Source organism: Dendropsophus ebraccatus, chromosome 3, assembly GCF_027789765.1.
Source record: "Dendropsophus ebraccatus isolate aDenEbr1 chromosome 3, aDenEbr1.pat, whole genome shotgun sequence".
NCBI classification, from domain to species: domain Eukaryota; kingdom Metazoa; phylum Chordata; class Amphibia; order Anura; family Hylidae; genus Dendropsophus; species Dendropsophus ebraccatus.
The window spans coordinates 51,288,987-51,433,165 of record NC_091456.1 but is presented as its reverse complement, the minus strand read 5'-3'; the positions used below and the strand labels follow the sequence as shown (position 1 = coordinate 51,433,165).

Here is a 144,179-nt window from a genome sequence, read left to right as displayed (position 1 = left end):
CCAGTTTCCCTGGACTGGATCCAGCTTTTCCAGGCACCTGGAGTGGAGCGACACAGAGTTGAAAGGCAGCCGGCCTAAGAAAATTAGACACCTTTTAATAGACTGGTGTTTGTTAAGAATGCAAAGTAATGGTAAAGGCACTTTCTAGATTTTCAAATGTGTTGGGCAAAACACACAGCAATTTTGAATCGCTGCATCAGACAGAATATCTGGTAGGTTCTAAGTATTATTTTTAGGGTGACATTATCCATGCTAAAAGGTAAATATTATTTTTTTTTTTAACATTTTATAGTGTAGTAAAAATGTCTTACATAGCTCCCCAGCTCTAACTCCATTACACTGTTAGTTTACGAGAAAGATCAGGGACGCCAGTATGGCTAGGAAATACAAAACCAGAAAGAACATAAAAATGGAAAATGGCAATGAATTAGATACATAAAACAGTTTAATTACTAATATATATATATATATATATTTGTTAGAGATAAGCAAGCTGAGCCTCCCGAACCGTGATTCCCGAACCGAACTTTTTGCAAAGTCCGGACAGGTTCGGGAAATGTGGCCATACATCTAACAAAAAAAAAATAAAAAATTCTTACCTGTTCACGTTTCCCTGTTGTCTTCTTGTGGCTCTCCGATCCGTCCCGTCGTCTTCTCCGGTGAAGGCCCGCTCAGCCAATCACAGGCTGACTGGGACAGGACATCTCCACAGCCTCTGATTGGTTGAGCGGGCTGTCACTCTTTTCTCTAGAGTGACAGCTTGCTCAGCCAATCATATGCTGCGGTGCTGTTCTGTCCAAGTTGGCCTGTGATTTGCTGTCACTGATTGTATTTTATTAAGGTGTTGATCCAGTTTCCTGTAGCTATGTATAAGTATAGTATATCTGTGGTTACTGGTAGAATGATCTTTGGCACGAGCATGAAACTATTACAGATATACTATGCGCTTGAGTTTTATATAGAGTTCATAAGGAGCCTGGGTACATTTTTGGAGTGTAATAATATTACATATTATAATTTCTCCAGCCCTAAAACCAGTCCAAGTCCAAGTGAGCTAAAACTCAATGTTGTCCAGCAACAGTCCCAAAACCTGGAAAATCGGAGGAGTGGGACAAAATCCCTGCTGCAGTGTGTGCAAACCTGCAAAATCGACAGTGTAACAAATACTTATTTTCCCCACTCTATACATTCATTTAATTCACATTACCAGCAGCACTTGACTGTTTTCTTAACCATTAGACTGAGTTCACTCAAGTTTAGATTTATTGCTAATTTGTTATAACAAGTAAAATGCATTTAAAATTTTGAGTATACAGTGATGTTTCGATATAATGATTATGAGAGTAGTACATCAAAATCATTACTATTACAGATTCTGTGCACCAACATATACGTGCAGGAAAAAGTATGAAATTGATAGACTGGATCAGTTTACATACGGTTAACAAGCATACTCATACCCTGTTGATTTGGTTATAATAATTCAGATGATTACTTCCATATTTAATCTTTCATCGTTTTACAAGTGTGTGGCACAAATCAGAATGGCCTGTGGTTATACTTATTGATTGCAGATTTTTTTCCAGAATATAAAATATGAACTCTATTTATCCCATACAAATAAAGATTGTGAAATGGTAAGTATTGCTTATGCAGTAATCGACCTTAAATCATGGATATGTGGCGCACAGACTAAATGTCCTTTATAAACGCTGGAAGGAAAATGCTCACCGTGTCAAGCTGAATGTTTAGCTTCATTGAAATAAAGTTATCATTATTTTTTTTACCATTAAAGCTAAATACTGTATTAGTTTATGTTAACACTATGTAAAACAATGGCCGCTGCTTTACATGTTCCTGCAGCCGATATTGCCACGTTATTTTACTACCTTTTCTACCGTCGTAGTTTTCCGTATTTTTTACACTGTGTGAACATAGCCTTACCATTCATTTAAAAGCGCTAACATCTATGGCATATACTGTACATATGAAGATACTGTACTACAGGTAAGAATGTCATATCCAGTACATGCTGTGTATATATATATATATATATATGTATATACATAGACCCAATTCTATAAAATAAATTCTATGAAACATCTGTTGGCCCAAAAAGACTTTTAGGCTACAAACACACTTGCCGGATCCGCAGCGAGACTTGCTGCGGATCCCAGCCCTATTCTTTCAATAGCAGACAAAATCGCAGCAGAGATGTACATCCCTGTTGCGATTTTGTCTGCAGCCCGCCCCATTAACCCCCCGGCCGCCGGAGATTATACATTACCGTAATATATTATACAATACAGTAATGTATAGCCTGGCCGCCCCCCTGCTGCCCCGATCGCCTCCTCAGCAGCACTGATCGCCCCCGCGCAGCCCCCAGCCGCACGATATCCCCCAGCCCCGGCCGCACAATATCCCCAAGCCCCGGCCGCACAATATCCCCAAGCCCCGGCTGCACGATCCCCCGCAACCCCCGGCCACACGACCCCCCGCAACCCCCTGCCTCCAGATCCCCCCGCAGCACCCGGACGTACGATCCCCCGCGGCCCCCGGCCGCACGATCCCCCGCAGCCCCCGGCTGCACGATCCCCCGCAGCCCCCGGCCACCCCCACAGCACTGACCGCTCCCCTGCAGCTCCGTTCGTGCGGGGATCGTGCGGCCGGGGGCTGCGGGGGATCGTGCGTCCGGGGGCCGCGGGGGATCGTACGACCGGGTGCTGCGGGGGGATCGTGCGGCAGGGGGTTGCGGGGGGATCGTGCGGCCGGGGGCTGCGGGGGATCGTGCGGCCGGGGGCTGCGGGGGATCGTGCGGCCGGGGGCTGCGGGGGATTGTGCGGCCGGGGGCTGCTGAGGGGGTGATCGGGGCAGCAGGGGGACGGCCAGGCTATACATTACCGGGTCCCCGCTCCTGCCCCGAAGCAAGCAGGAGCGGGGACCCAGTAGTGTACAATTTCCGGCAGCTGGGGGGTTAATGGGGCGGGCTGCAGACATTACAGAAATTACAATTCATTTATTTAAAAAAAAAATTTAAATTTTTTTACATTTCACCTCCGCTTTACTTTAATGCCTATAAACCTCCTAAAGGTGAAATCTTTTAAGGGTGCAGATTTTCTCATAAAGTGTCACTGTCATTAAAACATTTTTTTTGCAGAAATCACTAGTACAGGTGATTTTAAGAAACTTTAATTGGGATTATTAGCCCGAAAAATGCATTATTATTATGAAAAAGCAGTCTGAAGCTCCCCCCCCCCCAGCCTTCATTGCTCTCTATGGAGAGGGGAGAAATGAGGCACCAAAACAGGACAACAAAGAGTTACTTTACAGCTACATCACCAGGCTCTCTCCTCTGGCATCAGTACTGACCTCTCTGACCTCTGATTAATCCCTCTCCCCCCCCCTCCCCTCTCCATAGCACAGACAGGGCCCAACTGATGTAAAACAGTAGAGACTTCCTGATTCTGAGCAGTGGATGGCAGAAAAGAGAGGAGGGGGGGACCTGGGAAAAGTCTTTTTAAATGCAGATAATGGTATATTTGCCTAATAAACCCAATTACAAAGTTTCTTAGAATCGCCTGGACTTTTGATTTCTGCGGAAAAAAAATTTAACGACAGTGACTCTTTAAGTTTTCCAAATGATCTATGAAGGTACTGACTTATATTTGCCGCTAACATAAAGTATAATATGTCACAAAAAAAAATCTTCAAAACACTTGAATATGTTAAATCATTACAGAGTTATAAGCCTCAAAAACTGAAAATGGCCAGACTTAAAAATGCACCAGAATTAGCCTGGTCCTTAAAGTGACTCTGTCATCAATTCAGATTCCAAACTACAAGGTTCAGAGACAAGGATTAAAGAGGGAGCACCATATCAGTGAAGTTGCAGCAGCTGCTTCTGTCACTCCTTGTCTGCTCATGTATAAGCTGGAGAGGCTGGTTAGAGATGGTAAGTCACTAATAGGAGAGACAAGATCCAGCCAAGCCTCCTGTGACATCAGAGGATGATGCGTTGTCAAAGGAGAGAGGGAGAAGTTGAGGTCAATATGAATTTTGTCCTTCTATTTTCCATGTCCTGCCAGTGTTGAAGCACAGAAAAGCCACTGAAGCCAGTACTGTTGGTAATAACATTCTATTAAAAAGTGAAACTTTAAAGACAATTTTCTTATACCGCAGTACACCTTTAACATGGGGTGGTCACAATGTAAGGCTGTGAGATATGACTTTGAAGAAGAAAAAAATTAAAATACTTATTTATAATTTACCAGATCTCATGCCAGCTATTTATTCCCAACCGTATAGATGGAAAAACATACAATTGACTCTGCAGTCAATTCCAAAAGGGTGAGGCAAATTATGATCAAATCAGAGATACTGCACTGCCCTTAGGTATTTGTACTGTGTGATATTTTAATGAAATCCAGAGAGAACAAGCTGTCCAAAAATAGTTTCTGGGATGATCTGCAATGATTTAGCAAATATGCATCCTTATTTTATTCTTTAGATTTTTACCCCCAGTTTATTCAACCTTTGGGCTAGAGTCACCCACAGTAAAATGAAAGTAAAATATGGACTTTTTTTTTCCGTATCCAGTAATGTGCTACATTAAAGTCTATAGAAAAACAGCCATCCATGCACACATTGTCCCGCCTCAGCCGCTGACTGGCTGAGCAGCAACAGTAAAGATCAGAGCTGTAAGTATAATTTTCCCACTCCCCTCTCCCCTAACAGAACACAGTCTGGCCCCTAGGAGGTTAACCTAACTCATTGGGGGCCAGACTGTCACTCTCAGATTAACCAGGTACCCTCGCTCTGCCGAGCAACGGCACCTGATCAACCCCTTCAGGTCAGCAATACGTACATATACGTTCCTGCTGTACATGCCCCATGCAGCAGGAACTTATATATACGTTCCTGACAGTAAGGGGCTTTAGATGTGTGGGGACCTCTGCAGTGAGAGCGGTTCCGCACACATCTGTTTGTCTGGGGCCGGAGATAATGACAGGCAGCTGCGATCCTGCAGCTGCCTGTGATTAACCCTTTTAACATCGTAATCTATAGCGATTGCAGCGTTTAAGGTAGCCAGCGACAAGACAAGCACCTGTCACAGACAGATTGGGACCCCTGCAGCCATGTATCACTTGTACTGATGGGCGGGGGTTAGCCACTTACCTCCATCCTTTCAGATCGCTGTTCTGTTTATAGAGTTTGCTCTCAGGCAGGCTCTATGCACAGATCACCGATAACACTGATCTATTCTATGCTTTGGCATAGAATGGATCAGTATATGCAATCTAATTTGTGCATGTTTTCCAGTATATAAAAGTGTTTTTTTTTAAAAAAAGTGTAATTAAAAAAGTTTTGAAAAGTATTTAAAAAAAAAAAACCTTATTACCCCCCATAAAAGTTTAAAATACCTCCTTGCCCATTATAAAAAAAATATGTAAAAAATATCGTAGCGTGCGGAATTGTCTGCTCTATCAAAATATAAATGTATAATAATATATATTAGAAAAAAAATTAATAAAAAGCTATCAAAATTTTTCTTTTGCACCAAAAAATGACACCTCAACCAGCCCTGTAGTTGGAAAAATAAAAGCGATATGGCTCTTAAAAGGCGGGGAGGAACATTGCATTAATATGACCTGGACATCCGGGCAACAATGACCTTGGTCATGAATGGGGTTAAATACTTAAATCTCCCATTAATTTCAATGGGGCTTCTTACTCAACTCCTGGAACCCAACAGATAAATCCAAAGAAAACTACAGCAGCACTCCACATCTTCAAAGCATCTAGGGCATTCAGCATTAATATGTACTTCTTTTCCTGTAAAACTACTGGGGCTTTGTAGACTCTGTGTATTACATCACTTATGTTTGTGATAACTGCTTTGTATACTTCACTTGTAGAGAGTTTGGTTACCGACGATCATATATCTTCCCACTGATATCCTGTATAAGGGCAGACTAGATGAACCAGGTGGTCCTTTTCTGCCGACAATCTTCTGCGTTTCTCTGATCATTTGCTATTGGTTCCCACATCTTGTTCCCACTGTGTCTCAATTGTCAAGGGATGCTTCTGTAAATAATTCACTAATAAAAACCTATAGAGCTCTGAAATTGCTCCAGCTGTGCCTCCTTGACTGTTAATCATTGAAAATATAGCAGGATTTGCTGTGGACAGTTTTAGTGATGTTTTCTATGCAATCCAGGAATGTCTAAGCTATAGAAACCGATAGAACATCCTGGGGGATAAACTGCGAGTTGTTCACAATTTTTTACCTCTGTATAAAAAATAAAAAAAAACAGGAATTTACTGATGGAGACCAAGGTAAAGCAGCAGCACTACATGCACCTGACATTCCCATCAGGTACATCCTCTTTAATGTGACCTACAGATTGAACAGCGCTGTCACAGGGAAGCCGTTGCCGCCGTTCTATCCACGTGTACCAGGCCGGTGATGAAGCACAGGAGGCGGGCCGGCCCGCCCCCAGTGGGAGGAAATTCCCTCACCTCTATGACACAGCTCCTTTAGAATTAATGGAGCCGTGTCATAGAGGGGAGGCAATGCCCTCCCACTGGGGGCGGGCCGGACCGCCTCCTGTGCTTCAGCACCAGCCTGGGACCCGTGGAAAGAATGGCGACGTTCACGGGAAGCGGGCCGCGGTTCCGAAAACAGACCGCGACACCGACATCCCCGTGACGGCGCCATTTGATCCGTGGGTCAGATTAAAGAGGATGTACCTGATGGTACATACTTTTTATGGTGCCTTTACACAGAGATCTTTATCTGACAGATTTTTGAAGGCAAAGCCAGGAACAGACTATAAACAGGGAACAGGTCATGAGGAAAGACAAAAAATTCTTCTCTTTTTAAATCCATTTACAGCAGGGGGCACTATTACTATATGGAGGGCACATAAGGGGGCATTATTACTTTATGGAGGGCCCATAAGAGCTCATTATTACTATATAAAGGGCACAGCAAGAGACATTATTACTATAAGGAGGGCACAGCAGCAGGCATTAAAACGATATCAGTGCACAGCAGAAGACATTATTACTATTTAGAGGGCACAGCAGGGGCATAAAGGCCATATGGAGGACACATCAGGAGACATTATTACTATATGGGTGACACAGCAGGGGACATTATAACTATATGGGTGGCACAGCAGGAGACATTCTTACTATATGGAGGGCACAGCAGGAGACATTCTTACTATACAGAGGGCACAACAGGTGGCATTACTAAATACAGGGTACAGCAGGAGACATTTTTACTATTTGAATGGCACAGCAGGAGACATTATTACAGTACTAACGAAGTGAATCGCTTTTGAGGGACCGCAGCGTCTATGGGGAATCTAGAGAGAGTTGTGCTCCCTCCAACCCCCCCATCCACCCCTCGGAGGCGCGCGAGTTGCTTACTATAGCAACCCAGACACTGCTTAATGCAGGGGTCTGATCGTTTGAACGAGCTGTCAGTGTTCTGACAGCTCATTTGCTCTATAATACATTACAGCACTGATCATGTGCTGTAATGAATTATAGATATACCTGCAAAAGATAAGACACACAAATACATAAATAAATACACAAATAAATAAAATAAATAAATATACACATTCCACATCCCCCTTTATAAATGATCCCCTAAATGACATACATGTATTTGGTATCGCCACATCCGTGATGACCCCGTCTATTAATCTGTTACATCAATTATCCCGCCCGATTAACGCCGCAAAAAAACCCAAAACTAATCAAAATGACAATTTTTTGTTAATCCCGCCCCCTAAAAAAAATATAGATAAAAGCTATCAAAACGTCACATGTACCCAAAAGGTGTACAACTAAAAACGTCAGCTTATGCGCATAAAAAAATCCCTCACATAACTCCATTGGCGAAAATTTTTTACTGCTCTTACAATATGCAAGACACAAACAGTTTTTATAGTATAAATGCCATAAACTATAACAAAAGCTATATAAAATGGATATCACTGTAATCGTACCGACCTGACGAATAATGATAACATGGCCTATGTGACGTATAGTAAATGGCATACAAAAAAAAATGGTGAAAAACAGCTGCTAAATTGTGTTTTTTTTTCCATACCACCTCATAAAAAATTTAATAAAAAATGATCAGGGTGTCATTTGTTCCCCTGAATGGTACAGCTAGAAACGTCAACTTGTCTTACACAAATATTTTGGCATCACAAGGCCTCTGTGACATGGTATAATGGCTAAAAAAAATTGAAATAAAAAAAAGGCCTCACAATTCACCAGGTCTCTGTCATGTGTGTGGCCTGTGGTTGAGTCAGGTGACGCACTGCGGCCACATATGGGGGATTTCTAGAAACATTGGAATAAGGGGAATCAATAGTGAGTGGTATTTCTCAGTTAGTATTTGCTGTGTCAGGGTATGTGCACACTGAGTAAATAGGACGGAAAGTCCGTTGCGTAATCCGACGTTTGCATCCGCTCGCGGACAGTGGCGGGTGCGTCTCCGCCCGTGCCATAGATTCCATTCTATGCACGGGCGGATTCCTTCCTCCTCCCAAAGAATGATCGAGTTCATTCTTTGGGTGGAGGAAGGAATCCGCCCGTGCATAGAATGAAGTCTATGGCACGGGCGGAGACGCGCGCGCCTGCTGCTGTCCGCGAGCGGGTACGAGCATTGGATTATGCGATGGACTTTACATCCTATTTACTCAGTGTGCACATACCCTTAGGGCAGGGGCGGGTTAACTTCACCACAGGCCCCGGGCTGTTGTCCAAGCTTGGGCCCCCAAACCTGACTGTAACTATGGTGGCACTAGTGTGGTGTTCATAGTACAGCATAGATAATATCATGCTGCCCTGATTTGTGCAAAACTGTGATAAAAAAAGCAGCAATTTTTGAAATTCATGGCAGAACTGTAGCCAAGACACAATACACCACTGAAAGTATAAGTCTTTTTTGGGTGGCCATGGCCCCCAGGAGCTCAGGTTCCCGGGCTACCGCCCGAAAAGGACCTATTGTAATCCACTACTGCCTTAGGGTATTCTTTTCTGACACAGTGCTTTCTTCTCTCTGTCCAAGACAGGAACTGTCCAGAGCAGTAGCAAACCCCCATAGAAAACCTCTCCTGTTCTGGACAGTTCCAGAGGTGGCAGCAAAGAGCACTGTGTCCGACTGAAAAGAAAACAACCTCCTGCAGGACATACAGCAGCTGATAAGTATGTGAAGACCTGAGATTTTTAAACAGAAGTAAATTACAAATCTAAATAACTTTATGAAACCAGTTGATTTGAAAGAAAAAGATTTTTACTGGATAATCCTTTAAAATTGTAATGCATTGTGATTGACTCTTCATATAGAGCATATAAAATTTTCTCAATGCCTTTGAAAGGAATGTTAAGAAAGATGGAGAAAAGTTAAACATGTATTCTAAGAAGGCATTAAAAATGTTATTTTGCAGTCCACTATAAATTATAATATATTATAAATCTAAAAAAAAGGTCTCTGACCAGTTGTTAACAGTTGTGGACTGGCATTAGTTTACACGTGCAGAATGTAATTATACAGTTAAATGAGCTACAGTAAGAAACGTATACAGTCAGAGCTTAATGAGAGCGCTTAATAAGCCAGTTGTTACTCTGGAAAGTGGAACTTGAAACTGTTTAGCTACAGGGTTATGAAATAGGATTTATTACAAACTCCAGAGAATTCTGTATGCCTCAGGCTGAAGCTCTGTATAGGGATCTATTCAAGCATCATTAAGCAATACAATATGAATAAAGTACCTTTCCCCAATACTAGACCACAATTCCCTGGGGGATAAGGCTGGAACTAGATTGCATAAACAAATGTTGCATGTCATTAAACCACATTACTGACATGGGAAGCCACTTAGTAGTTGCCTGCTGCATGGTTATATAATGATTTTATTCTTGACCTGGCTATTTCATCTAGCTTTCTTTTTAGGAAATGCAAAACACAAAAATCTAGTTGGTTAGTATCTACCTAACCCTAACCTTCATTATTACATCATATTAGTGTTAGGCCCCGTTCACACTACGGAATCGGCGCCGTTCAAAGAGATTGAAAGCCAATTGGGGCCTTAGTGCTTAAAAATGAAAATCATAATCTCAAAAGTAAGAAATAAAAATGCACACACCCCTGCATGACATCTATACCCCTACAAATAACAGGTACATATGTTGTCAATAGGTGTCAATATGTGTAGACATATTATCAGGGTCTATGACTATGTATACCAAGAAGCAAAGCCTAGGATTGTAGCATGAAGAAATGGTCACAACAACCAATTTCAGTCTGGTCTTTCATTGTTCAGTTAGGGGGTGGCACTGATCTGGGCAGGATTCACGTTTATCTCAACAGGTCCCTACTTGAAGTGACAGATGGCTGCAGTGCAGAGGATCATGGGAAATTATTTCCTTTTACACGGCCTGACGCGGGGCTGTGCAACAACACAAACTAGCACCGATCAGCTAAATTGGCGCTTGTCTGCAGTGCATTTATAGGGCATAATTAATCGAGTGACCAGGCTGCACGAACAATCCTTAAATTGTTTTGCAGCCGTGGAAACTGACAGCACTGATGTGCATATATACGTGCTCTCAGTTTCCAGATCCCACATGCAGTGCATACTTACCATCATCGCTGATGTGTGATCAGAAGAACGGTGCCGAGTAAGGAAACCAGGCGGTGTTTAAAAAAAAAAAAAAACGAGCCACTGGGGTCCGTGACGGTGCCAATCTGCTACTGTACAACCTCCCCCCCCCCCCCCCCGAAAAAACAGGTACCTAATGGTACATTTGCTTTAAATGCACTGTGCTCCATAGTGTACTTGTCCCATGACTGCACCTGCACCATTCTGACTAGATGCTGGTCCAGCCTTATCTGACTAGAATTAACACTTAGATAAGGATGCAGGAGCATGATCACACTCAGGGGCTTAGCTAGGATTCACTGGGCCCCATAGCAAAAATTTTTAAAGGGCCCCCCCTCCCCTACAAACAACACAAAGCACTGAGTATATATATATATATATACACTTTATTGCTGGTGAACTGATAACCCCTGACCTCTGCATGGAGCTCTGCATATTTTCCTTTCCTACTTGATTGCCAGCTGGAAACAGAGGTCAGTGCAGTGCAGTGAAGCAGAGATCTCTGTCTTCTGCTTTTTAACCCTTTTTTGTGTTGCAGCATGTAAGTAAACATTGGGTCACTTACACACTGCAGTACTTAAGTGGTAAAGCAGAAGGACACACGCTCTTACCATCTCCCCTGGGTCCCCCTCCTGCACGGGCCTCATAGCAACTGCCTACCCTGCCTCTATGGTAGCTACGCCACTGATCACACTGCTGAGTGCCAAGCGGGGGTGCCATGAGCCAAGGGCTCCTGTAAAACTGCTGTTTCCCCGTCTGCCTGGGAACTGCATCTCCCAACCTTCTACCATATTTTAATGGAACAATAAAGATTGCGTTTTACACAGAAGCCGATGATTGCCACAGTTTTTTCTTCATTACCTACACATCTATGGAACCAGTTTGAGGATCTTGCTTCTTCCCCCTTAGTTGAACTAGCTGTTACTATAGTCTGTGCATAGCAAGGAGAACTGACAGAATCCGATCCCTAGTACTTATACAGGGAGTGCAACCCATCAATAACTACTTTATATAAAAGTACTGTACACCGCTGTGTAGAGTATGTGGGCTACACCTATTTTCACACTTAAAAGGGTACTCCAGGGGAAAAATGTTTTCAAATCCACTGATATACAGATTTATAAATTCTATTTTAAAAAACTCAAGTCTTCCAGTACTTAATAGCTGCTGTGTGTCCTGCAGGAAGTGGTGTATCCCTTCCAGCCTGACACAGTGCTTTCTGCTGCCACCCCTGTCTGTCCAGTACAAAACCTTTCCAAAAGACCACCTCTTTGAGAAGACCAACCTAGAACAGATTTTATGTGATGACATTTTAGGTCCACCAGTTATAATACAAAAGTGACTATTAGGGCAGACCACCCATTAGAAGACCACTTTTCAATTTTCGGTGGTCTTCTCAAAGAGGTTTTACTGTATATGAGTGGTGGAAAAAATTAAGGATGGTGCATAGTCTGCCCAAAATTCAATACATTATGCACCTTCTCCTCAAAAAACATAACACAAACTATATAAAAAAGAAATGCAAAAAGAATTGCTTCCATGGATGTAAAACGTTTTAATGATTAGTACATGCGTAGTGTTTAGGCAATAAAAAATATATTAAAAAGTGATGCAGTTGCCCCAATTTGAGGGTATGGCTGCCTATTCCCAGCTTGCTTATTCCTCCTTATTTTAGCTTTTTTATTGGCTACCGATTCATCCTAGTAATGGTAGATGTAATATATCTGTGCAGTGAGAACATTGTGTTGCTTTAAGTGTAGTGGAGCACTGTATGTGGGTGTTACACCGCATCTGCATCTGTAATTTAGCTTCATCTCTTTCAGAACACACACACACTGCATCATCATGTATTTTCCATCAATGTATTTTGTATGCCTGTAATAAAATGTTGGGAACATACACATATTTGGTATCATAGTACTTGAGGGAGCTTTGCATTATAAAACATATGGTATACTGACCACATAGTTTTAGGCGTAGCAGTAATTTCTTTCTCTTGTAATAAATCATGAAATGATGTGACATGATGAGAATTTTATATCATGGGAGACTCTGAGTAGAAATTGTTCTAAAAATTAAAAAAAATAAATTTTTTTTATATATATATATATATATATATATATATATATATATATATGCCTTGGATTACGAGCTCAGTTCGCTCCAGGACTGTGCTTGTAATCCAAATTACTCTTAAACCAAAGCAAATTTTCCTATTTTCCAAATTTTCCAATGCAGACAATTGGTTCCACACCCCAAAAATAATGATTTTTTATTTTGAGTAACGTGTAAAACAAATAAAACAAACATCCAGAAACAGCTGAATATGTGATATTATAAGTTACTGTACAGTATAGCAATCAGCATGTGAAGTATAATGTATAGTAAGTGCATAAACCTGAAAAAACAGCAGCAGTTTGTAGATACAGGATGGAACTGCAGATCCCCATAATGCAGTAGTTTAGTACAACAGGCTAGAATTTACCTTCACAGTCCTGTCCCCTGATGCAAGCCCCAGCCTAAAGTGGATCTGCTATGATTTGGAAGGTGAGGGAGACTTCCTGAGTCAGAGTACAGTGCTGTAGACCACCCTGTGCAGGCCATGCCCCTCCGCCACTCCCCCTCCCACACTGCACAGGAGCTCTTAAACCAAGTCACAATTTAAAAAAAACTGTGAGCTCGTCTTGCAAAATGCTCTTAATCCAAGTTACTTTTAAACCAAGGTACCATTTTATATATATATATATATATTTATATATATATATATATATATATATATATATATATATCGTGACCTGAATGCTGCTTGTGGAAACTGCAGAAATAATTGTTACATTGCAAAATAAAACCAATAGTCAGTTGACTTGAACAAGTAAAAAGTCTGAATTTCCTACAGTGAAACCATCAGGATATCGAAGCAAGTATCAAGCCAAAACAAGCCTAATACCTGATCCTCTGACTGCACAGGCAGGGCTCAGTAAACCTAGAAGAAAACTGACTGCTCGGCTCTTTTGCTTAGCAGACAGTTCTCATCCGATGTGACCACCCAAGTGGACTATTATTCTGGAGCTCTGTACATAGACTGACAGTTCCTTGGCAAGGTTACTGTTACAAGGGCATTTATAAACTCTGCATCGTTCTTTTAGAAAACACACGACTTTGGGATTGCCTACAGAGACATGATTTTAAGTGAGGAAGTATAAAGTTTTGTTGGTCTCTCTTGTTTGTCAAACACCATACGTCACCAATTTTTTCAATAGGCTTGAAATCCAAAGATGCATATATAAAATATCTTCTGTGTACAATACACCGAGACGTATTTTCACAGATGTATCCTACTAAATGTTACATTGAATATTTTCTCGCTCTGGAATGTTTCCTGGAACCATACCATAACATCATATAATAAAACTCTGTATCATCATGGCAGGAGCATGCATTCATTAAACCTTCCCTCTCACAGGACAAGTGTTACAGTATAATATAGAAATTGTGGACATTTTTTTTACTCCAACTTTAAGGCCAGCAAAAGCATCATGCCAGGAAAGAAAGCCTACTCTTCCAAAATGTTCAGAATACCTATGCATCTCAGACAAAACATCTGTTGTCTAAGGCAGGAAAAGAGCCTGGAAGTTCTACTGCTCTTAATTTACATGTACGGTAAACAGAAGACATGTTGCCCAATTGCTTCAGCTGTGCGATGGATGAGTAATTGCAGATTCCAAATTCTATCACAGACTTAAAGTGACACTGTCACCCCCTTTATGCATTCTGACTTCTCTACACAGGTGTAAAGGGTAAATTTTGCAGTTTTAAGACCTTATTTTATATCATACGTCATGGTGCTTGTTCCAGTAAAAAGTATGTTTTATCATCTGCAGATTGTGTTAAGTGAGCGGGCTTCATGGCAAAAGTGCCACTTAGCCCTGCCCACAGCACCACCACAGACCCTGCCCCTCTGTGATGTCATCGGCACATAGGCCCCGCCCCCTTGATGCCCATTGGAACAGGCTGGCCTAAAGATCTAGGCCCCACCCCCTCTAGGATGGCCCATACCAATGGGTGTCAAGGGGCGGGGCCTATGTGCCGATGTTGTCATGGAGGGGCAGGGTCTGCAGTGGCGCTGTGGGCAAGGCTAAGTGGTGCTGTTGCCGTGAAGCCCGTCCACATAAAATATCACTTTTTACTTGAACAAGCACCAAGACGTATGATATAAAATAAGGTATTAAAACTGCAAAATTTACCCTTTACACCTGTGTAGGAAAGCCATAATGCAAAAAGGGGGTGACAGTGTCTATATCCAACCCCCCCAAACCACTGGTACTGTATGTTTGGTAAAAAGAAATCCTTCCCGGTTGTGTCTTTCAAAATGTGCCTGGTGCAGTGGTTGGGGTCAACAACAATCTTTTATTCTGCATCTGTGCTGTCAAAGAGGCATAGCTGTGAGTATCTGTGCCCTAGGCCTGCAACGCCTCTCTTAGTTCTTCCTCTGGCCCCGTTGTCTTTAGTTACACCCCCGGTCTGGATTTCTTCTATTCAGCCCAGCTTGAAATACTTTGCATGCGCCAGAGCGACCTGCAGCGGCGCCGGAACACTGAGGCAGCTAAGCTTCATGTACTAAACTACCATGTTAGTGTTCTGTGTCGCTGGGGGTCGCTCTGGCACTTGCACAGAATTTTAAATAGGGCTGAATAGGAGAATTCAAACCCAGGGAATGTATGGAAGAAGAGCAAGCAACCTTGGGATAAAGAAACAACTTCTTAGTCTTTATTAGTGCTTCACATGTAATGCAGACTGGAGATGGTTCACTGACGCATTTCAATCATCACATGATCTTACTCATGGTCAGACTACGAGTAAGATCATGTGATGATCAAAACGCGGCAGTTGACTATGTCCCGTCTATATTTCATGTGAAGCACTAATAAAGACTAAGAAGTTGGATTTTACCCCGAAATTGCTGCCTCTTCTATACATTCCCTGGTGAAAGCATGCATGGCTGTGTACCGCAAAGGTGAATGGATGCAGGTATGGTTAGCTGAATCTTTCCTTCATTCATTCCAACCCAAGGGCGTAACTAAAGACAAAGGAGCCCGGCATGATGGGACTTGTAGTTTTTCAACAGCTGGAGGGCCTGAGTTTGACATCCCTGCTCTAGGTCATGCCTCTTTTACACTATGGCTGCAGAAAAAGAGATTGTTTTTCACTCCGACCACTGCACCAGGCACATTTTGATAAACACGACCAGGAAGGACTTCTATTCATCAAACAAATGGTATCAGTGGTTTTGGGAGGGTGGTGGTGGTGGGGTTGGTGGATTCAGATTTGCATTAAAGGGGTACTCCAGAGAATAGATGTATAAATGCAAGTGTCAAATTCCGTCTGTGTTCCAGCGCCGCCATTTTGTGTCATGATGTCAGCTTGCAGTGGGCGTCTCTTCTGCATGGATGTGTTGCCCTCCTCTTCTGAGACAGTGCCATACTCTTTTATTAGCCCCGACTCGCCCTGTGAGGTCCATAGTTAGGTCACATGTTTTTCCTGGATGCACTTATAGAAAAAGGTACTACACCACAAAAGGTAATGATTCTCCATTTAAAGATCTATCTAGTTGGAAATCTTTAAAGGGGTATTCCAGCAACCTGTGAAAAAAAGTCCTGCAGAGTAGCAGGTTATTACTTCTATCCCCCATAAGCCATTTGATGTGCTCCCCCCTCTGGGCCCCCAAAGTGGGGGCCCAGACGGCTGCTCCGTCTCTGTACCCAGACATTTTCCTACACGCTGAGGTCAGACTACATTTTCCTTTTGCTGTCATGGCGCGCAGTCAGAACAACAGTGCGGGTCATGTGAGGCCGTTACGTCACTCTAGAGGCATGCCTACTCACAGAGGCGGGCATCACTTGTGCAGCCTGTTCATCTGCACAGGGGCCCAGACCAATAGAGGAGCCCACCAGGCTCAGACTTTAAACTGTCAGCTCAGCATGGCACATATCTGTAGTGGGCCCCCCAGGCGGGATCTGCACCCAGGAAGTGCGGGCCCCCTGCTCCTGTGGGGCCCACTTAGTGCCCGGCCGGGGCTGGTTCTCCTCTCTCCTCCTGCACGCTGCTGCTGCTGACACCTCCTCCTGAACTCTACTGTCCAGCATACCTTGTGTGAGGAGGAGAGGAGAGAAAGCATGCAATCACGGGCTGGAGGGATCCTGCAGAGTTGGACGGGACTGTGAAGAGGAGCAACAGCAGCAGCTCTGACAGTGAGTGATTATTGTCAGTGACTCTGTCAGGCTGCTGGGAGTTGTAAGATAGAGGGTGTATAAAGGCCCTACTCCACGGAACGATTATCGGTCATATTCAGCCACATACAGTTTATGTATCCCACCTGTGCAGCCACATACAATACATATATCCCACCTGTGCAGCCATATACAGTACATGTATCCCACCTGTGCAGCCACATACAGTACATGTATCCCACCTGTGCAGCCACTTACAATACACGTATCCCACCTGTGCAGCCACCTACAGTACATGTCTCCCACCTGTGCCCCAACAGTGATTAAGGGCCCATTGGATCTATCTTCTATTAGTGCTGCTCCGGGGTCACTTCCACAATCAGAGCTATATTTTCTGGTCTCCCACAAAGCATCCAGTGTACAATGCACCCAGGACCCTCCAAGTACAACAGCTGCAAACACTACAACTTCCAGCATTTACTGCAGTCTGCAGCCCTCAGGATGTGCTGGGATCTACATATGTGTGCGCCTTTAAGGCAGAAAGGTAGAGAAACGAATAGGTTATGGGGGCCCACATTTTTTGCACAGAGGCCCTTTGCAGTCTCTGTCCGCTCCTGCTCCTATCTATCTCCTATCTATCTATCTATCTATCTATCTATCTATCTATCTATCTATCTATCTATCTATCTATCTCCTATCTATCTATCTATCTATCTATCTATCTATCTATCTATCTATCATCTATTATCTATCTATCTATCTATCTATCTATCTATCTATCATCTATTATCTATCTATCTATCTATCTATCTATCTATCTACGGCAATGTGAGCAGCACCAATAGTAAAAACTAGAAGGTGGGTGCCAGCAGACAAGTCCTAGACCAAGGACCACAGTCAGCTATAGGAAAAATACTCTGCAAAAAACGTGAGGAAATTTATTCCATAAAGGATAATTCACAGCAACAAGGTGAAAAAACACGACGTTTCGGCGTACCATTTTCAAGTGCAATAGTGTTACAAACAATCACATGTTATATACAGGTGTATCAATCATTGTAAAAACGTGATAGGTGCTCAGACTTGTCAGTCAAGGAGAGTTCAGACTTCCCTCCCCACAGTCTATTTGTGTTCACAGGTGTCCATCAGCTGCCAGAGCCCGTGTGGCATTACAATAGTGTAAAGATCCTAGTGAAAGAAAGTGTCCAATTTATAAAAATAATTGTGTCCATTCATAATATAAAGTGAGAAAGTAAACTTGAATACGACGTAATATTATGTACTAATAATGATGATGATCACACGGAGGCTTTACCCACTCTAGAGCATTTCATTCAAGCCGTAGACATCTCAACGAGAAGCACGAGTCCACAATAAGGCTATGTTCACACTACGTATATTTGAGGCTGTATAGCAACCAAAACAAGGAGTGGATTGAAAACACAGAAAGGCTCTGTTCACATAATGTTGTAATTGAGTGGATGGCCGTCATTTAATGGCAAATATGTGCTGTTATTTTAAAACAACGGCTGTTGTATTGAAATAATGGAAGTTATTTACCGTTATATGGCGGCCATCCACTCAATTTCAACATTGTGTGGACAGATCCTTTCTGTGTTTTCAATCCACTCCTGGTTTTGGTTGCTATGAGGACCTGACATGAGGACCAAATACAGCCTCAAATATACATAGTGTGAACCCAGCCTTAGGCTGGGTTCACACTACGTATATTTGAGGCAGTATTTGGTCCTCATGTCAGGTCCTCATAGCAACCGAAACCAGGAGTGGATTGAAAGGTCAATGTTTAGACCTGATGGTGACAAAGATTGAAGTTCATGAATCCAATATAATTCTCTACGAAGTAATAACATCCTTCTGTCACCACCCCTTTTAGGCTGCATCACACGATCAATGATCATAAAACGTAGATCTTTTTCACTATGGCCGGCCTCAGAGAAATGACAAGAGACCGGTAGATCCATTCTGCGTTTCCTTATACTGTAGCGATGTTGACCAATGCGTGTTTTAACATCCAATGTGGTTTCACCCACGTACACTAGGTCACAAGGACACAGTAAGACGTAGGTGACCCAATCGGAGTTGCATGTCAAATATTGGTGGATTTTGTATTTCTTTAATGTTTGTGGATTTTTAAAGCTGTTTCCTTTAATCATGTATTTACAATTGACACATACACGACAGGGGTAAGAGCCCTTTCCCCCTGGTGTAAGAAGACGCTGTTCCCCTCCACCACAACCTATCTCCACATCAGTAGACACTAATTTGTCTCGAATATTTTTAGTTCGTCTATAGGAGAATAGTGGAGGTGTTTGGAATTCAGGTATTGTGGGATGTTGTTGTTGTACCATATACCAATGTTTTAGGACAATTTTGTTGATATCCCTAGATATGTGTGAATATGTACTCACAAATGGTATGCGATCTAGGGACTTGGTTCTGATGCTGGGTTCATGTAGTTTGTTGCGATCAGTGTTTTTAACCTTCATCTTACACGTTTGTAACAATCTCCTCGGGTATCCCCTCTCTCTAAAATTATTAGTCATTCTGTCAGAAGAATTTTCAAGATTGTCACCATCCTCTATGATCCTCCTTGCCCTCAGCATCTGGGAATAAGGAAGAGATTTAAGCATATTTGTCGGATGGCAACTGTCAAAGTCAACAAAGTTGTTGCAGTCAGTCTCTTTCACATATAAATCAGTAGTCAGTTTATTGTTTCTCACAGATACCTGAACATCCAAAAAATGGATGCTCTGAAGGTCCATGTGAGCTACAAAGGGTTAATTAATTGCTCCAGTCAGAAAATACAATGGTTTGAGTTGGACATGGATCTAATTCAATTCATTAGATGTGTCAATCTTAAAATACATTTTCATACCATGCCTATCTCATGTAAACAGTCTCTTATACCTAAATGGTATCCAGTGGATTACGTCGGATTCGGTAGACTACGACGATGACCAGCAGTTGTTTGGATTTTTTAAAATAAAATGGTCAATGAGGGGTGTGGGGGTGTTTTTATTTGAATAAAAAAAAATTTCATTTGTGTCTTGTCTTTATTTCTTTACTTTATAGACTTAGTAGTGGAAGCCGTCTAATAGACGGAATCCATTACTAAGTCGGGGCCTAGTGTTAGCCGGTATAAAATGGCTAACACTAACCCTCTATTATTACCCCAGTACCCAATGCCACCAGGGGTACTGGGAAGAGCCGGGTGCCAGTGGTCCCGGAGCGTCAAAATTGGCGCTCCTGGACCGGGCGGCAGCAGGCTGGTAAGATTTAGGCTGGGGAGGGCCTAAACCAATGGCTCTTCCCACCCTGGTGTTACCAGGCTGCTGTCGCTTGGTTTTTAACCCGGCTGGTTATGAAAATAGGGGGAACCCTACACGTTTTTTTTTTAATTATTTATTTATTTAAAAAAAAAACGAGTAGGGTTCCCCCATTTTCATAACCAGCCGGGTTAAAAACCAAGCGACAGCAGCCTGGTAACACCAGGGTGGGAAGAGCCATTGGTTAAGGCCCTCCCCAGCCTAAATATTACCAGCCTGCTGCCGCCCGGTCCAGGAGCACCAATTTTGACGCTCCGGGACCACTGGCACCCGGCTCTTCCCAGTACCCCTGGTGGCATTGGGTACTGGGGTAATAATGGGGGGTTAGTGTTAGCCATTTTATACCGGCTAACACTAGGCCCCAACTTAGTAATGGATTCCGTCTATTAGACGGCTTCCACTACTAAGTCTATAAAGTAAAGAAATAAAGACAAGACGCAAGTGAAATTTTTTTTTTATTCAAATAAAAACAAACCCACACCCCTCATTGACCATTTTATTTAAAAAAGAAAAATCCAAACAACCGCTGGTCATCGATGTAGTCCACCGAATCTGTCGTAATCAACAGGATACCGATATCTGAAAAACAAAAAAGGAGAAACACACAAAAAAAAACACACAAACAGGAGCACAACACCCATCATCGTGAGCGGTGTTGTGCACCTTACAGTATGCAGCATCTTTACAGATCGCTGCTTACAGTCTGGCCCCCATGGGGTTAAGGGAGGATGCACTCCATCCCCCTTTACCCCTTGGGGGCCAGACTGATGTCAGACTGCACCCATCCCAGCAAGAAAGGGGTTAAGTGACCCCCCCCTTCCTTGCTGGGATGGGTGCAGTGCTCTGGAGGGGGTGGGGAGAGCTTTATACTCACCATCCGATGTGTCCTCTTCGCTGGTCCGCAGCACAATGAAGTCACTGTGCTGCGGACCCGCTAATTATATGTGCGCTCAGCCGATCAGCTGATCAGCTGAGCGCACATATGATTCAAAATGTTTCTTTTAATAATGCTATTGTGATAACATAATTAGAAGAAACATTTGATGTTTTAATTAAAGTAAAGTGATGATTAGTACAGTTTGCTCTATTACCGTGAATATGAATTAACGGCTTAATAGAGCTTCCTGTAATAATTAATATTTAATTAATAAAACACATTTTTGTTGTAATAAAATTAATTTCGTTGTTCAATAATTCAATTTAAACGAATCCATACTTGTGCAATTAAATATACTGTAAAAAAATAAATATATATATAAATATACATTTATTTATATATATATTTATTTTAACAGTAAATTTAATTGCACAATGATGGAATCGTTTTAATTAAATTATTGAACAACGAAAGTGACTTTATTACAACGAAAATATGTTCTATTAATTAAATATATTAACCATTAGGGGAGTCGGCTCAGCATTATTGCCGATTTGCCGGCTATTTTTTTTTTTCACTATTTTTGCACTTTGATTTTTTCCACTTTTTTCATTGTAATAGAAACTGCAACTACACGAAACTATACCCTATCACACTCCCACTATTGTAGCTGCAATTATTCAGCCATTATTGCAAGGTTCGTTTTCGGTTCGGTTCGTCAGAACCCGAACTTCAGGAAAGTTCGGGGGATCGAACCGAACTTTTCAAAAGTTCGCTCATCCCTAGTGTTCATGTTCTGGTATAGTAAATGATGATGCTGTGCATGGCTGCTTAATTTCGTATCCCCTATGGCCACTTATCTCCTTATACCCCATGGCCACTTTCTGAAATAAATATGGGAAATTCTGTGTATCACTAGTCGTGGAAGACTTGTCAATATGTTTCTTATTCTGGATTCTCCTGCAGATGGCTGTTGTAAGTGCCTCTGTACCCTCTGGTTGCAGGTATGATGGAGTCTTTCTTGTAGAAGGAAAAAAAAATTCCAAACATCTGAATATTTTCTATAGCTAACCCTATATAGCTGCTAAAAGAAATTACTAATCATCATTCTCTTTTTTCCTCTATAACAGGATTGACAAATCCAATATCGATGAGGACGAAGGACCTGATGAGGCGTGAGTATCACCCCTCTTTCACCCCTCACCCCCACCCCCATGGCCACCTTTGTCCTTATACCCCATGGCCACATATGTCCTCATACCCCATAACCACTTTTCTCCTTATACCCCATGGCCGCTTATCTCCTTATATTCCATTGCCACTTATCTCCTTATACCCCATGACCACTTATCTCCTTATACCCCATTGCCACTTATCTCCTGGGTATTGTGAGTAGTTCTATGTATCACTAGTTGTGAAAGACTTGTCAATATGTTTCTTCCTCTGGCTTCTCTTGCAGATGGCTCTTCTTGGTGCGTTCAGACCCTTATGCTTTCAGGTATGGTGGAGTCTTCCTTGTAGAAGGAAAAATAATCCAAACATCTGAATATTTTCTGTAGATTCCATTTATGTTATGTTATCCTAACCAGTTCTGTTCTCTACCAGTGGCGGCTATAAGAAAAAGACCTGGCGACCCACTCTTGAGAATCAGGTAAGACATCGTACTTTTCAATCAGTCATCACACAGTGGGATTCTCTGACATTGGCGCTAAAGACTGGGATAATGTCTCCCAGTTTTTATATAGTTACATATTATATGATATATGTTTTATGTACAATAGAGAGGAGACTGAAAGAGATTTTGAAAAGGAGCTGAAGAAAGAGCGGCAAGAACAGAAGAAGAAGAGTCGAGCACTGAAGAGGGAGAGGAGGCTGGCTATGTAAGAAGAGAGATGCAATACACTAACATACAGACACATTATAGATCACACCACCATATAGACGTCTTACTGCCCCAATAGAAGACACTGATACAAAACCTGTCTGCACACACTGTATATCTGCACACACAGGCGCCATCTAGTGGTGCCAATCATGGGGCATATCCTGCTGCACAAAGATGCCACTGGATGTGAAATGCCTGCTGGAGAGTCGGTCAGTGTGCTCCTCCACCGGGGGTCTCTAAAGCTTCTTCATGTCAGCTTTCTTCTTGTTATTTCTTAGGATAAGATCCTTCTTCTGTTGCTGCCGTCCAAACATCATGGACTAAACTGTAAGTATACAAGATCCTTTCTGTAGTCATTCCACACAATGCCGCCCTTACCTACTGCTCAGAAATCTCAAAGATAGCCGTAGATTTTACCACCCACACAGGAGATGCGATCAGCCGCTGAGTGGCCGTTTTCCTGCTCCTCGGCTGATCGCTGAAACCTTTATGCCTGCCGATTATTGGCCATATGTTTTTAGCAAGACTCCTTGCCAATAACCGGCCTGCATAAAAAAGGGGCCTAATCCCAGCACATTGTCCTACACTTACACAGTTACTTGTGTTACTTGTTTGCACTTTAGAGCTAAATTCACAAAACATATTTTTTCATTTAATAATGGCGTTGTTACAGATTGCAATAGCGGCCGTTATTAAATGGAAAAATATATTGCATTGATTTCAATGGAATCCCGACCGGAGTGTATATAAACTTTGTATACACTCCGGCCGGGATTCTTTGCAGCCGCACAAAAAACTGACATGTCAATTTTGTTAGGCCACTGTTCATTGAATATCAGCCACAAAAAACTGACAGTGCAGACAATGTAAAGTCCGGCTCTGGCCGCATTTTACATTGTCTGCTATGGTGAATTGGAACACAGGCACACCTGAATGCGCCCGCATTCCAATTAAAAAGAAATTAAGTTAATCTGTGATATGTGAGCTGTAATAGAAGTATAAAGTATCCTTCACCTCTTTGCTTACCATCATTGTTTGGTGTCTCTCTGCTCCATACAGATTTATAGAAACATCTTCAACATCTAGCATCACCATCTGGCATTACCACCTTTAACATCTGGCATTACCATCTGCCTATAACATCTGGCATTACCATCTGCCTATAACATCTGGCATTACCATCTGCCTATAACATCTGGCATTACCATCTGCCTATAACATCTGGCATTACCATCTGCCTATAACATCTGGCATTACCATCTTTACCATCTGCCTAGAACATCTGGCATTACCATCTTACCATACCTGGCACCCTCCTCTCCGCATCTGGCATTACCATCTTACCATACCTGGCACCCTCCTCTCCGCATGTGGCAGGCACTGCTAATACTGTGCTGAATATACATTGGCTGGCAAGCACACAGTACTGGCCAACGAATGATGACCGACAGACCGGGTACACTTCATTTGTTCTGAAATTCATGCTGCGGTTAAACCTTACTTAACCGGAATTCCCCTTCAACTATTGGTTATTAATAAATCTTTATCTTCAGCTGCATTTTGTGTTACTTCCATTGTTGCTGCTCATATTAAAATTATTCTGATCATCTAAAACAGGGAAGGGGCAAGGTCGTCTTTCCTATTGGGCAGGAGGGTAGGCAGCTTCCTGGGGGCCATCACTCATAGGGCCCTATTAGACGGCTTGATATTTAGGAGCAATATCAGTGTTATTATGGATTGGGAGGAGTGGGGGGGGGGCGCGAGAAGCAGCTAAAGATCATCTGGGTGGCGCATGGAAAACAGTAGGTCTGGTGCTGCCACTCCTGGTACACGGAGCAATGGCCAGCAGACCGTTGCTATCATTATGAAGACTTTGGTTCATGCAGAAAGGTAACGATCAGCTGACATCTTGCATGTTGGCTGAACATTGCCTTCTGCATGAGCTATTACACCAAACAATTATTGGCCAGAACAGCTGGTTATTGGCCAAGTAGGGCTGATAATCACTTTATGTAATAGTACCCATAGGGGTCCCCTCTGCTTTCTGAACTGACTGTAAAATACTGACTGACAGACAAAGCAGCGATGAGCAATTTGCTCCTCTGTCTGTCAATGTCATTCTCTCTTGCAAGAATGTGGCCACGGCCCGCACCGCAGGGACCTGTCTTCCCCATCCACCCCACCCCTGCTGCTCTTACTAGAGGAGGTGCTTCACAAATCAACAAGAAGCTGTCATACCCATGCAGCACACGATTGTATCATCATAATGTGCGCCGGACGGGGTCTAAAAAAAATGAGAGAGTATAGCCTAGAGCAGGGATGGGGAACATTCGGCTCTCCAGCTGTTTCGAAAGCTTTAGCTTTGGCTGTTCAGGCATAATGGGAATTTTAGTTTTGGAACAGCTGGAGGGCCGAATGTTCCCCATCCCTGCTCTCTGCTATACTCTCTCAATGAATGGGTTGTGGCTTCCTATCATGATGCTTGGAAGGGGTTTGCTTGTTCATCTGCTGATCGCTGACTAATAAAAGGGGAGATAGCTGTCTAATTTAGCAGATATTCTCTCTGTGTAGTAGGGTTACTATTGGTCAGGTTTGTTGTGATGGATTAAAGGAGAAGTCCAGTGAAATTAGACATAATAAAGAAAGTGTACTAAGAAAGTATACTTACCAGACCCCATGTCTGCAGCGCCGTGTCACCCGGCCCCTGACAAATGTCATTTTTACACAGATTCTATGTATGTCACTACCCGGTGGGAAAGGGGGGGATATAGCCCACCCAGCAAATCAGTGACTGCAGTAATGTCCTGCCGCAGTCACTGACTGGCTTAGCGGGACATCCATCAGCCGGTTAGTGACACTGAAGGAGAATGCTGGTGGGTGTCCTGAAGTGGGACGCGGCACTGGGTGGGCTTGGGGAATGTTCCTTTCTTTATCATGTTCCCCCACCCCCCTGTCCAAACTGAACTTTTTTTCTTGCTGGACTTCTCCTTTAATTCCCCCAAAAGGTAGAAAACTATGTACTACCTGATCTTACTGATGTAAAACTTGTTTTCACGTATTTTGTTTAGCTTCTCATAACATGTGTATTTCATGAACTCCTGGGTGGCCATATCCATTCTTGGGTCACTGTGAGGTTACGACACCTTACCTCTATCACTGTACTAAAGGCCACTGTTACACCTCACAGCTGTGTACTGTACAAATGAGCAGCTAACAATGTACCAATGACCTCATCTAGCACATTATTTCATCACTTCTAATTAACCGCTGTTTCTCATTAGCATTTCATTATTATTCTGCGTCATGGCAATCTGTATGAAAGCCTCCAAGATTTAACATGACCTGATGCTGGGCTGTCACCAGAGAAGTGAAAGTTGTGCTACATATCAGGCTACAGTTTTACCAGAAGTGTATTAGTTTCCCTCTGGCTCCACTTATGGCGAGCGGTTAACTACCGAGAGGAGAAATGTTTTTGGAACTAGCTGGCCAGCATGATCAGAACTATAACCAGTTTTTAAAGAGGCACTGTCACAATTTTTTTTTCTTTTTAATGAATCAGTAGGGATTATCATTGAAAGTAGCTTTCTAATATACATGTTTATTTTTTTTTTTACATTTTCTATGTTTACATGAACCTTAAATTGTCACTGTCGCATTGTTCTGTTTTGTTTTGCAGATCAAAGCTGGGTTCAGACTACGTATATTGTAGTCAGTATTGTGGTCCTCATATTGCAACCAAAACCAGGAGTGGATTAAAAACACAGAAAGGCTCTGTTCACACAATGTTGAAATTGAGTGGATGGCCGCCATATAACAGTAAATAACTGCCATTATTTCAATATAACAGCCGTTGTTTTAAAATAACAGCAAATATTTGCCATTAAATGGCGGCCATCCACTCAATTTCACCATTGTGTGGACAGATCCTTTCTGTGTTTTTAATCCACTCCTGGTTTTGGTTGCAATATGAGGACCACAATAGTGACTGAAATATACGTAGTGTGAACCCAGCCCAATAGTACAGGAGATTTTAAAGAGAACCTGCCGCCTCCCGTGCCGGGACAGAGCCCGGTTAATCCCCCGGTGCAGACCCATATACTCACCGCATCCAAGAAGTCCCGCTCCTGGGCCTGCTCCCACCGCTGAGATATTTCCGTCCAAAGCTGTGCGCACGCTCCCAGAGATGAGTCTGATGCCCATATAGAATGACTGTAGCCGGTAGCCGTCGGACGGAGATATCTCAGGTCCAGGAGCGGGATTTCCCAGATGTGGTGAGTATATGGGTCTGCAGCGGGGGGTTAGCCGGGCTCTGTCCCAACACAGAAACTTTGTAATTGGGTTTATTAGGCAAATATGCCATTATCTGCATTCAAAAAGACTTTTCTCAGCCCCCTCTCTCATTCACCGCTCATTATTAGGAAATCTTGACTCTTTTACATTGGTCAAGCCCTGTCTGTTCTATGGAGAGGGGAGGGGGAGGAGGGAGATTAGTCGCCAGCAAAGAGCAGAGAACAAAGGATTACACAGCGGGAGCTGTGTGAAAGCTGGTATTCAGAGGTCAGAGAGGTCAGAGCTGACTTCAGAGGAGATAGCCTGGTGATGTAGCTGTAAATTAACTCTTTGTTGTCCTGTTTTGGTGCCTCATCTTCCTCCACCCCTCCCCTCTCCATAAGAAAACCATGAAGACAGGGGGAAGAGCTTCAAACTGCTTTTTCATGGTAAAAATGCATTTTTCGGCTAATAAACCCACATACAAAGTTTCTTAAAATCACCTGTACTATTGTTTTCTGCAAAGAAAATTTAAACGACAGTGACACTTTAAATTAAATGTACCATTTATGCAAATTTTTGTTTTTATATCACTTGGTCGGCGCCGGTGACGTGATCCATTCTTTAAATCACCAACCTGTTCTCGCCATCTACATCGGTTCCTTCATATGCAGTGTACCCAATTCTGACTGCGTCCCCGAAGGAAGGGGATATCGGTATACTGGGGGCACTGGGCCTGTCCATACAATCCATAGAGCGTCCCTATATGCATATGAAGAAACCGGCGATTAGAAAATGGACTGCGGCACCGAGATCTCTGTGCCAGCATCTACCAGATGGTATATAAAAAAAAATTTAATTAGTGTTAGTGATATTCAGTTTAAACATGCAGCCACTAGGTGTCGCTCTTTCTTTTTCTCAAACTGCAGTCCATACTCCACCTGGTGCAAAAGTGCAGTCCCAGTACTTTGCGCACTTACAGAAATGGGATGAGTGTGGATGTGTGCTAAGGTCATCTGTATTCCATACCGTAACACCATGAAAAACACCCTTACACCATAACCATTATTCACACTCCTCCAGTGATTTCCTATAGACATCGGATGGTTGGAGTGCACAACCAAGTAGAAGCAGCCACTTCACCAACTAGAACATAGACTAATAGACAAATCTGGCCAAATGTGATGAGGAGTGCGACTCGTGACGTTGGGCAGGGGACCATGCTTGGTGCAGCCTTCCCCCGGCTCATTCTTACGATCACTACGGGTTAGAACACTCAGACGCAGACCAATCAAAACTTTTGACATGTCTCATCATCATCTAGAATGAGGCCTTGTTTTTGTTATAAAAAAAAGTGTTGTACTTAGTAGCTCTCTAAACAATTAACAGAATGGCGGTGTGCATACATGAATTGTCGCTATGTTCATATTAAAGAATCAGGGCCCCATTGGAGAAATCACACTGTGGTGGAGGTGGTGGTGGTGGTGGGGTGGGGGGGTGCATTGGGCTCTCCACCTTATGAAACGTATCCCCTATCCGGCAAATAGAGGATGAGTTATTTTAATTTAGAATACTCCTTTAATTATCACATGAAAACATTTTATTATTTTTTATAGAAGTCCAACTTTTGCTACTTGCTTTCCTTTATATGTACTCAGTAAGCTTGAATAAGCTTAGTCATATCAAAATAGAATTGCCTGCTTGGCTGATAAAAAATAACACAGGTTCCATTCTCTTTTAGTATATATTACACTGTGGCCCTAAAGGCCAATGAAACATCTAAAATATTGCCCCTTTTAGAAAACTGCCTCTTTTCACTCTTCATTTTACAAATCTTACTACAGAATATACAAGCCTAGCTGGAAGGCAGGACAGTGCTGGTGCGGGGAAACTCGTGCCACAATCCTTTTTTTGAACCGCTGCCCAGTTCCCCTTATTGAGCACTGAAGGCGGGCTGGTAATAGACCAGCGCGGTGTACGTGGGAACCGGGCCGCGGTTCAAAAAAAGAAATGCGCCACCGCCTTCCCTGTGCCAGCAACGGTCCATTCATGTGCAACACCTAACGCGAATGTACCTAATGATTGTAATGATTTGTTTTTATGTGAATTTTTATGTACAGTACCTACCATTTCTAATCACTCAGCTTCCCTTGTCTCTGTGTTACTGTTAATTTATTCTACCATTTGATGTTGTAGCATTTAGAGTTCTGCTTGACAATTGAAAACTATGTTTAATTAAGCATGCATTTCCTGCCGCTTATTTATTATCATCTTGCTACCAGCCGAGAGGTCAGAGTATTAGGTGGGTTCCCCAATACTATCCTATTTCCTCCATGGGCTTTATACAAAGAGATGACTTTGTCTGCAGATTAACATTCTCTCAGCCTAGATTAGCTTTCACTAGATTGGCACCTAAAGAAAGACCAGATAAACACATGCCAAGTATAATGGTAATATTTTGTCAGTATCTGCCAGTTGGCAAACAGTAGAGTAAAATGAGCTTTAAGGATGTGAAAGCAATACAGACAAAAAATCATTATCAGTTGGATGCCTTAAAATGGGCGTTGTAGATAATATTGGGATGATTTTGTGGAAAACTTATTTTTGCACACATGTTAAATCTTGCCATGTCCTGTCACATTCTTTCACAATGAATAGTGAAATAGGCTCCTTTAGTCTGATATAAAGATACAATGTGTCACCATTATAGGTAATGAACCAGTCCAGGCAAGGAACACTGGACAAGGATCTCTGTTTGTCATCGTATTGACTGTATTTTCTACTTTAATTGTATATAATCTCCAATCCAGGTCTGAATTAAGGTTGGAGGAAACTCGTAAGCGAAAACATTTCTGACCAAGCGGAGACTAGGCATGCGATTCTTCGTTGTCCTTAGTCAGGGCACCAATAATTACATCAATGCCAAGGTTCAGAAACAACGGTAGTTGTATATTTATTGTAACGGTGGTAACTAGTAGCAACAGTGTCTCCGGATGCAACCGGGTATAAGGCAAACTTGAATAAGGCAGAGTAATGGGTGATGCTGCAATAGGCTGTGATGGTAGCGTACTGAATGATGGGAGTAGTAGTGACAATGAGGATAAGATGCTGGGCGGAATGGAACTGAGATGAATACTTGCTGTTGATGATTAGAGAAGATGATGAGAGGAATGACTGAAGAACGGCACCCAGATCTTGAGAATAGATGAGAATCTTAAGGGCTTGAGAATAGAACACAGCCAGGAACACTTCTGGTAATGCTGCAGCAGATACCGCAGGGTTGTGGCCTTGTGACACAGGAACAGCTGCAACACACAACCTATCCCCCTGAAGGTGGGAGACAAGAGACCAGGCAGAGAGGAAGTCACATGGTATTCCCCAGCCAAAGCTCGATGGCCATTGGAGTTACCATAGAAGCAGGGGCAGTCACGTGACATCCAGCCATTGCATCATCACACCATTAGGCATATACAGTACCACACTTGAACACTGGGAGGCGACATAATACCCTTAGGCACTGATAACTGACTATGCATAAAAGAAATGAATGGCATAGCAGATCTGAACACTGAGAGGGGTGACACAATACACACAGTTTGCAGTGGACCATAGTTTTCCAGAACAGAACTGGCCATAATAAAGGTGCAGAGACAAAGTGACAAATAAATACTCTGTTCTGGGACACTGCACTGACGCAGACACTTACTGACACACACATTACTGACTGACTGACATAGACACTGGCTGACTGACTGAAACACACACACAGTAATTACAGCTAAGTCTTCTCCCTCTTCCTCTCTGCCAGGCTGGTCTCCACACTGTATAATTAGGTTGAGGACCTTCCAATCATGTGATCAGGTCCTTTATCCCTCTCTCTGCAGGACGCTGGCAGGTCCTGCTCTTTCTCCTGTGTCTTTTGATGTTAAATGCTTACCCTGCACTACAGTGAGCGGGCTGAACATCAGAACACCGGGCCCCTCTCCCTCTCTGCTCCCCTGGAGGCGCTGGGGCCCCGACACTTGCGCAGGTAGGCCCTGTGCTGACGCCGGCCCTGGTCCCTTATCCCTTCAGGAACCCAACTGACCTCCTATAGCAGCAACATATAGGACTGGTGGCTAATCAAATGCCGAATGATCGGGTTCAGATGGACGCGAGCATGCTCGAGGTTCACTCATCTCTAGTTTGGTTCTTTTTTTATGTCCTTGCACAGCCCTATATTGGGTCATGTAAAAGGACCTTTAGAGTTCAAAAGAGTGAGCTGTTGGTAGCTACCTTTTTACCTGTTCAGCTGAATTGATTCACCAGTCATCAGAAAAGCCCCATTTTGTCCAAAAAGGTGGGGGTCCCAGAGGGGATCTGCCTGTGCGCAGACCATATAGTCACAAGAACATGGTGGGTAGGCATGGCCGGCGTTAGGGGGGGGCAAGCAGGGCAAATGCCCAGGGCCCCCATCCCCCAGGGGCCCCCTCCCGCAGTTCCAGTAGGAGAGGAGAGCACAGACAGCGTCCTGCAGCGTCTGGGAGTGATCCCCGGCTGCTGCCATCAGGGGTCACGCAGAGGCTGCAGGACGCTGGGCTGGTGTCTGCTCCGTGTGTGTAGCTCCCCCTCCCCCTCCCTCTCCCTCCAGCTCCTCTCTGCACGTGACTTCCTGCTCTGGTGTGGAGCTGTCGGGACGATGGAGGAGAGGGCTGCCGGGTGAGGATGAGAGCCTGCTGCTGCTGCAAGGTACATGAGGGGGATGTACCACTACACCCAGCATGCTAGAGGGGGTAAGTATACTGTACATGTAGTGTGTAATGTGTATGAATGTAGGTGTATAATGCATGAATGTAGTGTGTGTTACATGTCCTGTGTATAGTGTGTGGGCTGGATGGTTTGTATCTGTATAATGTGTTTTCATGGGTGTGTGTGTGTGTGTATATATATATATATATATATATATATATAATGGTGTGTGTGTGTGTGTATATATATATATATATATATATATAGCTGTGTGTGTATATATATATATATATATATATATATATATATATAGAGCTGTTTGTGATTGGGTGAATAAATCCTCACTATACACTACTGGAGTGCCGTCCTCGTGTTCAATTTTTTATATATATATATATATATATATATATATATATATATATATAATGGTGTGTGTGTATATATATATATATATATTATATATATATATATAATGGTGTGTGTGTATATATATATATATTATATATATATATATATATATAAAATGGTGTGTGTGTGTGTATATATATATATATATATATATATATATAATGGTGTGTATATATATATATATATATATATATATATATATAATGGTGTGTGTGTATTAGCACTGCTGACTCCAAGTGTTGAGGTGAATAGACTGTATATAGGAGCTGCAGCCATTCTCTGGCCTCATCAGTCCTATGTAATTGCTGCAGGTGATTGGCTGCAGCTCCTATGTATATAAGGCAATACGGTGAGAAAAAAAAATAAGGTGGTATTCAGTCCTTAGGTGGTGGTCACTGTATGGCGGTAATATTGGTCTGTATATAGAGTCATTATGTGGCGGTCACTCTTTGGCATTAATATTGCTCTGTATATAGTGTATATATAGTCATTACTGCCATAGATTGACTACCACATAATGACACTATATACAGACCAATATTACCGCCATACAGTGACCACCACATAATGACTATATACACTATATACAGACCAATAGTACAGCCATAGAGTGATCGCCACATAATATTGGTCTGGATACAGAGTCATTATGCAGTGGTCAATCTATGGCGGTAATATTGGTCTGTATAGTGTGTATATAGAGTTATGTGGCGGTCACTCTATGGCGGTAATATTGGTCTGTATATAGTGTGTATATAGAGTTATGTGGCGGTCACTCTATGGCGGTAATATTGGTCTGTATATAGTGTGTATATAGAGTTATGTGGTGGTCACTGTATGGCAGTAATATTGGTCTGTATATAGAGTTATTATGTGGTGGTCAGTCTATGGCGGTAATATTGGTCTGTATATAGAGCCATTATGCGGTGGTCACTCTTTGGCAATAATATTGGTCTGTATAAAGTGTCATTATGCGGTGGTCACTCTTTGGCATTAATATTGGTCGGTATATAGTGTATATATAGTCATTACTGCCATAGATTGACCACCACATAATGATATTGCCAAATTGCCGCCATACAGTGACCACCACATAATGACTCTATATATAAACTATATACAGACCAAAAGTACAGCCATAGAGTTACAGACACATAATATTGGTCTGTATACAGTGTATATAGAGTCATTCATTATACAGTGGTCAGTCTATAGCGGTAATATTGGTCTGTATATAGTGTATATAAAGAGTCATGCGGTGGTCACTCTATGGCGGTAATATTGGTCTGTATATAGTGTATATAAAGTCATTATGGGGCGGTCACTTTATGGTGGTAATATTGGCCTATATATAGTGTGTTTTCTTCAATAACGGTATGGAGGTAATATTTGGTCCTGATTATAGTGATTTTTTTATTTTATTTTTTTAATGCAATTCATATAAATAGTTCTTGTGTTTACACCACTAGCGGCAGTCCTGGCATGTAGTGGCAGTCCCATAATGTAGCGGCAGTCCCAGAATGTAGCGGCAGTCCCAGAATGTAGCGGCAGTCCCAGAATGTAGTGGCAGTCCCAGAATGTAGCGGCAGTCCTGCCATGTAGGGGCAGTCCCATAATGTAGGGGCAGTCCCATAATGTAGGGGCAGTCCCGGCATGTAGGGGCAGTCCCGACATGTAGCGGCAGTCCCGACATGTAGCGGCAGACCCATAATGTAGCTGCAGTCCTGACATGTAGCGGCAGTCCTGGCATATAGCGGCAGTCCCGGCATGTAACCTTCTGAACTGAGTAAGGGCCCTAATACATGGAGCGAAAATTGTCCGAATCAGGACGCTATCGCTCTGAGAGGACACTGGGGAACATGATCAGCTAGTATATATCACAGACAAGGCCTGAGGACACTGGGGAACATGATCAGGTAGTATATATCTTTATTGTTTACTATATACAGCAAGGATTGCACACACATCACTAATGATATACTGTATATATACACATAGGGGGGGAAATTTATCAAACATGGTGTAAAATGAAACTTGCTCAGTTGCCCCTAGCAACCAATCAGATTCCACCTTTCATTACTCACATTCTAAGTAGGTGGAATCTGATTGGTTGCTAGGGGCAACTGAGCCAATTCTTCTTTACACCAGTTTGATAAATCTCCTCCATAGCTTTTGCTGCATCATAAAAGAGCCACGTAGTAGGCTCTCTAAGCGAGCTCCATTCTACCAGATTGGCGCTCGCTTCTGCGGAATATCAGGCCGTGTAATACGGCCTTAAAAGTGGCCGTACACTTCCAATAACTGCTGGCTGAACAATTCTTCAGCTGACAATTATCTGTCCCATCCGGTCCCGTCCTCCCCATACACAGAAATTTGGCACATCTGAGTGTTCCTGTGTTCTCTATGAGAGGGGAAAGCCATAGCCATACAGATCTGATGCCGGCTTATCTCTCTGAGAACAAAGAGGTTGGACGTTGATTTTCCATCAAGCTCGACCCCCTATGTCCACTGATATCATCTGTCAGAGGACTGTCCAGAGAGCCCCATACACCTTACACTGATGGCCAAACCCACCAGGAGCAACAGGTACCACCAACAAAAGAGTAACATGTATGGGGACCTTAAATTGTTGCTAAAATATTTCAGCATTTGGGGCCCCACCTTTAACTTCGCCCAGGGCCACATCTAGTCTAAAACCGGCCCTGTGGGTAGGGTAAGTCAGAAGAACCAGCAGGAGTAGGAAGCATGGATAAATGTTGCATCTTTCCCTTTGCATTCACAGACCATTTTCCTCACTGCCAGTTAATTCAATAGGAGCTGAGCTTTAGACTCCTTTAGAGGAGTCACTGCAGAGGCTGAGGTGAGCGCACACCGGATATGAACAACACCGTGGGACCGGAACAAAGCTGCGTCGCATGACTCCGAGTATATGTGCCAACGCCTACCGGGAGGGCCAGTAATAATTTTTTGTGAACTGCTTCTTTAAATTACATCAGTCTCTGACATTGGTAAATCTGGACCATTGTCTGAATCATTGTGTACACATTGAAAATAAATTTTACTGAACAAACACCACTGCCACCATAGCCTTTAAAGGAGAACTCAGAGTAAAGGTAAAAATATAACAGGGATGACTGCAGGTAGTGGGAACATAATAACAAAGTGGTACTTACCCGTCACCAGGTGACCCTGCAGCTGCAGTGCCATAAGCTCACTGTCCCTCTCTGTTCTCCTTTATGTCCAGGGTTCCTGTGTCACAAGGCAAGAGAAACTACCTGCTCAGCCAGTCAGTGGCTGCAGAGGTGTCCCACATTAGTCACTCACTGGCTAAGCAGACATTTCTGAGTGGGACCGTGATATCACAGGACCAGGAGATACTAGAGACTAGTGGGCAGCATAACTGTGCTCAGCCAATCGCGGCTGAGCACAGTTATGACGCGGCAGAGGGGGGACAGCGGCAGCGATTCGGCCGCCCGTACGAAGATGACACAAGATGGAGGACACGGATCAGGTAATGTATAGTGCACCACACTTCCGGGTACACGGGTGGGGGTGGTGGGACACGGGAAGGGGGAGATTCACAGACATAACATACATTACAAAGTTGTATAACTTTGTAATGTGTGTTATTCTGTGAATAATTTTTTAGCGCCGCACTACCCCTTTAAGAGCGAAGGGACCCAGGTTGCTCTTAAATCGACCCAGGTCTCTCCTAAAGGGACCCATGTCGCTCTTAAAGGGACGGGAGCCAAGTTGCTCTTAAAGGGACGGGAGCCAAGTCGCTCTTAAAGGGACGGCACCCAGGATTAAAGTTTCTCTTAAAAGGAAGTCACTGGTAAAGGGGCGCTCTTTTCAAGCACTATGTATTTCCCTGGAAATGCAGATCTAGTTATGTTTGCAATCTTTACTTTCTTGCCATCTTTACAAGCATTCTTAGAACCCTTCTTAAGGCCCTTTAACACAGGAATGAGGCTACTAATGGTAGTGTTAGATAGACTTGCAGGCTTTCATGTTATATTTTCTAACTGTGACAAATTTGCAGCAATTTTCCCATTCTAGTAATAATAAGTGGTAGGCAATCAGAAGTTATATATTTTGTTTATATAAAATTAAAAATGAATATTTAATATTTTTAGGTTTAATTTTTTAATTTTACATAAACAAAAGATATAACTTCTGAGAGCCTACCATTATTATTATTATTACTATTATCACATTATTTACTCGTTCTATCAGGTGCAGAATCAGGTAGTGCACTAGAAGTTGATCCATATACCTCAAGGTTGAGCTAACCTTTTTTTTTTCATATTTTTCCATTCTGTTAATGGAACAGACTTGGACTGGCCCACCGAGAAAATGGGGAATCCCACAATGGGCCCAAGCTAGAGTGGGCTTCCCCCACAGGAACACAGGGCAGGTCCACTGGAAGAGGCAGCAGGGCTGTGGCTATCCCCTAAACTGTAAGTGCTCCTGAGGAGTAGGACTCACTGCAAATGGACTTTATTTTGCTATAGTCAGGAAGAGAACAGTTAAAAATGTAATTTATTAAAAAAGAAAATGTATTTTTTTTACATTGTATTTTAAAGTATTGAGTGCTTGTGGAAAAGACCTTGGCATAACAAAAAATAAAAGGTTCTGAAGAGTTTCCGCATGCATTTGATCTGGCACAACCCATGTGATGGTGTGGTTCTACTTCTAGTACAAAACAGACATGTTTTCTATTGCTGGATAACCCTTACAATTAGCCGCTTTTAATTAGTTTGTTAAAAAACAAAATCCCCACAGCTGCCCCAAGTGTATGTAACCCTGTGCTCTGTAATGATAGCCTCAGCACAAGAGTATTTTGGTGACAGTGATATTCGAAGCAGATTAGTGAAATCATATCATACACACATAACAAGTTCATTTAGATTGGATTTCATTTATTTACTAAATCATTCCTTTTTGCCTTCTTTTATCATTTTTATTTTGCAATTCACTAATGTTGTATTAATTGCCAGCTGAGGGCTAACTGCTGACACATGCATGATGGATTACATAAACACTCATGTCAGCAGACTATAGAAATCGATCCATTAGCTGGATTGTCAAGCAAACTTTGTAAACAATATGACTGCGAAGTGAATCAATCTATCATGCGCTATTCCTGAGTGACCCCAACAACAGGATTTGAAAGAAACTAAAGTGCAAATTTAGACGTTTCACATGGCTGTACCCTTTACTCTGTTGCAAATCCATTTTCTACAGAATAGAATGAGAAAAATGTCCAACAATTATTTGTGAACTAACTACTGAGACTGCAACGCAATATCATAAAGTAGTGGAGAAATGGGATTGTTTTCTCCAGGTCGTTATCTTTATATATTGTTTTTTTTATTTGTTTCTTTTTTTATTTGTAAATCCAATTTAAGGGGGCCTTCTCACACACACCAGATCCGCAGCGGATTTCACGCTGTGAATTCGCACCGAGATCCGCTGCGGATCCAGTGCCCATTCATCCCAATGAGAATACATACTCGCAGCAGGATTGACATCCTGCTGCTTATACCGTGATCCGGCTTGCTTCAGGGGTTCTCAGCTGGACGTCCCGCTCAGCCAGTCAGTGACTGCAGCGGGGCAGCACACTGATTGGCTGAGCGGGACAAGCAGACATTGGGAATCCCAGAAGCAAGCCGGAGCAGGGAGGAGGTGATGTATGCTCCGGCCTGCGGGGGCTTAACTTACATACACGCAATTTTTGTTCAGAGGAACATATATCTATTCGCAAATGCTCATTTGGTGAATAATTTATTTGCAAGTGGGCTCTCTACCCCGTTTGTGCCAGAAGGCTGGGGGGGAGGGGGTTAGGAGGTACAGCCGCATGTAAGGGGACGCTGCCTCTGCATTGGCCGCATTTAACATTTTCCAGTGGAACAATGTTACAGAAACCTACTCTATGTATGACAGTGGTGTCAAACTCAAATACACAGTGGGACAAAATTAAAAAATTGCACAAAGTCGTGGGCCAACCATGATAATTATTGAAGCGCGAATGCGGTGGTCCTCGCACTGGTGTGTTTCTCTCAGCACTGTGCACTATGATAAATTGCTATGATATGATTAAACCCCAACCCATGTAATAGCCAACCCCCCCTCCCAATATTGCCCCATGAAGTAGCCAACCCAACCAAAATTGCCCGACATAGTTGCCCTTCCAGTAGTGCCCAAATAAGTGCCCAAATAGTAGCCAGCCCCCCAAGTTTCCTATATAGTAGCCAGCCCTCCAAAATAGTCTCTTACAGTAGCCAGCCCTCCACAATAGTCTCCTATAGTAGCCAGCCCTCCCCAATAGTCTTCTACAGTAGCCAACCCTACCTAATAGTCTCTTATATAGTAGCCAGCTCTCCCCTGTGGTTTCATATAGTAGCAAGCCCTCCCCCATAGTCTCATATAGTAGCCAGTCCTGCCCCATAGTCTCTTATATAGTAGCCAGTCCTCCCCTGTTGTTTCATATAGTAGCTACCTGCACATAGTCTCTTATAAATTTGCCAGCCCTCCCCTGTATTCTCTTATATAGCAGCCAGCTCTCCCCTGTAGTCTCATATAGTTGCCAGTCCTGCCCCATAGTCTCTTATATAGTGACCAGCCCTCCCCCATAGTCTCTTATATAGTAGCCAGCCCCCCCATAGTCTCTTATATAGTAGCCAGTCCTCCCCTGTAGTCTCATATAGTAGCCACTAGAACATAGTCTCTTATATTGTAGCCAGCCCTCACCTGTAGTCTCTTATATAATAGCCAGCCCTCCCCTGTAGTCTCTTATATAGTAGCCAGCCCTCCCTTGTAGTCTCTTATATAGTAGCCAGCCCTCCCTTGTAGTCTCTTATATAGTAGCCAGCCCTCCCCCATAGTCTCTTATATAGTAGCCAGCCCTCCCACATAGTCTCTTATATAGTAGCCAGCACTGCCCAGAAGTCTTATATAGTAGCCAGCCCTCCCCCATAGTCTCTTATATAGTAGCCAGCACTGCCCAGAAGTCTTATATAGTAGCCAGCCCTCCCCATAGTCTCATATAGTAGACAGCCCTCCCCAGTAGTCTCATATAGTAGTCAGCCCTCCCCATAGTCTTATATAGTAGCCAGCCCTCTCCCATAGTCTCGTTTATAGTAGCAATGGCGGGCCAGATGTAATTCCAATCTGAATTGCCTGGCGGGTCAAAAATGATTGGAACTGCGGGCCAGATTTGGCCCCCGGGCCAGAGTTTGACATGACTGATATATGATATTATCATCTAGTCTGTTAGCTCAAAGGATGCATTAATATCTGCTGCAAGTAAAGTTCTCTTCTCTTTCAGGTAACTGATGGTGTGTTTATAGTACTTTTATTAAACTAGCTGTAGAAGTGCTTAATCTTGTTTTTTTTTTTAAGGCAGTCTTATATCAAGAAACTGTGCGAGCCGCGCAAAAGGTGTTATTTATTGTAAAAATAACACAAAATTTTCCTCTAATGAGTAAATGCCTATTGCTATATGAAGTATTAAATAATAAACACTTTGGAGGTGACTGCACTTTTACACAGATGATATGTGGAGGTTTATAAGGGAATGCCATGGAGTAAGGGGAAGTGAAGAAATAAGCCCACTTCCTTACTGAGTGCAGTCACACTTTGGGAAGGTGTTTGCTGATTTTTCCATATTTTAGCTCAAAATGTTTGTCTTCTGAAAAGCCATGTGCAGTTTTGTGTGTATTTCATTAAACAAATGTTTACTTGTTTTCAACATTTATTGATTTTTATATCTTTTTATTATATTTACTTTAACGCCTTTATCATGACAAAAATAACATCACAGACTTCCTTTCTTCTGCATTATAACATACAGTAAAGAGACATCTGGTTCCTCATCTCTTAAAGGGAAATATATGCTAGAGTAGACTACATAGACTACTACGAGGAAAAAAATGACACTTTATTTTCATTTCAGTGATCTACCTGAAACATGGGCACGTATTCCACATATAAAAAATGTTTACAGTGTTATGCGAAATCAGGGGATGTACAGGCTGTTTATATATATGTTACAAAGTGTGAAATACAGGTATCATACAGTATATATATATGCTTAGCAATGTTTTTATAAAGGACATAGAAAACACAGGGCGCAAACGGTAGGACAGCAAATTGCTCCTTTATATCTGAGGTTAAAATCGGGTGGGAGTGCGAAGAAGATGGCGTCTGAAAAAAATGGGATTTTTAAATGCAATAAAAAGATGTGTATTATGTAGCCAATAATACAAGGATAATAAGGAGATCAGGAGAGGAGATAGCGGTTTCAGATTATCTGGATTGCGGATCAGAATATGTCATTTATATATTAGAGTGTCCTTGTGGCCTCCAGTACGTGGGAAGGCCTAGTCAGACCTTGCGGAGAAGAATAAACACACACAGATTCTATATTAGACAAAAGTTCACAAAACATAAGAGGAGATTTATCAAACTGGTGTAAAATAGAATTGACTCTGTTGCCCCTAGCAACCACTCAAGATTCCACTTTTCATTCCTCACAGACTCTTTGGAAAATGAAAGGTGGAATCTGATTGGTTGCTATGGGCAACTGAGCCAGTTTCACTTTACACCATGTTTGATACATCTCCCCCATAATGTGTCTCGCCATTTTGCACAACTTCATATTGCTGATGATAGTTTAATAAAAGTGTATCCAATAGAGAAAAGTAATTTTCAACTACATAGACTCAATAAAATGTTAGAAAGAGTTTAAGTTATAGTTTAACTCATGGTTTTCATGCAACTTGTCACATATTAGTTTTTATTGGCTTCTAGCTCCGGAAGTGATGTAATGAAGGGGAGGAGTGAAAATGTGGTGGAGGTTTTAAAAGTGTATTAAAGGGGTTGTACAGCGAAAATCAGCTGGCGTCAGAAAGTTATATAGATTTATAATTTACTTCTATTTTAAAATCTCAAGCCTTCCCATACTTATTAGCTACTGTATATCATGCAGGAAGTGTTGTTTATTTTCATTCAGACACACTGCTCTCTGCTGACATCTCTGACTAAATCAGGAACTGTCCTGAGCAGGAGAGGTTTTCTATGGGGATTTGCTGCTGCTCTGGAAAGTTCCTGACTCGGCCAGAGATGTCAGCAGAGAGCACTGTTTTTGAATGTAAATAAAACAACACTTTCTGCAGGACATACAACAGTTCATAAGTATGGGAAGACTTGAGATTTTTAAATAGAAGTAAATTACAAATCTATATAACTTTCTGACACCAGTTGATTTGAAAAAAAAACAACATTTGTTGGACAACCCCTTTAAGTTGGTGTATAACTACATTCCCTGACTAAGGAATAGGTTGTACCGATACATGTTGGACATAATAAAGTCTGTCTGAATCCTACCACTACTCATAATACTTACATTGTACGACTGAGCAAGGAGACGGATCATTAACACAAAGTCAGAGCACTGCGGTGAGCTCTGACAAGAACAATGCAGCTCCCAAAATGCATCCCCCCCCCCCATTTTTTTTACTGTCTAGAGATGTTAGAAAAAGTATAAAATGTCTAGTTTTATTTGAATATGCTAAATACTTTCCCTAGGCATCGTACATAATACCTAGGCATTATACACACTGCCAATTACTAAGGCAAAGTATGAAGAGTCATGTAAAGGTCTTTATTATAGTTAGGAAAATATGAAAAGAGAGTTGTTAAACGCCTTTATTGAAAAGATGCCTATGAAAACAGAAGAAATATCAAAGCTTGGTTACTATAAAGCATTTTGGCCACGGCAGATAGCGACACTTGGGCAGTTGATAAAGGCTGACACCGAAATGTGTCCTGTGCTGTATTGCTACAATTGGATATGTGATTTGTTTAATAAATATTTCAAACATCGATTGGTGAGTGCCGGAATTTGTTTTGGACTATTACATAGGGTCACTTGAGCACTTGTCATGGTAGCCTGGAGTGGAGTGATGTAATTGCTAACATCATCAACAACATCACTGATTACATCATCGATGACATCACTGATGACATCATTGAAGACATCACTGATTATATCAGCATCATCGAACACATCCCTGATCACATCATCGATGACATCACTGATGAATTACATATAGTTACATAGTTAATACGGTTGAAAAAAGACACATGTCCATCAAGTTCAACCAAGGAGGGAATGGATACAGGGAAGGGGGAGGGGTGATAAGTTCTATACATATGCATTTATATTATTATGCTCTAAGAACTTGTCTAGCCCTGTTTTGAAGCCCTCTACTGTTTTTGTTGTGACCAGATCCTGTGGTAGACTGTTCCACAGATTCACAGTTCTCATGGTAAAGAAGACTTGTCGCCTGCGGAGATTGAACCTTTTTTTCTCCAGGCGGAGGCAGTGCCCCCTTGTCCTTTGAGGGGGTTTTACCTGGAACATCTTTTCCCCATATTTCTTGTAGGGGCCATTTATATATTTAAATAAATTAATCATATCTCCCCTTAAACGTCTCTTCTCCAGACTAAACAAATGTAATTCTTTTAATCTCTCCTCATAACTAAGATGCTCCATTCCCCTTATTAGTTTAGTTGCCCGTCTTTGTACCCTCTCCAGCTCTAGAACATCCTTTTTATGATGTATGATGTATGATCGGATTCCAAAACTGGACAGCATACTCCAGATGAGGCCGCACCAAAGCTTTATAAAGCGGTAATATTATATCCCTGTCCCGAGAGTCCATGCCTGTTTTAATGCATGACAATATCCTGCTGGCCTTAGAAGCAGCTGACTGACATTGTGTGCTGTTCTGTAGTCTATTATCTACAAGTACACCCAGATCCTTCTCCATCAGTGACTCTCCCAGAGTAACTCCCCCCAGGACATATGATGCATGCGGGTTATTAGTACCCAGGTGCATAACTTTACATTTATCCACATTGAACCTCATTTGCCAAGTGGAAGCCCAAACACTCAGTGTGTCTAAGTCATCCTGTAATATCTGCACATCCTCCATAGACTGTACTGTACTACAAAGCTTGGTGTCATCTGCAAAGATAGAAACATTGCTGTTAATTTCATTGTGAATATCATTAATAAACAAGTTAAACAGAAGAGGGCCCAGTACTGACCCTTGGGGTACACCACTTATTACCGGGGACCATTTGGAGTAGGAATCATTGACCACCACTCTTTGGGTACGATTATTAAGCCAGTTTTCAATCCAGTTACACATTTAACTTTCCAAACCGATAGACTTTAACTTACCCATCAGACGCCCATGAGGAACTGTGTCAAACGCTTTTGCAAAATCCAGGTACATGATATCCACAGCCGCGCCGCCATCCAGGTTTCTACTCACCTCTTCATAGAAACATATTAGGTTGGTTTGACAGCTTCTGTCCTTAGTAAAACCATGCTGGTTATCACTTATAATACTATTATCCACTACATATTCCTGGATGTAGTCCCTTATAAGCCCCTCAAATAGTTTCCCCACAATGGATGTTAAAGCTACTCTGTACCCACAATCTGACCCCCCCCCCCCCCCCAAACTACTTGTCCCTTCAGATAGCTGCTTTTAATCCAAGATCTGTCCTGGGGTCCGTTCGGCAGGGGATGCAGTTATTGTCCTAAAAACAACTTTTAATCCGGCAGCGCTGTGTCTAACGACCGGGGCTTACATTTGTATATGCATTAGGCTGGCACACCCCCTCCTTCCCTCCTCCCCATCCTCCTCAGCATTAGGAATGATCCAGGAACATTAACTGCTGTCTGAGCTTTGCACAGGTGTCTTAACGATCCAGCCCATGTTCATTATAGACACAGGTGGGGAATAGGAAGCAATCTGCCTGGAGCATTTCTAATCATGAGGAGGGCGGGGAGGAAAAACAGAGGGTGTGCCAGCCTAATGCATATACAAATGTAAGCCCCGGCCATTAGACACAGCGCTGCAGGATTAAAAGTCGTTTTTAAAACAATAACTGCATCACCTGCCGAACGGACCCAAGGACAGATCTTTGATTAAAAGCAGCTATCCGAAGGTACAAGTGGTTTGGGGGGGGGGGGGGGGGGGGTCAGATTGTGGGTACAGAGTCACTTTAGGCTTACAGGTCTATAGTTACCCGGGGAAGTTTGAGAGCCCTTTTTGAAGATCGGCACTACGTTTGCCTTACGCCAGTCCCTCGGCACAATACCAGTAAGCAAAGAATCTCTGAATATTTCATACAAGGGTAGAGAAATTACAGAACTGAGCTCCTTAAGTACTTTACACATGTTAGCAGCACTGGCCCCACCCACCTCAGTACTGGCCCCATCCACCACAGCTCCATCCTCTTCTTTTGTATATACAGAACTGAACCCATTAAGTAACTCAGCTTTCTCCTGATCCGCAGTTATTAACTCCCCGTCACCATTATTTAGGGGTCCTACATGCTCTGACCTTGGTTTTTTTGCATTAATATATTTGAAGAATTTTTTTGGGGTTTCTTTTGCTATCTATGGCTACCTGCCTTTCATTGTGATTTTTTGCTGTTTTTATTACATTTTTACAGGTTTTGTTGACTTCTTTGTAATGTTTAAAGGCTACAGCTGACCCCTCTGATTTGTATTTTTTGAATGCCTTTTTTGTCATTTATAGCCCTTCTAACCTCGTTTGTAAACCATGTGGGATTTGATTTTAACCGTTTATATTTGTTACCTATAGGAATATATTTGGCAGTACAGTTATTTAATGTGGAATTAATCGATGACATAATCAACAACATCACTGATGATAACATCTACAAAATCATTGATGACATTACTGATGACATTAATCGATATGAATCCTGATGACATTATCTACATCATCAATTACATCACTGATGTCATCATCAAGGACATCAGTGAAGTCATCAATAATGTCATCGATGATGTCATCATTGATGTGTTTGATTATGTTGATGATGTCATCAGTGATGCTGATGATTTCATCAATGATAATGTTGATGTCATGAGTGACATTGGTGATGATGTTCATTATGTCATTACGCTTGAGAAAGGCTGAAGTACCAGCCGAAACATCCCATCTGATGTGAATAAAAATCACATTTTTTCACAAAGAAGTGCTGTCTCTTACGTTTTCTATTGCATTGAAGCCGAACGGAAGGGTCCTGTGCGGTGAGACGTGCACTCCATCTAAACATTCTAGATATTTTCCACTTTTTCCAGTGCTGTCCCAGTTTGATTTTTTCATTGTCAGTGATGTCAGCGATGGTGTCATTAGTGATGTCATAGATGATTTTGTCGATGATGTCATCAGTGATATCAACGATGATGTTAATGATTTCAACAGTGGTGTATTTTATTATGTTGATGATTATGCCATCAGTAGTGTTATTGATTATGTAATCAGTGATGTCATTGATTATGTAGATGATGTCATAAGTAATATAATTAATGATGTTGATTTTAGGAGTGAAGTAATCGGACAATATTGTCATCATTTATTTTGTCAAAGATGTCATTAGTGAGGATGATGTCATCAGTGATAACGTTGAAAATGATGTTGATCAGTGATGTCATCAATTATGATGATGTCATCAGTGATGTTGTTGAAGATGTCATGAGTAAGGTCATAGATTACTTTGTTAATGTTGTCATCAGTGATGTCGTTGATTATGTTGTCGATAAGTAAGGTTATTATTGATGTGATGTCATTGATGACATCACAGATGTCATCGATAATGTCAGCAATGTTATCAATGATTTCGATGATGTCATCAGTGATGTCACCAATGATGTTGTGGATGATGTCATCAGTGATGCCATAGATGATTTTGTTGTCAATCATGTTGTCATGATGTCAATCATGATGTTGATGATGATGATCATCATCAGTAATATTGCCCACAGTAATGGAATTCGAGCAGTGGAACATTTTTTACAACAACAAGAAGGAGGTAATGAGATGTCTAATTCGTTTATTGTGGACTTACTAGGTTTCGTACTGCATTTCAACTACTTTGTATTCGATAGAATATTTTACCGTCAGGTGTCCGGGACTGCGATAGGTGCCCGTTGTCCGCCCTCCTACGCCAACTTAGTTTTAGGTTGATGGGAGGAAGCACACGTGTTCCATCACAGGAATTCCAGGAGGGGGTCTTACGTGGTATTGTTATATCCACGATGTTTTGTTTTTCTGAGTAGGCACAGAGTAGGCCTGCGTTTCCCTTTTGGAATGTTTAAACATTAATCCATGGCATATTCATCTTACCTACAGGATTTTGTCATCGGAGGTGGACTTTCTTGACCTCAAGATACAGATGAGAGATAACAAGATTCGTACCAAACTATTTCGGAAAGAAACTGCGACAAACAGTTTGCTCCACTTTACAAGCTTTCACCCCCCACATACTAAGAGTGGCATTCCAATTGGACAATTCTACAGAATAAAATGGGTCTGCCCAGAAGAAACTGACTTTAGAGAGTCCGCACGGGATCTGAACAACAGACTTAGGAATCATGGTTACACACAAAGAACAATCTTGCGTGGCTATCTATGAGCACGTGATGGAGACCGATCTGAATTCTTGAGAAAGAAGGAACGGAGAAGTGACAATAAGGTGAGACTACCTTTAACAATCAGTGGAATGATGTATGTCGTTTTATAAGATCTTGCTGGGACATACTATTAAATGATCAACAGTTAGCTAAATATATCCACACCGTACCACAAATCGTATCCAGGAGAGCAGCCAATTTCAATGACAAATTGGTGACCAGTCATTTTTCCCGGCCGCCACAAAGATTGGGGAGGGATCGTTCTATAACAGGATCCTTTCCATTTGGTGAGTGCAATATTTGCAAACACGTAAAGCCAACAAGGACCTTCATAAATCCAGGGGATGGCCAACAAGTTAACATCAAGCAGTTTATTAATTGCAAATCAAAAAATGTAATTTATGCATTATTCTGTTCTTGTCAGAAAATTTATATTGGCCAGACCACCCAGGAAATGAGGAAGCGGTTCCAGAAACACATTTCAACAATATCATTGACGGAACGCGACAAGAGGATGGGGAAAACACTAACTTCTGTAGCTGCACACTTCAACAAACATCATCAAGGTAGGTGTGACGATTTGAGGGTATGTGGCATTGAAAAGGTACAAGGTAACATTAGGGGAGGTAGTTTAGTCCCTCTTCTCCTTCAAAAGGGGTTTCGTTGGATTTACCAACTAAATTCTAAGACTCCATGTGGTTTGAATGAGGAGTAACATAACCCCCCCACCAAAAAGGGGGGTTTGGGGGGGGGGGGGGTGAGTGATAGGGATGTAGGGGGGATTTTGGAGTGCAGTTGGGAGGGAGGGTAAGTTTTAATTTATAAGAGCCACATAAGGTAGGTATTAATTTTTATATTTATGTATACACTCATATTCACTAATTATCTTATAACGTATAATTATCATTCCACATTATTTTATTCAACACATACATATTATTGTTAGTCAATACCATAATTACAACACATTATTTGATTTTCACAGTGATATTGGTTGATAGCACAGCACTTGGTGTTTGTTCCCCACCCTTCCACTACGTTTCTGTGTTCATACTCATGTTTATATTATCATTCTTGGAGTTTCTATCATTTTTGATCGTTTGGAGAATATAATATTTGGTAGAATATTTAATGATAGTTGGAATCCAGCGCTGGTTTAGACTTAGACACATCTATTGTGCGGTCTGAGATATTGGTGTAGCCTTGTCATCACGGTGTTGTGCGGTTTATATTTCATTACTCCACACATACACTGTGATGACTCAGGGCTTTAGCACAAGCGCATGAATAATTGTTAGGATTGATAATTCGATGATGGTGCACATCATGCCATGTATGTCAGGGGGGTCAAGGTACCATTGAACTCCATGACATTTGGCTGATGAATGCTCGGGACGCATGCGCATAAACTTAGCATAATCTTTTAGAGCGATATTACTTAGAGCGCATGCATTGATATCTCATTTGGACTAATGATTTTGTGATGTGGGGTGCAGGTGCATTATGGGGCCGTGATTATTGTTGTGTCCAGGACACAGCCACAATAGACTCTAAATGGCAACGTGGATCGATGATGCATGCGCTGTATTGTATTGTAAGGTGTAGTGAAGAGATCATGCAGCACTCATCCAGTAATGCAAATCGATATTGTTTATTTTCTTACATGCTCGTGGATACAAACAAATCACAGCAGGCTATGATCGTCTCGATCAGAACAGGAAAGGGGTGCCCTCGGCTGATCCAGCACATGCGAGAGAAACATGAGGTTGATGTGTCTAATATGAAATTTGTGTAAATCATTTAAGAACGGGTGGTGATAGACATGGTGTATTATTAAAAAAAGAAATGGAATTGATTCTCCGTACAGAAGCATTGGGACCATTGGGTCTGAATGACCGTACAGATTTACAAGCAATAATTTAAATGGTCGAACATAATCTCTTATGCTAATGTAGTACTTTAATGTTGCATAATCATTGTTTTTAATCATATTTGATTACTTTTATGTATATAATGTATATATTACTATTGTAATGTTACTGTCTCTTTAAGTGCACTCACCTATAAAGGGGGTGGGTGCAGAGGCTAACGTAGTGGCCAAAGGAAGCGCGGTGAGAGCGCGAAACGATCGTAGCCTGCTGTGATTTGTTTGTATCCACGAGCATGTAAGAAAATAAACAATATCGATTTGCATTACTGGATGAGTTCCGCATGATCTCTTCACTACACCTTACGGTATTTAAGACTGTTAACATTTTTGCTGAGCAACATCCAGAAGTGTCCTATGCGGGGAAGCATATACCCTCCACAATATGATGTCTCCAGTGATCCCAGTGTGGCTGAGCTGTTTGCGGGCAGGTGCTGAGGTACGCCTACTATTACTGAGCTGTAATGTATTGTGTCTATGCGTGAGGGCGCACGCGCATTAGCTATAGCCTATGATACAGAGCGGCTGTGTTTCTTGTCTTGTGACTCTTAGTGATTCATCATATGCACTTGCACTTTGTGGCACTTAAAGGGGAACTCCGGGTAGAGGTAAAAAAAATGAAACTTCTGCAGAAGCCTATAACATTACTTACCAATCTATCCCAGTTTTGAAACTACCAAAAATCCATTTGTTTTGGGGGTGTTTTCATTCTGTATTATGTGGTTGTACTTCCTGGTTGAGCAGATGTACACAGTACTACAGGTTCCAGAATGCAATGCTTTCCCTCAGCTGCTCATCACAGTCCTTCACCCTGCCCATTCCCCGCCCAAAGCTGTTGCAGAACATCTAGGCTGTGTTCACACATTGCAGTTTCATTGTGTTACTGAATTATTTGCAGTACTTTATCATTTCATTGTGGTCCCACCTGCACAGCGCACTGTATTCTCTACCTGTAATTCTGATATTGGAATAAAGCAAAGAACTTTTTAAATTAGTGTTTTTTTTTTCTTTTCCTTTCCACACACATATTATGATCAAGCATCTTTTATCTTTGAAGTTGATTCCCACAATAAGGACTTTATCCGATATTATCTTACATGGGATATACTGTTTATGCCTTGTTTTTTGTGCAGGTGGGATTGGCAGTGCCGGCTCTTATCCTCTGTGCTGTTTAGCATTATCTATTTGTGTTACTGCATAATTTTTGTGCAGTACTGCAATGACATTCCAACATGTGTGAACACAGCCATAATTTCTCTGTAGACTTTTGCACAATTAGCTGAAACACTTGCTTCTGGTCGGTCAGAGATGGTGAATCATGCCCTGCCCCCTATCTGCATCATCAGCCTGTCCTCAGCAAACACACACAATGTGAGACAGAGGCATGGAATATTTGTCTCCTAAGGTAGGAGAGCAGTGGGAGCAGGACACAATGTGGATTGGCACATAGGCCATTTTTTTCACTTCCTGGATTTCTTTCAGCTACCAGTGTGGCAGAACCGTACAGATACGGTAATACATTGTATAGACACATCTATATAACTTTTAATGTACTTTTAATAGAAAACAAGTTTTGCTTATCCGGAGTTCCCCTTTAATGATAGGGTCAGATAGTTTACATTTATTTGTCTGCACTTTATATCACTGTTATATACTTTAATTGCTGCTGTCTCTGTATTATCATGTGGGGTGGACCAGTGTTTCACTGTGCCTTATCTTGGCCAGTGATAGGATGTTTTTAAATTTTTTTGTGTCTTTTTTTGATTTGATTTAAATAAAGGATATTGTGGAGGTGCAGACTCTTATTTTTCCAGATCATTTTTTGGTGTATTCATATAGACGATGTTGATCAGTTATGTTGTCAATGATTTCATTGATGATGTTGATGTCACCAGTGATGTCGTCGATGATCTTGATGATGTCATAAGTGGTCATGGATGTTGTTTATGTCATTAGTGATGTCATCTTTGATGTCTATTATGTCATCAGTGATGTAATCGATGATAATGATAATGTCATCAGGGATATTTTGATGATGTCATCAATGATGTAATAGATTATGTTAATGCTGATGTCATCAATAATTCCGTTGATGTCATCAGTAATGTCATAAATAGAGATGAGCGAACCTCGAGCATGCTCGAGCCCATCCGAACACGAACGTTTGGCATTTGATTAGCGGGGGCTGCTGAACTTGGATAAAGCCCTAAGGCTATGTGGAAAACATGGATATAGTCATTGGCTGTATCCATGTTTTCCAGACAACCTTAGAGCTTTTTCCAACTTCAGCAGCCCCCGCTAATCAAATGCCAAACGATCGGGTTCGGATGGACTCGAGCATGCTCGAGGTTCGCTCATCTCTAGTCATAAATAACGTAGTCATCAATGATATTATTGATGATGCTGATGTAATCAGTAATGGTGTCTATGTCATCAGTGATGTCATCCATGATCTCGATGATGTCATCAATAATCTCGATGTCCTCTATTATGTTGATGATGTCATTGATTATGGTGATGATGTCATCGGTGATGTCGTTGATGATGCCATCAGTGATGTCATTAGTAATGTCATTAATATGATCAGTGATGTCATCAATGGTGGCGATGATATCATCAGTAATGTCATCATTTATGTTGTAGAGCATGTTGAAGATGTCCATAATGTCAACAGTGATGTCATCGATGATGATGATGTAATCAGTAATATCACTGATGACATCATCAGTGATGTCATTATGTTATCAGTGATGTAAACAATTTAATTGATGTCAGTGATGTCATACATAATGATGATGTCATCAGTGATTTCGTCAATGGTGTCATTAGTAGTGTTATCGATGATGTTGATTATGTCATCTATGATGTAATTAAAGATGTCATCAATGAAGTTGTGGATTATGTCATCAATGATGTCATGAGTGAAGTCGTCGAAAAGGTCATCAGTGATTTAGTTGACAATATGATCAGTGTCGTCGCTGATGATTGATGTCAATCATGTGGTCAGTTTTGTCATTGATTATATGATCAGTGATGTCGTAGATGATGTCATCAGTGAAGTTGTTGATGTCATCAGTGATGTCAGGGATGATGTTGATCTTTTTTGTGATGTCATCAATGATGTTCATCATGTCATCAGTAATGCTGTCAGTGATGATGATGCCATCAGTGATGTTATCAATGTCATCGATGATGTCATCAGTGACTTAAGGCCCTATTACACCAAAAGATGTCTGACAGATTATCTTACAGATATTTTCAGCCAAAGCCAGGAATGGATTTGAAAACAGGAGAAATCTCAGTCTTATCTTACGATCTGTTCTCTGTTTATAGTGCATTTCTGACTTTAGTTGAAAAAAATCGGTCAGATAATCTGTCAGACATCATTTCATTGTTTTCACTGATGATGTCATCAGTGATTTTGATGATATAGATGTCATCTGCTATGTCATTGATTATGTTATCAGTGATGTCATTCATGATGCTGATGTAATCAGTGATGTCGCTGATGGCGTCATTAGTAGTGTCCTCAATGATGCCATCAGTTTTGTCATCAATGATGTTGATGATGTCATGGATTATGTCATCAATGATGTCATGAGTGATAATGATGTGATCAGTGATGTCGTTGAGGACATCATCAGTAATGTTGTCGATGTCATCAGTGATGTCATTGATGTCGATGTCTTTTACTCAGGCTGCGTTCACACCACGTATATTTCAGTCAGTATATTTCAGTCAGTATTGCAACCAAAACCAGGAGTGGATTAAAAACACAGAAAGGATCTGTTTACACAATGTTGAAATTGAGTGGATGGCCGCCATATAACAGTAAATAACGGCCATTATTTCAACATAACAGCCGTTGTTCTAAAATAAAAGCAAATATTTGCCATTAAATGGCGGCCATCCACTCAATTTCAACATTGTGTGAACAGATCCTTTCTGTGTTTTTAATCCACTCCTGGTTTTGGTTGCAATACTGACTGAAATATACTGACTGAAATATACGTAGTGTGAACGCAAGGTGTCATTGATTATGTTCATGATGTCATCAGTAATGACATCAGTGATGTTATTGATGACGATGCCATCAGTGATGTTATCAATGATGTCCTCAATGATGTCTTTAGTAATTTCGTCAATTATGTTATCGGTGATGTCATCAGTGATGTCGTTTATTGTGATGTGCGGTTCTTCGCACAATCCATAAGCTTGGATCCTTCACATTCGATATATACCCGTGTCTTTTTTGTTCTAGAATCGCTTAATTTTATCGGTGGACAGTGTCATATGGGCGGAGCTTTACAGAAGTTAGCCACTCACCCCAGCAGGAGTTGGGGCCCAACTGCTGTGAAGCCCTGCCTAGGTGACACTGCCCCCCGATGAACTGAAGCAAGAGTAAGGGGGTGACAGAATCACTTTAAGCATCTACTGTTCTTTCGGTTTAATAATATTTTCTGATATGGCAGAAGTCTCCCTTAATAAAAAGCTGATTACAATGTGCTCCTCTTCTGGTATCCTAAGCTGCTATCTATGGGACATCTTGCCAATAAGGGTTCAAGTTCCCTGCAGCACCACAAGTGAAGTTAGACATTTAACATTGATGAGGACGCTGAACATAGGATCCATCCTCTATTTATCTAGAATAATTAAAGGGGTACTCCAGGCAAGAGGCCTTTTGTCAGTATCACTGGGGAGGGGATGGATGAAAACAATGATGTCCATTTACCTTCCCAGCTCCAGCGCTGGTGTCGCAACATGCTGCTCCAGTACCTCGGTCTCCAGCTACTCATGTCTCAGATGGGACATGAGGCGTCATGTCTCAGGTCCACTCAACCATTCAGCAGTTGAGGTGGGAACCGAGCCATTCAGCACTGAGTGGGCCTGCCAACATCCTGTCTGAGATGAGTGGCCGGAGGCAGGGAGGTGAGTGGACATCATTGCTTTCATCAACCCCCTCCCCGCCCATACTAAAATAAAAAAAAGGCCTCCTGCCCAGAATACCCCTTTAAGTTGATTTTTAGATACAAGCATTTTTTGAAACCTATTTGGGTACCTTTTTCTATACATTTTTCTAAAGCAGCACAGGTTGGATTTTTACCTGTCCACTTTTGATGCTGGTTTCATATAGGGCAATTTTTTTTTTTTTTTTTTTAAACTGCCAATTTTGGGTCAAGGCCTTTGTCCTTCTTGTTGGATCCCCGTCATGGCACAAAAACTGCAGTGGTAGTTTTCCAAAATACTTCCATATGTGAAACCAGCATTATAGCTTTTTTTTTTAAATAAAACATAAATGACCAAAAGGAGTGTGGTACCCCCTTATCCCACAATTCTATTCACATTTTTATGGCCAATTGTATTCTTTGATCTTTGTAGTCTCCATTCCACAATGAGTGGGCGCACAGTTTTAGACAAAAAAGCCCAATGATCATAAACTTTGAACATCAATTCTCATGCCTATGGCAGAGCTGTGTGCCTTTGGCCTATACAAACCTCTTCCATGTGGTCCCCCAGTGTAGCGGTATATTTATTGGTTATTCCTGTCTCAAGGATCACTAGGCTATGCCATCACTATGATAGGTTGAGATCCAACATTTGATATCCTCATTGACTTTATTAGCACCGTGGAGCTCCTGCTGTAGCCAGCAATAATTAAGGCCCTATTCCACGGAATGATAATCGACCGAATTCGGACAATATCGGCCATTACGGCTGATAATCGTCCCGTGGAATAGAAGGCAACGATCAGCCATCATTGTTCATGCCGGCTGATCGTTGCATGTTGAAAGACAAACGACTTGTACAGCAACGATTTGCTGCCTTCGCTCCATGGAATAGGAACAGCGGCAGCTGACCGCTGCTATATGCTATGGGCTGCCTGGACGATCTAGCGATCACTTTATTTTTAAAAACATACCATGGTTCGAGTGTGAAAAAAAGACTACAAAAACAAACTGAGTACCCAATAAGTTATAATTATTTTTATTCATGTTAGAAATTCTATCAGTGTTCGAACATTAATATTTAGAGAGTTTGTACAATTTCCATTTTCAATGTTTGAAATGTAAACCACACTAGATCACAAAAATGAAACAAACACATTCTGTATGGTAAGGATTATAACGCTCTCTCCAGGTAGTTAACCCGTTCCTCGCTGAAGTGGTTTAGCAATACCCACTGTATAGGAGTCTTGCTGGCCAACTCAAAACCATGAAGGGGTTAAGTGATATTATATGTCTGGTTTTTTAAAATTTGTGTGCACTGTACCCAAATTTCATGTCTTACAATGGTATCAATACATATAAACTCTTTAAAAATATACTTCTGTCAAAAAAAAGACTTGATCGCTACTATGTACACTACAAAAATAAATTTTCATATAAATAAATTATATGGCATATGTTTATCTTTGTAAATGAAATGACACAAAACCCACTCCTGCCAAACACGGCAGACAATGAGACCCAGTTTGAATAGTTTTTTTTCCTTTTAATTCCTTACTCTAAAAATGCTAGAGTCTTTAATGTAAAATGTTATATACTCTCTCTCTCTCTTTCTCTCTCCTATTTAACATTAGTAAGCACTCTATACAAATAAAAATTCCATTAAAAATAGCCCATAGCTGTAATAGTGTTTTTCAATAGAAATAAAAAAAAATATCCCTGCATTGTTTTGTTATAAACTGGCATGACAAATACTGTAAGAACACATTCTTTTTATACAAAAATATAAATATAAAAAAAAAAAAAACATACAAAGAAAAACATTGCCAGCTACCATTCTCCCTCTGCCAATGTGACTATAGGAGATATAGATAGATATATATATATATATAAATTTATTTATAAAGTCTATACTGTGCAGAAGGCAGCAGACACACTAACAAGGGAGCGGGGGAGATTTGGCCATGTAAGTGTGTGTAGTATGAGACTTGAGGATAGGGGGAATACAGCTTAGAGTCTATTATTATTAGCAATGCCAACACGTCATGATAGCACAGTGCTGCTCAAAAATGGCATCAGCAAGTACTTTAGTGATCAGCTTAATGTATCACCTGTCAGTCATCATTTATCTAATCGTATCCTGACAGGTTGAGAGGTGTACCTGTTTGGGAATTGCTTTACATCATAAATATAAATAAGTTATTTTCATATTTATAAAGAGTCAAATTAAAGCATTACTAAAAGTCTCCAATTATTCTTTATAGCCGCAACCACTCTAGGCAGAGCAGAAGAATAGGAACCTTCCATATTTGAACAGATATATGACATCCTGCCATACGGGAAGCTAATAGGTGAATCTAATACATGACAGATACTAAGAACTATTAGTCTCATGTCTATAGTATTGCATTGTATAGTCATATAGATTGGTCATACACATGGGAAGCTTCCAATGAGCAAATTCCGATGTATGGATCCGAATTGCAGAATAGTTGAGGATCACTGTGCCATACATGACCATTTGTAAAATGAAGGTAGTTTTTCAGGTTGTGCCATGAGGGTTTAGCTTTAAAGTGTATTAATGATGTGTATGCAGAACTTACACTGCAATCAAACAGGGTCCATTGTTTTGTTCCTATCTATACTGATGGCAGTGGACACGGAGACAATTGTGGTGGTCTCAGTGTGCTTATGTAACAATAGCTTATCATATGGAAAGGCAGCTACATATTCCTTGTTAGATTTGTTCTGAAAACTTGAACAAGTGCCTTAAAGTTTTGGGCTGTGTTCACACACTTGCAGTTTCATTGTGGTACTGTATTGTTTTAATGCAGTATTGCATCATTTCAATACTGCAATAAAAACCGCAAACATGTGTGAACACGGCTAATGAATATTCTTCAATGACAGAGCAGCATGCAATGCCATATACATGCACCGCAATCCACAATGGCACATGAAGAATGTATACAGTATATCAATGTACAAAATAAAAACAAAACAAATCTGAATTAAATTAATAGTATAAAGGTAAACTCTGAGCAAAACAACATATCTATGTAAAAAGAGGAAGGGAGGTAGATAGGGAAACCATTTACATTTTCAGAGGCAAAAAGGAATAGTAGCACCAACATAAGGAAAAAGTTAACGTAAGCCATATAAAAATGTATAATTCAATTGTTCCGTCCCCTTTAATCACTTGAAGTGCTTTTTATTACCAAAAAAAATTTAAAAAAAGACAATTTTTAGCACTTAGCTACTGGTGAATGAAAACACCCATGATAGCAAAGTAGCCCCTAAGTTAGAATGGCACCAAAGCAAGTTGCCAGTCGCCATCCCGTAAAACTACACATAAACGGGTATAAATAAAAGACTGAATTGTAAAGTCTGCAAATCACATTTGCTACTGAGAATGCAAGTCTCCTGCAGGTAAGTGCTGACGATGGATGGGAAAAGGCTCCCAACATTGCAGGTTTACATAAGCACACCAAGAATATACAGAACACAGTGGAACAGACTCTACAGTATCACATGAGACAGGTGCACACATCCAGACACGAGGACAGGCAAGAAACGACATTGGCTACGACAAATTCTTCATATCTGCCCATATTGAAAGAAAAAGAGATACTCACGCATAGCGTGTTTGAAAATTATCAGTAACGTACTACCACAGGGTTGTGATATGAACATTAAAAACAGGAAACCTTTACACGTATAAAATAACACCTATCACATAAGCAATATTTGCATAGAAATTATACAAGTACATTATACAATATTTAAGCAGCAGAAAATAAAAAAATACGCTGGACCTTATATCTAAATTAAAGTGTGGCACAATTCCTGTACATTAAGTAGAGAGGGCAAACAAGCTTAGCCCCATCTGTTAAAAGGAGTCAAAGGACTCCGCAGTTATACTAACTTTACATAGTTCTTTTGTATATTACATATGTATACACCTTTTAAATATTTATCCCAATATTTAACACATTTGTACAATAGATACAGTAATAATGAACTGTTTATCTTGATGCAGCATGTCCATTATAGACAACCTCCAGCAGCTTTCAGAACCAGTCTGGAAATTCTGTCCCGTCTTTGGCCATCAATGATTCAGAAAGCATTGACTCTGGAATAAAACAGAAGACGGCCTATTAGAACTGCCATGATCTTAGATGTATGTTGTTGTGCACACTACGGAATCCCGATGGAACACCCATTGCGGATTCCGCAGCTCACACCCGCTCGTGGATTCTGGCAGCCGTGCACATCTCCGCTGCTACCATAGGCTGCATTGTATGGTTTGCCAGATTCTGCCCGAAGAATGAGTAAGTTCATTCTTTGGGCAGACAGTGGAATGTGGCAAACCATAGAATGGAGTCCGCGAGAGAGTGCGAGCTGTGGAATCTGCGACGGGTGTTCCGTTGGTATTCCATAGTGTGCACATACCCTTATTCATCCTAGAAATAAAATGTCAGCTGTATGTTACCTTTGTCAAAAGAAGTTGTCTGACAAGATAGTGTCACCATTGTCAGTAGTTACACCAAGTTGTCTATTTATTCATAGCTATCCAAGAAGAACAGGGAAGTGTCACACACAGAGTTCTGAGAAATCATGATCCTGAATTGTTATTTCATATGGAATGTTAGAATTTAGTAAAACAGACATGATAGGAAAGTTGGCCCCATTTCAAAGCCTTCCTTCCAAATGTAAATCTCTTCATGGTACGTAAAGTTTTCTCTATGATGATTTTAAATACATTCTATAGGTTATTCACATCTGTCATTGTCATATATTAGTACAGGAACATTCCTTGGGGCCTCTAACAAATGTTGATACTTAAACTTTTTCCTCAAAGAATCACTTTAAGGGTACGGTCACACAACATTTTTTAGGTGAAAATATGGCAATATGATGATTGCGGCTTTATTTTCACCTTAAAAAGAAAAAATGTAGTGTGAATGTACCTTGAGGCTATGTTCACACTACGTAAGTGCTGCGGAAATCATGGCCATTGTTATAAGGGAATCACGTCCGGAGTGTACACACATAGTATACACTCCATCCGGGATCCCTAGCAGCGCGGTAGAAAACTGACATGTCAGTTTTCTGCGGCCACTATTCAGTTCACACAATAGAGCAAGCGGCTACGATATCTTGAGAAGTTTGCAGTTATGTGCTTCACTCCCTGCAATCTTTGTATTGCTGCATAACATGAGCCCTTTTATAAGTCTATGCAGGGAGATGAGGAAGCCAGGGAGCTGGGGATTGAAGCTTTCAGCCATGCGCTTCTACCAGCTAGATCAACTGATCAGTGTGGGTATGACCAATAAGATCTCTACTTTTATTTTTCCACATACAGGGCTGGTTGGGGTGTCATTTTTTGCCATGATCTCTAGTTTTTATTGGTATCATATTGGTGTAAAAGAAAAATTTTGATTCTTTTTTTATTAATTTTTTTCTAATATATAATTCTCTGCGATGTCTGAAGCCTTGTGCAATGACAGCGACAGTTTCTCTTTGGTAGCCTAAATGTTTTCCTATATAGTGCGAATACAATGCAATAATAAAATTCATATTCAAAATAAATCATAGGCGCCCAAAGCTTCAACGTTATTGACAAATATCCTACCTTATTTTGAGACATTCCCTCGTGTCCTTTCTTCGCATTCAACATCTTGCAGCTCTATTACTTCTACTTTAGAGTCCCTTCTCTCATAGCGCACATTAAAAGGCACATGAGGATCCTCGTAAGGTCCGTGGTCATCTTCGTGATACCCACTGTAGAATGGGTAGCTACCACGATTATTGTGGCTACACACTGAAGGGTGAACAGCAACAGTAACTGAAGCTGAAGCAGTCACAGTAGTAATAGGCTGGCAGTATGCAGGCCCTGAGGTACCTGCTGGAGCAAAAGCAGTTCTCCTATTGCTTTGTAAGTGTGGTCTGTGTCCTGAGCGATCTCTGGTACTAGAACCAACATGGTTCTCAGTAGAAGATTCAAAAGCATCCCTGCGAGGTCGATAAGGAGGTGGCCGTGACTGTTCCCTTGACTCCCACCTCTGATTCCTGTTGGGGCGCCACTGTTGCTGAGGCTTTGGGTCTTCGGGCGGAGTCCTCTGATTTGACTGGCTATGTGTGGCATCTGGCATTACAACCTGAATGAAAAAAATAACAATTAAATAATGTTTGTTATGACAAACTAGCAATACAAGACTTCTTTACATAGGTTCAACACTTTGTTCCGGAAAGCCCAAATGTGTTCCAATCTGCTAATAAATTATCACAATAATGTAATTAGAGAAAAAAAAAAACTCCTGATGCAGCCGTGAGATCAGGCACAGCAGTAAGGGAATTAAAAATCTGCAGGTATTTTTTCCGCATCTAAAGCTACATGGTATACAATCTGTAAACGTACCTTAAAAGGGCAACTATCGGCAAATTAAGACGAATCTAACCTGCTGATAGCCCCCTATAGCGCCGGGGACGCTGAGGAGGAAGGTAAGCCACATACCTTCCTCCTCAGCGTCCCCGGCACTGGTCCCAGGCGGTTAGGGATAATCTCTGCTCTAGAGCACTGCCGTGTCATTTGGCCCGTCCCCTCCATTGATTATTATTATAAGGGGTGGGCCAGTGCTCTGGAGTGGACTTTATCCCGACTAACAGCGCGGGACCGGCGCAGAGAAGGAAGGTAACACACATACCATTCTCCTCAGTGTCCCAGCCTATAGAGACTATTAGCAGGTTAGATTCGTCTAACCTGCTGACAGTTCCCTTTTTAAAAAAAATTTAAATAATTTGGATAAAACAAGAGCAGCACTTACAGAACACCTAGGGAAGACTGGATTTCTTGTGGCCTCAACAATAACTTGATGTGGGGGCGCTCCACTTCTTTGGGCTTCATACTGGTGAAATTCCTCACTAAATCCGGACACAGTAGTTTGTGAGCTTGACTCAGAGTCTGAAGAGTCGGACCCAGTATGTGTTTGTTGTTTCAACACTGGAAACCTCACAACGTTTGGTGGCGGTGCTAAAGATGGTGTGGGTAACCGGTCTCCACCATTTGCTGGGGACACCTGGAAAAACAAGATTTTTGTTACTTACTTAACCACTTGCACTATTTGTTGTTTTGTTTTAAAGCAAATGTGTATTTTACCAGAAAGTACCTAAGAAGCATTTAGAAATGTATTTCATAAAACCCTGCCACCCTAAAAAAGGGAGTCAATGTTCTAGAAGAAAGTTAGTTCCTGAGGGGACAACAAGTCACAGGAGCCAGGAAGCTAAGGTGAGCAGCAGCGACCAGGAGCCATTGGTACAGTAGCTACTGGGTATTGAGCAGGTAAGCAGCGGGACTGGGATCAGTCAGTACGACAGTTACAGGGTGAGCAGCAGGGACTAGGAGCATTTGGTACAGCAGCTACTGGGGATATAGCAGGTGAGCAGCGGGGACTGGGAGCAGAGGGTAAAGCAGCTACTGGGGATCGAGCAGGTAAAAAGCGGGGACTGGGAGCAGTCGGTACGACAGTTACAGGGAATCGAGCATGTAAGCAGCAGGGACTGGGAGCAGTCGGTACGACAGTTACAGGGGATCGAGTAGGTAAGAAGCGGGGACTGGGAGCAGTCGGTATAACAGTTACAGGGGATTGAGCAGGTAAGCAGCAGGGACTGGGAGCAGTCGGTACAGCAGCTCCTGGGAATCGAGCAGGTGAGTAGCAGGGACTGAGGGCAGTCAACACTACAGCTACTGGGAACCAGGGAGGTGAGCACCCTGAACTGAGAGCAGTTGAATCAGCAGCTACTGGTGAACGGGTGAAGAAAAAAAATTGGGCAAGAAATACCCCTCTAACATACATGCAATGTTAATACAGTTCATTTAAATGTGACACCTACCTCAGGATAAGGCCCAAAGAAAGAAAGGAGTACTGGAAGAAGCACCAAACCATTTAGTACCCCAAGAAGAGTTAATATTGCCAACACCGCAAAGAAGTACCTGCAAATAGAAAACAGCACATGAAGGGCCACTGTATGCCGCCAGGAAAAGATGCCGTTTATTAGAATGAAAACAAAACATGCAATGAACCAAAAACTACAGAACAGCACACATCCACAACAAAAAGCATCGGAAGCACTTTTACTATTGAAGTATTTTACCTTGAATGTTAAATCCCACAGTTCGCTCTTAGTTAGCAGAAAAGAAAATGGTTAGATTGTTACGACAACAGAAGGCTGGATAAATTGCTTCTATTCATGAAAGTGTAACACAAGAAATATGGAATGTAAAGTGAATAGAACACAATACTAGACTCCGCTATTCTCACCATTAACCAGAACCCAGAAAATGGTAACAAAATGGATAGAGGGGCTAAAGAGAATATAAAAAAAAATAAACTACAAGGGCAAAAGAGCCACTTCTCCCAAATGCTAATCCACAGTTTCTGAAACTTACTATAGCAATCTCCAATTAAGTCACTAGTTGTTCAGGTAAAGTCTCTTTTTTCTCCTATTTTCCTGGTCTCTAACAACTATATTCCTCCTGGAATTCAATGTGTTTCAGTTTTACCAAATAGCTTAAATTGCAAACCGTTTTGAGTAGAGGAACAAGCTTTTTGTAAAAGAAAATGCTTTCCATTCTATGGTATGCCCGAGCATTGTACGCAGTAAAAGGCTCCACAATGGCTGAGCTGCATTGCAGCCTAATCTTTTGTTGATCAATTTAGCATCTCTGAATACTCTTGTTTTGAGTCAGCCAATTCAAACATAAAGGCTCAAGTAATGGGGAAGAGGAGGGAAGTGCACAAGTGGATGCTGTTTCCCACCACTAAGGCTTATGGTCAGGAATTAGTCAGAAATACACTTCCATAAGTTGTTGCTAAGTTAGGTCTTTCTTCTAAAAGTTCATAAATGTAAAAAATAAAAAAAGAGAACAAAGAGGTGGCTGGCAGCAGTATATTTTCCCCTTCATTTCAAATAATTTAGGTGGAGGAACACTTCACAGAAGAGGTTAACAAAGGCTTGGCTGAGGATAGAGTTCTTGTTTTCCTTGTATCTTTTTCCTAGCAAAATCACAACATACAAATAACCTGGTTCTGTAAACATCTCTGAAAATCTTAACTCCATTAGTACAATGAACAAGCCAATGTCCTCTTCAAATGTAAACCAAGCAAAACTTTAGACTGGGATTTGTATCAACAATAGGCCCCAGAAACATTTGCATGTCATCCATCTAGCTCTAGAATAAACAAGGAGATTATATTTCAGTCTGCTTTGCATATACAATGTCTGTTAATTTACTCCATTTTAGTGGAGCGCATCGTTGAGCTAATCTCTCTGTCTTTCCAGAACTTTTGGAACATTGGTAATCCCCTGGAACAATGGAATAACATTTGATCACTCTACATCCAACCAAGAAAAGAACCAGATTTCTATTCAGCGCAAACATGTGTGTTGAGAAGTGGGTAAACCTGATGGCTCCCCAGCATGGAGAACTCCCAGCTTCACTGGACCATCTGGGAAAAGCAGCACATTCATAGGGAGAAACTTATTGGAGGGAATATAGAAAAGATGTGTGACTCTAACTACATAGACAGATGTACTGTAGGTAGGCACTGAAATCAAACTGAGCCAAGATGACTCTGATTTCCAATGTATGGGGGCCTCCCAACAGGAGATGCAGGATCTCCCCATGTCCGTCTAAAGCAGGGATCGGGAAACTTCGATCCTCCAGCTGTTGGGAAACTACAATTACCATCATGATGGTAATTGTAGTTTTGCAACAGCTGGAGGGCCGAAGTTTCTCCATCCCTGGTCTAAGGTGTTCACTGGCAACCTATAAGACTCCACACATGCCAATTTGCCACTCTCTACAAGGAGAAAGTTTGCCCCTTTAGTTCCATGACAAAGGCTTCTCCACTAGCCAGCCAGCACCCTACTCGGCACTGACAACAGGTGAGAACCCTAAAACAGCTGTCAACAGATGGGTTATTCTTTCTTTTGGAAGGGGTTTTGGTTTCACCAATAATCAAAATGGCCAAGCAATGATCTGCAGGGACACTATCTCCAAAAAAAGGTGCGCTCGCTTCCTCCTGGAGGAGATGCTCTGCACAATTTGTATGACTTTGCATACCAGATGGATCTGATGGAGTACAAGGGTCTACTGGTACAAAATGCATCACTATTATAAAGAATCCTCTGCATATTGTGAATATAACCATTTGTGAGGCATGTAATTTAGTGTTACCTATGAGGCCTGAGAGGCCTGTACCTCTCTCACTGATTTTATATATACCTGATATATCAGTTTGAAGCTTTTGTCAGTGAATACATTTGCTTTTCAAGGGGACATATGCACTTTAAACCTGTCATCTAAGCCAAACCGGGACATATTCATGAGTCAAGGCTGGTGTGGTGGTCTAAGGCTGCAAGGGACCACCAATGACTCATTCAGGCAGCATGACAACAGGCTCCCTTTAATATCAGATTAGTGGGGGTCTGAGCTTATGAGTATGAGCTATTGCACCAGGCCTGGTAAACAATGATGGGGGCTCTGATCTTGCAGTCAGCTGATCAGTGGGGATGCAGACAGCTGGATTTGATATTAAGGTCCCAGGAAACCACCAGCGTGTGTTCAGTTCAGCAGAACATGCATGTTTACAGCCATAGTGGGAGGCAGATAGACTGAGGACAGACACCGCTGGCAACATTATCTCATGATCGAATAGGAGCAGCTTGGTGGAATTCTACATACAAATTCCTACAGTACATTGGTATACAGTTACATGAGTCTTGTATATATTACACTACAACATGTATGAAAAGTTTAAAGGGGTTGTACAGGTATATAAGAAAGTAAATGGGGGGGGGGGGGGGGCTATACAGTTAGAAATAAAGTTATACCAACTTTCCCATTTCCTCACAGCTGCTTCTCTAACATGCTATGTCTTCCTTGTTCCTGTAGCATTATAAAAGTTAATTCTCAGCATTCACCATTTAATGCTTCAAAAGTTTTATTGTAGAAAAAATTTATCAAAGTTATACAACAGCAACAGGACGTTTCGGACTGACAGTTGAGGAAGGCTTGATGCCGAAACGTCCTGTTGCTGTTGTATAACTTTGATGAATTTTTTTCTACAATAAAACTTTTGAAGCATGAAATGGTGAGTGCTGAGTATGAACTTTTACTATGGAAATTTTTTCTTACAACGAGCACCACCCTTGACACAGACATGCCGCCTAAGAGACTATTTCTTCCTTGTTCTTATGACACGCTCTCACCACAGGAGCTGTCCCAGTAAGGGCACATTCACACCATGGAATCGGCGCAGAGATTCTGCTCAGAACCCCCGCCCACAGATTGTGCGCCAAATACCGCCTGCTATCTCTTTCAGTGGCAGGCGCCGATTCTGTAGTGTGAACGGTCCTCAGGGTCCCTTTACCCACACAGATTCTGACAGATTTTTGCAGCCAAAGCCAGGAAAAAGACTGAGATTTCTCTTATTTTCAAATGCATTGCTGGTTTTGGCTGAAAAACATCTGTCAGATAATCTTTTCTTTTTTTTGCACTGAACCTGGAGGCACTGCAATACCAGGTCAATGCCTGGAGAGGACAGAGCAAGCTCTTTTTCTATCTCCCTGTTCTAAAAATCCAGTTAATATATGGTCCCCAGATAGGGGACGTATCAGATATTAAACTGATAAGAACAGATACTACACTTGATCTTAGCCAAAAGGCCGAGAAGCGATCTGTCAGATAATCTGTGTGTGTAAAGGGACGCTAAGCCAATCACTGGCCGAGGCATGACACCGGTGGATTCAGTGATAGGTTAAGCAGGACAATTCCATGGGAACAGCACATGACAGGAACAAGCAGAGGCCTAGTGTGTCACAGCGACAGCTACATGGGATAGGGGAAGGAGAGAAGGACATTTTTTATTTTTATAGCTCCTCCAACCATGTATCATCTTTCTTTTATCCCCAGACAACCTCACTTAACTAGCGCACAAATAATGTAGCCCTGAAGTTAAATGACAACTTCCGCTGTGATACGAGTCTCTCATATAGTTTTAAAAACACGCTACAACAGATGCCCAGAATCTACATCTTACTGACATTAAGACAAAGCCAGCCATGTGTGTGACTTTCCTCAGTTTAGCTGCATACCATGAAATTAAATTTTCCAATCCACGTTACGACATATTCTCACACACATTACGTCCAGTGCAAAGTGAAACACCTCACTTACATTTACATGGATATGAGTATCTATTTTAAATAGAAGGAATTTCATTTGCCCATCCTCCATCAGGCTTTGTTCTTGCTTCCAGGCAGTCCACCACAATGAAGCAGTGTTACATCTAAGATTAGTCATTTTACAGAGCTCCACAGGTTGTTTGTAATAGAGAGGGATCTATTTCACTGCACTTATCAAATTCCCTTCAAAGAAAACCTCCCAGAGCTGACAAACTTACATTCTTAATTAAATCCACAAGAAAACAGCTTTCCTTTTAATTCCCCACAGAAGCCCCCCTAATGCCATCTAGGAAATGGGAATGATAGTGCTGCTGCTCAGCCACAAGAGCATTGTTCTGGGGGTTATATTATTTACCTGGGGCTAGAAGATAAAAATTAGCTAGGTGAACTAAAAAGTGTATCATGAGAGAAGGGAAGATATTTGACATACATTTCATTAAATATGTCATATTAGGTGAATGAAACACAATATAAATCACGCATTACCTGACAATAAAGTCAAATTCTGACCCAGCCAACATGAGGACTCCCAGTAAGGTGGACACTGCTCCATCAAGTACCGGAGCAAACATATGTTCCAAAGCCAGGACTGCCCTGCGGTTTTTGTCTCCAATCGCTGTGAGAAAAGCCTAAAAGGATCAAGATTAAATTGTGTTAGGTTTAATGAAAAGAACTGTGTTATTAAATGAATTGGCATCGGGTCCATGTGGGCTTGACAAGTGTAGAATATTACTGACCAGATTTCGAGCCCTGTTTTTTTGTCTACTTTACAATACGTGTCTGTAAGTTTTTGCCTGTTTACTGGCAAATATTAAGCAGGCCTTAGGTAAAACCTATTTGGTAATGGCAATTTTGTGGCAGGTTTTCCACTGTTAAAGCAGCAAGTGGATGTGCTTTGCCTTAAAGAATTGAGCTACAGCATTATAGATAGATAGATAGATAGATAGATAGGAGACAGATAGATAGGAGACAGATAGATAGATAGATAGATAGATATTCCACAAGATAGATAGATAGATAGATAGATAGATAGGTGCTGGAGGTAGTCAGTCCCTTGGCAGGGAATCCCAAACGGCTAATAGCGAAAAATGCACTTTATCCCACAAAGTGAAAAGAACAAACAGGATGCATCTTGTTTGTTCTTTGCACCTTGTGGAATAAACTGCATTTTTTTTTACCTACGCTGGTGTGCTGCAGACTCTTCGCTATTAGATAGACAGACAGACATGGGATAAATATTAGTGATGAGCAAACTTGCCAAAAGCTCGGGATTTGACTCCTGGCAGCTGGAGAAGTGGCTGTATCCATGTTTTCCGGGACTCCCTAGAGCTGCTTTTAACTTCTCCAGGCAACGGAAGTCAAATGCAGAGTGCAATGATTTAAAAAAAAATTAAAACAGAGACCCAGAACTGTGCAAAAGTTTTACGCATTTGTGGAAAAAGTCTGCAAAGTAAGGCCCCCTTCATCAGGGAACTGTCTGAATGGCTGCAAATTTTTTATTCTGCAGCAGAACAATGACTCCAAACATACAGCCAAAGTCATTAAGAATCATCATCAGAGTAAAGAAGAACAGTCCTTGAAATGATGATATGGCCACCACAGAGCCCATCTCATCATCATTGACTCTGTCTTGGATTACATGAAGAGACAAGAGGATCTAAGCAAGTCTACATTTACAGATGATCTGTGCTTAGTTCTCCAAGATGTTTGGAACAAGCTCCCTACGGAGGTCCTTCAAAACTGTGTGCAAGTAATTGTTAAGTGTGTGTGAGTGTGTGTCTATGTATAAAATAAATATATATATATATATGTGTGTGTGTGTGTGTAAATACATACACACACACACACACACACACACACACAGTGCAAATATTATAAATACTATAAACACTATAACAAAATATGTGTTCAGAAGTTAGAAGCTGAACGGTGCTATGTACTTACCAATGCCACATGTACAGTGAACTCTACCCCAATGCCCACAGAGGCTATCAGGATCACCACAGGCACAGCACTCAGCTTAATCCCAATGAGCCCCATCATTCCAAACAGCTCTACTGTCATAAGAGCCAGGACCATTACCTACGAAAAGCAACAAAACACATGTCAAAATTCCCTCCAAAAAACTGAAAACATGCATTAAAGTAAATTCACACTGCTGTCTACATTGACACATTGTAAGAAAGACAAAATACACATACACCAAGATGCTGTATGTCTGAAATGTAATATTCCCCTAATGCTGTGGCAGAATGTTTAACATGGAGAGAATGCCTTGCTGATTTTCTCCAGCACGTCATAGGTCAACTGCTTACAGTTCAGCGTCTATCCACAAGAGGGACTGTAAATATAACATATGACCTTGTTTGCCCTTGCATCAAATAAAGCATATAAAAAAGACATTTAGGTTAAAATATAAATGCTGGATTTAGGAATATGACAACAAGCATTTTCCAGGATATTTAATGTTAAATCCTTAGCTAGCTTTAAAAAAAAATGAGAAAACTAATGGGTGTCGGATTACAGGGAGGCCTCAAGGCTTTTAAAGGAACTAGGAAAGATTGCTATAGACAAAGCAGGCAGAGAAGCAAGTCTCACTGATGAATTTGAAATGGGGGGTTAAGGAAAAGTATTCTACAATATTGTACGGTACTGTTCAAGGCAATTTGGTTAACTAGTGATAGAAATAAGAACTATGCGTATAAGGAGGTGCAGACAAATGATGTATCCTCCTCTTCTCTTTAACATCTATTCCAGTATTACAGAAGCCAGGCCTAAAAGTTCACAATGATAAGGTTAGTGACTCAACACAACAACTTGGGGCTCTTTGTATGACATCTACCTAATTGTTGTACTATTCACTTATTATGGTGTCTGATAACAAGGGCTATTATAGTGGCCATTCCTTTGGTACACAGACTTATTGTAAAAAACATACTGATACCAGACTAACATCCACACATCTAATAACTATAGAGCCTAAATAAGCATGATAGATTTATTATTATTATTATAAATCTCCAATGGGGGAGATTTATCAAACATACTGCAAAGTAAACTGGCTCAGTTGCCCCAGTAGCAACCAATCAGATTCCACGTTTCATTTTCAAGAAAGTCAGTGAGCAATGAAAGGCGGAATCTGATTGGTTGCTAGGGGCAACTGAGCCTGTTTCACTTTACACCACGTTTGATAAATCTCATATATATAGTTTCTGAATGTTCAGAGCCTGAGCGATTAGTAGAACAAGAAAGGCAAAGTGCTATGCATAGTAAGCCCTCTCCCCACTCAGTGTGATGTGACCAAGATGAACTCATAATGTAATCCTATGGGGCAGTCACTCACAGACACAGAGTGGGGAGAGAAGCTTGCAACAATGTGCTTTTCTGCTTGCTTGTTCTAGTGATCTGCTAAGATCTAAACACAAAACACGTCAAAAACTTTTTTCCACAATGACAGGTCCACTTTAAGTAAAACTGTAAGATAAAGTGAATTTCTATCAATTAATAACGTCCTTGTACTTAAGGGAATATGTGGATTAAGTTTTTCAGGTTTACTCTGTAGCCGTGAACCCTCCCTTTCTTTCCCCTTCGAAGTCGAATAAACATATCATGAATGATGTAACATACTTTATTCCACCAGAGATCCAGACATAAACAAACCTTACTGGCTGTAGCAAGAGCTATGCTGAAAGGAATTTCTCTGCAACAAAGAACCTTATTAACTTACAATGATTCCAGCAGTCCAGGGGTTCAGAAGAAAGAGGGCACACACTAGGAATGTGCAGGCCAGAACCACACTGATGGACAAGAGCAGCCAGTGCCGCAGCCCAATGTATTGCTCCCAGAAGAGGAATGGGTAGCCATTTGGATAACTTGATACTCCCAGGCTGGTATAATTGTTGCAAATGGCTCTAACTTTCTCTATAGCTTCCACAAAATCTGATGTCTCTCGTAGTCCATTGAGGTAGAAAGGAAACTGGGCATACTCTATTGGCTCAGCTGCATGGACTGAAAGACAAATAAACACAAAGATCAATGATGGTAAACACCACGTAGAACATTAAAAAGAAGTGTATTGTACAGCTGATGCGCAGAGAAACCACACATACAGAAGGATTGCTAAAGCTGTTGACAATGACTGAGCCAGAGTAACATCTACGAAGATGAAAAGGTCTTTGTTTTAAGAAATTTAGAACATATGATCATTTAATAGTCTGGGAACCTTGATTTTCCATGCTCCTTTTATCGTGTAACGGTAACCCTAGATCTACCACAATAAGGGAGAAAAAAGCTAGATATATAAATTCCAGTCACTCATACTGCTAGCGTTCAGTTACTGTCGTTGTGTGTTCCAGACCCTGCAGGGTCATTCAGTTGACTTGCTAAACATGATTTGCCCTATTATAATCTCAACTATAAATTTTCATTAAGACAAGGTTTGGCTGGCTGCCACAAAGCTCTAGGGTTCAGATACAGTAAAGCTAGGTTTTTTTTTTTTAGCCAATAACATTTTTACCTAGAATATGTAAATTTCCTCAACTATCCCTTTCTTAACCTACACCCCCCCAAAAAAATACATGTAAGAACACAACAACAAAAACAACAACAACCACTACTATATTATTATTATTATTATTATTATTATTATTATTATTATTATTATGCGGGATTTAGTAACATATTATTTCATAAGACTCTACAGTTGGGGCAAACTGGGGAAAAAAAACACAAAATCAAATCTTGACTCTTTAGTAAATAATCAGCAAATAAATGATATATTGACGATGTGCTGACCTATAAGACATTTATTTATGGCTGAATGGAAAAGACATGATTCCCCCCCCCCTCCCCCTCCCTGAACAGAAAATGTAACACTAAAGATGGCTGTCAAACTAAAACAGACCAGTCTCGGAAAGTGTGTTAGATCTGCACAATATCATCCAAAAACAGAGCCAGGATGGAGGAAGCGGTTCATAAACAGTTTGAGGCTTGAGGCGAAGTCCTACTTACTTGTCCTGGTTTCAGGCATGTAGTCTGCTTTGTCATGGACCCACTCTGGAGGATGAGGGCGGATATTGGCCTGAGAGGCAGCATAGGCTACAGGGTCATTACTCACCCAGGCCGTTAAATAGATGTAGAAGGCATTTGGATGAATAATCCCATCTGCATCCACAAGACGCTGTTTAGTCAACTGTAGAAAAGATAGAGATGGAGAGACGTCACATAACAGAATTTCGCTCACAACATCTAATTTCTACACCAGTGCTTCTCAAACTTTTTCTAATGGAGCCTCACCCAACAGACCAAGGCAATGCTTGGGCCTAACTATCTGTGGTAAAAGTCCATTTAAAAGCTGAAAATAATGCTAGGGCTACCTTTAACCTTCTCCCAAGCTCTAGATACTAATAAATTTAGTACAAAATAAATTAATAATGTTGCAAAAAGGACTGTACAGATCAGTTACTTTGTGAAAACTGGCTCCTCAGCTGGGCCTCACCAACAACTGGGGGGCGCCTCACAGTTTGAGAAGCACTGTTCTACACAATATATTGTAACCGTGTATACATGTATTACATAGACTATAGGATAGAGAGATAGATTATAGGAGACAGAGAGAGATATGAGAGAGGAGATAGAAATGATAGAAAGGAAAGATAAATAGATTGGTATATAAGAGATAGATAGATAGATAGATAGATAGATAGATAGATAGATAGATAGATAAAGATGTGTGTAACTAGAATTCATAGGGTGCCATAGCAAATTGAGATGGATTCCAACACTTAAAGGCAGGAACCCAAAACAGTGGCATAAGTAGAGAGAATACACACAGTAGTGCTAGATAACAGAAAACCACCAACTAGTAATTCTCTACAAATATGTACAATGCACTTGGGCGGCACCCTTTAGCGTTTAGGGTATGTTCACACTGAGCAAAATCATTGAAATTTAGCCGCGGAGCTCTCCACTGCAGAATCCTGACTGTCTCAGTGTCAAACAGTGTGTTTATTGGAGCGCTTGTGCGCCTCTGCTCTCCGCTCAAAGAATTGACATGTCAATTCTTTGAGCGGAGGTGGGCAACAGACAGACGGGATTCTCTCCACCGCAGAATTCCGATTGTGCTCAGTGTGAACATACCCTTGGGCCTCACAGCAGTTGAAATTGCCTCTTTGCCAATACTTGCAGTAGAAAATCCTATAGATCAGTTTTTCCACTGCATGAACAGTATATAGTTTACATTTTTCAGGTCTCATCTCGTATAAAGAATGAAATGGAGCATGTTGGATTTTTTTTTTCACCTGTACCAAGTACAGAGGTAGCACTGTATAAAACAACAGTACTGTATTCAATGCCATAGACTAACATTCAATGGGAATTTTGGTCCCTTCCATTACAAAACTCTAGCACTAAAGAAAACCCATGTTTATTTCATGGTTACTGAATGAAATGTTCATTGCACACCAGTACAGAATACTATAAGTGCATCCTGTGAACAGTATGGAGAGTTCCTATGTGACTGGAGAAGTGCTTTTCTGCCAGCAACATTTCTCAGTTGGGGCCTCTCATTCAGGGCTGTTTGCTTAGCGTTACATAAGAGTATATAGTCCAGAAGCTCTGTATACTTATAGCCACATTGTCCTCCTTAAGTGATTCTAGTAGAAGTACGTCGGGATAGAACCATATGAGGTTGATTTGTTTTTCTTAAACAAAAATGATAAACATCTCTGTTTTTTAATTACCCTTGAAGTGAATGGAATGGCAATGAATAAACAGTTGCTGCATTCCAAAGAAATATGACTCCCCATCTAACAAAAACATTTCTCCTTTCTTTCCCTCTTCCCCTTGTAATTACACTAGCAACCCTGTTCCATTCTTGAATCCAAGCCCCTCCTGATGGACCAGTGTGCTCAACAAATGTCTACAGCTGGGGGGTGAGGGTGGTTCTGGGAGGGATGACCAAGCTAGAGAAACATTTTGCAGAAACAAAGCAATGCAAAAAAAAAAAAAGACCTGGCAAACATCCCCCTGCACGTCTGGGTGCAGTTAACCTCCGCTGTTAACAGTGAAGGAAATGCCACCCAGTAAATGAAGGAGAGCAATAAAAAATAAAACATCTGTATAAGTGATCTTATGACTTTTCTTCTGTGGCTCGAGTATTTACTAAATGACTATTTATTTTATTATTAACTCATTTACTGCTGAGATCCAACTACAAGCAATGGCGGCTCCTGTGGGGCCATGGATGGTGACCTTGCGAGTTGAGGGCAGTCAAAGAAGGATAGGCACATTCACTTAACCACTATTTTTAAAACAAGGCTACAGCATGAAAAATCCTGGCAAAACTCCACGCTGAGGTCTTCTGAATGAAATGAGAAACAGTGACAGCAGCACAACTCTCTCATTCGTGCCCCCAATGATTTGAAGGATCTGGACTTAATTAATCGTCTGGAGATGGAATAACAGCATGTCTTCAAGATGTGTCTGGCAAAGTACATCTCTACTGCCAGAGTATTGCTAGGAAATACTTCATCTCAGGTCTCGGCATCAGATTCCACATAGGACATATATGTAATTACTGCAGCAGAAATAATTAGGGGATTTGGTCATCTGTCTCCACACTTTGCACAATAGCCTTGCTTCCTAAGCTCAGCTCAATGTGTTGTTAAATGTCTATGGCAGGGTTAGTTCCTTGGAAATCAAATATGCCCCTAATAAACACACCCATATATTGTCAATCACTTTGCCATCTGTGGCTAAAGTCAACCAAAAGATCGAAATGCATTGTTAGACTGCGCCTTCTGGATTTTAATATTGATGGGCTATTTTGAGGATAAGATATTCACATCTTATTGCTGGGGGTCCATCTGATCAGAAGAGTAGAGAAGCCCTTGGAGCTTACATGTGGTTTTGACATTTCCATCTACATAAGCCCATATACATTAGATTAAAGTTGATGAAAATGCACAATTGCAACCAAAACAAACATGAAATTTAACAACCAACTGATGGCAGACTGTCCTTGTCTAGAAAAGAGTCGGCTGTCTTTGATTCAATTCCTTTTTCCTTCATCTGTTGTCGATGTCTGGCAACCACATTGCCCAATATGGACTAAAATGTGTATCCGTGGTCCATCAGACAATCGCTTACTCAACTGTTCAACCATCAACCTACTTCAGTCCCCTTCCTTCTGCTCACCATTGGACCCATACCAATTCGATATTCAATAATCCTAATGGTATATTTGCTTTAAGTATTTAGTATTTAAGACTTAATTTCTTAATTTACTTAATTTAAGACTTATTTTCTGCGTATAAGACAACATTTCAACCCAGGAAAACCTTCTCAAAAGTCAGGGGCCGTCTTATAGGGTGGGTGCTGAAAAACTTTGGAACCGGACTGGAGAATCTGTGGTTGCCAGTCGCCACATGTGGTGGGGGGAGCTCAAAAATGCATCCTCGCCGTATGCAGCACTATATGAAGGGTAGACCAAGCTGCAGTGTCCTGGGTATGGGAAAAAAGTAGAGTGGCGCTGTGCCCAGAAAAATACGCCTCTTTCACCAGTCTTGCTGCCCCGGTATTACTGTACCTCCTTCTCTGCCTCTCAGATCTCGCTGCTGTCTTATGTTTTTTATTAAATAGTATTTGGTGTGCATTGGAAGAGGGGTAGTCTTATACGCCGAGCATATCACAAGCTCTATATTTTAACTGGAAAAGTAGGGGATCATCTTATACGCCCAGTTGTCTTATACGTCAGAAAATACAGAATTTTTTAAAACAAATTGTAACAACCTTGGACATCAGGTTCTGATTCACTGTCTTACCCGACTGAGGTCGATAGGTTTATCTGTGTTGCCAGTCTGTATTAACAATTTGTAAGCTAGTACTGCATCATCAGATCCATTCCTGTAATTGTTATAGGTAATTTTCCCTGCTTCCCATTCACTGTCAAATGTATCTTGTAGTCCTATTGAAGGGGGGGGGGGGAAAAAGAATATTTAACAATTTAAGTCATGCATGCCAGAAAGCTGTTACATTACATCATCATGTCACTGAAAATCGAATTTGCAGATAAGCTCCATATTTTACAAATTATAATTCATATGTTATTGGTCAGTTACCTTCTCATCAAAAGACGAATATATTACAATAACTAACACCAGTCGTTGAATATGTTTTTAAAATTTCTATCAACATTTGTTAAATAGAACATGAATTATTCAATAGAACGGAATAAAGAACAGACAATAGATTAATAGCTTAAATAGATTTTACAGAATATGATGAATATATTACCCAGGGAAAGAAGACAGCTAATAATGTAAGTAGAAGCAGATGAATACACCTATGTACAAGCAAACTACCTTCTTTAACTCTCTGTACGTAGGGTTGGCTTAAAGGGCTTATCTTTGAAGCAACTGGTGATATATGCTATTAGCCAGAAAAAGTCAACTGTTCAGATGAATGGCCATCTGTGTAATACAAGGGTGGCTTGTGTCTGCAGGAGCAGGGGCTGCACTATGGCTTCCTCTATAATGTCCAAAAGCCTTAAAAACCATATGGTCTGAGACTGTCTACACAAGACACAGTCTTTATGAGATTTCACCCAAAACTTAGAGGGGTTGTCATTACATGCCTGTGATAAACATATCTATCCTAAGATAATAATAATAAAGAAAATACTTTAAGGGCAGACTAGATGGACAGGTGGTCTTTTTCTTACGACAGTCTTCTACATTCCTATATATAGGAGTAAAGAAGTATGAAGAACACTAGACTTATTTTGGTCATTAATCTTACAGAGATTATGGCATTTATCTGGTTAGTTAGGCCAGCCTAACTATAGAGAGAACATATTGGTTGCTTCAGTAACTGCTGAGCCCATTACATACTAGGGCTAGGCTGTCAATTGTGTCCTCAAGTCTGTTCCTAGTTGAGTAGCCAGAAGAAAATAGGAAAACATCTTTACCGAAAACTGGTTAAATTGTGAACAATTTTTTTTTTTAATTTTCATGCATTTAACATGTATGGGTAGCAGAGTGTCTCAGTGTCAAGCCCAGTAGACCTAGGTCCAAATTCAAGTAATCTAGATGGCCTATGCGTAGGTGTCCTTCTGAAGTCTTAAAATATACCAATAATACAGAACGATCGTCGTTATTTTGATCGTTTACTCCATCTGAGCCCAGCAAAACAGCAAATGATGTGAAATTACGCTGAACGATAAGTGAACGAATGCGGAATCACAGCGAACAAAAGTGAAATTACAGTAAACGATTAGCGAACAATTAACAATGTGATCAAGAACACACAAACGATTTTTCGATTGTTGCCTGCGATTACAAAGGAAGATTATGGTTTAAATTTCTAACAATATAATGATTTCCCTAAGACAATAGGTCAGAGGTCCATTTGAGGAGCTTCTTTGCAAAGTCAGTTAATGTTGCAAACAAACTCCAGAAAAAACCCAAGGGACCCCTTGCAATTGGTGGGATCTCTTGGGACCAATTAGTGTTCGTTCTTTGATGGACTGTCCGGTTCTGCCTTGCGGTGCCTTGATGGACACTGCAACCAAAGCTCCGAGCTGAACCCCAATATAATTCGAACTACAATATTATATATACACATACACGGTTGTGTATTAAAATGTGTACCTATTTTACCGTCTTCTTACGTGTTATTTTAAATAGTATAGAATACAAGCATGTAGAGCACTACAGAGAACTTCAGCCTTACAGTATTCAATAGCTGGAAAGTTCACAGAAGATGGTCTTTATGACTAGAACAGCAAATGTTGCTAGGCGTGACGGAGAGGGAGGGGAGGATGCATGCAATGTTCCCCATGAACCATACCAAGCTACTGTTAAGCAGGTTAAAATAGAAAGTTTTGTGATGAGAACTTAAGAACTAATAAAAATACTTCAGTTTTTGGGCCTCATATAGCATCTCAGCTGCTTCTCGAGCACAGTGTGAGTGAACACGATTTTGTCAATTTGTTCCATCTGTTCAACTTGTGCAGCTAATACAAGATGTGGGATCTGCTGCCAGCATGTGTAAAGATCACAGCCAACATCTATTCACTCTCAACTGCTCCTTTCCTCTCTGCCATCCTGTAAGGGGAGAGGGAGCGGAGAGGGAGAGCGCGGGGAGACACTGGATGCCTCTCAGCACACCAGCGGTGGCAGTCAGGTAATCTGGAGCACATTTCATGCAGGAAGCCATAGCTCAGCACATGCTGACCACTGCACAAACATACAGAACAATTCACAGCCTGGAGAGAGAGAAGAATGGGATGAGGAGACAGAAGACCCCCTACACTAGAAATGCGAAATCCAACCCATTATTACAGGCCATCAATCCCAAACATATGTCCTTCTCGTGGAGAGGTGCTGAAACCTGCATACTTGCTGAAAGACGGTTAAAATGCCTTTTATTGTTTGTACAGAAAAGAATACAAGAGTACAAGTAACCCACGCTACTAGCACCATGGTTTATGGTATATATTATTATACATCAGAAATGCAAGCAAATATCTTTCCATGGCTATGGTCATATGACTTTACTTTCTGTCCGGTATTTTTTTACGTCTGTCATTTCGTGTTTTTGGTGCCAGTCATTAAACGACGGTCGTTGGTACATTATGCTAGTTCAGGTACTTTTGGGTGTGTTTTTTTTGACGGTCCGACAATCAAAAAACAAAACAAAACGTGTGAACAACTAAAAATAATGTCCGTTGTTTGCAAAATAACGTCCCAAATAATCGCAACTGAGCAGCTGATGACGCACTGGAGGGGGGCCGGCATGAGGGAGGGCTGGAGCGGTCCCAAGATGGCAACTTTGTAATGTGTGTTATTTAGTGAAAAAATCCTTTAAACCGCACTACCCCTTTAATTTGACAACCGTGCAAACAATGCCCATTATTGAATACACTATGGAGGAGATTTAAAAAACCATTGCAAAGTTGAATTGTCTTAGTTTCCCCTAGCAACCAATCAGATTCCACCTTTCATTCCTCACAGATTCCTTGGAAAATGAAAGGTGGAATCTGATTGGTTGCTAGGGGTAACTGAACCAATTCTACTTTACATCATGTTTAATAAATCCCCCTGTGTGTATTCGGCAGCCGTCATTCTACTGACTTCAATGCAATCCATTGACTTCGGCAATAACAGATTTTTTTTTCTTTTACACGATGTGAACATTGGGAGAAATTTATCAAACATGGTGTAAAGTAAAACTGGCCCAGTTGCCCCTAGCAACCAATCAGGTTTCACCTTTCATTCCTCACAGACTCTTTGAAAAATGAAAGGTGGAATCTGATTGGTTGCTAGGGGCAACTGAGCCAGTTTCACTTTACACCATGTTTGATAAATCTCCCCCATAGTCTACATGTGTCTAAAAAGGTATAAATCTTTTAGACTTAAAATAATAATACTAATAGCATATACATACAAACACCAAAAAACATATAAAAAAAAGAATTCATAAACAGCAAATTATTTAACCACTTTCTATGGTTAAGACCACACACAAATGATCATGAATCGACCAAAACTGCGCCTGCATGCCACTTTATGGCACAAACACGTGTTAATGGTCATGTGATTTTGCAGCTAAACAACAGCTTTACCCGCAAAACCGTGAGACCACTAACAATCAATTTGCAAGCCGTACTGACTGGTGATAAAGTTGCATGTTGGTGCAGTTTTCATCCGCTCCATGTGGCCTTACCCTTAGAACCTCCAGTCATCGCTTAACAGCTGCAGAAGAAATCAGCGTCCTGTTTCCCAGATGGAAAGCAGGGGAGCCCGCAAGATGAAAAGATATCAGATTAAAAACAAATATAAAATTACAATCACAGGACAAAAAAAGAAATCACTTGGATGGGAGATGGTATCATTTATAAGGAATGCAATTACACTGCTACAGTCGCTTAAGCTGAATTTAGTCTAATCTTTCCTCCTTTAGCTAGGTGGTGTTTTCTTTACCCAATCACTGACGCTTTCTTTGCTTTTTAAAAACTCCCCATAGCAGTGAAAGGTCTAAAACAATAAGACTAGTAAAAACTTGTGAAACCCCGAGAACAATGAAGCAAGTCTCAAAAGAGATTACACACAGCTAGACCTACCCACCGGAGAATGTGACCAGAAATGCAATACCACCCAGGTCTAGCAAGCCACAAAACCACAACTGACTCACAAAGTTCTTCAAATAAATAGCCAACAAAGGTTTAGAAATAGATCAGAGTATGTGTCAATCCACAAAAAGTACACATCCCAGACGGTTAAGCACTCCTTGCATTTTAGCCAAAAGTAGTCTGGTTAAAAACAGGATTAGGCTATGTTCCCACTGCGTAAGTTTCGTAATAATCACAGCCGTTATACCAACGGCCATGATTACTACGTAACTTATGTAATGGTACCTTCTAAGGAATCCCGGGCGGAGTGTATACACATAGGGGGACATGTATCATCGTGCGGTCCGGGGGTTTTCGGCGGAAATAAAATATTCGCAAATCGGCACTTTCCGCCGGGTACGCCGGGGAGGGGGTGTGAAGGGGGCGGACCGGAGGGCGCGGACTCAGAGTCCGCACGATTCACCATCCGTTCCGCAAAAAGATACGCCGAAAACCTACTCCAGTCCTCAGCTGGCGTAGGTTTTCAGCGGTGCGCACCAGGCAGTCCACCTCTACATAAATCCCTGTAGCGCCGGAGATGCGGGGACATTTATAAGTCCGGCGTAAAAAACGCCGGACTTAATAAATGTCCCCCATAGTATACACTCCGGCCAGGATCCCTAGCGGCGCCGCAAGAAACTGACATTTCAGTTTTCTGCGGCCACTATTCATTGAATAACGGCTGCAGAAAACCCTGTCAGTTCACACAATGGAGCATGCGGCTCCGGCCGCAGGCTCCATTGTGTGCAGTGGGGAATTCGGATGCGCCCGCATCCAAGTTCAGCGGCGGTAAAGATCATCCAGCCGGTACTGCAGTACTGGCCGGGATGATCTTTTCTGACAATGTATTCCGTGACCTGGCCGGGTCACAGAACGTCCGGTGTCTTACAGAGTGGGAACATAGCCTTAAGTGGGACTCACCAGAGTGATGTTATCCTATCTGAGGGAAACAAAAAGAGGAGGCAGAGACCCTGATTCCAGTGCTGTGTCACTTTTTCTTCTTTACAGTTTTTATCAAATCTAAAACACCGCTTACTAGTTGTAGTGCAAGTGGAATGATACGCGCACTCTGTAGTCCTCGATATTCATGAGCTTTTATTCCCATTACCCACCCACCATTGCTTGAGAATACAGAGAAAGCTGTGAATCGTCTACAGGAGGGCAGATGGATACTAGCCACACAACACTCAGCTCGCACTGCTGCTGAGAATTTTTTTTTTAATAAAAACTACTTCGAATTGGTGTCTCTGTCACTACTTCATGCTGCTTTCAGATGAGGCAAAGTAAACCTGCTGGAACAGGGTTAGGGAACTTTGGCTCTCCAGCTGTTGCAAAACTACAACTCTCATCATGCCTGGACAGCCAAAGCTACAGCTTGTAGTTGTGCAACAGCTGGAGAGCCAAGGTTCCCTACCCCTGTGCTTGAGGATAACCTTTAAATACAAAAAATAAAATCCTCTTTTCTAGTCTGTCATTCCTATTCACGTAAATTAAATCAACAGACAGAAAAAAAAGTGTTGAATGAAAAATCCCTAAATCCACAATATAACGTGTCACTGTGGATGTCAGACATTTGTATATAAATGGGATCAACGCTGCATTCTCTGCTTCATGCTAACAGATCATTGTACTCTCTGAAGAACACATACATGACCGCATTTCCATCAATGGTAGCTCTCTGATTTATATACATTTATGTCTCAGCCAAACCTGATGTCAGATCTGTGAGAAGAAACACTACACCTGGAAATCTATGTGGTCTAAGTATTTCAGGGGGGAAAAATAAATAAATAAAAACAGGAAAAATCCAACTAATTCCCTTACTGGCTTTCTACTGACTTTGTGTAGTCCAATGTGTAATAGGTCTACGGTGTTTAGGGCTTTCTATGTAGATAACTTACTTTATTGTTCTGTGGAATTTCCAAATCGCATTCATATCCTAAACTTAAAGGGGTACTCCAGCGGGGGGGATATTTTGTGATCTGGCCGGGGAGGAGGTGGCTGAGAGAAAAGACATCCACTCACCTCCCCGGATCCAGCGGCGGGTCCTGTATCGCGGCGCTCCAATCCCCGGTTCCCAGCCGCTTCCTGGTGTCTGATGCGGGCTCGAGATGTGACGTCTCAAGATCCCGCCTCTGTCACTGACTGGCTGAGCAGACTTGAAACGGATCACACCTCTGTCACTGATTGGCTGAGCGGACCTGAGACGTCACATCTCGAGCCCGCGTCAGACACCAGGAAGCGGCCGGGAACCAGAGTGCCGCGATACGGGACCCGCCGGTGGATCCGGGGAGGTGAGTGGACGTCTTTTCTCTCAGCCACCTCCTCCCGGCCAGATCCCAAAATAGCCCCCCAGCTGGAGTACCCCTTTAAACCCATCCATGCAGTGAGTCAGACTTACTATAGCTGTCTATTTACACTTTTCAAGCACGATCAGTAATTCCTCACACAGTCAGTAACAGATGATGTGCTATAGAATGGACCTCAAAACTCCTAGCATCATCATTCATAACAATGCTGTGATCTCCAAAATAGTTAAATATTCGCACTACTGTACTGACATGCTGTGTCAGTACAGTAGCACAAAGATTTTAACACTTTCAGATCTCACAGAATCATAATGAATGACAAAGTTGGGAACCCCGAAGTCTGTTCTGTAGAACATCGTCCGTAATTACGGTGTGAAAGCCTCCTATGGCCTGTATTAGATTGCCCGATGCGCCAGGGAAGCAAGTGCCGACCTGTCAGCTCAGCGCTCACTTCCCCCTCATTCCCTGCTCACTGCATTGTGCTATTTCACGCACAGACAGCGAGCGGCCCATTAAAGGCAGCTGCTCTTGTTACACGGAGCAACACGCTGTAGACCACTGGTGATCTTTCAAACATGTTAAAAGACCACATATCAGCTGACATTGTGCGTGTTGGCCAATCGTTGCCTTTCCACATGAGCTATTACACTAAGGCCCCCTTCACACGTCCGGAAAAACCATCCGGATTTCCTATCAGGAAATCCGGACGGATTTCCGGACCCATAGACTATAATTGGTCACGGACACCCTTCCGTATTTTTCCGGAAGGGTGTCCGTTCCGGAAAATAGGTCCGGAAAAAATAGGACATGTCCTATTTTTGTCCGGAATTCCGGCCTGGACGCCCCCATAGAAGTCTATGGGAGCGCCGGAATCACGGGCACTTTCCTGATGTACATCAGGAAAGTGCCCGCGATTCCGGATTACCTGCGCCCCCCAACACCCGCATAACTCACCGGCCTCCCTCCTTGTGTTCACCTGCTGCTGCCGTCCAGGTCAACTCCCCCCGGCCTCCTGCTTCCTGGTGCCGCGCGGCCGGACCCCTCACCCAGCGCCTGATTCCCCCCCCCCCCCCCCCCCCGGAGCTCAGATCAGCGCCCCCCCCCCGGACCTCAGATTATCGCCCCCCCCCCGGACCCCTCGGGCAGCGGCAAAACACCAACCCACCATCCCCCCCCCCCCCCCCCCGGACTTCAGATTACCGGCACCCGCCGGGACCCCTCGCTCGGGGGCACCCCCCCCCGGACCTCGGATCAGCGGACCCCTCGCAGCACCGATCTCCCTCTCCCCCCCGCCGCGGCGCCGCTGCATCCTCACTCCTGGTTCGAGATCAGAAGACCAGGAACCAGGACAGGTGAGATCACCCCCCTCCCCCCAGAAGTAAAGCTCCCACCATGTCCTGCTGAGAGGTCATGATGGGAGTTGTACTTCTGCAGCCTCTGGCCATCCAGGTTGCAGAAGTACAACTCCCACCATGTCCTGCTGACAGGTCATGATGGGAGTTGTAGTTCTGCAACCTGGATGGCCACAGGCTGCAGAAGTACAACTCCCATCATGACCTGTCAGCCGGGCATTATGGGAGTTGTAGTTCTGCAACTTGGATGGCCACAGGCTGCAGAAGTACAACTCCCATCATGACCTGTCAGCCGGGCATTATGGGAGTTGTAGTTCTGCAACCTGGATAGCCACAGGCTGCAGAAGTACAACTCCCATCATGACCTGTCAGCCGGGCATTATGGGAGTTGTAGTTCTGTAACCTGGATGGCCACAGGCTGCAGAAGTACAACTCCCATCATGACCTGTCAGCCGGGCATTATGGGAGTTGTAGTTCTGCAAACTGTGACCATCCAGTTTGCAGAACTACATCTCCCTTTTTTTCTTCTGATCAGGAAATCCTGAAGGTTTTTCCTGATGGTTTCCTGATGGTAAAAACGGATTACTGTCAGGAAATCCTGATACTTTCCTGATGACATTTGAGGCCTCCTGATCAGGATTTCCTGGCAGTAAAAACTGACACGGACGTGTGAAGGGGGCCTAAATGATTATCCGCCTGACCGGTCAGTAATTGGCCAATAATTGCTTTTCATAATAGGGGACTAAGGCTTAGTTTGCATCAGTGTCGGTGCCACTCCACATTTCTCAAAAAAGGGAGATGGACAGTCTGTTGTTCAACAGGATCCCATCAATTTTAATGGGGTATATCAAGTTCCCTTCTAGTGTCTGTTTATTTAACAGGATTTAAGCAGAAAAAAATAGAATAGAATAAAAAGAATAAAACAATAGGGTCAGACAGTAAAAATCTATCCCAGCCTTTTTCTCTGTTGACATCATGTCATAAGAGATTCAGGAGGCCGCCATACACTTTAGACGTCAGCTAAAGTAAGTGGGGGAGATTTATCAAACATGGTGTAAAGTGAAAGTGGCTCAGTTGCCCCTAGCAACCAATCAGATTCCACCTTTCATTTTCCAAAGAGTCTATGAGGAATGAAAAGTGGAATCTGATTGGTTGCTAGGGGCAACTGAGCCACTTTCAGTTTACACCCAGATGAACCAGTGGCTCGGGTTGATTGATAAGTCGGGTGTATCTCAAAACTGTCCACTTTAGACCAACTATTAGTTACTTACGCACCAAGATTTTAAAGCATATCTGGTGCATGTTGCGCACATCCATCTCTTTACAAAGCCATGCCCTTTTTACTTAGGTCATACTGCCAGGCCCAACAGGAAAGGATCTAAAACAAGTCTAAGACCCATAATCAAAAGATTTGAAAATTGTGAGAATTCTAGCGCATTTGCAATAGTACATCTGAGCCAATAAATATCACTTATGATATTGTTATGGTATAAATAACACAGGTATCCTTAGGTAATGTAACCACAGATATTACATATTGGTTACATCTCAGTAGTAATGTCGAATTTCCGTGTGATATTTCTCGTGACCTGTAGTCAATAGACATTTTACAGCCATCTGGGTACATAGATACCACATTATATTTTCTTACATCTTGAAACCTTACCTTGCAGCCAGTCCCTGAAGTAATGGAGCCACATTTTAGGAAGCTGTTTGTCACCCTCCAGCAAAACAAATTTAACGCTGGAAAAACTCTTGTGCAGGTCATAGAGAAGTCGCTGTGCACGGGGATAATCTGCCTTCTGTGTCACCACATACATGTTGTAGAAGGAAAAGTACTTAAACTGGGCTGCAATAAAGTCATACTCCCGCGTCTCCCGAGGCACAATGTCAGTGAGGTCCAATCCATCCCGAACACGTGTGGTGCCATATAGGCTAACGCCAAGCAAGGCCAGGAAAACTAATATCACCCCTATCTGTAAAAAAATAATAACATTGTAAGCAAATTTCTACAGCTAAAGACTAAAATAATATTAATGCCATAAACACACATGCAGCTATACATTTTGGTAGTTACTAATACATTTCTGTGGATTTGCTCTATGCTTTGTTTTATGCTTTTTCATTAAAGAGGAACTATTAGCAGGTTAGAAAAATCTAACCTGCTGATAGCCCTCTATTTCGCGGGAGGCACCGAGGATGGAGGTATGTCTCCTCAGCACAGTTCCCATGCAGTTAGCTCTTTACTGCTTGGTCCGGTAAGACCATTTGGATCACTGGGGCACCGTTAGGAGCACCATCAGCCCTCATAGCGCTCCTTCTAAGGATTATCAATGGAGCAGGCCAGCCGAGGGCGGGCTGAATTGGCGTTATGGGGGAGGGGAGTGCTCCTAGCTGTGTTATCGGACTGATGAGTAAACAACTGCATGGGAACGACACAGAGGATTAAGGTAAGAGACATAACTTTATCCTCTGTGCCTCCTGCTCAACAGAGGGCTATCAACAGGTTAGATTTGTCTAACCTGCTGATAGGGCCCCTTTAGGCATTTATTGTCAACTTCCTATCATTACTGCTATACAGGTCCACACAGGCGAATAAAATGTAAACTGGAATTCTTGTTTTATATTTTTGTAAGGTTGCAGTGAGTATTTACCTTTGTTGTCGGCTTTAACAGAAAAGGGGCATAGTGCTTCTCGGCAAATGATGAAAGCGTCCACCTGGTACATGAAGGTTCAATGCAGTTAAAGGCAGGCTCAAGTAGATCCCGTGTGGAATTTGTGTTCTCTGGGGCAAGACTGCTGGCATCATGGGATGTAGAGACTGATGGTTGCACAGAGATTTCAGACAGCGGCTCCGCTGTGGTGTAATATGACTGGGTCCGAGGGTCATACTCTGTCCGCAGCTGGACGGTGGATTGCATAGTGATTTGTGTCTCATGGGCAAAGCTGTGGCTACTGTATGGTGGTGGCAGACTGTAGCTTGTGTTCTCGTGGTTATCCATGTAGGCTTGGGGTTCAATCTGGATCACTCTACTGACACAAGGACTAGAAGGAAGTTAAAAGTTTAGTTAATAGCAGATAATTCCAGTAACAAAATCATCTCCTTTTGTTTTCTCACTAAAACAATCCTTGTTTATACATCCTATTACACGCGCTGATTATCGATCAAATCAGCCAGATGTCAACCTGTGTTACTGGGCCAGTGATCAGCTGACAAATGGGAAAACGCTTCCACATAAGCCCATTGGGCAGTGATGTGTGACTGACACTGGTTGAGGTAAGATGGCACATGAACAAACTAGCCCTGGCCGCACGATGATCCAGCTGTGTAATAGGTTCTGTCAATAAGCTCCGATCTAGGCCTTATCATCACACAAGGGGTGAAATGCATGAGCCTCCCTTTTATAAACCAGAACACAAAACCAAAGAGTAGCTATTGCTCTAGGCACATCAATGTATTTCATCATTTATTTGCATCAGCATCAGGCACTTCAATTCCCCTGCCACAACCATTAGTGGATTCTGATAGTGGACCCACAATGACCAGCTAATTGCTGGAATAGTTGGCGTTTTCTTACAACCTTGATAACATGCCTTGGGCTGGGTTTAGATATGTCTGGCCGTACGGCAAAGCCGCTGATTGGAATGGATGGGGAAGCCGATGCCACAAGCTGAATCTTTTGCCTTCAGTGTTCCATCCATTGCCCCATAGGTTGAATGATGCCGAAACCTATGCACCATCTAGTATATTTGCCTTCCAGCATGGTTGCAAGACGCTGCAAGCATGTTGGATAGTGTGAGGTCTTATATAACAAAACCAAGTACAAGATTTAACCAGTGAAGCAGTGCACGCCAAGGTGAAAGAGGAGTTGCACAAAGAAAGTTGCCATGTTAGAATAAGTGAGATATGTACAGCAGAGCCAATGAGTATAATAAAACTACATAACTTTTCAATATATATACATTTATATTTTTAAATGTATATATATATATAATTTTTTTTATTTTTTTTCTCTGTATCCAGGTTTATTAAAAAAAACACCAAAAAACACCAGAAATGTTGCCCTAGTCTAAAAGCTTACTCAAAAATATACAAAAAAATATAAAGGTTTACCTGCTGAAGCAGCAAAAGATGTCAAGCCTGCGATCTCTCCTGCGATACAGGTCCATGCTTAAGATGGCAGGAAATATCAGAAGGACCATGGCAAAGTTGAACACTACTACAACAGCAGCCTGAAGAACACAACAAACAGTTCACACATAGGATTTATACATAAGGTAAAATACATACCAGTAAAATACTGTCCAATATACCTATTATTCTATCTCACAGACACTGCATGAGTATATAACACATTACAATGATGTTCCTATACAAAACACACCAGCATATAAGTTAATGGAGCAGTTTATTTTTTTCCGTTTCTCTAATAATACTATGGTTACTAAGACCCCAATTGCGCGGGCCACATGTCCACTGCAGCAAGTGATCGGCAGCGATCTGCTAGACTACACAAGTCTTTCCTATTTGGTCACATTTAAAGCCCTTGTAAGGTTTCACTGTTCCAGTGTTTAAAAAATCTGGAGCTTTCTGCCTGTAACTGATGTCAGAGAAGAATGGGAGGTCTGTGTTAGAACTACCCAGGGAAAAGCTAGTATGCCTTCTCAGATGGGGCCCTGCCCAAGGTATGTGTGTTTTCTTTGCCATTCCTGGCAGACCACACAGGGAGAGTGGGTGTACTGCATAGCTTGAAGTGATGAGCAGATGAGGACGCCTGTCAGCTCAAGCTCCACATTACAGCTGCTCCTCAGTAACTCCCTTCTTTATCCAGCTATTGTGTAAAACCTCTTTTTGTCCAGTATATGACTCCAACATTACCTATTATCTATTCAAGACAGAGGTTAGGAAAGGTGACGGCGGCACTAAGAGAGGAGCCATGGAAAGAAACTACTTTTTTTTTTTTCTATAAAGATTTTAAAAGCCATCCATTGCTGAGACCAAAGAGAAGCATGCATAGAAGAACGAAGAAACTTTATTCCATTCCTAGAAATGTACTTGTAAGCTGATTAGAAGGCAATAGAACTTGCCCACGATCAGGTGGAAATATGCTCTGAACTGCCAAATGTTTTGTATTACTTTTGAAAAACTCAAAAATCTAGAAAAAAAAAAGGCAGTAGCTCCCGCCCATCCGTACAGGATATGACACGTCGGAGCATTTGGTTTTTATTTTAATAATTCTTTATTTAGGTTTTAACAATAAGAAAAGTCAACATAATGCTTACAACGATGACTATGTTCACACACAGTCAAAATGGCGTCTGTTTTTACTGGACGGACATCATTTAACGGCAATTAACTGCCATTATTGGTTTAATAACGTCCGTTGTAATAAAATATTGGCCATCCAATAAAAACGGCCTTCATTTTGACAGTGTAGGAACATAGCCGTAAAGTGAACTTTCATTCCTTAAGACAATCCTTACAATAGGTGCTGGGGCCACAACATGAACCCTATGGCCACATTACTACTATTTGAAACTAGATTAAGGGGACTTTCAGACAACCTACAATAGTTGTCCCCAGGCAGCTCTGCAGTGGCAAATCCACACGACTTACTGTAGAAAATATACAGTAAATTAAGTAAAGAAAAATTAACATGCTAAAACATCCACAAAATGCCTTCACTAGTGAGTCCTGGAAAACATGGATACAGCCTATGGCATCCAACTTCTGCAGCCACCGGTAATCATCAAACGTAGAGAGTTTGGGTTCAGAGGAACCAGAGTGTGCTTGTGGTTGGCTCACCTCTACATCTAAGTACCCATGTTTAGCAGGGGCGTAACTAGAAATGGCTGGGCCCCATAGAAAAATTTCCGACTGACCACTAGGCCGTGAAGTGTAGTCATAACTGCAAGCGCTGGTCGGGAGTGATTTCAGTTAAAGGGACAGCTGTAGATCTCGGGAGGCCCGATCAGCCACCTGGTGCTTCAAATAATGACAGCTCAGGGGGCTCAGTGTATTAGAGGAGCTGGCCATGGGGCCCCCTGATGCGGCGGGCACTATAGCAGCCGCAATGATTGCTACAGAGGTAGTTAAGCCCCTGATGTTTAGTACATCAAAGGGAACACTTAGCCCCACTTGTCTAATGGTCGGGCAGGGGGGTGCAGCAAGGTGGAGAGGAAGAGTGGCTTCTTCAGAGCAGGTGTAGATTTCTGTGCTTGCCATATGACAGTAAACCCGGCCGGACCTGTGTCTAACAGGTGTGCGCCTTTTAGTAAATCCGGCAGACTGCGCTGGCTTCATTTAAGACTGGTGTACGAGTACACCGTTCTTGATAAATGTCTCCCAAAAATCTTACAGTCTCGGCATTACTTTACCCAGAACATGCAATATTTTGAGGATGGGAGGTATATGCATGCAATAAGCTCCTACATCCTTACAAATGGATCATTTCAATGCATACAGTTAACAAAAGCATTTCTCCTATCACTACATAAGAGTTCCTATAAAAATATATAATTTTTTTATCTAGGTGGACAAGTAACAACAACAACACAAAAAATCTTACTTGCAGAGAGAAGGCCCTGAGTGCAGGAATGGGTATTAAGGCAGCCATAAAGAAGGCGGTCACATTGCTGATAGAGGTTAGGGCTACACTAGCTCCCGTTCTTTTCAAACATTCCCCAGTTCTGTCCTTAAGTAGAAAAAAAATAAATGTTAATTCACAAAGTAGCAAAATGGCTTCGTCTTCTGATGAATACTAGTCCACCGGCTTATTATCAAACACCACTCAACTTAAAATAAAATACATTCAATTAAAGACGACAATGACCTCGGTGGACGCTCTGAAAAACTAAAACTATGTGAGAAGAGAACCAATGTTATGTAAATTCCGGAAAGGACGGGGCATGTCAGGCTAAAGTCGGCATTGAATAACGTAACGTCAGACTCGGGTTTGAAGGCGCCGCACATGCCTCCTGGAAAAAATACCTTGAAAACAAAGACACTTTCTCAATTTCAGGTTTTATAATTACCTCAAATGGAATCCTATTATTTTGGCCTGTTTCACTAAATGCATGTGCCAAGAGAAAGACATCGTCTACACCAACCCCGAGAGCAAGAAAGGGCAGAACCTGTAGGGAACAATGCAGGCAGTGAACACTTGACACACACATCCAGTCTTTGGCAGCCATACATGCACCCTAAGTAACATGTCCATTCATCTCAGAAGCTTGCTAGATTAGAATGCTGCCTTTAATACCCAGACATTGTTTGCATCCAAAAAACTTTCCTTGGCACTTCTATAGTCTGAACTGCAATTAAAGTATATGCTCACCTTTGGTGAACCCCGTCTAATACATTAGGGAATGCCATAAATAGCAGTTCTAATATGCACCGATTATTGGACGTGTTGGAAGTGGAAGCATTCTTATGATAGGGCAGGGAAGCCGCAGGGAATCCAAATTTCTCATTGCCACCCTGTCAGCAGACATAGACAGTCTGAGTCTCCTGTCCCTGAGGGTTTGTGCACACTAAGGAATCCTAGCGGATCGATTCCGCAGGTAGCCCTCGCTCTCGGCCACGCATGCCATAGACTTCATTCTGTGGTCAGGCACATTCCGACGTCCGCCAGAAGAATGATCAGGTTCATTCAGGTTCAAGAAATGATCTGGTTCATTCTTCGGACGGATGGCGGAATCTGCCCATGCATCGAGTCTATGGCACGGGCGGAGATATGCACGGCCATGAGCGGGGGCTACCGGCGGAATCGTCAATGGGTGGCCCGTCCGGATTCACATACCCTTAGGCAGACTGCATTCTTCAGAGAAAAGATTAGGGAATCTGAATTCCCCATAGCCATACAGGGATCTTTTAATTGGAAAGTTATAGCTTCTGCAGGCTAAGGGATTCATAGGATGACAGTAACATCGGTAACCGTAGCTTCTTAGGTAAGACAGGTGAATGAAAGACTCCGACAACATAGATAAAATAATATAACCTTTATCCAGCTTTCTCACGAATCATGCATCTTATCTTACTCTAGTTGAAGTATATTCGGCATGGAAGTTAATACCTGAGTTGTTGCTGCATTAAAGGAAATTCCAATCAATGAACACAGGCCCAATCCAGCTGCCACTGAAAGCGCAACCAGCAAAACTCCAGCCAGCCCCACGGCACCCTGAGACTTGGCACAGTCCCACCTCAGCATGGTTAAACAGGCATAGGCAAGCTGCAAATGAAACATTTGGAAACAAAAAGCAAAACCACATTAAAATGCGTCAGGTCACCCCTGTCCCTTGGCAGTTCACTAAGGAGGAAACTATTATAAACATGCATGTTAACATACTTAAGTGTCAAAGCCCCATGCCTACATCTCGCTACAGAACGTGTTGACTCACCATCAGCAGGTAGCCGCTGGCAACTCTGATGACGCTGACATCGGAAAACGACTTGAGGATATCGTCCAGTGTGGTTGTCGTAAAAGGAAGAACTTTCTGGGTGGAATTCTGTGCGACGCTTTGATGTACGACCTAACGGTGAGGGAGACACAGACATCACAAGAAGAGCTGGGCAAGAATTTCAGCAACCGCTTACAAGTAAGTAACCTCATCTGGTACCTGATCCCCTCCTCAGTCCTGGCTTTATATATTTCATTGGGAAGCAATAAAATGTGTATTGTATCTTTACAGGGAGGTGCGATAGTGGAGCATGCAGGGCCGTCACTCATCTCCTATATATCACTCTGCAGTGGTCTACTACACATTGCCAGGAAGAGCAGCCTTTCATTTTAATTGGTTGGCTGACTCACAGAGGTCGCATGCAACTCGCTAAAGGTCAACACTTGGGAAACAAAGGCCAAAAAAATGTCACATGACCTCACCAATGGGACCGCAGCTGTGAACAGATTCTCTGGCTCACTAATGTGTTCCAGACACCTTTCCTTACAAGTCACACTTGCTTTGTATTTCAGCTCTCTTATCCCTAGTCTGCATCCTATATTAGGAAGTATCACCCTGGCAAAAGCCACTCCAAGTCTCCGAAAAGAAAACCGTTTGGTCATTACAAATTGTTCTAGTAACGTTTAGCTACCTTCAATCTGTATAAGTAACATATAAAATAAGAAGTTGCTTTGCAGACTAAATAAAAAAAAAAAAAAACACAAAAAAACACAAAACACAAAAAAACAAACAACAACGTTCTCATGACTTTTAGGCCTATTTGCAGCCCATACTTAATGTTCAGTATTCCTCACCCGGGGACGCTACTACTCTGACACTAGCTCATTTATAGCTACAATATAGGATAATGGGGAGCTAACCTCAGTGCTGTTTAAGGCCCCATTTGCAAAATATTAAGAGCCATGAACAGGTGTAGAACAACGTGGCTTGGGAAATGAGTTCCAGTTTACACGTAATGTATACAGACGTCTTTTTGCCTCTAAATATACGGCTCCCTCATGATGCCGTATTACGGCTGTGTTAAGGCAGCCTAAGGGTTCTAGGAATTATTTCTCGTCATGTTTCAGTAGAAAACTGTATGTATACATAGCAAAAAACAACAAAATGTAGTTCTAGCTTTCATAAGTTTTTATTTTTTAGATGTGTCTTAATCACCAAGTGGGTGTGGCCTGGTAGGAAGGGGCGGGACTAGATACGCAACATTGTGTGCCAAAATGTGGCCATAAAATTCTGGCCCAAATGAAAACAGTTGAGAGTGTATAAAGATACAGCAAGTTCATCACTTGGACCACACTTAAAGAATTAGTATTAATCGGTCAGGATTTACGTACTAACACCCCCAATGATCCCAAACCACAACTAGGAAAAGCTAGGAGAATCTGCCAGCTAAGGTTTCTTTCCCTGTCTCTCTTTCTGTTGTAGAAGACAGGCTCCATACACTTTCCTTGAATAGGGACAGAAGTGCTTTGCCAAGCGCTTCTCCCCACTCATTCTAGCGATTGGTGGCAGCCTCAGTACTCATACCCCAACCGATCAAATCTTTTGATTTATATCTATGACATGTTAAAAGATTTTTATTTTTTTCACTAAAAATTAGCTTTAATAAATCTGTATCGTAACGTCAGCCATTTTTAATTATAAACAACACAAATCTGCCCAATTGTACATGTCACGGAGCAAACATATTGCAATGGGCGACCTTTGCATAATACGTGGCATGTCTTTCCTTTGTAATCACAGACAACAGGTGGTGCTGAATCATAAAAAGCTATGGAGACCATCATTGAATGCCACACTTGCACATAAGGTGAACAGTTTCCCGTATACTAGCACTCCAATAAGGTTTCTTCTTAAAGTAAAATGTAAACGTATAGGTGGTGATCCCTTACACAATACATCCACAAGCTACTTGGACGTACCTGAACATAAACCCGCTGCCAGGCCTCCAGAATAGCTGCTGCTTTCTCCTCATTCCAATTGATCTTAGAAACATGATCATATACCTTGAAGTGCTCATACATCTGCTTAGGAGTCATTAACTGAAACATAGTCTGTAACGCTTGGGCACTGTAACACAGAAAAGCATAGAAATATTTTATTAGCAAATCCAGTAAGTTTTGTAGACACTGTTGCATTCCTTTTAGGAAAGTGCGTGCATTTTACAGAAATATTAAATTATACACTATGGAGCCTTGAGTCATTAAGTTTTCCCTTTGTTAAGCAAAAGTCAAAAGGTCAATATCGCATATTAGAAAACAACTTTTTTGTAGCGTTGCCATGTGTAGAAACCCTGTCTGCAATCACTACAAATCTGGCTTGACTTGAGAGCTCTAACAGACTAAACTCTTGACACTCTGCAGGAATCTAGGAAGTACACAAATGGTGATTACTGTTTAAACAGGAATAAGTTTTCCCCTCTTTACTATGCAATACCCTGCACTCAGATAACTGCATTTACATGAGGGCTAGTCTACACATGCATTAGCTGCAAACGGCTACAGGAACAAATGGTAAAAAAAAAAAAAAAATTGCCACAAAAGATCAATGGCTGCATACATAGCAGCAGGTCATTACTAGGAAAGTGTCACTCTTAGAATGCCATCAGGGAAAAGCATAGCGCAATGCTGTACGCTTATAGATAACTGTGTTTTACTGTGGATTACTGTGTTCTAGGCAACAGAACAATTACAGGGTTATTGTGATGGGAACCTGTTCTCATAAGCGGGGAGTGAGTCCAAGTGGTTAAGGCTAGGTTCACATTGCGTTTTTGCAATTCGTTTTTTCCATCCGTTTTTTTGCAAAAAAAAAGGATGAAAAAAAATGGATGCATTTTTGTGCATCCGTTTTGATCCGTTTTTCCATTGACTTCCATTGTAAAAAAAAAAAAACGGATCAAAACGGATCCGTTTTTTTTGGACGGGCACAGTTTTTTTTACGCTACTTTTGTGTCCGTTAAAAACCGGATCCCTTTTGATCTGTTTTCTTTACAATGGAAGTCAATGGAAAAACGATCCTCTGAAAGCAGTGGTGGTTTGCTGCCGCCACTCCTATTACACAAAGCGATGCAGAGAAGACTGTCACTGACATGATCAGGATTTTCCAACATGTTGAAAGACCACGATATGCCGTCATAGTGCATGTCGGCAGATCGTGGCCTTTTAACATATCCTATTACACAAAACGATTATTGACCTGAACCCACAAAAGAGCTGCAGTGGGGGAGCCAGTAAGATTTTTGTTTGTTTTTCCTATTTTATAGGAGCCAAAGGGTATGTTCACACTGAGTAAATTATGCCTCAGTGTGCCATAGCATCTCTATGGGAGAGCGCGCGCTCCTTCGCTACTTCTTTGAGTGGAGACGACAGCGACATGTCACTTCTATCAGCGGAGAGCAGCGCCAGCGGAGGAGAGTGTGCTCTCCCATAGACGAGCTATGGCACACTCAGGCAGGCGGGATTCCGCAACGGAATTCTGCCTAATTTACTAAGTGTGAACATACCCTAAGCCCGATTCTTTACTAAAAAATAAAATAAATAAACTCTTTTATGGTGCGTTCACACCTACAGGATCCGCAGCAGATCCGCAGCAGAGTTGATGGTGCAGATTTGATGCTGTGTTCAGTTAATTAAATGAAATCTGCTGTGGATCTGCTGCGGATCCGCAGCAGAAAATCAGCTGCGGATGCGGTGAGTGTGAATGTACCCTTAGGCTAGATTTACACATAACGGATCTACAGCAGATTTCACTCTGCGAATTCACAGTGAAATCCGCTGCAGATCCATTGCCTTGTATTTTCTATAAGAATACACACTCGCAGTGGGATTTACATCCCGCTGCAATTATGTAAGTTAAACCCCCGCCTGCCGGTACATACATTACCTGCTCCATGCTCTGCCTTGCTTCTGGGGCTCCCTGCGTTTGCATGTCTCGCTCACCCAATCAGTGGCTGAGGCGGGGAAGCGCACTGATTGGCTGAGCGAGACGTCCAGCCGGAAACCCCCGAAGCAAGCCAGGGTGTGAGGCCAGTAATGTATGTACCGGCCGGTGGGGGGTTAGCGGGGCTGCCACTTACATATTTGCAGCGGGATGTCAATCAAAATCAAATCAAATGACCGGCAAGGGATCTGTAGCAGATTTTGCTGCGAATTTGCAGCATGAAATCCGCTGCGGATCCGTTACATGTAAAAATGGCCTTAAAAAAGTTCCAATAATATATAGACAGAGTCCCTAGTTACATAATAGTATGGTCTTGTTTTACACATGAACACTTACCTGGTAAGCTTTCCACTAGCGTTTTTCACTGTGCCACCAATGATCAGTTCCTCTTGCCAGTGCATATACTTTCTTGAAAGGCCATAGCATCCTCCACTCATGAGAAGGGCAATATCCAGAGGCTAAACATAAAAGAGGATAACGTCAGGTGAATAAAACCTAAAAGTTGCCCAAAACTGTTGGTTTTCCAAACAAACAAACAAAGTTTTTGTAAAATGATATATCTATCTTCTGTACTCTCTGCCATACTGCTTCACACCAGCTATAACAGATGTCCTCAGGCATTAAATAAAAAATTAATTACAATGTGAAACACTGATTTGTACACTATTACCAACAAGTAATACACAGCGTGAAGAATATTAGCCGATGCTTGAACTCACTTTGGTTGAATTTTTATTGGGTGCTGTAGGCGGACAATCCGAATCGAATGGGTTGAGGCAGGGGCGGTCCACATACGCGTGACCAACTTCAGCCTTTTTTACCATTTCCTCCCAGATGTCTACTGGAAAGTTTTCTCTCTTCATCTCCTCCAGCAAGCCCATGGGGTCAAAGTTTGTCCATTGTAAAGTGTGTTTACCTCTGGAGAGAAACCTATGTGAGCCAAAAAATGACAACATACAATCTGCGCGGTCGTGTAGCCGCTCGGAAAGAATGAAAATGAGAAGGCAGAGTGGGAGGCAAAGCATATAACTAATGATGACAAATTTATAACAGCAAGAAAGTAGTGTAAGCACAATGCAGGCGGGAGCAGAAAATATCTTTTAAGCAAGCCTGATGACTTGGCAATGTCTGCCACTACAGTGGCTACCGCTGCTTCACCAGAACTGGCACTTTTCTAGCTTCAGTCGGGCAGATTACAAAGGCTTTCTGGCTGCCTCATTTTGTTGTCTATGCCAAACTGTATTTGCCCATCCAGGCTTAAGTCATTATTTCAAGTCTCCCAACTAGAAAAGTGAAAATGCTTCACGTCCTACATCCCGAGCTGCACATTGTAGGTTAGGGGATGGCCATTGCAAATTGCTTATTTTCAGAGACAAGCAAACCAGGACATGAACAATTACTCAGACACGAACTCTTGCATAATTACTCAAAAATGCCAACATATGCCAAATGCACAAAACAATTAACTCTTTGTTGCATGTAGACTATAAAATAGAAAGGCCGCTTGACTGTAAAAAAAAATCTAAGATGGGAATTAAAATGCAGCTTTTTTTGTTCCATTAAACAAATGAAATAAAAAGAAACCCAGTTGCTTATTCCTCTGAATACTTTAATCTTTACGGGTACATTCGCAAGCAGATGCTACAAAAAGGAGGGAGCAAGAAAAAGAAAAAAAGTGCATGCACGTCAGCTCAGGTCTTAGGAACATCTACTTTTTTTAGACTCATGCAAGTAAATTTTAGCATTCTGCTTAATATGAAATGAAGTACTTACGGTAGATATGCATGTCCAGAATGAAGTTTGGCTCCTTCCCAAAAGCAGTCCAATGGTGTAATAATTAAACAGGGGTATAGTGATTCTATGATCTAGAGTAAGACAAGAGGGTTCAAGTTACTAACCCAACACCTCATTCTCTAACCATGCTAAATAGAGGGTGTCTGGTATAGATATACACTTATATTTTTAGGTAATATGGTGATGTCCGCCTTCAGTATCCCCATCTAGATCCAGCATGTGTATTATACATCAACAGAAAATTCACTGCTAATTATATAATAGTTAAAGGACAACTCCTACGTGACCCGAAAAAAAAAACGACACAGACACAAACAGACACCATACTCACCATCCTTCCGGTGACGATTGCCACTCGATTCGCCCGCCGTCCGCGTCTCCGTCACCTCTTTCCGCCGCCCTGCGATGTCTCTCACTTTCAGGTCCATGAGAGAGAAAAGGCTGCCAGTGCGCTTGCAGCAAAGTGGGGGAAGGGGGCCAGACCAGTTGTTTAAAAACATTACAAAGTTATATAACTTTGTAATGTGTGTTAAATAAGCCAAAAAATTTTTTCGTGGGAGTTGTCCTTTAATTTTCCATGACGTGGTGCTATACCGAGTACTTGTTATTGGATTCCACCACTGGGAATCCCATCATGATGGTCCACAATGGACAACCCCTTTAAACATCTTCAAGTGTGGATGGAGGAGGGCAAGTGAGGGCAGGGTTGTGGCAACCACTCAGGATGTCATTTAAAGTGATTTCCTATGGCCATCAGACTCATCCCCACTAATCTGCATATTGAGTGCGCTGATGAGCCGAAGGCCATATCTCCGCAGCAGGACCGAGACCGGGAGCGGGAAGCACAGGAGCCAGTATGTATACCGGGCCCTGTCTGGGGGTGGGGTGTGGGTTCGGGGGGGGGGGGCTGACCCAGCTGACGGGTCTCCTTTAACTCATTACCCTATTATTAACATTGTGCAGTACGATTTTATTCTGGTCTTCCAGGATGTAACTTTCAATGAAAATATATATCATATACATACATGTAGTAGAGATTTCTCTCATCTCATGATAATATATATAATATACACACGTAGTAGATTTCTCTCATCTCACTGTATTTTATTTAATGGTTCTGTAACAGTCATAAGCAGCAATATAGTTTTCGCATTTTAGACAATTACCTGGCTCATATACCCGGCTTCAGTTATAAGTTCTCCTGATTTAAAACATAGATCTTCTAGTTTCCACTGCCTATTGGATAAGAACAAGAAGACAATACATTTTTTGAGGTAACGAAAACACTTTATAATCTCTTTATAATCTACAAGTTAGGACAATATCGGAAGAGCTTTTATTTTTTATTATATTCATATTTATATGAATTGAGTTATCTCTGTCCTATATATGAATATATCTCATTATAAAAGAACCAATAGAATTTATAGAGGACGCTCAAATAAAGACACATCAATATGTTGTGCGTATTTTGGATCTAGAGGAAAACAAACATACTTCTGTAGCCAGATTCACTCTGCCCTGGGTAGAGAGAGACACCCTGATTTCTGTAGTCTATCGCTTACTTGTCAATACGGCTTTTCATGGGATGACATTATCTAAGGGTCCTTTTACATGGTATGGGGCCATGCAACGCAAGTGAATGTCAATAAGCAAGATCAGCGCTTGCTTGCAGTGCCTTTACACAACATAATTAATGGAGTGGCCGGGTTGCAAGAATGATGCTTGTATTGTTTGTGCGGCCAAATATGACAGCACAAATATGCATGTACCCGTCAGATTCTAGATCACACAAGCCGTGTATACTTACCTTCTGCGCTGCTGTGTGAACCAGCATCCTACTCTCCGACTCTCCCGTCCTGCTGTATCTTCACGATACCGCCATTCCGAAAGGAGGCGGCCTGAAGGTACAGTGGCACAGAGCAAAAGATCAGGATGCCAGATCACACAGCAGAGCACTGTTTACACAGGGAGATGTGCGGCCGATAACCGTACATACTAAAAGCCAGCTCTAAAGATGAGATCAGCCAAGGATCAGAACGTTTCCCCACTCCTCAGCTGATCGCCGTCACTTTTACACAGGCCGATTATTGGCTGAAGGAGCGTTTTTGCCAATAGATAGATACATAATCAATCTATGTAAAAGACCCTTAATTTTCCGCTGCGGATCCGCAGCGGATTTGACTAGATGAATGAACACAGCATCAAATCCGCATCATTAAATCCGCTGCGGATCCGCAGCAGATTTGACAGTGCGGATTTAATGCTGTGTTCATTCATTTAGTCAAATCCGCTACGTGTGAAGGCACCCTAAGGTGCAGCGAACAGTACAATGAGCCAGGATTTCTCAATGATATGCAAACACTCTGAGGTTGATGAGCTGCAGCCTAAGGGTCAATTTACACAGAAAGATTATCTGACAGATTATCTGCCAAAGATTTGAAGCCAAAGCCAGGAATGGATTTGAAAAGAGGAGAAATCGCAGGCTTTCCTTTATCACCTGATCTCTGTTTATAGTCTGTTTCTGGCTTTGGCTTCAAATCTTTGGCAGATAATCTGTCAGATAAGCTTTCTATGTAAATAGACTCTAAGCGGTTTCTTGACAGCTTTCACCTTTTCAATCAACTGGAGCCTTGTGATCATGAATAGAAGGACTCACACAGTGCTATGACTATATGAAAAATATACCATAATGTTAAGTCACAGTGCTAAAATCAGGGTGTCTTCTCCTACTTAATGTTACCCTATTAAAAAAATTAAAAAGAAGTCTACCTACTCAAAATCAACTTGTACATAAACATGTGAAATATCTGCCATTTACCTGTCGTACATGTAGACCTGCACCTTGGTGGCTTCCAGTGAGGACTGAAGATGTTGTCTCAGAGCTTCTGTTGTTAGGACATTAGCACCATCCTCTATTGGAGTCTGGATCATCAGCTGTGGATTAAACATGGATTCCTCTCCGATCTTTTGGCGAGTATAATTTAATTCACGGCTTACTCGTCCACCAACTGCAAGAAAAACACATTTAATGGTCATTCATAGAACTAACACAATGCCAAGGAACATGAAGGCGTCATACAGCTACTGAACTACTATTCTCAGAAACCTTTGCCAGGGAAGAAGTACTTAACCATCTGCAGGGTACTCTCTGATGTACACATGATATTTGTTGACGACTACAATAAACCATAAAAGAGTAATAATTGCATTACAAATAGCCTTAATTTTTCTTCCAGTCTTTTACCCCCCTCCTGAATATAAGACTTCCATATGGAGAAACTAAATCACTTTAAGAAGGCTTTCTATAAAGAGCAGACTGAACATTTTTTTGTACAATTTCTTGCACTTGTATAAACAGTCTGGTTCTATAGCACATTCACGATCAATGGCTTTTATGTATATATATCCATGCATAGAAAAAAGAAAAAAAAAAGTTGGCACTGTTAAAACAATTTTCCTTTGCAACAATGTTACAAAAGCTAAGCTTGGTAAAAAGACAGTAAAAAGTAACCGAGATACCTCTACAAGTCGATGGGCTATATACACCCAGACGTTTTTCGCTATGTATCATTAAATGTACAGAAAAACATTAAAAAGTAATGTCTGCTAACTTTCTCGTTTTTTTTAGTTGCTTCTTTTTTTTTTACCCTCAAATCTGTTTATTTCAGTTGTTGTTTTTGATGCTTTGGGTAGTGTTGTTTTTGGGGGGTAAGATTAGAATAGAATAGAATAGTCTGCTTCTACAATGTGAACCATAAGGTGGACATACACTGAAGATACCTGTAGGCCAAACCAAAACTTTCCAACCAACACGCAGGATCGGACATGTTGAAATACAACATGTCTGATCCTTATTTCCGCTGGACTACAGTGGAGGCAGGACATACCCTTACATTTTATATAGATCCTGACAATTTTTGGATTCGGCTGACGTTTATCTAATGTGTATTACCACAATGATTGTGCACCATCTGTGGGGATGCGTAAAGAGGTGTCTTGCGCGTTATGCCATCTTGCTAGGATATTAAATGATATTAAAGGGGTTATCCCGGCTTAGCGTTTCATCAGAGCTATTTTGCAGCAAATTGTAAAATGGCAGTAAAATGTGTGAATGCTGCCTTAAAGTGAAGTGAATGGAACTAAACTGCAATACCACACAAAAAACACGGGAATAGCCAGATATCCCTCCAGGGAAGGAAACATGTTGAAGCGGGGTGTCTCCCAGTGCAGAGATCACCAAACCACCCAGGTACGTAGCCCACGAAGTCCCACTCGGTTGTCAGTATTGGGACACAAATAGGGAAATACCAGGGTGGCCCCTTTTGTTTCAAAGTCTAACTCAGTTGAGAGTATTGCAACATGACAAGGGATTACCAAAGCCAGGCATCCATCTTCAGATGAGTACTCCATTGGATTTTTTTTCACAAATCTCTGAGCTCAGTGATTGTTGTGTTTTGTTGGTCTATTTTTATTGCCCCCAGATCCTGCTCCAAACTGATGAGGGGCAATACCCCAAAACAGCTGTCTCTGGCTGGATGCCTGACTTTGGTTTTCCCTTGTCATGTCGCAATACTCGCAACTGAGTTAGACTGACGCAAAAGGGGCAACCAGAGCTCTTTTTTTGCATATTCACATTTTGTAGAGGGCAACGTATCAATGGAGACTCTTGAATGAGTACTCCATTGTTTTTTTTTTTACTGATCTCCCTGAACTCAATACCACACACACAGCTTGGGCAGTGGCCACACATGGTGAAATATATCTCAGTTAAAGCATTTCTAAATAGTACACAGTTTTACTTGTCAATATAGAAGTTTTAGTATGGCCGATTACAAACAGAGAAATCCAGCAGATTTTATTCGGCAGATAATAGATAACCTAACACAGTCTGGTTTAACACACACACACAGTATTTTTGGGGGAAAAGTTGCTGCAATTTTTGGTGCAGCTTGGGATCAAGCAAGAAGGAGAAACCACCCAAGCAATGAAATGTTTGCGGACAAAACATAACTTGCTGATAAACTACAGACACAATTTTACCTTACTTACCGATTTCAATGGGACTGTCCAAGGTTTTAATGTGTATGGGGTAGAGATGAGCGAACCGGGTTCGGGTTCGAGTAGATCCGAACCCGAACGTTCGGTATTTGATTAGCGGTGGCTGCTGAACTTGGATAAAGCTCTAAGGTTGTCTGGAAAACATGGATACAGCCAATGACTATATCCATGATTTCCACATAGCCTTATGGCTTTATTCAAGTTCAGTAGCCAACGCTAATGAAATGCCGAAAGTTCAGGGTCGGATCGACTCGAGCATGCTGGAGGTTCGCTCATCTCTAGTATGGGGGTCTTTCTTACTCTCTCCAACTAAAGATGTCAGAGCAAAGAGGGAACAACATGCCAAATCATTTCATCCAATGGAAGACAAGACTGCGTCCAGTGGGATCAGGTGGTTTATTCTACTAACCCCATTGATATTTGCTTTCATATAAACCAAGAATGCATATTTAGGCTATGTCCCAAAAATGTCATTTATTTGAGGCCAAATAATGTCAGTTATTTTCTAATAAACAATTAAGGCCGTTATTTTGAAATAATGGATGTTATTTGGCCTCAAGCGGCCAGATTAAGATGTTGTGAAGCCTTAAAGGGTTTATCCAGTGCTCTTAAATTTGCAACAAGTTGCTGTTATATTAGTAAACATAACAAACACGCTATCCTGACACTCCGCCGGTGTCACGTGCTGTCTGTAGCCACAGTCACTTCCGAGACTAGACCATCTCGGGAGAGACAGTCTGCTTGACCAAACACTAACAGAGATAGGACAGCACCACAGCCAGCGATTGGCTGAGTAGGCAGTCACTCCCAAGACGGGCTTGTCTCAGTAGTAAGGGAGGCAACAGACAGCAGGGCACAAAGGGAGCGTGGAGAGGTAAGCATAACGTGTTGGTCAGGTTTACTAATATGGCAGCAGCATGTTAAAAAATTTAGAGCATTGGATAACCCCTTTAAGGTGAACTTGGCAACAAAGCTGATAAGCGAACAGTTATTTCAATTGTAAGGCCTCCTTAAAGTGATACAGAACACTGTCATCAATTCAGAATCTTGCTAATCACTTCTTTTAGCTGACAACCATCTCCCCAACCTCCCTATAAACATAAACCTAGCTCACCTCCCATCAAAAACCAATGACTGGCCACACTGAAATCAAACATGTCCCCTGCCAGTTTGTCTGACATCTGGGGTCCCCATAAACATGTTTCTACCGCACTGACAATCATGCGACGTGTATGGACAGATTAACACAATTACAATCAAGGATTATAGTAAAAAACAAACCACCAATTTATAACTTTTTGCAATATCCATAGAGGAACTAGCAATCCCTGCTGTCCTTTTCACTGCAGTTGCTGTAGGGGTTAAAACCACACTGCCCCATTCAGAACTATGAAAGACATGATCTGATGTCAAAATAAAGTCTCCATGGCACACCTGTTACAGTAAACTATTCCATTTACTCATTATGCTACTAATTCAGCATGTAAAAAGCCCATCAACAAGACAACCTGTCAAAACAGCAACAACCTATCAACTGTAGTACATGCAAAAAACTATAAGGCAGGAACAGAGAATCCAGGAGACTTTAACCTGTTGTGACACTTTCACAGAGCTGGGGATGCTGAGAATGAAGGTGATTTTCTTACTTCCATTCATGTAAATTAGGCTACATGGCTAATTTGTGATGGCACATGCAGTATGATGCCAGGGCACCCCATGTGCGGTCATACTGCTCATTCCAATAGCCAATGAACTGGGCAGAGGCAATCTGCCCCGCTCCCCTTCACCTTATGTTGCTTATGCTAGGAACACTCATCTATAGCTGGTTCTCATCACAGGACCCCACAGATCACAGCTTAAAGGGAACGTATTGCTTAGATTTGTTTGTACTGATTAGATCCAGATACTGGAGCGTATTTTTATTTTATTTTTAGTATGTTATGGGAGTTGCCATCCTGCCTAAGCATTTAGTGACATGCTTTACGGCAAGCCTCATCGACATCTCCATACTAGAGATGAGCGAACCGGGTTCCGGTTCGAGTCCATCCGAACCCAACCGATCGGCATTTGATTAGCGGGGGCTGCTGAAGTTGGATAAAGCTTTACGGTTGTCTGGAAAACATGGATACTGCCAATGACTATATTCATGTTTTCTACATAGCCTTAGGGCTTTATCCAACTTCAGCAGCCACCGCTAATCAAATGCCGAACACTCGGGTTCGGATGGACTCGAGCATGCTCGAGGTTCACTCATCTCTACTCCATACCTTATTTATGAGCATGCTCCATGGGCTCATTACGCAGAAAAGGGGGGGGGGGGGGGCAGAGTTGTGAGTAACAGCTATTGTGTGTACATCTGTTATCTATATACTGGTGTCACCTGTCACTGTACTCCTGTCTGTGTTGATAAGAAAGGCACTGCTGGGAAGTCTCAGTTTAGGGCCCTATTACACCAATAGATTATTTGACAGATTTTTTTAAGCCAAAGCCAGGAATGGATTTGAAGATAGAAGAAATCTCAGTCTTTCCTTTATTACCCGTTCTCTATTTATAGTCCAATCCTGGCTTTGGCTCAAAAAAATCTGTCAGATAATCTGTTGGTGTAATAGGGTCCTTAGCTTTAAGCCTAGTGGCCAAATTGAAAACTACAAGAATTAATTTTATTTTTTTGTAATAAGGCCAGAATCACATGTAATGGATTCGCAGCGGATTTCGCGCTGCAAATTTGCAGAGAAATGTAATGTGGATGCATTGCCTGTTATTTTCTATGAGAATACATACTCACAGCGGGATGTCAATGTAAGCGACAGCCCCGTTAAAAGGCCCCCCCAACCCCCCCTATCCCCCCCCCCCCCCGCCAGCTGGAGCACACTGTACCTGCTCCACGATCCGGCTTGCTTCAGGGGCTCCCGACTGGACGTCCCGTTCAGCCAATCAGCGTGCTCAGCTGATTGGCTGAGTGGGACGCCCAGACACTGGGAACCCGCGAAGCAAGCCAGAGCGCAGAGATGGTACAGTATGCCTAAAAATGTTTGTTTAACATAAAAATATGATATAAACAAAAGATAATTTTCTGATTACACGTTTCGTTTAAGCACACTTTAAGTAAATGAAAATATGAAATAAGTAGTAATATACTATTAGAATGTCTTCACACGTAGCGTATCATGTTGGATTTCAGCACCCGTCATTGCAGAGGGAAGGCTCAATATTCATTGGACGGCATCTCTAGTGGAGCGGGCAAACAGCTGTTTCAAAGGGGTAAAGTACAGCCCCCCCAGTGCACTGAATGGCCTTACAAGCATTTTAATAAAACAGGTATTATACAATATATTAAAAACATTGCACAGAGGCAGTATAGTACAAGTTGCACATTCCTCTTTGGGACCAGTGATCCCAACTTTTAATACACAATAAAATAACCCAATAAGGCAGGAATCAGTGGCAAACATGTAGACACACATAAAAAAAAAAAAAAACACACACTAGTTTTTTTTCACAGATACAATCAAAACAGTGCCACATAGCGCCAATATAAAATTCCATAAAATACAAGAGCCATGGTAGCTTAATGTCAACATTATTTTATTTATGTATATGAGCTCTATGTATATAAGCCAAATCTAGAAGCCAGAACAAGCCAAAATGTTAAGCACACAAAACATAGCTATATGGGGCCAGCTTCCCGGCTTCAAGCGCAATACTTATAAAAATATAAAAAGGTCAAAAAGAGCAGTCAGACTGTAATAAAGACACGCCAAGCAAGCGCCGATGAAAACCTATAGGAAAATAATAAATGAGCGAAACAAAAATACAGTTAAAGCAAAAAACAGACCTCTCCATTCTTTTTTTTTTTAAGATTTCTAACCAGCTGCTTGTTATGCCATCTGTTGTTACCTAAAAGGTTTACTATTGAAAATCCTCGCAGCGAAGCAGAACTGCTCTCACTGTCAGAGACAATCAGGTCAGGTCAGCGCTCCCCCAGCATGAAACTGCTGCCTGTCATGGCCCTCCCTGTCTCCATATTTCTTACATGCCCACCAGTTCCAAACACAACATTGGACCTGTCATGCGGCCTATTTTTCACTGGATACTTAAATGGTTCATTCAGAAATCTCAACAGACAGCACTGCAAACAAGGAGCTCACTGTCAACTCCGCTTAGCAACCTAACACATGCAGAATAATTATACCACCTTTAGAGCATGCTCTTTTCCCTCATGTATCGCTACCATTGATCGACCACATACAAACAAACATATCAGGATACCAAGGCAGCAGTTTATTTATACAGGATGGCGGATGCCAATGACATAAACTCTTAAAGGGGCCTGTTAAAAAAGGGACAGCGATAAAGTAAAATCTCTGCGTCCTCTTTTCCCTAAACTATTGCATAATGTTAACCCCACTTCTCTTGTCTTGACTTGTGTGAGGCTGACATCACTTCATGGCTCGGAACGCTTCTCATTATGCTTCCAAGTCTCCTTTCATTGGCTTTCCACTTGAGGCCGCATGGGGCAAAACACAAAGGAATCCCCCAGCTTCACACAGGCTCCCCAGCATCATACTGCACTGATTTATACCCAATCCTGTCCCTCCGCTGCATCTGTGCAGAGAAACACACAGCACTGGGGGCCACTTTCATGATTTCTGTTGCGATCAGGATTAGCTGGATTAGGGTTTGATTCATAAGGACCCCCTGCGGCCGTGAGGAAGTTTCATCACAAGGTCAGTGTGGTGTGAAGTATATTCTGTCAACACCACCACTACTGGCAAAAAAAAAAAAAAAGAGAGAGAAGACCCTGACATGAGTATAACAAAAGGAAATGTCACGTCTCGGCCTTACAATGCGGCTTCTGTTTAGAAAAATAAAGTTACGCTTATGTGAAAATAGCCACACAGGTACATTTTAATTTCCAAAGAATGCTGCGGTTATAAGAAGTCTGGAGGGGCCGAGGGGATCGGTATACTAAGCTGCACACAAAAACCACATAGGGACGTTTCTTGGCTCCGGTTCCAAATTCAGCCAGACGGCTACAAAACTGTGGCACTGACAAGTTACTATTACATTTACTCTGTCACATCTGACTGGCTACATCTTGCTCCACAAACAACTGCAACAAGAAAGGCCTCATACAAGGCGTAAGCCATACATGTATCATTAGAAACCACAGTCATTCGGCTAACGTCTGAAATCTGGTGTGCAGTTTAACTGGGCATTTTACGGCCGGGGGGAGAAGAGAAACTTCCCCTGTTGCTTACGGCTCCTCAATCGCTGCCTTATCTGTGCTATGTTTCTGCTTTTCTATTCTGCAGTTGCATTCACCAACAAGAGAAAAGGGTGTAGGCAAAGGAGGCTTTGACCTGCAGCGGTAACACAATACTTTCGCACAACCCTGTCGACCCCTGACATAAATTTTACACCGCAGCTGGCATTTACACATTTAACATTACCATATGTATAGCCTACTCTGTGCTAATTATGCTAATCACCTGTCTAACTCTCTGCTGCGAAAAATGGTTGTATTTAGCAGTCCACTGCCTACCAATGCAGCTTACTGTGTGGCTGAAATGTACATTCAGACGGCCTTGAATGGCAAGATTTTTCCACGTTGCTGGCTTCATTCAGGCCACAGAAAAATGTATTCAAGTCAACTGGTTTCGGTCCGCAACAAAAGTTACGATAGAAAAGTGAGTGTGTTCGTGCCCTAACACTCAAAGTCTGCTTGCAAGCAAAATGATAAATCAATTGGGGTGGGAAACAAAGAGAGGCATTTCTTCACAAGGCCTGTGAAACTGTTTCACATATTTTACGTGTTAGTGTGTGCTACATATGCACGCAGGACGTGCCACATTTACACACCTTGGACTCAAATATTTACATGTACTGCTTTGTAACTCGGTGAAGTCACTTCCCATTCCGACTGTAAGGATGGGCCTATGGTTTCACTTGTTCATTAGAGGTTGGCGTTTTGATGGCGCGGTCACGAGTCAGCAAGACGTGAAAAGAAGGTATTTATAGTAGGTTCATAAAATTTAAGAAATGGTTGACACATGAGGGGCTCCAGGGCTCTCCTCCAGAAGTACCAACATGCCCCCGCTGTAGACGCAAACTCTGTAAAAAAAAAACCTGAACTTGGACATAAAAGGGCAGGAAAATGTAGATCATGCAATCTAACGTTGGTCGTACACATAAGGTAAATGCAACTGAACCCAATATTTCTGCAGGACTAGCCAGTCCTGTAATGTACATGGTGGCCTCCAAACTCTTCCACCATGGCAAATGTTGGACTCCAACTGCCTGATCCTTTTGTTCTTAAAGAGAAGCCAATGCAACTCTCTACAATGAAAACACACAGACGCTTGGCCAAGCAAAGCAGGTTATGTTTCTTAAAGTGATCAGGGGAAAAAACTGTCAGCCAGATACTAAGCCAACTTTCATACAATGTGTATGGCTTTAGTTTATTTTAAGGCTTTAAAAGCTTTTAAAGAAGACCTTCTTCAAAGCACCATGACAATTTCACTATAAATGAAGTTTATAAGTATACATGTACAAATCAACATGGTCACATATACCTATTGTATACCTAATTTTCACCATATGTCCAAATGGGTTACTATGGTCATAGTACCAAAAGTTACCCAGAAATAGTTTGGAAATTTGTGACCCTAAACTGCTTCTTAGGGCCAGTTCACACGGAGTGAAATCAGCAAAGAGTTCCGCCGTGGAATCCCGCCTGCCTCGGTATGACACTGTTTCTCTATGTGAGGGCTCGTGCACCTCCGCTTCAGTCGCTCTCCGCTCAAAGAATTGACATGTCAATTCTTTGAGCGGACAGTGGAGGCGCGCAAGCCCTCCCATAGAGAAACAGTGTCACACTGAGTCAGGGGAGATTTTACTCAGTGTAAACTGGCCCTTAGTGTAAAAGTGGCCTTATAACATGTCTACTGTTAATGGAACCTCCGCAAAAATCCACCTCTTTAAGAGGACCACCTATTTATCCAGATCAGAGTTCCTGCAAAAGATATATTTGGTTCCCCCATGTATTACACACACTGGCCATCTTCTCTGAGAAGGTCTCCCTCCTTTTTCAGTGCCATATTGGGTGGTCATCTCAAAGAGGTTTCACTATATCAGCCATGTGCCCAATACACAATAATAGAGAGAAATAAATTCTCACACGCACACTGACTAAATGCATGTTCTGCTCTGGCGGAAGGCTTCTCCCACTGACTTCAGTGACCGAAACTCAGCTCACGGTGGTAAATGCTTTTCCAACACATAACCCTGTGCAAGATCTGCAGACATTTTTAATCTTTAGTTACGTTCATAAAAATATATGGGGGGATTTTTTTGTTTTTCTCAGCTGTACTCTATGGCCTTATGCAGACCCAGCCTTATACACTGAATGTCTTAAGACATTTTTCCCCTGCATGGGTGCCTTGCATGTGAAGTGAACCCCCCCCAAACAAAACCTTCTGCTAACTCCTGAGATACCTCCACACTCCCTGGAAATGAAGCGGCGATGACAAGCCGTACTGACACAAATCAGCCCTGGGTACTTTATCCAACTTGCTGTCCAGATAAAGTGGCTCACCTCCCTTTTCACACTTAACACCGCAGTGTTCTTTACAAGCCCAAGTCTTGGCCCCATATCCCATAACTTCCTTTCCATCTGTTCTCCCAATGTTCTTCCAGGGCTTGTATCTGCTTGTAATAAATATGAGGTGTTATATTTAAACTCTTTAATGGTTATTTTTCACTCTCTCCCTTGTGTAACTTGCAAAATTGCATCTACCCGATCCTTCGGCCTATGTTTATGGTCACTGAAGAGAAGTATATTGAAAAGAAAACAGTTATGTATTACAGAATGATCTTCAAAGAGTCTTAGTGACTCCATCGGATATTGGGTTTAACACTGTGTGTGGCACGGATATTCCACAGTCCACATGCGTTCAATACCCACAATGCTAAACAGCAATTACTAAGGTAGAACATACGCACATATACATTTCCACACATCCTTCCAGTTACAAAGCATGATCGAGCCAAACCAAGCAACGATATCCCAGCAGCATTTTATAACACAGTATCTCAGCGTTTCAGATGCTAGTTCCTGCCTGTCCAAGATATTAATTCATCTGTACTCTCATACTGTAGCTCATAAGAAAAACCCATCTGTGCAGCCAAAACACAAATAACACTACAACTACTGTGCTGTGAGCACAGGCATTTTCCCTCCTCTCCCCCTCCTTGAAGGGGAGGGGGGGAAAAAAACTGAAAAAAGAAAAAAAAAAGGACCACCCTGCTCTTATGGCAGAGAGCACTGTTTACATTGCAATCCTTGACTGTGTAATACTTCTGGCATTTTGGTCAGGATTCCTGAGCTGGGGGCCAGAAGCCCTTAAGCAATGATTTCAGAAATAAAAAAAGGAAGAAAGAAAGAAAACTTGTATTAATCTACATTTTCCTATTGATTTTTACTTGCAAGGCTTCAGTTAAAACCAGAGGGATGTGTCTAGCGTATGTATAACTAATAACAGCATAGAGCGAACCATCAATGAAGGGGACTATTCACACAAAAGTAGAAGTATGCATTCTGGGGAGGGCAAAGTCAACTTGCTTAGCCTTTGGATTGAAGGAAATGATTCCAGGAAATATCACATTGCTTACATGTGTTCTCCGCTTTTTCTCTACAATAAATTGCTGTATCCAGCTCACTATTAGCACGGGCATCAATAAAGTCTCAAAATTAGGCTAAACTGTAATGGTGCAATGGGAATCTGGGGAAAGCCAAACACCGATTCCAGAAATACCAGACTGAACTTTTATGAAGTCATCAACTTGTAGAAGATTCTGTCTCTTTACTCCCCATGACCACCCAAGATGCCTGAGTCATCGTTAGGCGATAAAATGACACAAAACCCACCAAAGGCCGAACCGTGATCTCACAAAGGAATTGCGCAAAGATATAATAAAGATATAAAGAATAAGGTAACTGATTCTCTCAATGTCAAGTCTTCTTTACTTGGAAAGCACCCCAGCCTCCCAATGTCATGTCTTCATCTGATATTTTACTAGCCATACTATTACAATCACCAGCCTATCATGGGGTAGGTTCGCTTGGTGCTGACCCTTAAAAACCTCTCAAACTGTTCTGTGGTAGCTTTCATCAAAACATTAGTCGCAGATCCTTTGGGTCTTGTAAGCTGCCAGGTAGGGTCTCCATGGATCCAACAAAACCCACAGAGAAGCGATCCGATTGAGATTTGGTAAATTTAGAGGCCAAGTCAATAAGTAGAACTCTTTGTCCTGCTCCTCAAACCATTCCTGGATATATTCTGCAATGTGGCATGGGCACATTATCCTGTAGATAAAGGTACTTGCCATTAGGGCATACTGCTGCCAAGATGGGGTCTACCTTTTTACATAGGTGGTATATATTGAAGTATAATACACATGAATGCCAGGACCAAGGTTTCCTTGCATAAAAAGTCCAGGCACCATACTGCTTTCGTTGGCTTGTCTTTTTCCAACAGTGCATCCTGGTGCCACCTATTCCCCAGGTAGATGATACACATGATGTACCAGACCATCAATGTGATGTAAGTAAAAATATAATTTCTCAAACCAGGTCATCACCTTCTTTTGTTCCATGATTAAAGGAGAAGTCCAGTGATTCCTAAAACCTGGCGGCCTGCAGGGGGAGGGGGGAAATTGATTACAAGTAGGGGCCCTATTACACAGAACGATAATAGTTTAAAAAAAGCGTTCATTTGGATTTGAACGATAATTGTTTTGTGTGATAGCAGACAACGATTAAACAAGCAGCGAGAAATCGTTGATCGTTTGATAAAATCTGAACCTATTTTTATCGTTGATCGTTCACAAATTGTTCGGTGTAATAACACATCCTTTGTTTGTTTCCTGGCCTATGAGCCAGGAAAGGACGAGCACAAGAACGACTGTAAGTAACAATCATCGTCCTGTGTAATAGGGTGAACGATTAAAATCGTTCGTCATAACGGTTGTTTGAGATCGTTTAGCGCCGGGAAATAGTCACATGTAATACCACTGTAACAACTTGCCCCTCCCTTTGCTCGCGGTGAGCGACAGAAGCTGCCGTGGGACCCTCGCCAGGCTCGGGGGTGTCCACATCATGATTTGGCTGACAGACTGGCTGCTCGGCCAGTTACTGCCTGTCCCCATCGGCCGGGACAGGCATTCCCCGGCCCCAGGGTTGTGATGTCATCACAACTTGGGGGAAAATGACTTCTGGTGGGGGTCCTGTGGCCGGTCCCGCCGTTCACCGCAGGCACGGGGAGAGGTAATTTTATTATAATTTTAATTAGTTTCTCCCATCACCCTCCCGGCTTTTAGAACTCACCGGACTTCTCCTTTAAGTTCGGATGACCATGTGTCCACTGGACAGGGGATCAGCTTGGGCATTCTGACTAGGCTACACAGAAACACTATGGTGAAAACTAAAAGTTACTTATCAACTGAGATAGTGGGAGACTTACAGCCATTTCCAAAAACCTCCCTATTAACATGAAAACTTTGAAAGCTCCGCTAAATGTGCATACTTCTGTAACAGAGGAGAGAAAGACACGCCACTGCCAGACACTTCTGGCAGCAGAGTACCCCCCAAAAGAACAAAAGGGTTGGGCAGATTAAAATCCAGCATGTCTAATCCTTGTTTCCCCCTACATCTGCTATCAGGACACATCCAGGAGGCCCTCTATATACATTAGATTGCTGGCAAACCGAATTTAAATTGTCAGGATCTATCAACATTTGATAGAATTTAATGTGTATGACACTAGAAAACAATGCCTAAGAACATAGCCTAAAATGTAATATGTGATTATTCTATGCATCTGATAGTTCTGTAATTCTATATTCTCACACTGGTGCCAGTTTGTATGAATAGCTTTTTCTAATTAATATATTCGGAGAACCCATTCTTGGCACTGGCAGCTGGCAATATTTACCTTCCTGCTCTCTCCGTCAAGCCTTGTAAAGGGTGTTTCTGAAAATGTATATAGAAATATCCAAGCAGAATCCAATGGCGATTTGTGAAATTTGCTTAGGTAAAATAAAACATGTAACCAGCAGATAATGTTTTATTCACATGTTGTATACTGAAACAACAAGGCAATAAAACATGTGTTCACTGTATGACAACCCAACTATGTAGCAGTTATAGTACCATTATGGCACTATGGTGGCCATCAGCCATCAACTACACCAACTGGACACAGGCATTACTTTTTGGACATAAGATTTTAACATAGGAAGAAGCAGCTTTGCAGTGCGCTTCTTAATACTCTGACTGCAATGAAAAAGTGAATCTGATAAATATATGCGGGTGGTAGAAATCATCTACAAAAGGCTAGACATGGCTGTCTATCTCTGCGTTACAAACAGTTGGAACCATCCTCCTGTATTATCTACTGCTGTCTACTAGGTTTTATGGGGCAGTTTCTATGCATCTTTTTTGCAACTGATTGATTAATGTCAATCAGCTGATCATGGCTGCTCTACTCAGGGCTCTTTTGGAGTAAAAGTATCTGATTGGTTAGCCTCTCTTTAAAGGGAATCTGTCACTGGGTTTATGCCACCTTAAATGAGGGCAGCATAAAGTAGTGACAGAAATGCTGAACAGATCGGTGTATTACGTCATTCTGTTCAGCTGTTCTTCTAATTTGCAGGAGAATAGGATTCTTGCCACACCCCTCCCCCCACCCTCCAGCCGCTGATTGACAGTGGACTGCCTATGCACAGCATGGATAGATAACCAATCAGCAGCTGGTGGGTGGAGTTTTCTGCTTCTCATGAATATCAGGGACTACTGGGCTCATGCACATAATGGAAAGGACTACTTATTGTCTATGTTATTCAGGAGGATACAGCTACACAGAACAATGTAAGTAATCCATCATTCTGTTCAGATTCTCTGTCACTAGTTTATGCTACCCTGAGGTAGGACAACCTAAACCTGCTAACAGAGTCTCTTTAAGGGTGCTCTTAGATGGGGCAGTAATGGCTGCTGCATGGACCCCTTTCTGCACTGTGTGTGGGGAGGGGGTGAGAGGAAAAAACAAAACATAAAAACATGCCATACTCTAACCTCCCTAGCTCCTGCATGGCCATCCATTCTGCACCACAACTGTCTGGTGCCTTCCAGGTTTGAGGACGTGGTGTAGCAGGCCTGCTTAGCCATTCAGCAGCTGTCACTGCCACTGTCACTGTTTTTTCTCCTCCCCCTCCCCCCCATGCATAGCATAGAAAGAGGTCCTAGCTGGACAACCCCTTTAAGCAGTGTAAAGCCCAAATGCCGGACACAATTAGAAAGGAATCTCTGGTACTAGTGGCACACAATTGTGTCACATCTAAGAACACCCTAAAGATCCAGACTTGTGCAGGGTGGTACAGATTATAGTGCACACTCTGTGTGTTTATTTTTGTGACTGATAAAAGTGACATCATTTAGCCTTTCTGTAAAGGGCCTTTTACACATGCAGTAAGTCGTTCGTATTTGAGCAGTAATCTTCTGGTGTAAAATCAGCAATGATTAAACGAGAAGCGAAAAGTTGTCGTATGTAATTGATTGCATCTTTTGAGCTGACCTCAAAATCACCTTTAAATAAAGGCAAAAATAATAAATTTGCCAACAGGCGGGGGGAAGATAATAAACAAGTGCTACTTACCACACCCCGTGCCCCCAAAGCGTTGTCTCACAGGCTCTCTGCCTGCGGCATGTCTTCCTCAGCTATGGGGGATGCTAAACATGTATCTGCTAGTGACGCCAGTGTATTATAAGAACTTGCCACTATTGTAAAGAAATACTTATCTGACAATTAACACTTCACCAAAAAAAACACTGTCAATGCTTCTACCAAAGAAACCAGAGCCAAAGTGTTGAATGTTTGTTTGTGCGCCAAAGACCCACCACTACATCACTATCACCATCTATTTAGCACTAACAAGGATAGTGCCATCACAGCTGGACATGCATAGTAATAAAGATAAGGAGTTTACTTCCCTTGGGTTGGATCTGCACCTGGGGATAACTAAACATTGTAGCAAATGCCCCACATTCTACAAAATTAGTTTTGAAACTAACTAACTAAAAAAAAAACCCTATTTAATTCATAGAGAAAATAAAATATTACGTCTGACCTTTCAAGAGTCACTGTCATTATAACTTTCAAAATCTAAATCAACAGTATATGTGAAATAAAGAAAGTTTCCAAAATACATTTAATATTTTTTTTGTTATCACCCCATGTAAAAAAAAGACAGCGATCAGCCATGGAGCCGATCATTCAACTAGTTTAAGAATCATTGCCCACCAGCCTCTCCATGTAACAGCTGATGTGTGACTGACGGCTGATGAAAGAGGTGCTCTGGTCAACGTCCCTAGCTGACTGCAGCCAACGCGGACACTTCTGTACAAGTCTCTGCAGCGACAGCTTGCTCAGCCAATCACTGACTGAGACAGGACAGCACTGCTGCAGTGCTGTCCCGTCTGTCAGTGATTGGTTGAGCAAGCTGTCACTGCAGAAACAGGTTCAGAAGTCTCAGTGGTGGCAGCAGTGAGCTGGGTACGCAGTGACAAGGCAGGAGGACACCAGAAAAGCATGGAAAGGTAAGCATAACTTATTTTCTATAGATGCCAAAATACACCTGGGTGAATCTCACACATGGGTGAAATCGATCTGTGAATTTTTTGATGATTTGAGAACATGTTGAAAGATCAAAATGAACGATTTCTCGCTCGTCGCTTGATCGTTCGCAGCGTTTACACGGAACGATTATCGCTCAAATGCGATCTTTATCGTGCAAAAGCGAACGATAATCGTTCCGTGTAAAAGGGCCATTAGTGTTATCTTGTTAAGATTGAAGAATAGGATCCCGCTGCCACAACCTCCTCTGAAGGCTACAGAATTAGCTTATCTTTTCTTAACCTCCTTCAGCTTTCATCTTACTACTCCAGTGTCTAGTCCAATATTATTCCAGTGTGATATTTTTCTTTTAGGACACATGGATAATCTTGATGTGACCATGGGAAACAATACCAAGATACACTATGAAAAAAAAGGCAACCTTGTGTTGGGGGGGGGGGGGGGGGGGGGGGTGTAGGAGTAATGCCCTGGGCAATGTTCTGCTGAGAAACCTTGGCTTCTGGTGTTGACTTGGTCTCCAAATTTCCAGATCTTAATCCAACTGATTGTCTGTGGATTGTGCTGATTATTGGAGGCCCCACATAGTTTATACGATGTGAGGTGATATGTCACCCCCAATTTTCCTGTGTGCTTTTATCATTGTTGGACAGTGTCATTAAGGCCTGGCTTAGCATCCATTAGCCCAAACTACCAGCACTGGACTGAGGCAGGGAGAGGGGCTTAATGGCCTAGGTGCCACTGTCCACTGATGAACTACATTGGTTTTTAAAGTATAATAAGACAAAGACAAGTTTTATACAGGTATATATATGGTTTGTGCAGCACCTAAGCTTGTGGGTGACGCAGAGAACCGCACATAGAGTAAGGCGACAGTATCACCTTCAGAGTTCTTGTGGAGGCTGTGCCTTGATGGGCCAAAGCTGTTTTGGCAGCAAAAGGGAGGCCTTTACAGTATTAGATAGGCAAGTTTAATATTTAATGTGATATACCAATCCAAATCCACCATCACTCAGTATGGGACTTTGGTGTCTTCTTGACAGTCATCACCTGCTCATATTCTTACTTCAGGTACTAAGGATTTCTCCTGCTCAGCTACTCGCTATTACAGGACATCTGATGCACCACAATCTAAAGAGTCACCTCTCCAGACCAGAACATATTCTAATCTTCTGCAACCTCTGCCCCTAAGCCCATATCAGCAATGCCTCTCATCACTTGCAAAGCTTTGTCTATTATTCTGCATCCTGTAGGAGGAAATTCAAGAAAGGTTGCGCTAGGCCTAGAGCACTAGATTCAAACATTTTGGTGCAAAAAATATGTGATTTTTTTTTACCGCTATGTGCCTTACATGCCAAAGGGGCGGGAAGAGAGTGCCGCCTTCCTGCACAAAATCTAATGCAGGTCCAGCCAACACACAGGCGCAAATCATAGAAATCCATTCAGGCTAATAAATACAGTGCAGTGGTCTTAGACGGGATTTCACATAAGAACAGCATATAGCGGTGTCATTTCCACCTTTATGTTGTCATCCCCGTCTGTACCATATTATAAGAGGACAGCCCTATTCAAAGGAAAAATAATGATTGTAAAGTGGGTGAAATGAATAACAAATCAAGTTACGTGTGAGGTCGACCAAGTAAATATCTTGCACGTGCAATTGTTGTACACACATGGCAACCTTTCCTAGCAAGTACAGAAGGCATATATAGTGACTACAAGACATATCAATTTTTTTTTTTTTTTTTACAAAAAAACAAAGGAAAAGAAATAACAACAAAGGTAACATACTACATCCAGTTGGTCACATGTCCCATGTCATGAAGGAAAAGGAAGGGTGGGAGCTGGCAACATCAATCAACCTTAATGCCAACTATCTGCACTATACACTTTCTCGGTCTTATCCATCTTACAAATTTCCACAAAAAGATTTTAAAGTATTTTAGCACCCAGGTAAGCAATGGGACACGACTAGGATACCCCCACAGGTACTGAGCTGTGATGGTCTGACAGCTCGTACCTCTACTGATCATTAGAACCAAGAGGGCCTAACTCCTAGGGGAAGCACAGCAAACCCTATGGATGTTTCCTCTGCACAGCGACACCCTCTGGCTCTCTGTAGGAAATACACCTCTGCTTCATTCACTGGTCAGGAATGGCACCGACACCCAAAATGCGAGGATTCATCATTCATAAGGATTGAAGGGGTGCCCAAAAGTGATATGCCATCACTTACTGTGGTGGGAAAGAATATCAATTTTTTTAAAAAAAAATTAATAGTTTGTAGAAAAATTAAGAGGAAGACAAGTGCAGAATTTTTTTTCTGCAAAAATGTCAGATGACAGCTTGCAGCAAGTGGGGGTACATTCATCACAGACAAGCATACACGTCAGTTCTAGATTTGGCATTTTCATCTTTTGTTTTTTTATTTTGAAGCTTTTTTCAATTGGGTGAAACAACTGCACATTCAAAACCATAGAAAAATGTTGGATCCCCACAAACCATCAGCCATCAGATAGCACGTATGCGCATTAAACTGTCAGCAAGGCCTAAAGACATTAACGTCTTAACAAGTGAATGCATATGGTAGCTTCTCGACTATCCCGACAGCCAACTCTGCCTGTTTATAGAGGGTCCTGTCTATCTTAGGCATACGGCCATCTTTAGTAGATAACATGGATCACTACAAGTCAGACTCTAAAGCAATGAATAAGATTATTATGTAATTTTCAGTTCAAAAGAGAACTAAATTGTGATCTGTGTTCTCTGCAAGACTTCAAATACTTTCCAAATCTAAGAGTATGAACCTCCTTAGATGTTACTAATACCGTTTTAGCACACAGTCCACCCTAGAAAGTCTATTGCCCAATATTCTAGATTTCAAAGGCTATTCGCACAGCTGTAACACCTCTAGCTTAAACCTTGCAGTAAAATATCCACATAGTATTGGCACGCCTCCACTTCTATATACAGTATAGCACATTCAGCTTTTATTTGACCAATGAATTAAAAACCTTATATGGAAGAAAAACCATGGATAAGAAAAATCCCCAACAATTAAACCATGGACACAACTGCCTGGCTAATATCAAAGAATGAGAAATTTTTCCATAAGTCCTTCAGTAAATTTTCCGTGATATTCATCCCGATACAGCGGCGGCACTCATGTATTACTAATATGTTATTACTTTTTTATTATTCCGTACCACAGATACAATGCCAGAAATGACTACCTGAATAGGGGTTGTAGTCAAATAAACAAGGCGCTTTAAAAGTGGCAACCTGTTTAGGAGCCTGGGAAGCAATGTTATCGCAAGTTCACGCCAAGAATCCAACAAACAATTCAACATAAGGATAGGAGAATCTGAGAAGTTTACTAGCTGAAACCGTTCTCAAGCCCCTATTAAACGGGGCAATACGGAGGAGCAAGTGAGCACCGACCTGTCAGGTCAGCGCTCGCTTGCTCCTCGTTCCCTGCTCGCTATTACATGCTCCGACCACTAACGGGTAAGAGCCGAGGGCGTGGGGAGCTGTGGGGGGGCTGCCTGGGTGATCGCTGGATTCTCCAGGCAGCGCATAGAAGGTGTCGGTGGTCTGCTGCTGCCGCTCCTATTGCACGGTGTGACGGCAACAGATTGCTGCTATGTAGAACGTTAATTTTTCAACATGTTGAAAGACAACAATCAGCCAACATAGTGCATGTCAGCTGATCGTCTTCTATTACACAAGGCGGTTATCGGCCGTAACGGCTGATATTGGCCGAATACGGCTGGTAATCACTTTGTTTTCTTCTCATGTCCTTTCATGGTTTATTCTGTAGCTTCAAAATACTGCTAGTCAGAACCATGGAAAGTCAAGAAGGACACTGACTGTATTTATGACTTGCTAGGTCTAAGTGGATAATATCAATAATATTTATAGTTTATGTATCAATAGTAAAGAGTTTTCCCAGGATAGCCCATGGAACCTCATGATGAAAAGGATCGGATAGATCTTCATGGAAACATCAGACATGCAAGACCATAGATTAGACATGGTCCAAAACAAATGAGCTTTACAGGGTAAATATAGTAAAGACAAGAGTATAAAACCAAAATACTGTCAGCACATATAACCAATATATAAAGCTGCCTACTGGAACCAATCCAATCTCATGTCTGGCTGATCTACCTAATCACACACCTGTATATCAACTAGCTATATCTCAAACATGGCATAAGCAAACATAAAGCTTTGGAAGTCTGAGCAAATTAAAGTAAAAAGAGCAATATCCACAACAATATTCCGACCTCAATATGTTCTATATGCGGATCTCCCATTGCTATGGTGACACCATGTATTTGAAGGATTACATTCTTCTTTTACCTTGAGACATATGTTGCACAACTCCACCCTCTTGAAGTCAAACTTGAAAGCTTTCCAACATAGGACCACACACAAGACTCTACAGCTTGCATTGGGCACGATTTCTTGCTACAGGCCTCACCAGCCACAACAACTAGTTGATTTCAGTTTAAATACTAACTTTGATATAGAAGACAACGCACGTTAAAACAAATATTAACTCCGAAGTTCATCAAAACTAAAGACCGAAAGCCATCAACTGTACCATAGTAAAGAGACAGTGTCTGGCGACATAGAACACCCTCTAAACACCTGGGGGGAGATTTATCAAATATGGTGTAAAGTAGAATTGGCTCAGTTGCCTCTAGCAACCAATCAGATTCCACCTTTCATTTTCCAAAGAGTCTGTTAGGAATGAAAGGTGGAATCTGATTGGTTGCTAGGGGCAACTGAGCCAGTTTCACTTTACACCATGTTTGATAAATCTTCCCCCCCTGGTTCTGCACCATATAGAACAAAATGGTAACAAGTGGCATGTAAAAAAGGTTCTCTTACCTTCCACCCATAGCTCCTCCACGTTAGTCTCTAGATTCGCAGCTCGTAATCCTACAGCAAAAGCACCAAATATCAAGAGGCCCACAACCAAAAATTTTCCGCAGTTTTTTTGTATGTAGCAACCAAGTTTAAATAACAGTCTTTGAAACATTGCTCGGAGCCACAAAGGCGCTTTCCTGCCCGTAGCTTTCCCCTAAAAAAATTAAAAAAAATTATATTAATAATCAAAAAATATAATATCACAAGGGACAGGGTGAAATGTCACATTACAACATGAAATACGTATACACACATTCAGCTATACAGCACTTATACAGTCCCAGTACATGTCTTACTACTATAATACCAGTGCATTAGACAGAAAGGATATGCTTCTGCTTAAAGGGGTTATCCAGCGCTACAAAAACATGGCCACTTTTTCCCCTCTCTTGTCTCCAGATTGGGTGGGGTTGGGAACTCAGTTCCATTGAAGTAAATGGAGCTTAATTGCAAACCACACCTGAACTGGAGACAAGAGAGTGGGGAAAGTAGCCATGTTTTTGTAGTGCTGGATAACCCCTTTAAAAAGGGATGATGACCAGGCAGTCAGGGGCTACTAGGATAGCCAGCTATTAGAGATGAGCGAACCGGGTTCAGGTTCGAGTCGATCCGAACCCAAGCGTTCGGCATTTGATTAGCGGGGGCTGTTGAACTTGGATAAAGCTCTAAGGTTGTCTGGAAAAAATGGATACAGCCAATGATAAATGATAAATCCATGATTTTCACATAGCCTTAGGGCTTTACCCAAGTTCAGCAGCCACCGCTAATCAAATGCCGAAAGTTCCGGTTCGGATCGACTCGAGCATGCTCCAGGTTCGCTCATCTCTACCAGCTATTTGTTACCACCTTCATACCATGTTAGCATAAGTCACTTCAACTGACATAGTCCTCAGCAGGTCACCTATTCCCACTGAATAGCAACACCTTAGGTGGTCTAGATCTAAGTACACCTGACAAAGCCTTATACTATAAATGTGTGCATCATTATCATCGCATGACAAGTCTGACCACCCAACTGGAAGCTGGCACCATGTGTATTCTGCCCCCTGGACTGTGCCAATCTTACTAAGGGCCCATCTGCCAGCAGTGCAATGACTGAATGATAATGTCCAACACTGAACCACGTGGTTATGTGATTATAGTACCACAATATCTATAAATACCAGTAACAATAGCCATACATCTCTATGTAAACAGATCTTAAGCCCCCCACCCCTCTTGTGTCACCGCTGCCTACTGATCTAGAGGCTTTTTTATTGCTATTGTGAATTGTTAGTGGACGGATGTGAGTTATTGTACAACTTGTACAAGAACAATGGTCGGGCTCAGGTCCCCAGTGTAAGAGCTGGCGGCCAGGTTTCCACATTACTGAGCTCAGTAGTAGGAGCAGCTATGGACTATACACGTGGTTAAATGCACAGACACATGGACGTCGTAGTAATATCCAGAGACTGTGAATGGAGAAGCAGATCAGCCCTATGCTGCTCCCAACAACCTCAGTGAACAGAAGAGGGCAGCCACATGGTCTATCCTTGTTAGGAGGAAAAAGGGGGGACTGTTCCCTGTGGCAGACACACTGGGAAAATAAACAGGATGCCTGCAGGCGGCTATATCCAACCTGTGTGCAGGAGGGGACGGGCAGGGGGATTTAACTCCCCTCTCACCTTCTCCATCTAACTAACAGGAGTTTGTATAGAGCTGGAGGGTATGAGATCCCCTGATGCACCGCACACACTCCTTACTATTTATGAATGGTGCTACAGCTCCACTACATTGTACTCCAGGCACCGCACTACAGCTGTTACCCATGCAGTGCACCCTCCTGCAACACCAACATATTAATCCCCAGGAACCAGAGCAGTGCACCCTCCTGCAACCTAATGACCTCCTGTAACACCACTCAATTACACCCCCCCCCCCCACACACACACACACACACACTAGAACAGTGCATTATCCTGTAAACCTACCCCCCCCCCCCCCAAGAGACCAGAGTAACTCCAGATTACCCCCCATGCCCCCTACTACAACAGTGACCTTCTGTAGCACCACTCTTTTTAACCCCTCAAGAAACAGAGAAGTGCATTCTTCTACTACATGGTAACCTTCTACAGCACCACTTTATTAACCCCCCCAGGAGCAGTGCAGCCCCCTGTAACCCCCCCCCCCAGGAGCAGTGCAGCCCCCTGCATCCCCCCAGGAGCAGTGCAGCCCCCCTGTAACCCCCCCAGGAGCAGTGCAGCCCCCCTGTAACCCCCCCCCCCCCAGGAGCAGTGCAGCCCCCCTGTAGCTCCCCCAGGAGCAGTGTAAACACCCCCCAGGAGCAGTGAAGCCCCCTGTAAAACACCCCCCTCCCCCAGGAGCAGTGCAGCCCCTCTGTAGCCCCCCAGGAGCAGTGCAGCCCCCTGTAGCTCCCCCAGGAGCAGTGCAGCCCCCTGTAGCTCCCCCAGGAGCAGTGCAGCCCCCTGTAGCTCCCCCAGGAGCAGTGCAGCCCCCTGTAGCCCCCCCAGGAGCGGTGCAGCCCCCCCAGGAGCAGTGCAGCCCCCTGTAGCCCCCCCAGGAGCAGTGCAGCCCCCTGTATCCCCCCAGGAGCAGTGCAGCCCCCTGTAGCCCCCCCAGGAGCAGTGCAGCCCCCCAGGAGCAGTGCAGCCCCCTGTAGCCCCCCCAGGAGCAGTGCAGCCCCCTGTATCCCCCCAGGAGCAGTGCAGCCCCCTGTAGCCCCCCCAGGAGCAGTGCAGCCCCCTGTAGCCCCCCCCAGGAGCAGTGCAGCCCCCTGTAGCCCCCCCAGGAGCAGTGCAGCCCCCTGTATCCCCCCAGGAGCAGTGCAGCCCCCTGTAGCCCCCCAGGAGTCATCCCCACTTCACCTCTGAGATCTGCTGGAGGGCGAAGGTCGCATCACAGTAGCTCGGCCGCTGCAGATAGTCCGGGTCGGGCGGCCCTGTGGTCCTGGGATGCGGCTCCCTGTCGCGTCCCCTCCTCCTCGCTAGCCTCGGCCGGGCAGCTGTCTCCCCGGTGCCCTGCGGCTCAGTAGCATAGGCAGCCAGGGCCATGTTGTGGCCGGGTTGTGGCCGTAGCTTGTGCTTGTGTGGTGTGAGGCAGCCAGGGGCTCGTACTCCGCGGCAGCCCTAAGGTTTATGCGGCCGGTGATGGGGGAGGAAAGGCTTCGTGTTCCTGGGCTGCTGCTGCTGCTGCTGGCACGGCGCTCGTCTTCATGCTTCTCCAGGCGCGGTGGCGGAGGGCGGCGAGTCACACTTTGCGCCTTCCATCCCCACATTTCGCGATCCGGAGGTCTGCGCCACTTCCCACATTCAGAGAGTGTTTGTTTATGTGTGAGAGCTGGAGAAGAGGAGCACACTACACCAACATAGAGCAGGACTCCACCAACATAGAGCAGGGTCCAGCACACTACAGCAACATAGGACTCCTCGGTCCAGCACACTACAGCAACATAGGACTCCTCGGTCCAGCACACTACAGCAACATAGGACTCGTCGGTCCAGCACACTACAGCAACATAGGACTCGTCGGTCCAGCACACTACACCACTATGGAGCAGCTAATCCCACATTGCGCGATGTGCACCGCCTGCCAGAGCCTGCCGATCTCCCAGCGCGCAGTCCGGATCCCCGTGTAAATGGGCTCTGTGCCTGAGTGCAGCTGCACGATGGAGAAGAGCCGGGTACAGCAGCCTCCTCGGTGACGGGTCCTCCCGGTAGGGGGGCAGCCAGCGATCACGGCTCTCCACAATGCACCCGGTGCAGCACAACAGCAACCCGATCCTTGTCTGGGGCCCTGGGAGACTTGCTCAGCTGCCTGTGCGCTCCTCTTTCTCCCTTGCTCTTTCCTTGCTTCAATAGATGAGATGTAGAAGAAGGGGGGAGGGAGAGAAAAACTCGCTCTCTCCATTTGGAGAAAGAGAAAAGGAGGGGAGAATCGGGAGAGAGCCGCCCCCGGGGCTGTCAGATGGCCGGGAATCCGCTCCTACCATTGGCTGAAGTGGAGCAAAAAAAATACTCAACAAACATGACTATTATTAGCTGCTTAGCAACAGCTCACCAAAGTCGAGGGACCACCCAGGCAGCCCGGGCTTGTGTGTGTATGTGTGTGAGTGTGTATCTCCAGGCTTCAGGGGGAGTCTTAAAGGGACCCGAGCCTTCCTGCCTGCAGCCGACAAGGAAAGGATCCCCTGGCTCTCTCTGTTCTCTTCTCCACACTCTGCTGCTCTCTCGTTTTTCCTCTTCTTCACCAGTTTCTATGTAGTTTAACTATTTTACTTTTTTCTTTTTTGTCTCTTTTACAGTTTCTGCACTTTTCTCTGCTTTCCACTTCTCCTCTTTCTACTTTATCCTCTGTTTTTTTTTCTCTTCTTTATAGATTTCTAGGTTTTACCTTTTTTCCTTTTACCTCTTTTCCAGTTTCTGCTCTTCTCCCCCTTCTTGGGTTTTCTCCAGCTCCTTCTCTTTTCTCCTAGTTTCTGCACTTTTCTCTGCACTGTTTCCACACTTCTCTCTCTTTCCCTTTCTCCATTGTGCTTTCTTACTTCCTTCATATCGAACTTCTAATCGTCTTCTTTGCTTTCCTCTGCTTTTTTCACCAGTCTTTACCTTCTCTTCCCTTCTTGCCTCCATTCTGCATACACATATCTACTTGCCTCCTTTTCTACCATTTTCCCTTTTATTTGCTTTTGCTGTCTTTGCTTTTTTTTCCTGTTTCTTTTCTATTCTGCCTTCACATCACCCTTTGTTCTTTCTGTCTGTCTTTTCTCTTCTTCGCCAGATCCTTCTCTTTTCTCTGCGCTTGTCTCTGATATCAATCCTATTCTCTGATTCCCTAACTTATCTCTGCTTCTATTACTTCCATGTTCTTTGCCTGCTTCCTAGTCTCCCCAATAGTCTCTGCTTTCCCTCTAAGCCACTCACCTCACTTTTCTTTGCTTCCCCACTCCTCTAGTCACCATACTTCATCCTGTTTCCAGTCTCTATACTTTGTCCTATAGTTCTTTGCACCATATCTTTCATTTGCTCTTCTCCTTTCTCTGCACCTCTCTCCGTTTCCTCTTCTATAATTCTTTGCACCATATCTTCATCTCCTCTTCTCCTTTCTCTGCACCCCTCTCCGTTTCCACTTCTCCAATTCTTTGCACTATATCTTTCATTTCCTCTTCTCCTTTCTCTGCACCCCTCTCTATTTCCACTTCTCCAATTCTTTGCACCATATCTTTCATTTCCTCTTCTTCTTTCTCTGCACCCCTCTCCATTTCCACTTATCCAATTCTTTGCACCATATCTTCATCTCCTCTTCTCCTTTCTCTGCACCCCTCTCCGTTTCCACTTCTCCAATTCTTTGCACCATATCTTTCATTTCCTCTTCTTTCTCTGCACCTCTGTTTCCTCTTCTACAATTCTTTGCACCATATCTTTCATTTCCTCTTCTCCTTTCTCTGCACCTCTCTCTGTTTCCACTTCTCCAATTCTTTGCACCATATCTTTCATTTCCTCTTCTCCTTTCTCTGCATCTCTCCGTTTCCTCTTCCCCAATTCTTTGCACCATATCTTTCATTTCCTCTTCTCCTTTCTCTGCATCTCTCCGTTTCCTCTTCCCCAATTCTTTGCACCATATCTTTCATTTCCTCTTCTCCTTTCTCTGCACCTCTCTCTGTTTCCACTTCTCCAATACTTTGCACCATATCTTCATCTCCTCTTCTCCTTTCTCTGCACCTCTCTCCCTTTCCTCTTCTCCAATTCTTTGTTTTACCTCCTTTTCTGCAGTTTCTGCATTTCTCTGTGCCTTTTACTCAAACTCATAGGTCATGGTTATATAAAAAAAAACAGGCCTTACCAAATAAACACTGTTGACTTGAAGTTACATGTTCTTTGCCCATCTAGTGGGAACTCTTCAGAGATCCTTTAAAGAGGCGCCTTGGCCCCAAGCTGAAACAAATACTGGGAGGTCCGGCTTGAATTCCCAGGCTTGCACAAATAATGACAGAGTGCTTGTGGGAGAAGTACTGTGAAGTGCCAGATTTTTTCTTTCTTTTATTCTAACATTCCATTTGCAGGAAAATAAAAAGTCACCCATTTCAAACTAGCCAACAATGATAGCTATCACCACATCGGCTTCATATCCTTTAGCATTAACAAATCTGTAGGAAGTGTAACCTCTTATTACCCCCACATAATTCATGGCTGTGGCTTTCGTCCCACAGCATGGTATGGGTTAACGACCCACCACACGCTACGTTCTAGAATTCCAATGGAACACATGATAGAGATTTGTGGCAAGGATGTATGCTACAGCAACCATATCCTCTGTAATAGAGACTAGATGGATTCTGGTGCAGAAATCATATTTAACTGTTTCAAATCCAAAAATTCTCATGATTATTTGGCGCTCTCTGCATTAGCTCTTTTTCTTTTTTTCTGTGGGCCATCATTTTTCGTTCACCTACATAAGGTTGTAACTATGCATCAGGAGTTACCCTCGCAAGTTCACTTGGGCCTCTAGTAGACACAGCTGGCTGCCTCGGAAAAGAATTATTACCTGTCTCTGTTGACACTTTGCAGCAAAATGATGTCACATGAAATCTGAGTAAATGGAAATAAACTATACTAAATATATTACATGCTGACATTTTCTGAACTAAAGTGAACAATGCATTAGCTTCCTCTTTTTAAGCTCTAGCCCAGCAAGGCTTTCTTCTTATGTGATTTAGTACTGTGTATAATTCTGAATTACAGATCTGTGCAGCACATATCCATAATATGGCAGTCCGCACAAGCTGTACCCTCTAAGGAGGCCCTCAAATGACTTTATAAAAATGATAAAGAAAATGGTGGCATGTTCCAACAAATGACATGCCAGACAGGGGCGGATTAACTTCACCATAGGTCCCGGGCTGTTGTCCAAGCTTGGGCCCCCAAACCCGACTGTAACTATGGCGGCACTAGTGTGGTGTTCATAGTACAGCATAGATAATATCATGCTGCCCTGATTTGTGCAAAACTGTGATAAAAAAGCAGCAATTTCTTTAAAATCATGGCAGAACTGTAGCCAGAAGACAATACACCACTGAAAGTATAAGTCTTTTTGGGTGGCCATGGCCTCCAGGAGCTCCCGCCCGAAAAGGACCTATTATAATCCACTACTGTGCCAGAGATATTGTTCCCTAAAAGTATTGCATTCATTTATGAAGGCGTCAAATGGTGGCAAATAGAGTAAACACCATAACATATAGGGGGCGGTCCAGACTACATATTCAATTGACTGTTTGCCATTTTCTCTCTTCTGTATTGGCTACTCCTAATAACAGGTTAATAGTTTTGTATATGACACGTTGCTTTTTTAGGTTTACCACCTATACTACCCAAGGTTGTATGATGATAGTAATTATGCTCTAAGCTTATCATATAGTGGGTGAGATAGGCAGATAGGCAGAGCCTTGATACTATACTCCATAATGGGTTTTTGGCACCTAAAAAAGGGGCTTTCTGGGTCTAGAAGAATAGTGGCGTACATCCCATAGTGTCTGTACCTGGAAACAGATCTCATCCCAATAAAACAGCTGTACCTGGTATTGCATCTACCAAGTTTATGGCTCCATGTCTGGAAATTGATGAAGAGGTTGCAGAGCTCCCGTAGATAACCTTCAGCGGGGCAAATACATTCCATTAGCAAACTTGCTTACTTTGTATTATATGCCGCTCTTTGTTGACAGCTCATTGTCTAGGTTACTGACCAACTAACAAGGGGAAGAAGAGAATGGGCATAATATAACAAGGAGAATTAATGTATTTGCAAAAATGTTTAACTACACGTTTAACTATTTAGTTGAGCTAGAAATATCCCTTTAGGTCCTGGAAGGGGTAGTCCCATCTGGAGTAGTTATCTAAATTATGCACATGATAGGGCATACCTAAGAGATCCCAGGGAGTCTGATTTCTTCCCCCCCCCCCCCCCCCAATTTCGAGAATGGGGACCCCAAAAGGCAGCTTTAAGCCTTCTTCAGCAGCATCAAAAAGAATGAACGGAGCTCCAGTGCGCACTCATAGCCGGCGGTCTGCAGATATTTCTGGGCCCTCATTCTTGAGATTGTGGGGCCCCCCGCCACTCGAACAGCCATGATCTCCTAGTTATGCCCTATCCTGTGCATACTTTGGATAGGGCATAACTATACCAGATGAGAATACCCCTTTAAGGGTATATTCACACGGACGGGCTCGCAGCGAGATTCTCGCTGCGAGCCCGGCAGGTCCTGGCAGTTCCCATACACTACATACTTGCTGCGGTCTAAACGACCGCAGCGAGTATGTAATTATACCGCCCTTAACCCCTTCTGCTCCCGCCTGGCTCCCCCGCTGTAAGCATACTTTACCTGTCCTCGCTGCACGGGTCCGCCGTCCTGCTCTCCCGCCCAGCCAATCAGTGGCTGCGGCTGGGCAACACACTGATTGGCCGGACAGGAGAGCAGGACGCCGGACCCGTGCAGCAAGGACAGGTAAAGTATGCTTACAGCGGGGGAGCCGGGCGGGAGCAGAAGGGGTTAAGGGCGGTATAATTACATACTCGCTGCGGTCGTTTAGACCGCAGCAAGTATGTAGTGTATGGGAACTGCCAGGACCTGCCGGGCTCGCCGCGAGAATCTCGCTGCGAGCCCGTCCGTGTGAATATACCCTAAACACAGACTGTTTGATTGTAATTTGATGGTATGCTCAACAATGCAAGTTGAAGCACATACAATAATTAGCTAACAATTTTTTTTCCCATTGACTTGGTCCATTTTTTAAATTTCAGCCCGGTTCCTGCCATCTACATTGGTTTCTATGCAAATAGGGCCACTCTATGCAATGGAGGCAGGCCCGACACCCCTAGTAAATGTATATCTTCCCCCTTTCGTAATGCGCCTCCTTCAGGATCAAGTCTTGCCTCCTCACTGTGGGAGGGGATATCAGTACACTGGGGGGCACCGGGCCCACCTCCAGTGCATTTAGCGGCCCAATTTACATGTGAAGAAACTGGCGCCGATGTCGGGAACCGGGCTGTGATTTGAAAAATGACCATGCAACTGGGATCTCCATGCTGGAGTCCGACCTCTGTGCACCCCGGCAACCTCTAGATCAGCACCCTTTTTTATTAAAACTGAGCCATGGGTCGGCGCGTGACCTATCGCTACATTCATTCTCTATACAGCTGCCAAAAAAGAGCCAAGAGCTGTACTTGGCTTCCTCTGGCTACTCCATAGAGAATGAATGGAGCTGCGGATCACACGCTGACCCGTGGCTCCTTTCATAATAGAGGTGCTCGGGTGGTGATCTAGAGATCCTCAGGTGGCACAGACCCGCACAATTTCATATCTGGCACATATGTAGGAATGCATTAGGGTAAAACCAGTAGCGTAATTTGGTGGGGGCAGAGGGGGCGGCCGCTCCCGGGCCCACACAGGCTAGGGGCCCAATAAAGATTTTGCCAGTTAATGCTGTCTGCAAAAGCTATTGCTTTTGCAGACAGACTTAAAAAATGTCTATTGGCTGTAGGTGGCCCCTGACCAGGAACCAGTGCTCCTGGGGAGTCCACATGGCTATCGAATGTTCAGTCTGACCATTTAGCTGTATGCGCTTCTATGAGAGGAGATCATACAGTTGAATGCAGCAGGGTGATTGACAAGGGGAGGAAAGCATTGGCTCTGCACCCTGCCAATCAATGTTGTGGCCACAAGAGGCCACATGATTGATGTCACTCGTGCGCTCACAGAGCAGGTAGAGAGTTGACATCGGAAGACTACAGTACTGCAACTGCACAGCAGGTAAGTATGGCTTTTTTCCCTTAGTTATAGAGGAGGAGACCTATGTGGGGGTTGGGGTATGGGATGTGCTGGCTAACTGAAAAGGGGGTTCCTAATATGGAGGTACAGTCTACTCACAGTTATATAGTGGTGGTGTCTAACCACCAGGAGGATTACCAGTGAGATCACTGCCGGGGATGGGGGTGGCTGCATGGGGAATACATACCGGGGGGATAACCTACAGGAGATGGTGCTGGAGGGGATGCCTACATGGAGGATACTACCTTTTCGGATTTCAATATGAAGGTACAAAGGGGCCTGAGTACTATATGGGGGTACAGAGGGAGGGTCTATCTTCTATATGGAGGAACAAGGGGGATAATCTACCATGTTAGGCTATAGATGGTGGCCTTTTTACTATATGAGAGCATAGAGGGACCTGTGAACTATATGAGGGTCACAATTTGGTCTCAATACTACATGGAGGCATAAATTGGCTGCTCTCATACACCCTGTACACCATGATTATCGGGGCTGATTTCTCCTACATTTTTAAAGTATTGTCGTGTATTGTTTCTATGGATTAATAAAGTAATTATTCCATTTAGTTATGTTGCAGTAGTTTGGCTTTTTTTGTATATAGGTTATTTAGTATAGTTGCCTTAGACTGCATGGGACTATTTATTGTTATTACCCAGCATTTGTACTATACATTTCCTCTACTGGTACTGCGGGAAAACCCTTCGGGTGTTGCGATGAGATAAAGAGATAGAAGAATGGATGGATGGCTAATCAGAACACAGAAACAGCTTCCTCTGTGTTGTGTGTGGTATTAAAACTTACCAAACCAACACAAGAAACCAGGGGTATGTAATGAACGTAGCACCCGGAGCATTTGTATTCTATATAGGTTGTTGAGTCCTAGGGTACCTTTATATTTTATAGGTCCCTTTGTCATGCATTTTAATTGTTTTTAATGGTTAGGGGGCTTTGTGCCCATGTGTTTGCCTTATGTATGTATATATATATATATATATATATATATATATATATATCTTTTTGATAATCTTATTATGTGAATAAAGATTTTTTGTATGTTTACTTAAATTATCAGTTGTGGTGTGCCCTACGTTCATTACATACCCCTGGTTTCTTGTGTTGGTTTGGTAATATGTAATTCAGGTATGTAGTAGGAGCACCCCTTTGATGCAGGGTGGTGCAGAATCCATTGCCTTCTTATGGTATTAAAACTTGGTTCCATTCTCTTTTTGTGGAACTGAGCTGCATTACCACATCCAAGCTTTGGAGGAGAGTGGCGCTGTTTCTGGAAAAAGGCAGCTATGTTTTTGCAAAGCTTGATAGCCCCTTTAATTTTCACCTGGTTATATATGTGAAATGTAGAAAGTCTTTTCCACTGTTCTCAGTCCCTGGTCACTATGAATAATGTGGTAGAAAATACCCTTTATTATTCGGAAAACATTGTCATCTACTGAGGTTCCCTATGGGTAACATAATTGGTTGTGGGCCCACTGAGACTCACTCACCCCCCTAGGCTGAACCCCTACCTACGCCCCTGGGTGAAACATATGCCCGTGTGTCCATCAATAGGTGCACAATGCTTCTAGAGCTCTGGGTGGCGTCATGGTGGCGTGGTCGCATGCGCTCTCAGGTATGTGAGGACGATTTCCCAGGAACACGCGGTTCTGATAGTTGGACCATGTACAATCCTGTGAATCCCGGAACCCTAATGAATACCTATGAAGAAAACGGATTCTAGTAACCCTTGCAGATTGTCACCAGGAGCGGTATCAGACATGGCCGCCAGTCACGGGAAGGGGCGGATTAACTTTACCATAGGCCCCGGGCTGTTCACCAAGCCTGGGCCCCCCCACCCCACTGTAACTATGGCGGCGCTAGCCTGGCGTTCATAGTACAGTATAGATAATGTCATGATGTCCTGATTTGTGCAAAATTGCCATAAAAAAACTGTGATTTTTTTGCAAATCATGGCGGAAGTGTAGACAGGAGACAGTACACCACTGAAAATATAAGTCTTTTTGGGTGGTCATGGGCCCCCCAGGAGCTCAGGGCCCCAGGCTGCCGCCCGGAACGCCCCTATTATAATCCACTACTGGTCACGGGGCCTGTGTACACATCTCGGGAGCCCCCTTTAAGATACTTCATGGTGGATGCAACCTCTATAATGCTGGAATCACATAGAACAGGCTTTTTTTCGTTGCCGTTTTTGAGCCAAAGCCAGAATTGAATACAAAAGTAAGGAGATAATGGATAATGCAAAGGAATCCCACTTCTCCTTCCTCCTGGACCCACTTCTGGTACTGGCTCAGAAACTACACCAGCAGTTTTCCAAGTCAAAAAAAGCTGTGTGTGATTCCTGTATAACTAGGACTGCAGGGCCGGCTGTTCCGGCACTGAGGGAGTTAACCACAGCACTGTGTGTGTCCATTGAAAAAAAAAAAAACCTGAAGCGTTGCAGGCGGGGAGGAGGGGCCCGGCCTGTGGGAGAGAGAGAGAGTGGCGGCCCGACCTGGGCGGGGCCTCTGTTGCGTCACGTGACGGACGGGCCCCCTGAAACAGGCGCGCTCCCGTCAGTCACTTCTCGTATGTTTACTATAGCGCGCGCGGCCGCTGGCCGAGTATAGATGTGGGTGAGCGCGCTGCGCCCTATAGCGCGTCTTCTGGAGAGCAGCGGTACCGCACTGCACCCGATGTATATAATACCGTGGTGCCGCAGCCATGCTCACAAGCCTTGTAGTACATTCCTACATGACCCCGGCCCCCTTTATGTTACCCAATACCGCAGAGGGCTGGCGGCTGCGGGCCAATAGCGACCTGTACGGAGCTCCCGTGCGCGTCCCCGAGCCCTCACACGGGCAGCGGCCACTGCGGGAGCCCCGTCACAGAGCAGCGCCGGCCATGTGCTGCTCCCTCCTGGCGCACACTGCGAATTATTCACACCAGGCAGCTGCGACAGTGCGGGGCTCCGGCGGACCTATATATAGTGGGAGAGGTGTCACGTGAGCAGCAGGCGGCAGTGTACAATAGTCCCAGCACTGACACTGCTGCTGCTTCAGCAGGTATCATATGGGAGACCCTAAAATATGTGTAATGGGCGCCCATTGCTTTCAATGGAAGAAGCACAGTTCACACTGTGAATTGTGGAGGAATGTGTGACGCCATCTAGCCCCCTTAAAGGGTTTTATTAGTGTCAGTGACCACAACTGAAAGTAAAGTCCAAACTAGCCAAGTGTGAGGCAAAAATCTGAGGCGACCCTGGAAAGTTCTGCTGTACACTGTGGGCGGAATATAATGGTACTTTTACATGAAGCGATAATTCGCCGAATTGTACGATTATGATTTTGAATGAACAATGTTTTTTTTATAACGATCAGCGTTTAGACGGAACGATACATCGTACAGAAAAATCGTTTTGCGATCGCTTAAGCCTGTCTCACACATAGGTGAAATCGTTGAAAGACTGTTTACACGGAACGTTCTGCAAATTTTTTTCGAACGATCAACGACGATTTGAGAACATGTTGAAAGATCAAAATGAAAGATTTCTCGCTCGTTACTTGATCGTTTGCTGCGCTTACACGTACGATTATCCTTCAAATTTGATCGTTATCGTGCAAAAACGAACGATAAATCTTTCCGTGTAAAAGGACCATTAGTGTGTATTCACACACAGCAGATGGCGGGTCTCTTGCACACAGCGTTATCATGCACTGCGGCAGGCACAGGCCCAGCTCCCTGCAGCAATTCACAGGAGAACTGCAGTGGGAACATTAAGGGCCCTATTACACCAAAAGATGTCTACAGATTTTTTCAGCCAAAGGGCCCTATTACACGGGACAATTATCGTGCTTAAAATCGTTAAATCGTTCGAATTTAAACCATAATTGTTCTGTGTAATTGCAGGCAACGATCGAAAAATCGTTCGTATGTCGTTGATCGTTGATTCAGATCTGAACCTAAAATTATTGTTAATCGTTGGCTAATTGTTCGCTGTAATTCCGCGTTCGTTCGCTCAAGTTCTGCATTTTTTCACTAATCACTCAGTGTAATTGCACATTGTCCATTGTTTTTGTGGGATCAGAAGGAATAAACGATCATAGTAACGATCGCAATAACGATTGTAGTAACGATCGTAACTAACGATTATTGTTCTGTGTAATGCTGCGTTTACACGGAACGATCACGTGCAAATTCGCACGATAACGATCGAATTCGAACGATAATTGTGCGTTTAAACGCAGCGAACGATCAAACGACTAACGAGAATTTGTTCATTTTGATCTTTCAACAACTTCACAAATCGTCGTTGATCGTTCGCAAAAAATTCGCAGATCGTTCTGTGTGAACAGTCGTTCGCCGATTTAACCAATGTGTGAGACAGGCTTTAAGCGATCGCAAAACGAATTTCCGTACAATATATCGTACCGTCTAAACGCTGATCGTTATGAAAAAAAAAACAAAAACGTTACTCCGACATTGTTAATCGTATGATCGGGCGAATTATCGTTCCGTGTAAACGTAGCATTTACACACACAGATTATCTGACAGATTTTTTCAGCCAAAGCCAGGAATGGACTATAAACAGGGAACAGGTCATAAAGGAAAGGCTGAGATTTCTCTTTTTTGCAAATCCATTTCTGGATTTGGCTGCAAAAATCTGGCAGATATCTGTCAGATAATCTGTGTGTGTAAATGGCCCCTTATATGGTGAACGATTTCAGGTTAACGATAAGCAATCTCGTTTGCGATCATTTATCGTTAGTCGTTAAAAATCGCTCCGTGTAATAGGACCCAAAGTCAGGAACAGACTATAAACAACAGGTCATAAAGATAAGACTGAGATGTCTCCTCTTTTCAAAAACTATTCCTGGCTTTGGTTGAAAAAATCTGTAAAATAATCTGTCAGACATCTTTTGGCGTATCGCTGCGAATCCACAGTGATACTGATTGCTATCAAGCCAATGTATGTGTATTCTCACTGTGTGTTTGGTGCGACTTTTACATGCGAGTTTTGATTTTCATATGATTTTCACAGGCAAGTTCAATACCACAAAAAACGCAGCTACTTTCATGCGAGTTTGATGCGAGTTTTTGCGAGAAATAAGCAGCGATACGGTACGTGTGAAGGCACCTTAACACCTGTACCTGAATAAACCCTATAGCTCTGTTCACATTGGTGTCAAGAATCTGCCCAAGAACTGCTCCATTGAACAGTACCTGATGGACCCCAGTGGCTTGCATCTGTCCTCCTGTTGTATCAACATTAGGGGGCATTCACACATCCACAGAAATGTGCACGGACGGTGTTGTGTGCACTAGACCTTGGAGATCCTGGAGGCGTGGTCCTTTTTTGAAAACACTGCCTGGTTCCCGCGCTCGGTGGCGGTTTCTTCATGTGCAGTGGTTCGCTATATGCACTGGAGGTGGGCCCGAAACCCCCAGTTTAACAAAAAAAAAAAAAACTCACCTCGGTGACACGGCCAGGCTTGACTGTAATGTCACCAGGGGGAGGGGATATCATTATACTGGGGTGCCAGCCCTGCCTCCAGTGCATAGAGCAGCCCGCTGCACCTGAGAAACCAGCACTGAGCACGGGAACAGGGCGGCATTTTGTAAAAAGGACTGCACCACTGGGATCTCAGCGCCGGCACCAACGAGATAGTGAAAAAAAGTTTTGCTTCTCCTAATGGTACATTTGCTTTAAAAGTTTGCGCTAGTGTACTGACACAGCTGCGCAGCTGTGTCAGTACACTAACACAAAATGTTAAATAATTTTAGAGCTCCCGACATAATAATTAACCATGCTCTGAGGTCCGGTCCACAGAACACTGTCTGTGTATGGACACATTTCTGCAGACGTGAGAATGCCAACTAAGGGTAGCTTCACACGTACCAGATCCGCAGAGGATTTTACGCTAAGAGTTTGCAGCGAAATCCACCGTAGATCCTTTACTGTAAAGCTGAATGGTGACCCTGCCCCTTTAACCCCTTTAACCGCAAAGTCGCAGCGTGAAATCCACTGTGGATCCGGTACGTGTTAAGCTACCCTTATGGTGCGTTTACACAGAGAGATTTATCTGACAGATTTTTGAAGCCGAAACCGGGAATGAATTTAAAATGAGGAGAAATGTCAGTCTTTCCTATATGACCTGTTTTCTGTTTATAGTCTGTTCCTGGCTTTGGCTTCAAAGATCTGTCAGATAAATCTCTCTGTGTAAACGCACCATTAGAGATGAGCGCAACTTGAGCATTCTGGGATCCAATCATTCGGCATTTGAATACCCATGGCTGAAGAAGTTGGATGCAGCCCTAGGGAGTCCTGGATTTCCTGGACTCCTTAGGGCTGCATCCATCTTCTTCAGCCACCGGTAGTTACATGGCGAATGATTAAAATTCAGCATGCTCGAGTTGCGCTCACCTTTAATTAATATTTTTTATTGTTTTGGAATTTGTAAAGAAGGTTCCAGAACTCGTGACAGATGTGAACAGGGCCTAAAGCTGATAAACACTACTATGGGTAACAAACCAGTGTTTTTATAGAGCATTTAAAGGACATATCCAGCGAAAATCTTTTTCTTTCAAATCAGCTGCTGTCAGAAAGTTATATAGATTCGTAATTTACTTCTATTAAAAAAAAATCTTGTCTTCCCATACTTATTAGCTGCTGTATGTCCTGCAGGAAATGTTGTTTTATTTTCAGTCTGACACAGTGCTCTCTGCTGACACCTCTGGCCGAGACCGGAACTGTCCAGAGCAGGAGAGGTTTTCTATGGAAATTTGAAAGAAAAAGATTTTTGCTGGCCAACCCCTTTAATATTAGAACAACAGCACATAGAAAACAAGTAGTTGGCACCGCTTCAGTTCCCACTTTCGGCAGATGATCCGGCAGACCATCAACAAAAATAAACCCCAGACTGGAAGGAATACACCACTTCCTGCAGGACATACAGCAGCTGATAAGTACTGGAAGACTTGAGATCTATTAATAGAAGTAAATTACAAATCTCTGGCACTTGCTGGGAGCAGTTCATCTAAAAGAATTTCTTTTTGTGAACTAACCCTTTAGGTAGCTATTAAAGAATGTAAATACTCCATATTTTGGGATTTTTTTATTTGTTTCACACAGTGGGGGCCCACAGGCAGAAAAAAATCATGCTCACATGAGGTGGGCATGGTTATCAGCTAGCTTTATAATGGCCACATGATTTCACAAAGCCACAGTCGCCCATTATGTTATATATTTGTGATTGAATTCATCCGCAAAAATTTACCTGTAGTTCATCCATAATATTATGCGTATTTTGTACGGAGGTATCAATGTCCACAATAAATACAGATTTCATAGGCTTCTATTGGTGTGTCCATGCGCCAGTTATGGTCCACCACTTGGTCCTTTTTCATGTTGCGATCTTGCGTATTTGTGACAAAGCTGCACAAAAAATCCTGAAGCTTGTGGCATCGTCCTAATGGGGTATATTCAGTCTGAGTGCCTAGAGCAGCTATAGCTGTAAATATGGTCCTGCAAACACTGATTGTTTTTTGCTGCACAATTTTGTAGAAATCTGCAGCCTAAAGCCATCCCCACCCATATGAAGGCTGTATGTGCCCTGCTACCCCACCCATAAGGCTAGGGTTACACAGTAATGTGTGGTAGTTTAGGAGGTGCAGTAAGATTCTAGGATTACTGGGACTGGGCTGATGAATCAGACTACAGACAACTTTTTACATTTTTATATTTACACGTTCCGTACATACGGTCCTAGCACAGACTGTATACTTCGGACCGGACCTCAGAACTGCCGGCATCGTCATTCATCATGACGCCGTGAGCTCCAAGATTGTCATAGCATGTCAGTACAGTAGCATGGAGATTAAACTCTCGGAGCTCCCAGCATCGTAATGAATGATGATTGATTGATTGCTTGACTGTTGCCTACTCAGCTGTATGTTTCCAGCATTTTGTCTATGTGGTTTTAATAGATCATAAAGAAAGATTTTTATGGTAATGCCGTATATTTATATTTTATTTTTCTCCACATGTGGCATCTATATTAAAAATGTCACTAAGGGACATATTACACGGCCCGATCACTATAGTAAATGAGCACCGATCTGCTAGATATGCTTACTGAGACTATTACACGGCTCGATTATCGTGCAGGGACATTGTTAGATGTCTGTGCAGCCCTTGCTTTAAAAGTCAAGTTTATACATTACCTCTTTTTTTCACTTCTGCACGCTGTCCGCAGCCTCCTGTGGAACTTTAGAGCCTGTTTCTAATGTGACAGGCCACTCAACCAACCAATGGCCGTGGTGGTCCCATCCTGCCCAGTGATTGGCTGAGCAGCCTGTCACTTCAGAAACCGGCTCTGAAGTTGCAATGGCGGTTGCGGGGAGCGGAAAGAAGCCAGGAGGACTTTGGAGAGCATGGAGAGATAATGTATGAACTTCATTATTTTATTTACAGATTCATTAGCTGTTGGTTCCACATCACTATTACACGTCGGCCGCTCATCACTATTACACGTCGGCCGCGTATCACTATTAACACATATTTCATGGGGAAAATGTGTCAGAATGCCAGTACCCAGATTAGCCCGAGTAATTGGGACTAATCTACACCCAAAGGTGTTACTAAATACATAGTAAAATAAATAAAAATGTACTCTTGGAAAAATACTTCTGGAGAAACCTTTTTAAATGATACAATTCTGCTAGAGATGAACAAACCTCGAGCATGCTCAGGTTCATTCAAACCCAAATTCTCTGCATTTGAATACCGGTGGCTGAAGAAGTTGGATGCAGCCCTAGGGAGTCCTGGAAAACAAGGATGCAGCCTATGGCTATGTTCACACAACATATTTTTTTGCATTCATACGGCCGTTTTTGCAATTTGCAACAACGGCTGTATAAATCTAAAAAAATACGTTGGCCGGGTGTCTATGGGATCCCGGCCGGAGCGTATACACATAGTATACGCTCCGGCCGCTAACCCTCGTGGCACCGCAAAGAACTATCAGTTTTCTGCGGCCGCTATTCAGTGAATAGCTGCTGTAGGAAACCCTGTCAGTGCACACTATGGAGCGAGCGGCTCCAGCCGCAAGCTTCATAGTGAGCTGTGGGGAGCTCTGATGCGGGCGCGTGCTGATGCGCCCCGCATCAGAACTCTGTGGCGGTGAAGATCATCCGTCCAGTACTGCAGTACCGGCCGGGATGACCTTTGCAGAGACCGGCCGCTCCGTAACCCAGCTGGGTCACGGAACGGCCGGTCTCTTACACCATATAAACATGGCCTATGGCTGTATCCAGGTTTTCCGGACAGCCTTCGGGCTGCATCCAACTTCTTCAGCCACCAGTAATCAAATGTTGCACGCTCAGGTTCGGACGGACCCGAGTGTGCTGAAGATTCCCTCATCTCTAATTAAGATCTGTTACGACATGAACCAGTAGAGATTTTGGAATCTACAGTTCTGCCCCATGGTGATAAATCACAGGCAATTATAGCACTTATGCAATTGTATATATTATATATTCCTATAGTGTCTCACAGAATGGATTGTGTGCATACAACTGTATGTGACTGCCGCTGCAAAAATTACAGTAATCTTGGAAGACCACAAAAGTACATGCGTTCAGTTAAATCCCTATAGGACTCAATTAAAATAGCATTTAATATTAAACTGAAATTTTATATAATATTGCTATAAGATTTTCAATTGTTGTTTTTTTTTCCCCAGAAAAAAAATTCTCCAGTGCTATAGAGCAGCGTTTCCCAACCTGTGGCTCTCAAGCTGTACAAAACTACAACTCCCATCATGCTATGATAGCCGAAGGTATGTTGGAGGTTGTAGTGTTCCAATAGCTGGACAGACTGACAGGGAATGGAGGTTGTAGTTGTATTTTTTCAACACTGCTGTACGATGACTTTGACTAGTAACTGAGTCCAGTTGTGACAAATCAAATCCTCACCCAAGCATGATCATATAAAACTGTATGTTGTATGCTTTGTAAACTGCAGCTCTTGTGGAACTACAAATCTCAGCATACCAAGTCAAGTTCTAAGCAGCTTTATGAAAGTATAGGAGGAAGAAGAGTATTTCCTGGAATATTATTATTTTTATTATGAATGAAGCAGTGAGTGGAAGCCTAATCCCCTGCCAACCCCTGTGTATGAGCTGAGCTCACACTGTACACTCATTGCACTCATGGGCTTGGCCAACACGGTGGAAACATTCTGGGCACAGGATGAATTATAACCACTGCACTCGTCATCATTCACACACAGAAACAAGTTCCATTGACCATGCTAGGTCTTGGGAGTGGTGGTCAGTGGAGGGCACCCTGCATCTCTGTGTGGTTAACTTTCCCAGACTGACCAAAAATAGGGCCGCCAGCAAATTCCTAGTGCTGCTTGCGGAGCTTTACGAGTAGGCAAGCACTAAACAAGGACTATCTTAATGGGTCTCTCCCTGTGGTCTAGTCTCCTTCATATACAACTGATGAATTACTGTTGGGATATAATTGGCCTTGTTTCAGTAATGTTCTAAAATGAGGAAGAGGTGTCATTGTAATACTCTGCCTCAACTTGGGTGGTCCTGCCCCCAATTTCATTGAGTGCTGCATCCCTGACCATAATGCTCTTCCCAATCAATCTGCCCTTATTTACAAGGGACTTTAGTATGCACAGGGGGTCCTGTTACCTTCAGCTGGCAGCAGACATGGCCTCTATATCTGCTGTCATACACATAAGCAAATAGACTGGGTTAGTTGATAAATAGCCTATGTTTATGGCCAGCTTTAGGCTATCACAACAGATGCGTAGCAAGGGAAATACATGCCTATAGTGTGTTCTTCATGTCTGGATAACTTGAGACAGGTGATCAGACAACACTTGTCATATCTACACTGGAAGTAATGATTCATCAGGACTTAGGCAGCATGTCTAATGCCTGTCAGCCTGGGTCACCCGGATGATAACTACTACAGATGGCCACAACATGCTAAACTTCTACAAGTACTTCTCCAGTAATCTTCTATAATGGCATAACTCAAGCATGGTAGCTGGACAGGATATACCTAGATTATAGTCTGCACCTGCTTCCTTACAAACAGAAGAACTAACAGAATAATACCGTAAAGCACTTGTAGTTGTAAAAAATTTAGTTGTCACTCAAACTCTATATCACAGCTGTCTATGGCGAACTCCTGGCACAACTGCAAAATGGCAGTCACTGACCTCACCTGTAATAGGAAACATGTCTGTCGTCTATTATTATCAACATTAGTACATACATAAGTTATTAAAGGAAACAGTTAAAGCTTATGGACACTGGTGGATGACATAACATTGGTACCTGATACACTGATATTATCAATATTATATTATCAATATTATTGGGATATTAGTACATACATAAGTTAAAAAATGTAGTTGTCACTTAAACTCTATATTACAGATGTCTATGGGGAACTGCTGGCACAACTGCAAAAGGCAACTGGGTAACTAATAGTAGTCACTGACCTCACCTGTAAAAGTCTGTCATCTATTATTATCAATATTAGTACATACATAAGTTATTAAAGGAAACAGTTAAAGCTTATAGACATAACAGTGGTACCTGATACACTGTATATACAGATATCTGGATTTCACACAATAAGTGTATATATATTTACAAGCCATTGCATTGCGCATCTCCACATCTGGACTTTTCTTGGAGGTATTCAAGTTATGGGTCCCCAGCTGCTGAATAACTTTCAGGCAAAATAAGTTATGCTACCATAGAAAATGTGTCACACGTTGTGTCCGTGCAGCTATGGAGTAAGCTCTACACCCAGATACATCACCATTGCACTGCTGGGGGTTATGCTGATGGGGCAACACCTGTAATTTTAGTATTTTTAGTAACTTTAGTGTTAAAGTAAAATCTAAAGCTTGTGAACAAGTTAACCAGGTGATAAGAAAGTGCCTAGAGTGGCCTGGAGGTCCAAGCAAAGCGGGAGAAGACAGAGCACTATGCTGGGAGACCCCATCCCTTTGACTCTCTGCTGGAGTAACACATTTATTAGACATATAAGCGTGAGTGAAAGTGAATGGCAAGTAAAACAATTCCGCTTCATTGTATGTCTCTTTCATACAGCTAATCCGGTTTACACATCACGCCTACATAATTCAATAGGACTTTCTAGGCTGAGAGTATAAAAGGTATAATGGTGTGTGGGTGAAATAAAGATTAAAAAAAAAAAAAAAACTGGGAGTAGGACATTTCCAGCTCCCACTGATCTGCCTGTCACTTTGCTATCTGGGAGGTTTTTTTTGCAAGGGGATTTGATTTCAAGCCTGTGCCCTACAATACCTTGTGCTGTCCAAATATATTACCAGATTATAGACATCTGCACGAACAATTAGATACACCTCTCATAAGACAATGTGGCCAAGAAATCCCCTCTGTCACACACAGAACACCCAAGAGTCCAAACCCAGAACTACCAGATCCAAGATGAGGAAATGTAATGATGAAAGAAGAAGTGGCATAAGAGTGAAGAGGGGAACATACACCCCCCCACCCAAGGAAAAGGGGTACAGTCAGGGTTATTACATTACGCCAAAGTCTCCTTATGACACCACATAATCCCCATTCCCAGATCCTGTATGCACACACATAAACAGTCACCCTGCCAACCCTTCCCTGCCCTCCCTTTGCTCTTCAGCAGTAGCAAGATCACAACACAGCCAGTGCCATTTGCCAACATCCCACTCCAGAGAGTCATTTCTGTTCTTCCCCAGCTTTATGTTACTGCATGTAAGACAGCATATCATTGTACTTACCATCAAGTCCCTTCTCTCATGTGCTAAGCCCCAATGAAATGGAAGATGATATTTTTTTCCCTGTATCCTTAAAGGAGGGGACCTTTGAGATCACATCAGTTCCCTGCCATCAGGAACTGAGAGTGTAATAATCCTTCTGGTGTGCAGGCATTCTGCAGAGTGCTGGAAGCTCTCACAATTACATGACTGTTTCTATTAAGCAGCTCCATCGTCTTCCATGTGGGTGGTCTGCCTCTCAATAGGCAGGACCTGTCAGCGTCACGTGACTCCCAGGAACAAGAAAAGAAGAAGAAGAAGAAACACGGTGACCTTTTTAATACAATAAACTTCTACAAGAGAAGGCAAAGTAAAGTCCTGTAACATGTTATGCGCACTAGCCCGGCCATGCAGGCAAACATACTGTTCCCTATCCTTTCATCTATTTGCCAATGCAAAAAAAAAGAACTTATAAGCATACAGCAATGCTCAGGAGTGAGAACTGCAGAAAAGAGAAATGAAGTTGGAGGAAATCTCATTTTATGTGCACTATTACGCTAGAGATTTTAAACACCTTTTTTTTAATTCCTTTTTAATAACTAAACATCTTTGCAATGTTACCTAGCGTGTAGGGAAACAACCATAATCTGAAACTATATTTAAAGTTGTGCTAGGGCTAGGTGTATCACTTAAAGGGTTATGCAATATAAAAAGTTGTGATCCCTTCACCTATCATGTGAATGGAGGAAATTTGTCCCTAGAA

At 42.5% G+C, this 144,179-nt stretch overlaps 1 protein-coding gene, 1 long non-coding RNA gene and 1 other non-coding gene across 5 annotated transcripts; 1 reads left to right on the top strand and 2 right to left on the bottom strand.

The window, feature by feature from the left end:
- Positions 1-22,744: 22,744 nt before the first annotated feature.
- Positions 22,745-24,160, top strand: LOC138787099 (uncharacterized). Its single transcript, XR_011362294.1, has 3 exons — positions 22,745-22,793; positions 22,924-23,354; positions 24,087-24,160. It is a non-coding gene; the product is annotated as an uncharacterized lncRNA (long non-coding RNA).
- Positions 24,161-54,851: 30,691 nt separating this feature from the next.
- On the bottom strand, positions 54,852-143,607 carry PTCH1 (patched 1). 3 transcript variants are annotated; one of them, XM_069961750.1, is made up of 24 exons: positions 143,441-143,607; positions 120,755-120,947; positions 99,928-100,117; positions 98,273-98,342; positions 97,086-97,177; positions 96,032-96,242; positions 95,649-95,770; positions 93,296-93,443; positions 91,317-91,448; positions 90,992-91,147; positions 89,952-90,050; positions 89,486-89,611; positions 87,031-87,149; positions 85,571-85,961; positions 84,583-84,892; positions 74,907-75,049; positions 71,095-71,275; positions 69,812-70,092; positions 68,029-68,166; positions 66,571-66,713; positions 61,729-61,828; positions 60,663-60,914; positions 59,471-59,996; positions 54,852-57,967 (listed from the first exon to the last, which is right to left on the bottom strand). In XM_069961750.1, the coding sequence occupies exons 1-23, from the start codon at positions 143,441-143,443 to the stop codon at positions 59,472-59,474; spliced, it is 4,125 nt and encodes a 1,374-aa protein (XP_069817851.1). In that variant the 5' UTR covers positions 143,444-143,607; the 3' UTR covers positions 54,852-57,967; position 59,471. The 3 variants fall into 3 exon arrangements, with proteins under 3 accessions (XP_069817851.1, XP_069817849.1, XP_069817850.1); XM_069961748.1 differs by lacking the exon at positions 143,441-143,607 and adding an exon at positions 123,658-124,650; XM_069961749.1 differs by lacking the exon at positions 143,441-143,607 and adding an exon at positions 123,658-124,650 and having other exon boundaries at positions 96,032-96,230.
- LOC138787631 (U2 spliceosomal RNA) lies at positions 65,387-65,577 on the bottom strand. The gene has a single exon (XR_011362397.1). It is a non-coding gene; the product is annotated as a U2 spliceosomal RNA (small nuclear RNA).
- Positions 143,608-144,179: the final 572 nt, after the last annotated feature.

What these genes read in the sequence shown, in the direction of transcription:
- PTCH1 (XM_069961748.1), bottom strand. Translation starts at nt 123,843, where the DNA reads ATGGCCCTGGCTGCCTATGCTACTGAGCCGCAGGGCACCGGGGAGACA. An exon ending in TCTGGACATGCATATCTACC is followed by an intron (nt 96,243 to 97,085) that starts GTAAGTACTTCA and finishes TGGCTCACATAG; the next exon opens with GTTTCTCTCCAGAGGTAAAC. An exon ending in GAATTTGACTTTATTGTCAG is followed by an intron (nt 61,829 to 66,570) that starts GTAATGCGTGAT and finishes TTCTATTTGCAG; the next exon opens with GTACTTCTTTGCGGTGTTGG.